Consider the following 144179-nt stretch of genomic DNA (forward strand, 5'->3'; position numbering starts at 1 on the left):
TGATTAAGGAAAGCACTGACCTATGAAATGTCATACATCATTGCATTGGAGCATATTGGCTGATTGTTTATGAACCACTTCAAGGTAAAAGATCATATAAGGAGAACTCAGCTGCACTGACGCTGGTAGGAACTGCAATGCTTGTCAAACATCCAGGCAGCTGGAGATTTTAGTATTTCCTCCGTCTGTCTGCCTCAGACTTGTAGGTCAGATCTTGTTGTTAGACTGATCCACAGCTGCCTGCGGCTGCTGGAAGCTCTGCCTCTCCTCCCACCCAAACTTCATAACTCTGCTTTGTTAAATCATTGCTGTGACCCTGAGTCATAAGACTGTTGCTTTTTATGTCTCGTCCAAGAATACTGTTGACCGGCTGATTTATTGCTCTGTGATGGGGATCAGATTGAGAATGGAAAGGGAGTTTAGACAGCATTGTACAGAATTACAGTCACAGTGATATACATATATATCATTATGGTATGTGGACTTGCCTATTAGAAGCAGGCCAAATGTTACTGAAGTCTGTCTTTGAGAGTAAAAGTGGGTAAAAGTGAGGCCAATCATGGGCCCACACTGTCAAAATCAGACTGAGCCAAGTCTTACGTGACCATAAATCAATCATTTTGTTTTATGGTTTGATACTATTATTATTATTTTATTCGTTGTGCTGGGCTTTTCCCTGTGTAAAGGCAATGAGGACGCCAAATTGTTGGCATGTGTTTTATGCGTTTGGCATTGGTGTTGCTCCCTAACTTCTTTTGTCACAATAATGAATACTCCCTCTGAGAAAAGTGTTAAGATGATGGGATGCATCCCCAGGGCCTGTCCACACATGTGTTTTCAGTCGCGCTCATGTTAAACACACCGCCGGAGTCATTGACTGTCTGCTGCCCTGTATGGAAAGAGTGCCTCTCTATTTGGAAGTGGAGTGATTATACTGAAATAAACAATGAATTACCTGATGATCGCTTGTGGGAAAGAAACTCAGAAACTGGAGAACGGAAAGAGATTTCAGTGAGATCTCCCGGATTATGATTGAATTTCAGGGTTTAATGAGCCGGTTCAAACTTAACCTCCGACCCCAGTGTAGCAACACAATGACCTCACTTTTATTAAAATGCATTTGTTCAAGCCTTGGCATCCTCCTGAGATGTTAGAAATAAAGACAATGTTGGCCTCAAAGTGTCAACTCGAATAACTGGTCCTGTATTGAACAATACATTTCTATACAGAACTCAAGTCCATTCGTCAAAGATGACTTGTGTGTTTACAAACAGTAACCGACAATCCTGTATGGTATACCTTTCGTTTATCAAAACCTTATTCACAGTTGGAAATTAACTAATACATTTACCCAAAAGCTGCAAAAGTTTGGCACTGTCATCAGACCTTGTGTAAGTTCTGTTTTTCAAAATCAAGTTTAATTGCAGCACATTTATAGTATAATAGTATTGCCAACGAAAGTGAAATTCTTGATATGGAATGAGCTTTGTCTGCTTGGCATTTTGCTTCTCTAATACACTCTTTTAAGCATCACAAACCCTTGAAAATGACTCATTTCACAATTTGGATTTGTTCCATTTGGTTCTACGACATTTGAAAGTCTATAAAAGCTGTACATTTGAATCATGTCACCCCCATTTAAGTCAACCGAGGGCTTAACCAGAAGTAGCTGGCTCTGCTCATGGAAGTCTCTAGCCTGCTCTATGGGCCACACAGTGCAGAACCAATGCCGATCATTCAGATCATTTTATATGTTGCAGTTGAACTTGACTTTGGGAAGGATTGTATGAGTCTATAGATTGTTTAAGCAAAATCCTGCATAGTATACCTTTATGAATAAGGTCTCCATTTACGATGATGAGGTATTGTGAGGTCACATTCGCTTATCTGTGAAACCTTGATGCACTTACTAGCTTCTGAAAATTGTACAGTTTCTTTAAAAAAAAACAAAAAAAAAAAAACATTTCATTTTGTTGGACAATCAACTTCAGTTGCTGACAACAGTAATGTCAACATCAAGTAAAGAATGGAGAAACTTGGGAAGCACAGATCCAATTTTTTCTCTTCGAAAGCCGATTCTGATACCTCAACTCTTGATATCTTCCAATACAGAGTACTTAATGATGCCAATGCTTTTTCCCCAACTTAAAATCTGCAAACTTCACTAACATTGCTTGGCATGTGAAAGAGAGAATGTAACTGATAGGCATGGAAACACAGAATTTTCTTATGTCTTGATAGACGGTGAATAAAAGTGGCGAACATGTGAACGGACTGAGGCGATGTGAACAAGATGTCAGAGCAATGACTTATGGCTCCCTCCCTCCTGTTTCATCTTAAAAAGCCTGTGAGAAATAGTATCATGAGGACTCAGCAGTCAGAGGATCTCAGTTGACCTTCTCTGCCCTGGCTTGGTTTTCCGAGGTTGACATGTTTATATCACTCCCTTGCCTTGCATAACCTTGTACAGTTACATCCAGTGGGATGAGAGGAAGAGAGCGACAGCAGGTACACAAAAACCAAAGGAACCCTGGAGGATCAAGAAGAATAAATATCCAAAGCATTTTCTAATTGAAACTGAAAAGCAGGATGCCTTGTTGCTGTTTGTTTTGTTATAAAAACCTAGATTTTGTGGTGCTCCTGCAGAGCTAAAGACGGCACTAATTGACTGACTCTGAATTTCTTTTGGGAGCAAAATTCACAGCTAAGATAGGAATAATTATTATGTGAACCACAACAAAGTAATGATAACTTGGCAAGAAAAACATTATTCACTCCAACACAGCGATGTTGGAGTTCTGGTGTTGCAACCTCACAAGATTACAATGAGCTGAAGTCAGGGCTTTTTGAATTGCCATACTCAGCACCTCACCCTGTGTCTTCCCAGTTTGACAATTAATTGTTTCTCATCTGGTTTACGTTGGTTTCTAGTTTGCAAGAAAAAAAATGGCACACTGCAAAGTACAGCTGGTAAGACACCACATGTGGTGCTTAATATTGCTGTTGTGGGGTGAAAAAATTAGTTACGAGGAGTAATGATGACACTGCTGATTGTGCCATTGATTGCTGTTCAAAAAATTAGACACAGGCCTGATTTGAGAAACACATGCTACCACACACACATACTTATGTGGGGAAATCCCCTTGTGTCTCAGAGATGATATAAATCCTCAGATTCCCATCACTTCTTGCACATTGTCACATGAACTCATTGACTCTCCATTAGCATTGCGTCTTTCTCTCTCTTAGTGTTGCCAAACATAAAATCTCTCTTGTGTGTGAGAGGAGGCTGGCTCAGACATGACTGTAACCTGCAGGCATCTGTGTGTTTAAGTTCATGACTTTGAGCCTACCTCTCTGTTATAAAAGTCATGCTTGGATAGCTTTGATGAGATGGTGCGAGGACTTTGCATGGGAGGGCTGAAACCTTTCTACATTCGCTTTGTCACAAGGTTTTATAACAGCAATGACATTTTAATTAAAGAAGAAAAAAACATTCATAGGCACAGAAACAGAAAGAGAACTTCAGCTCTAAACAATAATCAAACAAACAAAAAGAATTCAAGAAAGCAATAAAAGCTGACCAATTAAGCAAAAACAGAAGAGTTACTGTGTGTTGCGTGTGTGTCTGTGTGTGTGTGTGTATGTCTCACATCTGTTTACTTTCTGTGTGGCGCAGCTCACTGCATCAAACGGTGAAAACATGCTGTAGTAATGAGAAAGCTCTGTTTGCACAATAAATAAACCTTGAACTTCTCATACACACCTTACCTTCATTGTCACATAACCTCACTGGCCAAAAATGTCATGACCTGAGCCGCACTTGCTGCAACAAAACCCCGCGTGACATTGATGGAGTATGATTTTTGGCATGTGCATATTTGCTCGTAAAGCTCTTAAATGGACTGACATTTTCAGTGTTTGGTTGATGATGTCAGAGCTCAAAAAGGGATGATATAACTTTGTATTGCACTGGTTAAAGGTTGTTAGATGTTAACGAGAGTACTAAATGAACTGTGGTTTACCAATAAGTCAAACTTAGACATCATGTTTCAAATTGGATTAATAAAAAAAAAAATAGCAGCTCACTTCAATCATATCTAAATGCCAATTATCACAAATCTTATATAATTTTCTGCTGAGGGCTTTACAATATATGACATCCCTCTGTCATTGGATCCTGCACTGCAGATAAGGAACCCCCCCCCCCCCCCCCCCCCCCCCCCCCCCCCATCCATATGACAAAATGACACATAGAAAGAGACAGAGGTCGAGACAGAGGTCAAGAGGTCGAGAGAGCGAGAGATGCATAGCAGCAAAATAATAATGATAACTATACCAATATAAATATAAATAATAATAGTACTACAGTATATGATGGAATAAAATGGCTCCCAACTGGTTCAGTCGCAGGGTCCATTACGGGTCTTTAGGAATTAGTTTTATATTCAATTTTATTTCACAAAATGTTAACATGTGGCTTAGAGCATAAAGAAATTAAACATGATGCAAAAAACAAACAAAAAAATAACAAAACATAATATAAAGCCTCAGTGCCGAAATTTACTGAACTCCAAAAATAAAGTGTGTTTTCTATCAACTAAAAATTCACAAGTCACTTGCGGTCCATTCAGAGTGGGACTCTGCCGCCTTTTGGGCTGTGACCCACCAGCTGGGAACCACTGGTATATTTTTATATGTATATATCAATATATGATAGTTCATTTATGTGACAGAGATGTTTAATAATAGTATAAATATGACTAATAATAATAAGTAGTAGGCATCAGGTACGACAAGAGCAGCAGCAGCAACGCAACCTTGACCCACGATTGAGGCGCAACCTCAATCCAAAGGAACCTTGTGAGATAAGGGAGCACAAAGGCTCTAAAGAGGAAGCTAGGTTACTAATTATACACTATGTATAATTGAAACATGCATGTTTGCAAATGAAGAGTGAGAGGAACTCAGTGTATCACAAGAAGTCCATCAGCAGACTAGGCTTATATCAGCCTAACTAGGGGCTGGTCCAAGACAAGCCTGAGCCAGTCCTAACTATAAGCTTTATCAAAGAAGAGAGTCTTAAGTCTACTCTTAAATGTGAGGTCAGTGTCTGCTGGAAGATTGTTCCACAGAAGAGGAGTCTGATAGCTGAAGGCCCTGGCTCCCATTCTACATTTTTCTATTCTGGTAAAAGCATCAGTTAAATTAATATTTTTTTACTATCCTCTGAGGGTGTTTATCCATGCCTATCGTTGAAAAAGTTTCTTTCCGCAAACAATATCTCATTATTTTGGATAATCCCCAAACCTCTTCGTGGACAGTGCTAGAAAGTAGCTCCAATTAAAACCGTCTGACTTTCTCTTAACCAAGACATTGTTTCTGGAAAGACACATTGGTGACTATTTTAGAAGATTTTTCTTTAAATGTGGTGAGCTCTACAATTAAAATTCCATTAACCTCTGCTGTATTGGGTTAGCACCAGAAATAAATTGTCTGCATTTCCAGACACCGGCTGTGGTAAGTGAGAAAATATGATATGTTTTCCTTGTGATTACAGTGAAAGACCCATTTAACCAACATTTAATACATGTTCTAAACAATATGTTTTTACTTTATCGCCTAACATCTGTAAAGTTTACCACTTATTTAAAGGTCATTTGTGTTTTGGTGTGCATTATACCTCACTTAGATGAGTGTGTCTACACTAAGAAACATTACCTTTCACTAAATCACCCAAACTGTCTAAAGTTCAATATATGAGTCATTTGAAAGCCATTCATCACTTTCCCCTCAGAGGTAAGGTTTACATGGATATCTTTACCATGAGTCGTGTAAGCTTTGTGCTTAACAAATGAATACTTAAATCAGTAAAGTGAAAGCTGAGAATATAACATCAGACGTGGCCACATGCTTCGGTTGTTCTCCAGATGTAGACTTATGGTTCCCCCTTCTGCTTCATCATTCAGAATGAATGAGTAATGATGTTAAGCGGGCCCAGCAGTTGAAGTCGGGTCCGGGCCAGTCTGTGCTGGCCTTGTGTGCTGTGGCCCTCGTGCCTTACATAACCATCTACAAATGTATCCAATGGGAATCCATCTTCAAACGAATAACAGAAAGAAAGAAAGACAGAAAATGCACGAGGAAGGCAGAAAGCAATTGCCCAACAGATTCTCAACAAAGAAAGAAAAAACAGAAAGGTCAAAGGAGCTTCTTCTGGGATATTAGCAGAGAGCCAACACAATGGAGTGTTGTTTTTGTAAATCATATTTGATGCTTGGATGCTGCTCAATTTGACAATTTGAGAAGTTATTCACTAGAGAATAGTGGTTCCTCCAGTGGCCACAATTGAAGCCACTAGTTTTGAGAAATGAGCTTATTGTTACTTCACTGAGATGGTTGACCGTAACTGTGCAGAATGATGTATGTGCAGAATTTGTCCCCTGACAGGTTATACTCATCTGCCAAGGGGGGAAAGTTTCTTTTTGCTCTTCTACGTATAATCCGAGTTTAACGTGTACATATGAGCAGGATTTGTGAAATCCCTTCTAGTTCGGAAGCCAGCCGTCCAATGTCCAATTTAGTGTGGTGCGGGTTGTTGAAGCCTCCAGTGCACATATACTGAGAATGAACCTTTGCTTATTTCTCTAGAGAGTCTCTCTAGAGACACAGTTGTGTCCCCCCTGTAATGCCATTTGCTAAAGCCTATTTGGGACCAGGTTTGGGACCACCTGGGAACAAAAGAAGTCATTCCAAAATATACATATATAAAAAATACATCACTGATACTTGAAATGTTTGAGGTGGCTACATGTAACATCTCCAGTGTCTCGGTCTTCATCTCTTCATAAATGTAAAGTAGTGAGCAATGGAGAGCAAGCTGTACTCACTAAGCTGTTCACAAGCTGCACTTTGTTGGGTCCTCAGCAATACACCTGCCAAGCAGTTGTTAAAAAGGGTTTAATGTTGATATAGCCTACAGCATAGATGAACATTTTACTGCACATTAGATTTGACATTAATTTATCTATTTAACTGGGAACAAACAAGTTAGTGTGGAGATACTCTTACAACTCATACATGCATTATGTTTTGTAAAAAATATTGACTCAAACACAAAGTGTATATACAGATGCTTTTTTTACTGTGCATTCAACTTTAGAAAGAATCACTATCATATTATCTTTCCGTCTGGCTTTTACAGTATGTGGTCCCTGTTTCTCATGCTGGAACTTGCTCCACTGCTTAAGACAGTATCCAGCATGACCATTAAAGAAAGAAATAAAAGCCTGTTGCCTGTGTGATGGAAGCTATGACTCAGCCCCAACATCACATGTCGTGTTTCCAATCTGTTATGGAGACATCATCTGTAATCTGTCCGTCAACACAAACTCTACAACTTCCTATTACATACCTGAACGTACACAATTATTATTAACAGCGCTCATGTGTTAAGTGACCTCAAGTATAATATGTTGACATTGAAATGTTTGATGAGTAATGCCTTCATTATTCATGTAGCAGGCCTTTAATGTATTATTCTAAGGTATACTGCCTGAGGATATTACATGTGGGAAACTATAATCAATAAAGTTAAGACACAGTGGGATCCCTCTATGGTTTTAAAATCTGACACAGTCATATCTGTTATTGAGTAAATTATATACAGATGACATTTTATTAAGCAGTTAACAAGACAATAATTTATATTAACTGATACATTTAAGCAAAAGTAATAATAACAATAATTGTTTTGTTGCCGTCTGGCAAATACCATGTATCAGCACTATAACAATGCACTTTTTCAGATGATCACAAGTTTTCAAATGGTTAGTTTCAATGAACTCTATACGATATTCTGAGCATTAATGAAGCAGAAAACAACTTTTTGCTATGAAAAGACATACTGTGGTAACAATGTTCTGAGCAGAGAATCAAGTCACGCTAACTTTCTGCCCAAATAATCCAAGCGTCTTTGACTTTTGTAGTGACTGACAGTCCAGCCACACATGCATGTTGATCCTGTGTGTGTAGTCCATTGGCTAGCTAATAGCCACATTTGCGCTCATATAGCAGTTACAACTGATATCGGTATAGCCTTATCATGTAAGTGTAATGCACCCTCTGGTTCCCCGTTTTAACATCGTTACCCATGTCAGCTCTTGACATTGTTAGTGTTGTTCATGCTGTTAGCTGCTAGTTGCCATGTTGAGAGCCAGATGCAGACAACCCCTGCTTAATAGATACACTCTGAATATTGCTTAGCGCCCCTTAGACGTAGGAGAATTTTCTTGACTCATGAAGGAAACATTAATCCTTTTACCAGAAAAATTCAAAATCGCAAAAAGATTTTCACACAACAACAAGAAAATAGCCCTGAAGAACCCTTCAACAACAACAAAAAACTTTTAGCAACAAACTTTTTTTTTTATTTCACTGTCACTTTATATTTCTGTGAACAGGTAGCTTTGAGCTAAAGCTCTGAATTTCAAAAGAACAGTTTAAGATTTAGGAGCCAAAATCAGAAGATTAATTAATAACGTATTTTTCACCAAATCACTATCGTACAGATTTATCAGGCAGCTCTCCCTTGTGAAAAACAAAATTGTTTCTCACATGTGTGATATTGTTATTTTACAGTTAAACTGATACTTTCTGGTTAGTACGAAATTCTGAATGGTAGGAAAGAATGAATGATTTGAAAATAATAAAAACACAGCGGTCGTCTGTTATGCACTTCATGTCTGCTTGCCACAAGTGTTTAGATTCATGCTGCATCACAGCCATCGACCCTCCACAGGAAAAATAAGTGTGCACACTCTGTCCTGTGAATACGACTGTCTCTCATCACAGCAGAGGTGGGGTATTCAGTGCATTGGCCAGCAGCCAGTTGGCACCTCACCAGAATTCGATTGACAGTTACAATGTGTGGTGATGAAAAGGTAAAAGAGGTGTTTTAAAGAGCACCGACCAGTATATACATTATACAGCTGTATCCATAAGGGTAAGCATGAGTTGAGCTTGGAAATCTTGTTGCTTTTGGTATTATCATAGGGGATAATAGTGCCAGGTTTTGGATGATCAGTGTGTGTCAGACAAACCAGCCCTCTGGAGACACCTAAAGAGCTGTCAATCAGCCACTTTTATCACAACCCTTATGTTGATGAGGAGGATTAATTGTGAATTCCTTACCCTTAAATCACTCAACAAAACTGTCAAATGGATGGGATGCTGGAAAATCTGAGGAAGAGGATAAGACACAAAAGACAGAACAAGGGAAAGGTTGTGCATTATTGTGTGTGTATTGTGTGCGTGTGAGTGTGTGTGCTGTTGAGTGACATCACTGGCGATGCCTGTTCGAATGGAGTGTGGATGTCTGACTCTTCTGTCTGCAGACAGAACAGTATTCCAGAAATGGCAGATCAGGGGGATTTTGTCTGTTTTTCAGTCTGTTGGCTGCTAATTCAGATTGATCGACCACATAAATTGGCCTTGGTAATCTGATAGATGACTAGAAACCTCAATGAATTCATGCACTAACAGAGGCCAATGTATTACAACAAAGGGTCTGTCTTCTGTCTAGTTCCCATCCTGCAGAGAATACATTTATATTGTTAAAGACAAATGATAAATAGCAACAAGATGATGAAAGGAAGAGTCAGAGTTTAGCATAGCCTCTGAGATACTGTCACAGTTTTGAGAATTTTTATGTGTGTGCAGCTCAGTTTCTGTTGAAAAATGCACACATAGGGGCTGGTGATTTGTTTTAAGCCAATCGACATTTATCAACAGTAAAAAGAGAACAGTGCTGCGAGGATAGGGGGAAAAAATGCTGCCTTGTTAGTAATGTTGATGCAAGTTTTTTCAAGTTGAGTGAGAGTACTTGAACTTTCTGTGGATTAGATAAGGTGGCACTTCCTCAGTCTGGTCTGCGTCAAGGAAAAAGTCCAATGTGTCAATCACAGTCCCCAAAACAGCCCCTCCTCTCTGGAAAAAGAAATTTAGCTCACTCCTTTGTCTGTAAAAGCAAGTCAGTATAGACTGAATCACCATAACATTTTGCTAATAACAACAGTCACTTCCAGATATATGACTGCTATGACAGATAATTTCTGTTGTAATTTTCAGCAGTAGTCATAACATTTAAACATATATAGTTTGATGGATCAAATCTACCAGCACAGAAGCTAAACAAAGTAGTCCTGAAGATGGTGGCCACAGGAAAACCATAGGCTGTATATATAATGGATGTAGCTACCATGTTGTCATCCATTGGTTTGTTGACTGCTGAAATGAAGCCTTGAGTTTGGCATTTTGGCAGTCAGCATCTTGGTTTTTTGGAACCAGATGTGACCATATTTGGAAGAGTTGCTGAAGCTGTGCAAGACTTAGGGGTGACTCACTGACTGTAATATACAAGGTAGATTGATTAGTCATTTCTTAAACACTTTAAAAAATGAAATTAAAATTCATCCTTTATCCTGCTACATCTATAGCGATGCCTCACAGACAGCCTGTCACTTAAGCATGCTTAACTTTGTGCCTTAATAAAATGTAAACTGGTGAGTTATAAAAATTCACTCCCTGTACAGTTAAAGTGTTGCAATTAGCTATCAAGGCCAAAAACGATTTTTGCACCAGACTGCAAACATGTTTATTTCTGCTGTAAAGTTGGGCATTTTAATATGGGGGTCTATGGGGATTGACTCTGTTTTGGAGCCAGCCTCCGGTGGCCATTCGATGAAATTAGGTTCTTGGCTCTTCCGCATTGGCCTCATTTTTCAGCCTTGGAGGCTGCCACTTGAGCACAACCTATTTTAACTGCCAAAGACAATCCACCCAAAAATACAACCAAAAAACAAAAGAGATCACAGCTTCCATTTCCCCTCAAAAAGCACTGTCTGACAGCAAGGTGAAGCTGTGAAAATCTACCCAATATAGTGTACATTTAAACTGTTGCTAACCAATAGAGGCAGTGTTAGTACATGAAGCAAGAGCTTTCTTCCCAGAAGTTATTATAAACAAACAATGATTTGGTATATATGCTAAACTTCAAATCTCACAGTTACTGTACATGATGCTCTTACATAACAGCGTCAGTGTGCATCCATACATTTGTGTTTAAACCTGAATTGGCACAGCAGAATATGACTTCCATTATTAGTTGTGGGTCACTTATGTAAGCAGCTATTATTCTGTTTCATGCACAGTGTGGTGGGCCTCTAAAAAGAAACTCTGGTCCAAAAAAGAAAGAAATTGAAGCCGGCTGTAAGAGACGTAACATGAATTTCACTGTCTATGAGTGAATGGAAGTAGACATGATTTTGTAACTGACCTTACTTTGCTTTTCCTAACTGAGTTACAGCAAAATAATAGTCGCACATTGGACCATGTGTCGTTAAGATAAACACTGGCATGAATGAATGCACAAGTGATTGCACACATACACAGTGGAAGGCAGGGAAGTGTGTAATAATTTTTGTAAGCTCCTCTAACTGTTCTTTTCCATTATTAGAAAGATTTTATCATAACTGAAACTCACAGTGGAGCGAAAACAGAGACAAGGCAGAGATTTCCCCTTATTTTTGTCAGTGTAAAAGTAGAGAACTGAATTCATTCGCCCTATATTTGAGAGACAGACAAGCCTCAATCATGCCTTGATATTGCAAAATGGTTTTTTTTCTCTCCCAAATTTGCTTTACTTGTAGTATTCAATGGAGAAACTGCCACATAGAACAATCCAGTGCTTTTAAGTCAACTTTTGTACAACCATGATACGTTCTTGACTTGTCTTGTGCTGACAACACCAGAAAAATACAAGCGCTCTTAAATTAATTTGAAAAAGTACAGACACCAAGTTTGATATCAAAGTTGTGTTAACTTAGACTAACTGTACAACCTTAATACATGTTAAAAACTGCATTGGTTTCTTTCTTGTGTGTATGTGTAGTGTGGGAGGGTCTGTGGATTGTCTGGAAAATAATTTGAGAGTAAATACATTGATATCTTTTTGCACATTCCATGTGATGTATTGGGTCTGTGGTAGAGGGGGAGTTATGGTACTATGAGGAAGGAGTTGAGACTCCTTTGAGTGGGAGACAGATATTTGGCACTAGTTTGGGCCTGGAAAGTCATTGAACTGGTGTCCAGGCTATGATACTGTGCGGAAGACATTGGGGGTGGAAGGAACAGGTCTGAGTCTGGGGCCCCTGGGATGTAATTACTGTCTAAAGTGATCCTGAGTGGGATTTTAAGGTGGGCGAGTCCAGAGCATAGGTAGTTTAGTTTATGTTTCTCAGACATGCTCTGTGTTAAACTACTCAGAAGTTCTCTGTATGGTATTCAGAAAGAGTTTTAGCTGTAACCTTACAGACTTTACAGACCAATAGCACAGTAAGCCTGCGCTTTGTGCTAAATGCATACATGTAAAAAATGCTCACAATGACAATGCTAACAGGCTTGTACTATATATATATATGATGAAATGTTGGTGGGCCAACAAATTCATTAAGATTCATCAACTGGGAACCACGAATATATTTAACATTTCATAACATGAGCCAAAGTGATGACCAACAGAGCCACACTGCCATCCCCAGAGCCAGGCTGCTGACAAAGATAAAAATACTTTTTCTTGTCCGGACCAAGTGCTGTCTGACTGTCTGGGACAGCGGAAACAAAAGCAACAACTGAATACAAATTGAGTAAACTGCTGCTTGTAATAAGGTCCTTGAGGTTCTTGCTAAATAATAACATCACCAATGATACAGTGACAACAACATTTTGAATGGATGTGTTGATTTTATTAGTTCCCCTGCAATCTTATTGATAGTAGAAATATTTATGTCCACTGATTATTACAGTTCCAAATGCTCACCTGCATGATTTTTAAAAAATACATATATACATTTCTTCAACAATCATGCAAAGGCAACTGCAAATCAGTCAAAGTGCAGTTACTGAAACCACTTGTTAACTCCCCCACTGATCCATTTCCAGTATTACTGTCGAGTGTGGGTTGCTTGTGGTGGTTTTAGTGTGTGTGCATGTGTGTGTGTGTGTGTGTGTGTGTGTGTGTGGGTGTGTGTGTGTGTGTGTGTGTGGTGGTTTCATGAGTTCATTTCTCCACTGCTTACATCACGCTGTGACCTTCACCTTTTTCACTGTTTATGGATATTTACAATAGACTCTCCAGTGTAAACTTTAAGCCTTAGGAAGTTACGGGGATCTATGAACTAGGTGTGACTGAACTATTCTGTGTTCTGCACAAGGTCCTCATTCCCAAACACAGGCCCCGTTTCATGCAAAACACTTCAGACTATTACTTTGGATTTTGTAAACTGATCTGACCCTCTGGGACCTTTTTCCTATACACAACATACGTGATGTTTAGCCATTTAATGCCTTGTACAGATTCCTATTATACAAAGACGTGGGGTGCAAGCGTTGTTTGGTTTGTGTCCTAAATGGTTGTTCATAGGGCTATAAATCTGTCTCTGTGGATGTTATATACAGTAAACTAACTACAATCAGTCTTTCCCTAGGTTGTAAGCACAGAAAATGGATATCAGGTATCCCTCTCTGATAAGAGCACTTGCCCTCTCACACATTTTGGGCTGAACTCTGAAGAGTCCAAAGTCCGCTTATGTCATATGAAACACATTCAGAGGCTTATGAAGCCCATGAGTAGAATATTGGCATGTTAGAGATGTGACGACAACTTCACGTTGTTTCTTAATACAGCTGAATGCACAGCAATCAGTGGAGGTGGACAATCCACACAGCTTACTGTTGTGTGCAATCCATAATGCAAAGTTTATGGTTTGATCAGGTCTGACAGCTGGAGAGCTGCAGAGTTTCAAATTTGGCCTTCAGTGTTCTTTAAGAGGATGCAGTTAAGTGATTAAAGTGTTTCAACAAAGTGGAATTTCACCAGTAAGAGCGAAAGTGATTCCCATGTGGAATGACGTACAGCAGACATGCCCTTTCCTCTTCCTGTGTATGCTCTTTGTTAGCCAGCAAGTGTTCGCCACAGAGGTCAATGTTGTCTGTGAAGATTAATGTACAAAAAAGCAACCTGCACAGATTGCTTTTCTTTGAACAGGCTTGTGAGGGCCATTTGTCTGATCATCTTTCAAGTTTTTGAGACCTTACGAAAAGCTTGTTTCTTTCTAAAAGGGGATGTTTGACACCAAAACGTTTTTAAAATTTTTTTGCATTAGAATGAGGGGTTAACAGACAGCTCTTTAGGTGTCAATCCACCAGCACAGGTTTACTAGTGTTCCTGTCATCAACTTTCGTTTGTAACGTGTTTCTGAGTCTTTGAAAACCAATATTCTGTGATTATGTATTGATTTTTTTGCAAACTGAGGCTCATGCATACAACATGAGGTTTAAACTCAAATTACTGTCTCATAGACCACAGTAACCCATATGAACTGTTTCATTCACACTCACTCAAGTTAGAGATCAGGACTTTCCTGTGCAAAGCTAACGAGCCCACTAAAAGAACTGCATCCAACAAGCTTAAGAAAAATAAAGAACCAGTTGGATTCGAGAATCAGATGTCAAAAATAGGAATGCATTAGACAACACTAATCAATCATCATTACTTCCTTACTTTGTGTGTGTGCATGTTTGAATGTGTGTCACATGCACGTGTGCTTTTAAATGCCCTCTCCAGAGAGCTGTCAGTGCTACAGTGACGTTCCCCATGTCCAGAATAGAAGACAGATTGAGCACTATGGATGGAAAAATAATCACCGTGTTCACACGTGCATGCAAATTTGAGTGCACACGTGGAGGGGGCCGTTACAGGGCCCCCGCGCTGAATCATGTCCAGTGATGAAGATGGTGAAATAGAATGAAATCATAAACCTTGAGGAGTTTTTGATGTCTCCCAGATGATTGAACTGACTCCACGGTGCAGAAAGCAAAGCAGAGGTCAAAGCTGCTAAACTTTGGACCTTGATGTGAATGGAGTGGATGGTATGTATCAGTGGTTAAAGCTGATTCTTGAACATTGAGTTGTTTTCTTTCTTTTGGATATCTACTATAGATATACATTTTAGACTCATCAGTCAAATATGCGGTACGTCTGAGACATTCAGTCAGTAAGCCAAAAAAAAAAAAAAAAACACAGATAGCTTTTTATTGGTAACTTTCATAGACTGTAAATGATGCAACAGGCTCCATTACTGTGTGGGGTCTTTACGCAGTCCAAAAGGTCATGACGTTTACAACTGTTTATGTGAATGACTTTTTGGTGGATTGCACTATGGGTTGTTGACTGATAGAGACAAGTTTGTTTTCAGCACATCTCAGATGCTGGTAACAGTTTGCATTTTTAAAGATATATAAAAGGACTTTGGAAATCTATTTGGTTAAAGCCATTTTTTAGTGGTGAAGGTGAAGATGTCATGCTGTCTCATGTAATTTCTTTGTTCTCTTTAATGGCTCCATACTTTCTAATCAAGTTTTCTGTTTGGGATAATAAATAATAAAAAATGAAAAGCGAATGAAGCACCATGAGAAGATTTTCTGGCAAGTCATGCTGGAAATATAAGAAAGACAGGCCATTATTAAGGTTATTGAAGGTTCATTTTGTGATGAAATAGTAGCCCAACTCGAAAGAGTATAATAAAGACAAACAGATTCCAAGAACAGTTTCGAAACTCCTGTTGGCATGACTAAGTGCTTGTAAGAGAACTTTAAAAACAGAAGATGGCCAAATAAATGCAATTACTTTCACAAAGTCTGTGTCATCCTATTGTTTGTCATCTGGGATTGATTTTTGATAAATCTGCTTCATAGGGCAATTGTTTTTGACAGGTAACTTTTAAATTTTGCTCTCTAAACTCCCTTGAATGCACTAATGAGGAAGGCTTTTGTAACAATGCCTGCTTGCAACTGCATTAGCAGGCACGCAACAATGACAGCAAATTTAATTTAACAAAATGGCTGAATAAAGTGCACTTATGCCTCTCTAGCCTTTAATTCTTTGCATGTTTATTTGCAGTTATTGAGGCATAAAATGAAACATATGATCAATCCAATGAAATTGGTGACAGTGAATATTGCATATTCTACACTGTTGAGTGTTGCATATAAGACATATAGGTACGGTCTTTTAATACAGACTATATTTGCATATGGTAAATTACTTAAAAATGGCAATGAAAAATTGAATTATCGTTCAAAATGTTGAATTTTGGGTGGTAAACAACCAGTTTGAGTGTTCACCTTTTTGTACAACTTCATGACATTTTCTAAATTGTAATTTTTTGTGAACAGAGACAGATGTCATTAAATCCCTGCGGTGAGCTGGGCTGATCCCATTTGATTCCATAATAAAACATATTCTTCAGTCACATCTATGAAGTTATTCTGCAAGGTGTAATTGAAATAAGCAACTAAAGCAAAGAAAGGGTAAATCAAAGGCAGCCGATTCAGTTCGTGCCTGTAATCAGCTTTATATATTTTCTCTGAAGACTTATCTGTCCTTTAATTCAGGCTGTGTATAGGAAGTTTGAAAAATTAAAGGTCAGTTTGCTCGTGTTTATCTGAGTGGGTGCTTATGGCCAACAAGTCCTGCAATGAGTAACAAAACCAAGGCTGGTCTCTACTCCTGAAGAGAGTTTTTGTTCACAAAGGGCAAAGAATTTGACATTTTTTTTCCTGAGAAACCATCCATCACTGAAACACTGAGACGGCATGTGCAGTGCCTTTTATTCCTCCTGCAGGTTGGCACACGAGAGAGAAACTTCATCAGGGCGTCTCATGCAGTTGTGTTTGTTTTTTAACGTTTTCATCTGTCAGCTGCAGGATCCTGCTAACGCACTGAGATCATCATCATCTCCACCCCAAGGAAACTTGAACAGCTCTGTTCCAAACACACACATACAGAGGATGTCACCATAATGGGAGAATCATTTGGCAAGTGCATACCTGCTCTCCCTCAATCTCAAAATGAAAAAAGGCAAACAGAGGAATGTGAGAATGTGTGTCTGTTCAACAGAGGTGACACTGACCGAGGTTTCACTTATCTGACTAGATTGATGAGTTCATATTGAGCACTTTAAAGGGACACGTCATTTTTCAATAGTTCCAACAAAGGTAAAAGTCTTTCCTCCTCATCAACAAACCACTAGATGATGGAATTTGTCATGGAAGGAATTGCAACAGGGTTGCAGCCTCCTCCAGCTGACTTGCAAGTACTTTTTAAAACCATACAGTGAGAAAGCCTATATTTTTAGTAGGCTGTGGTGAAATTGATTTTCTATGGGGGATTGAGAAAAGCTCGAAGCAACTGGAACAAGGCATTTACTTGTACGTGGGAATTTCTGTACGTGGGATTTGGAGCAGGAAATGAGTAATTCTATATGTTCCATTTGCTTGTCCATGAGTATGTCTGGTGTCCTTATGCAGGTGGCAAAGCAATATGAGAATATTCCCATTCCAAGACTTTCATGTGCACTTTCACCACAGTCATAGGATTTTTGAATTGATGAACCTCTTTGCCTCTTAACCAATGCAAGAAATCATTATTGGATACTATCAGTGTGTAAGGAAATGCTAATTAGGAAATAACTGCACACCCCAGACTGCCTACACCACCACCACAGACATCTACTCCACCTCATGTGGAGAATATACCTAAAATCTGGTTTGCTCCAACCAAATTGCCACAGACTAAACAGTCACTCGCTGTCCAGTAGGTCCATGTAGACAGTGAATTGAGGAATTTGACACTTCTATGTATTTGAAAATTCCCCACAATCAAAAATTAGTTTTCCTTGTGTTTTTGTCCCCTCAAATGTCTGACCTTGACTTCACTGACTTGTATTTGAACAAAGTTTGTTGCAAGAGAGGCACATTCCTCTACTACAATGGGCGATATCTGTGCATTTCCCTAAAATCTGAGATTGAAACAGGGATGACGTTTTTCTGTAGGCTGACATGAAAGTTAGCGTCGCCCTGGTTTCCTAATCAAAACATTATGGGATTTTTCCATTGGATCTTAGACTACTGCAGAAAAGAAGCTCTATGGCAAACAAAAATTTACTTACATGCTTTGTTCAGCACGATAATCTTCACAAATGGGCGCCACTTGTATAGTTTTAAAAAGTCTATATGCAATTGCCAGAAGTAAAAAGCTAACATTAGGCTATAAATGGACTACACCACGGTCACATGACCTAATGTCGTCACCGCAATTCATTTGTAAAGCTGTGTTCAGTACGATAACGTTCTGTAGCCTCATTTAGTCACTTGGTAGCATTCATCTTTTCACATACAAGCTTCAAAATTCATGAGTGGGGTATTTACTGACATTTTATATATATAACAAATCATGAAAGTCTCTTAGGCTTTTGTCAACCACAGTTCTTATTTCAGGCATCTAACCAAAAACCAACTGATGTTAAGATGGGAACAGAGAGTGCTGAAATGTTAACTCATTTCCAGGTTTTAGAACTTGATATTGACTGCAATAGTAGTAGGATTAGAGGATGTCATTGTGCATTATAATTAGCCATGTGCTTCTGTTTGGGAGTGGCTAGTGTGTATTTCTGGAGAAGCTGGCATTCCTAACAATGACAATGCATGCATGTTTTCATCAGGCTGTAGGACTAATTGACTTTTGGTCCAATGGGACATTTTTCAGACAATTTGGTTAAAACTAGCCTTCGCAACAAAGGCCATTCCTTGAAGTAAACTGAACATATTGTAGTCCACATTAAGTATCATCTAGTGAATATACTTTTTATCATCTGATGTATTGATGGCATCTGCTTCTTCCTCCCTGAACTGTAAGTATTCATTTTTGTAAAAGAGATGTATATTCTTAAGACTCTAAATCGAGACAACCAATCAGAAGCCCAAATGCAGGTGCTGCAGGTCCCACCTATACAGCAAATTCATTCAACCACATTACTGCTGTGCTGAAGAATTTCAATGGCAGCCAAACACGCAATCATATACAGGTGTGAGGCACCATTCAGACAGAAAAACAAGGTGTCCACTATTTTTTTTTATCTTAGTTCACCTGAAAAAATATAGCAACATAGCAGTAATGCCATCATGGCTGTAACTCACACTAGTTGAAATATGAGGTTTCTCCTGTGTGAATTTCAAATGTTAAATCCAGTGTTGAAGTTTATGCCATAAATGTGTCACAGTCAAACAGATTAAAGAATTGTTCTCTTGGGAGTCTCTCTTGCTTAAACTAATATCTAAGTAGCAATAAAATAAATAAACCGTCAGTGTTGGAAATATTTTAGGCATTTGCACTTTACTTTTAGTGCTTTTAATGAGGAAAAAGATCTGATTCTTCCACCACTGATATTAAGTGTATGCGTTGAGTTGAGTCCTGACACCTGGAACCTACAGCACATTGAACTGGCAGCTCTATTTGGCATACATTGTAGTAAACAAACCTTCGATTAAAAAACTAAAAATAACTGTCTGACTAACTGCTTAAAACATGATAGTTCAGGTATTTACTTGCACTTTTAACATGAAATGCATAAAAGTCATGTGGGGTCATATTGCACAACTCAGTCGCATATTCTTACGGAACAGGTCACAGGTTCTTCTAATGCAAGCCTGTGTGAAAGAGAGAAACCCAGTCACACTGTGCAGGACACTACCAGCAGTTAAACATCATCACAAACAATAGACTAGGTAAACTTTAAAGACATTACAAAGAAGAAATGATCACTTTGTCTGCCATCTACAGAACATTTGTAGCAGTGTTATGTAGTTTCATGTGACGCACCATATTTAGTAACTCATTGACCTATGAAAGGGCCTTTCAACTCTGAGACTGGAGTTTGAACTCAAATATATAAGGAATTGTTTAGATGAACTGTCAGTCTGCGGGCAAGTGGCATTACTGTTGGTACTCTTGAGCATGGGTGAGTGAATTTCAGAAATATTATCAAGTTTGTTTTCATAAAATACTATGTATTATAAAAATAAAAATGACCGGTAGATGCACATTTATTTTATAAACAGTAACTGTATCTTTACATTGAAGAAAAAATGTGTTTAGCATATTCTAGATGATGTTAAAACTAAGGAGATCTCTCTTGTTATTATATCTCTGTGTTACATTTCAGGAACCAAGCCAGTGCATACTGGGTGTGGAATATTTGTATTCCTCAGTGTATTGCTGATTTCTTTCACACCACCTTGCAATGGAGGAAACATTCTGGTGTTCCCAGTGGACGGGAGCCACTGGATCAATATGAAGATCTTGCTGGAGGAGCTTCATGCTAAAGGACACAACATCACTGTGATGAGGGCCTCCACCAGCTGGTACATCCCAGAAAAGTCTCCGCTCTACACATCCATTACCATGAAATTTGATGAAGGTTTAGAAGACTTTTTTGATGTCTACCTACAGGAGCATATGAGGGTATGTAATTATGAATCACAGATTGAGCCTAGTGTGGGTCAATTTGTCACTCAAGTATCAAAATAATCACTTTTTCACCACTTTTGTTTATCTGTTTTCAGGCGCAGAGAGAGGGGGCTTCAGCTCTTACTTTTTTCAAACTGACCAAAGATTTCCTTTCTATGATTTCTGAGGCTCATTCAATATCAGCTGTTGCTCTTACTCAAGTCTTTGAAGACGAAAATATGGTCAAAAGCTTAATGAATTCCCAATATGATCTTGTTCTCACTGACCCAGCCTTAGCTACAGGGGTTGTACTGGCCAAGTATCTCAAACTGCCCGTGGTTCTCAATGTTCGCTGGATCACCGCGGAGAAGGCCACTTTGTAATAGCCCCCTCACCACTCTCTTATATCCCAGTGCCAGGATCGGGCTTAACGGACAAAATGAATTTCATCCAAAGGGTCAAGAACATGCTTTTTCACAGCATTATAGTGTTCCAGCAGAAATTCCTGGTGGGGCCAACCTATGATGCCATGTGATAAATACATTGAAGGGGGCTGTGACATCATCTCACTTCTTCAGGAAGCAGACATTTGGCTGTTCAGGTCAGACTTTGTGTTTGAATTCCCTCGGCCCACAATGCCAAACATCATCTACATAGGAGGGTTCCAGTGCAAACCGGCCCAACCTCTTCCAGCAGACCTGGAGGACTTTGTTCAGGGTGCTGGGGAGCATGGAGTCATCATCATGACTCTGGGAACTTTGGTGAACGCTTTGCCCAAAGAGGTTGCAGAAGAAATCGCCAGCATCTTTGCCAAGATGCCTCAGAAGGTAACACATGCTTACTGATTCACTTCTGCAATGACTGCACTTTGCATATGCTGGAATGTGCAGGTCAAAATGCTAATTTTTCATCCAGAAAATCTTACAGGCATTAAGGCAGCAATTAATCTGTCATTAAATACATTAAATTAAAGAAAATATTAATTATGAAATAGACAGAGACATTAACTTAAAAGCACTGCAAATGAACAAATTAGGCCAACTAGGGACATGTCCAAAAGGGATTAATAGCCCTGTGATAGACTGGAAATCTGCCCAGAGAGTCTAATGAGTCATTAAGAGTGGGAATAGAAATTGCATGGATAGATTTATAGAGGAAATAAACCAGTGGTCATTCTTGTGTCCAAGTGGGAGTTTTTGCCAAATTTGAGAAATTTCCCTCAAGGTGTTCTTGAGATATTACATGCACAACAATAATACATATGCAAGGTAGAAGGAACCTTGACCTTCAAACACCAAATTCTAGTAGTTCATCCTTGAGTCCCATTTGATGTCTGTGCCAAATTTGAAGAACTTCCTTCAAGGTGTTTTTGAGATACCACGTTCACAAAAATATCACGGATAAGGTCACAGTGACTTGAACCTTTGGCTATCAAATTCCAATCACTTCATTCTTGACTTAAAGTGGACGTCTGTGCCAAATTTGAATAGATTCCCTCAAGGCGTTTTGTAAATATAGGACTCCATCTGTGAAACACTATACACTGCACTACATAATGTTAAAGAAAATACAAAAACGCACCTTTTTAAACCTTTTATGTCCCACACTACCTTGCACTTGTTATGTTTTGAGGTTGTTTTGTTTAAAGCATTCTTGAGTATCTTTAAAACTACTCTCTATATAAAATGTATTACTATTGTTATCACTATGACAAATTTGACAGTTGTGTCTCAAGTCAAGAGAGGCTGCAGCGATGGGCAACATCATTATGTTGTATATAAACTCATAATGCATTTATTTTGTGATCAGGTGATATGGAGGCACATAGGGGAGCGTCCCTCTACTTTGGGCAACAACACCCTGATAGTGGACTGGATGCCACAGAAGGACCTCCTGGGCCACCCACAGACCAAAGTCTTTGTAGCTCATGGAGGAACCAATGGAGTCCAGGAGGCCATTTACCACGGGGTCCCTGTGCTCGGCATACCATTGTTCTTTGACCAATATGACAACCTTTTACGTCTGCAGGAGAGAGGAGCCGCAAAGATCATTGAGCTAGGTGATGTTAACGGCCACAGTTTTGAGCAAGGTATCAATGAAGTGCTCCATCATGAGGGCTACAGACAGAACATGCAAAGACTGTCACGTCTGCACAGAGATCAGCCAATGACACCCATGGACCAGGCCATCTTCTGGGTGGAATATGTGATGCGCCATAAAGGGGCTCCTCACCTGCGTACAGAGGCCTATAAGATGCCCTGGTACTCTTATTACTGTTTGGATGTACTGCTACTATTGCTGACTGCAGCAACTGTACTGCTGCTCTCTGCTTTGGCCTTTTTCAGATTTCTGTGCTGCAGAGGTAGAAGGACGACCAAAGCCAAACAACACTGATTAATATTAAATATATTTAGAAATTATGAGTTATCTAAAGCACTGCATTTGAAAAAAATATATAAATTTTATGACATCTCATTTTTATCTATTTATTATTTATGGAGTAAAATAACAACCAGGCACTTGGTTTAGTCATGTTAAATATAGATATAGTTAAAAGAAATGTACTGTTTCAAAGTCAATTGTCAAATGTATTTAACAGATTAAGAGTTGTAAAATACCCATGAATCATTTGTAATAGTCTGATCTTGGGATAGTCAGTTAATGATACTCCTTTTACAGGACCCCAAGGATTTACGTCAGCAGGCATGGTGGTGACAAAGCCTGGCATGGCTGTTGCTAATAGCAATTCAGACAATGCACTTACAAATGCTGAAGCCAGTTCATATAGATATTTGACAGACTTTTACAAGCAAATCAGTACAGATAACATCCATTTGTGCCCACCATGTCCAAAAAAGCAAGTCCGGACATCAGCCAGCACCTGAATAGTTTTGGGAAATATCTGCAGATGACCGATGAGTAGAAGAAATCATTAGTATTGGGTAAGAAAAACAATTCAACAGCTGCAAAGTTCCTCCATCCAAGTCACACTTGAAGCATCTTTTAAAAGGACCTGGTCATTTTTTCCCATTACTCCTTTCTCTAAATCCTGTGCTCTGCAGAACTGAAATCATAACACATCTATCAGCTACAGTGGCTGTAATTTAACCAGAGGTGGAGCCTGTACTTAGTTTGCTTGAAAGCATATGAATTTTGTATTTTAAGACTGTGACATTATTTGGTTCACGCAGACTAAATACATTTTCCATTGTGTTTACAGAGTACCTTTACTCCTACTCTGTTTTTAATTTTCTGCATAATATGATACATTGTTTAAGTGATAAAACATATACTCACATTAGTTTTTCTTGGCTTTTAAAAGTAATCTCTGCCTATGATTTTATAGTACAGTAAATCATTTAGTTTTGGAAGTGGGTACTGGTGACGATTAGAGTGTGGGAATGGATGGCTAGGAGAAAGTTCTACTCACTGACAAACAACAGAAGAAATTAACATGAACTAGTTATTTTTTTGCGACTGTGAACTCTGCTTAAAAGTCAAATTGTAAACATTAAACGTGAACTCTGACTTGACTTTCACAACTGTGAACATAGCCGCCGTTACATTACCTTATGGTTTGTGGACTACTGTCTGAAGCCTTACATTTGGCATTACAGCCATCATCATCATCAGGTTTTTGGGGTCTAGAAGTGGCCATATTTTGAGGAGAGGACTGACTGATGCATTGTCAATAACATATTGCTAAGGCTCTATCCTGATTGACAGGTCATGACTTGTCAATCACAATGTAGCCACAATTTAAAACTTTCAATAATCAGACTTTTTGAAACCAGTGGAGTTGTTTCCTGTTGGCCATTAGAAAGAATGAAAGTTTTTTTTGCCCCCTGGTGCGTACCTGCTCCCAGTCCTACAATAAAAAAAGGAAGCAAACAGTGAAATGTGAGTCGACATTGACTGAGGTTCCAGTTATCTGACAAAACTGATGTTTACTATACTGGGAAATTTACAGGGCTGTTACATGTTTATCCAGCTGGAGTTCCCCCAAAGGTATTTACCTACTCATTAAAAATACTACCAACAGTCAGTTCACTAATGATTAATTCAGTTACTTTGATCTCTGATCTTTCCAACAACTAATTTAAAAAAAATTAGGCGTCAAACCAAAGATCCTTATCTGCCCTTGGAGCATTCCAAAGACAAAACTAATATTCAGCCTCATTTCCCTCTGTTGCACTTCAACTTTTGTGTTCCTACAGTCACACAGTGGGGCACTCCATGATCCTCCACTCTTAAATCACTATAGCAGGTAACACTGGATCCAGTGAGGAAGAGGAAAATTTTTGCCCTCATTTTAGAATCCAAGTCAAAAGAGAACTATGCCAGTCACACTGATAAGTCAGCTGTAACAGCAGCAATTGTGACAACAACAATTACCCAGTATTGACCTTTAAATGTGCAGTGTGCAAATACAAAGGAAGACATTTGAATGTTGAGTCTCATTCCCATATTGTCAAAAACTGACACTTTGAGTGGTTGGTTTGGTCTGACTGACAACTAAAAGCATCAGTATTTGTCAATCTGGAAGTGAATGAACAATCTTTCTCCAGAATCTCACACTGCACCTTAAGAGAGAAGGTTCCTACTTTAAAATTGATTTTTGAAAACTTTGTTTCACTTTGCTAATGTATTTTTTCTACCATTAACAGGACTTACATGACCAGACTTGCTGTTTTCAAGTAGCTACAAGTAATAGTAATAGTCATAGATTACAATGACATGTTTGGCAAGTATTGAATGCTCCATGTGTTGGTAGTTTTTTTTCTTTAGCTATTGTATTTTACTAATGGGCAGAGTCAAGTGATTAGTAAAAAAAAAAATCACTGCTTAACATTTGTTGAAGTTGCACATCTTTTCCACTTGTCATTGCCAGTGAGTTCCCTCACTCTCAAGCCTTTGAAAGCAGGAAAGCTTCTGGCTCTTTTCAGATAGAGTGTCTCAGATAGAGCTCTCTGTTATTTAAGTTCACCATTACCTTGCCCTAACATAAACACATTCTGTAGATGCCCTTTTTTTTTTTACTTTATCTATTCCATTCCCTCTCATCCAGCCTTGGTTCAGTGACTTAAGTCATTGTCAAAGGTCCTTTGTGTCAGACATAGGAAATAATCATACTCTAAGCTTCAGGGAACAAACTCATTTCCTTCATAATTCACAATTATATTTCCCTGGTTCATCATTGTCTGGTTTTTCTCTCCGCTGTACCTATGATTCACACAACTAAATTAAGCCATAAGTGAAGGGGGATTATACAGTAAATGTTGGAAAATGGCACTATAAACCATGGGCTTTATTATTAAGTGTTACCAAAAACTGTTACACATTAATTTTAACCATTGATCGATCACCTGAATAAACTAATTTGACCAAACTCGACTAGTTTCATAAACCAATGTATCCTCATGCAACGGGATCAGATTGCAACACAACATCAGCAAACAAACCTAAAACTCTTCATCTGAGAGGAGACATGTAGGGCTGAATCTCTGCAACATTTCCTCTAAGCCAGTGGTTTCCCCGTGGGGCGCGATGTCACAGACGGAGGGAGAAAAAGGGTCGTGGACCTGTCACTGGTTAGTGAAAGCTCCCTCTGTGGCAAAAATGCAAGGGGCTGGACTGACACAAACAAACCAAATAAGCTTACACAGTTTCATTTACTGATACACCAATTAAAACGGAGTGTTATCATTTAAACGGGAGTTGCACCTACGACTCTGACATGAAGGCACGTATCGCTCTGCAGTTACTGTCCTCAACGAGCAGTGGGTGCGGGGTGCTGCCGTGAGTCCCTCCTCTGTCCCAAAGCACTCACAGGAGGTCAGTCCCACAGTAGGCCCGCGCCACAGTCCCAGCTGCCGTCAGAGCAGAGAGGAGACCCACGCCACTCTGCGTCCACACTGAAAATGAATCGCATGTGCGCAAAGCTTAAAGAGCGGGATGTAACTGTAAATGTTTTTTTCACAGTCACGCTAAAATAAATTATAATAATTAATTATATATAATATAATTAAATAAAAATAAAAGTCCCTACCCTCACTGAGATGACACCCTCCGGAGTTTGTGAGATCTCTCGTTTTCTATCATTCATAACATTGCTTTATAAAAACAACAGTTTTTTTTAAAGACTCACTCCTTTACAGATTACTTTCCTGCAATTGCAGTAGGCCTGTTTGTAATCTAAGGAGTAATTTGTTCCTTTTTCAAAAAGCTCATAGCCCCTAGAGCTAGCCCACTTCTTCCAACTGTAGCTAGCCACACATAGCCTCACATTACAAACACACTCACAAGACCACCACGACATTGCAATTACAACTTCAATAATTTCACACACACTGAATCAGCAAACAAACAGACAAACAAAACTATGGACAAGTTTCTGGTACATAGAAGTCAGGCAACCGATGCACCAGCTGCGAAGAAGCCAAAGCTTTGCAGACATGATAAGAGCTATTTGCAGTTTGGTTTCACAGTAACTGACACGGCTGAGTGTGTTGTGTGTGCTGAGGTGCTGGCAAAAGACAGCATGAAGCCATGCAAATTAAAAAGGCACCTCGCCACCAAACATTTTGACTTAAGAGAGAAGCCTGTAGATTTCTTTAAAACGGAAACGTGATGGCCTCCTACAACAAACCACCATCTCGCATCAAGCATAGCACTTTCTCCAAGCAGTGTCTGGAGGCATCATATGTAGTTGCTAAAAGAATTGCTAAGCTGGAAAACCCCATACAATTACCGAAACACTGATTTTGCCAGCGGCGCAAGAGTAGGATCATGATAGGAGAGAGCGCAGCTGCTAAACTCGGAGCAATACCTATATCAAATGACACTGTCACGCAGAATATCAGACATGTCTAGTGATATCAAACAGCAACTAAAAAACTACATTGAAATCAGTCCTTACTATGCGCTGCAGCTGAATGAATCCACTGACATCGCTGGACAGGCCCAGCTTCTCACCTACTTCAGGTATGTGCGGGGGTGGGGGGGCCCTAACTACACCTAACCAGCTTCGGGGGGGGGGGCCCAGCTTTCAAACGTTTGAGAACCCCTGCTCTAAGCCATCAGTCAGTCCATCATGATGTGCACTGTGCATTCATCAGCCTTGCATAGCCAGATTTAACTCCACACCTTTTTATCACACATTTTATCGCTATACCAGCACTGGAGAAAATGGAAAGCGAAACCTGCTTCAATCAGGAGTGATGGGTGAGGCAGAGGCCAGATACACCATTTCTCAATGAGATGGAAAGAGTAAATGTGCTTCCAGTCAATTTTCTTCTTTTTTGTTTGATGTGGGGAAAACATGTTAACCCAAATATTAATTAATTAATATTTTTACATATTTCAAAACATGTCTGGAGGGAGAGTTTAATCGATCTGAGACTATTCTGTAACTTTGTGGTGGGGACTACTGTTGTCAATGAGAGACACTAGAAAGGTTGCAGGCAGTAGGACCAAGCAGAAGCTGCAAAAACAGTGGATTTTTTTATTTCCTGGTATGAATGGTGAGACGTTGTTCCCCTTCATGTGTGCTTGAAGAAATCTGTGAAACTAAAGAAGCCACAACGGACTCAAGAAGAGAAAGAAACGGTATAATCACTCACAGTTCTGCAGTTTATATTTGAAATTTAACCCTGATGATCAAACAAATGTGTTTGTATTGTTGGTTACTGTTGGTTAACACGCTTGCCAATGAATATAAAAGCTAACCACAGATTCACTGTTGTTTGGCATTTTGCCTCACTGTATTTGCATTTTTTACAGTGCTTTTTTCTCTTTCGTTATTTCTCTCTGCTTACAGTGTGGCATCTGGTTGCCACCTTTTTAAAAAGCCTTCAGTTCACTTGAACGCTGAGGCAGTACATGCCCATAAACGTCCTGAACACAGACTACAAGAAAAAAACAAGAAAATAGGCACAGAGGGCAGAGTCTTTGCAGATAAAAACACAACCGCACAAAAAGTGATGATTGAGAGTGACGATTGGCATACTTTTATATGAGTCTGTACATTGTTGTTGTTGTTGTTCAGAAAATTCCTGCATGACATACTTTTAAGTGATTATTCGATTTTCGATTTTAACAAATCATCCACATCTGGAAGTAATGGTCCCATGCCTCTGTTCCCAGAGCACATTATTCCAAACCCCAATGGTACAAAGAGTAAGAAGGAGGCAGAGAGTATTATTAGATTTAATGCCTGACCTTGAACTCCAACAGCCTAGCTTCTGCATTTTTTTTCTACTGTAATTCCACTGATGAAGGTATGACCCAAGCTATACTGTCTCTGACTGATTTACCCAGATTCTTTTTCCCTAATCCTAATTAATCTCATTCCTCATGCCTAAACCAACCAAACCAAAAAAAGCAAGTGTTAGCCAATCAGAGGCAGAGTAGGGCAGATCGTGCCTTAATAGCAAAGTTCAAACTTGCATAATAATTAGCTATGTGCTACAATATGGGACTGTGGTCCATTTTTCGAGCAATTGGCCAATTCAGAACAAAGTGTGATTGGTTTCGGGATAGTGGGCAGTAGGAAAAATTGGCTTTTGGTCCAAGCAGATATTTTTTGGTATACTAGGGTTCTGGAATAATGTGCCATTGCAACAATGGAAAGTAGGCTGAGCATACTGTAGTTCACATGACTTTTCAACTAGTAAACTCTAATATTCTGATCTATTAATGACTTAGCATTTGCTTCCTCCTCCCTGAGCTGTAAGTTTTAATTTTCATAAGAGACATGTATAGAAATATCCATCTGTATGTGAATGAAAATAGCAGATCAGAAACTCAAACACAGAAGCTGCAGTCCTCCCTTTACAGGGGATTCATTCAGCCACATTACTGCTGTGCTGAGGAATTTTGAAAGCAGCCAATACACAATCACGTGCATGTGTGAGGCACCATTCAGACAAAGAAATACAAGGTCTCCACTATATTCATCTCATTTCAACATTACTGTTGCTGCTTTTGAACATGGATGAGTGAATTTCAGAAACATTATCAAGTTGTTGTTTCTCCTTCTAGATGATTTGTTAAAACTGAGGAGGACTCTCGTGTTATTATATCTCTCCAGGAACAATGCCAGTGCATACTGGGTGTGGAATATTTGTATTCCTCAGTGTATTGCTGATTTCTTTCACACCACCTTGCAATGGAGGAAACATTCTGGTGTTCCCAGTGGACGGGAGCCACTGGATCAATATGAAGATCTTGCTGGAGGAGCTTCATGCTAAAGGACACAACATCACTGTAATGAGGGCCTCCACCAGCTGGTACATCCCAGAAAAGTCTCCGCTCTACACATCCATTACCATGAAATTTGATGAAAATTTAAAAGGCTTTTTTGATGTCTACCTACAGGAGCATATGAGGGTATGTAATTATGAATCATAGAATGGGGGTATGAGGGTATGTCATCATGGATTATGGATTCGGCCTCACGCAGGTCATTTGGTCATTCAAGTATCAAAATAATCACTTTTTCATCACTTTTGTTTATCTGTTTTCAGGCGCAGAGAGAGGGGGCTTCAGCTCTTACTTTCTTCAAACTGACCAAAAATTTCCTTTCTATGATTTCTGAGGGTCATTCAATATCAGCTGTTGCTCTTACTCAAGTCTTTGAAGACGAAAATATGGTCAAAAGCTTAATGGATTCCCAATATGATCTTGTTCTCACTGACCCAGCCATAGCTACAGGGGTTGTACTGGCCAAGTATCTCAAACTGCCCGTGGTTCTCAATGTTCGCTGGATCACCAGCGGAGAAGGCCACTTTGCACTAGCCCCCTCACCACTCTCTTATATCCCAGTGCCAGGATCGGGCTTAACGGACAAAATGAATTTCATCCAGAGGGTCAAGAACATGCTTTTTCACAGCATTATAGAGTTCCAGCAGAAATTCCTGGTGGGGCCAACCTATGATGCCATTTGTGATAAATACATTGAAGGGGGCTGTGACATCATCTCACTTCTTCAGGAAGCAGACATTTGGCTGTTCAGGTCAGACTTTGTGTTTGACTTCCCTCGGCCCACAATGCCAAACGTTGTCTACATAGGAGGGTTCCAGTGCAAACCGGCCCAACCTCTTCCAGCAGACCTGGAGGACTTTGTTCAGGGTGCTGGGGAGCATGGAGTCATCATCATGACTCTGGGAGCTTCGGTGAACACTTTGCCCAAAGAGGTTGCAGAAGAAATCGCCAGCATCTTTGCCAGGATACCTCAGAAGGTAACACATGCTTACTGATTCACTTCTGCAATGACTGCACTTTGGAAAGACTGGAATGTGCAGGTCAAAATGCTAATTTTTCACCCAGAGTATCTTACAGGCATTAAGGCAGCAAATATCTGTTATTGATTACATTAAATTAAAGCCAATAATGATGATGACAGAAACAATTAAAAAAAAACTGCAAATACCAATACAGTTAATGCTTGCTCTACAATCCTGTTTCTATAATCGTGTTTCATATACAGGTTTGGCAATTCATTGTTTTTCATACATGCTTGTTGTCCTTTTGCTTAAAAAGACAAATATACAGCTTTACATTAAAGGAATACATTGATTGTGAGGAACAAAATATAATGGGAACTTAACTGGAACAAGCCATCTCAAGTTTAGGGTGACTGGTAGGTACCCACAGAACCCATTTTCATTTATTTCATTAAATTCCCTCAAGGTGTTCTTGAGATATTGCATTCACAAGAATGAGACAAATGCAAGGTAACATGAACCATAACCTTTTTTGACCAAATTCCAATCAGTTTGTCCTTGAATCCATGTAGATGTAAGTGCCATATTTCGAAGAAATTCCCTTGAGGATGTCTTGAGACACCACGCTCATGAAAATGCGATGGATGGGGTCACAGTGAATTTGACCTTTGACCACCAAAGTCTAATCAGTTCATCTTTGACTCAAAGTGGATGTTTGTTGCAAATTTGAAAAAAAGGGCTCAAGGTGTTCTTGAGATATCCTGTTCATGAGAATGAGACAAGGCCACGGTGAACTTGACCAGTGACCAGCAAAATCTAATTACTTCATCCTTGAATCCAAGTAGACATTTGTGCCAAATCTGAAAATATTCTCATGAGACTCCATTTGTGCAACACGATATACTGTACTACATATTATTAAAGAAGTTAAACAAAACTTGCCTTTAAAAAAGTTGTGTCCCACACTACTGTGGATTTGTGTCTTTTTGAGGTTCTCTTATCTAAAGCATCTTTGAGTATTGCAGAACGTAAACTCACCAGAAAGTGTATTAGTATTGTTATCACTATGACATAATAGACAATTGCGTGGTAAGTGAAGACAGGCTGCAGCGATGGCAACATCATTATGTTGTATAAATCAATAATGTATTCATTTTATTATCAGGTGATATGGAGGCACATAGGTGAGCGTCCCTCTACTTTGGGCAACAACACCCTGATAGTGGACTGGATGCCACAGAAGGACCTCCTGGGCCACCCACAGACCAAAGTCTTTGTAGCTCATGGAGGAACCAATGGAGTCCAGGAGGCCATTTACCACGGGGTCCCTGTGCTCGGCATACCCATTGTTCTTTGACCAATATGACAACCTTTTACGTCTGCAGGAGAGAGGAGCCGCAAAGATCATTGAGCTAGGTGATGTTAACGGCCACAGTTTTGAGCAAGGTATCAATGAAGTGCTCCATCATGAGGGCTACAGACAGAACATGCAAAGACTGTCACGTCTGCACAGAGATCAGCCAATGACACCCATGGACCAGGCCATCTTCTGGGTGGAATATGTGATGCGCCATAAAGGGGCTCCTCACCTGCGTACAGAGGCCTATAAGATGCCCTGGTACTCTTATTACTGTTTGGATGTACTGCTACTATTGCTGACTGCGGCAACTGTACTGCTGCTCTCTGCTTTGGCCTTTTTCAGATTTCTGTGCTGCAGAGGTAGAAAGATGACCAAAGCCAAACAACACTGATTAAAATTCAATTTATTTAGAAATATTCTACAATGAGTTCTCTAAAGAGTTACATTTAGATAAAAACATATATCCTCACACATGTCATTTATATCTGCTTATTAGGTTTAGGAAAAGAAACATGGTTGGGCGTTGTAAAGTTTAGGTAAGGATAAAGTTAGGAAGGTTAGTTTCAGGAGAAGACATATGATGACCACATAACTATAAATAACTCAAAGTTCACTTAGTTTCAAACAGGACAGGGTCGTGGGTCTTTTGAGGGGAAAGTCCTGTGAATGTTGGACCTATCCACCACCCAAACCTTCCACCTTACTCAGATTTTCACTCTTTTCCTACTTTCTTCTTTACTTCCACAGCGCTTCAGTAATGCATGAGAACAGCCTGCATAAACAAAACAGTAGTTTGCTATTGCTCAAGATGGAGAGCAAAACCAAGCAAGAGCTCTTACTGTAACTGAATTCAGATTCAGAGTGAATGAGCAGAGTGTCACTGAATAAACAAACTGCAGGTGAAAAACTTCTCATCATTTATTTGTCCATCTGTTCTTAGAATCTCAGCGCTCCCTGGTTTCAAGCCATTTTCACATTCATCATGTGTGTGCCTGCAGAGACCCCTCAGTGATGCATGAGTCAGACATCTCTGGGTTTCCACATGGTCATTATCCTGTCCAGAGCCCTTCTGAAAAATGAAAATGGCTTGTGCAGACTGTAACAAAAATAACTCTTCCAATACTGTAATGGCAACTTTTATTTATTCAGACTTAAGCTGTTACATAAGATATATGGCACGACAGACTTCTGTAGGCATGCCTGAGTGGGTTTGTGCTTTAATGCTATTTTGATTGTTTACATTTTGCTGTTAATCATTTTTAAAGCAGTTCCTTTATGTGAAATATTTGACAGCTGAAGATTAACAGAGTCCGTCAAACCAACCGTAGAACAGGTTCTGGTGCACAGGGTGTGTTTGCCTTCCCTGATATAGGTGCGGAAAGAATCAACCACCATAATAAAGGAAGCACCTGGAAAAATAACGTACATGAAGTATATACGCTGATGGGGAGCAGTTTCCTGTAATGTCTGGTCAATGCCCTGGGGGGCAAGTTAAACACCATTGTACACAAAGTAATTCTGAACTATCATTTGATTCTTATAAAGCCTGTAATTTGTAACGGCAGAGGAGTTGATGGCATCTGTCAAGTTGTCACATGTTCTAGTCTTTTAACTCTGAACACAAAGAATCCTTCAATCAGCTCAAGCAAAAGCAATAAATGTTATCATGAGTGTGATTTTTTTCTTTTTCCATCTTAGTCACATCTTTTCACTCTTGCTGTATGGGAGATCTCGGAGCACTGCCTAAAAACAATGTTTCCTCCATCAACAAACCACTACAGGATGGAATTTGTCATGGAAGAAATTGTCGTTGGGTTTCAGCCTCCTCCCGCTGACCTCCAAGCAGTTTTTCAAATCATACAGAGGGAAAGCCCTTATTTTTAGTCAGCTGTGTGGTGAAATTGATTTTCTACAGGGGATTAACAAAAACCTGATGTCACTGGAACAAAGCAAATGCATTTGCCAATTTCTGTATGCCGGATTGAGAGCAGGAAATGAGTAATTCCATATGTTGCATGCTGCTTGTTTAAGACTGTGTCTGGTGTCCTGTGATGCAGGTGGCAAAGTCATGTAAGACCATTCCCATCCCAACACTTGTACCTGGACTTTCACTGTGGAAGTGTTGATGTTTAGTTTAATGACAGAAAAACCTCTAATCAAATCTCTATAAACAGAAATCTGCATATGCATATGCACAAGGGGACAACATTTTGGTAATTAAAGTGTTCTGGTTTCCATTTGTAATCTGTAGTCTGTGTAGTATTAACCAATCACGTTAAAGCAGCAGGCAAGCAGTGAAGAGGCAGCGCACTTTGGCCCAAACGCAATCTCGGAATCCACTATCTATTGTCTGACAAGTTTTCTTTACTTTATTTTATTTTTTCTGTTTGGTATCTGTTCAAAGAGATTAGCTGAAATAATTGGCACATAAAAAAGTTTAGCCAATGGATTATATGATTACCACACACCCACTGCAAATAAATTATCATTAGTTACCATCAAAGTGTAAGGGAATGTTTATTGGTGAAGCACTGCACACACAAGACTATTAAATGGACACCTACTTCACCTCATGTGGAGATACATCGTTGAAATTTTGTTTCCTCTTACAAAATTGCCACACACTAAGCATTCACCTTGCTCCAGTTGCTCTATGTAGAGAAAAGGAATGTGACACTTGTAGATGTCTTAAACTATCAGAGACTTTGTAACTCTGTGGCACTTTCTGAAAAAAAACAAAAAAAATGTCATAAACAAACCTCCAGGTCAAGAATCTGAACAAAAACTACAAAACAGCTGACAGAGTATACATGAATCCAGGAAACCCATTTGTATTTCCTCAGGATATTTATTTGCACCTAATGCAATATTCAAAAAAGGAACGGGTTAATATTAAACAACCCACTCTCTTTTGAAAGCGGTAACAGGTTCTGCTGATACTACACGATTCACAAGGACACGTATTTACATGTATTTAATTATGAAATTGAGATGTTAGTAAAAATAAAAATCAAATAAAAACTACAAATAAACAAATCAGGCCTTCAGGGAATATGTCAAAAAGGGATTTATAGCTTTGTTACATACTGGCAGCCTGCCCAGTGAGTCTAATGAGTCATAACAACTAGGTACAAAAAAGGGATTGATTGATTTACAGAAGAATAAAACTTGCTAAATGGTGAACTGTGTAAACACTTTACACTGTATAAATGCCACAGCTTAAACATACCATGACTATCATGTGTGCGCAGAGATCAGCTGATTGCACCTATGGATCAGGCCGTCTTCTGTGTGGAATATGTGATGTGCCATATATGGGGTTCTCCTTTAAGATGCCCTGGTACTCAGCTGTATTTCACTTTACTGCTGCTCTCTATTTTGGCCATTTTTAGATTTCAGTGCTGCAGAGGAAGGACGACCGAAACGAAACAACACTGATTAAGGTTGAATTTGTTCAGAAATATGTTACAATGAGTTCTCTTAAACATTTTATTCAGACAAAAACAGGTATCTCATTTGTATCTATTTATTATTTTTAAAGTTAAATGACAATTAGTCAATTGATTTAGCCAAATTAAATATAGATACAGGAAATATATCTTTTTATTGTTTCAGATTTATCAAACGTATTTGGACACAATAAGCTTTCACTTAACCATAAATCATTTGTGATTGTCTGATTTGCTGTTCAACTTGACTATCTTATTCTACTGCATTTACACTGTAGTAAGCCACTGACTCACTGCCCAGACACTGATCATGACCTTTAAAGTTGTTGCCATCCATTTACAATATAACAAAACCCTTGACATCTTTTTTGGATAACCAATTCAGATTTGACAAAACTAAGAAAGTCAAAATCCCAAATTTGTAGAACAAATGCCAACATGATACATTAGACATCACAGCTATGAGGCCAAATTTCCACTGGACCAGGGGGTAAATGAAACTGTTGTTCATTACCTATTCAGGAAGATTTGAAAATGTTTAGAAAATAATGTGCATGTTAAGAGATTGGAAAAACTCAGATAAACATAATCTGACATGAGTTACAAAAGACAATACATTGTTTTCTTTGAAATGCTATATGACTGCTTGAGAAAACAGTGAAGAAAATCTTAATATCAAGAACACATGTAGGCCTATGCATCACTACCAGGATGCCACAGGCAATGTTTTTATGGAAAACTTGCAGAGTGATTATGTCCTGCTTGTTATTCTTTGTATTTGTATCAATCCATATAAATGACATCATCTTCTAAACTAAAACTAATGCCAGTGAGAAGACAAACCTTAAAAATGACTGTGGAAAATCCTATAATTTCAGAAAATAGACCGTATTAAAACCGTTTCCCTTTCCCGAACAGTCCAAAAACAGATGCCTTGAAGCAATCAGTGGCTGGAGAGGAAAGCTCTCTTTGATAAAGCATAAGCTCATATGTTTTTGATTTATAAGATGAGTGAGGTTGTCTTGGTAAATTCAACTGTGAGCTAAATTACATTTCAGTTATCACTTGGTGATGCAGTGCTTGAGGCTCCTGAGCTTACTGATGAGGGAAGCAAAGCTGTGAAAATGTTCCAAAGTGCGGAGGCGAAGGTGATTCATGAGTGCAGGAACCACATAAAGTATTTTATTCAAAAGAAATGCAGATGAATAAAGAAACAGGAAAGAGAAGGATTCTGTGTGGTTTGCATATCCAATGTGTGTGTGTACAGTCAGCCGTGATGTTAACCTGTTATTATTCGAAAATGTAAATCTGAAAAGTTTTGTGAACCAAAACAAAAAGGGTCAAATTTTAATGTAGTTTTGCAATTATTAGCATGACCTCACCCCTTATTTACTGTAATGACAGAAGTAATGCTTTACTGCATATATTCACGTAAATAATCCATTATTGTCACTCCCCAATATATTTTTGATGAATGATTTGATTAGAAAAACATCAACACAATCAAGAACTCTGTGATTCATAACTAATGATTCAATAAAATTTAGCACATTCAGGGCTGTTGGAATACACAGTAGCAATGATAACAGTTTCATTTTAAAAATAAATATTGATATCGTGTTAGCAATACACACAACTAAATCTATTTGGAGTTGTAAAGTACACTTGTCTGTTCAAAGCCACTATTTTAAATCTATATACAAGCAAACTGTCTTGTTTTTTTCTTTTTTATATTTTTTTTTAAAAATTAAGGTGTAGTTTTGCTTTATCTATTAACTTTGGCCTGGGTGAGATAGAGAGAGTGCTTTGGAAGTTGTAAAATATTGTTGCTTGCTGCAGAGTCCACGCTGTCGTTGTCCACCAGCTTATTGCATAACGCACGTACTCTCACTGTTGGATTAAGCTGCAGCTGTGATTTTAGAGTTTCTTTGAACATTTTGATTCTTTTCTTTCCAAAATATCTTATCACCACTGTAGCCAACATGAATTCAAGCTGATCACAGCTGCTATTCTCTGCCAGGTAGGAAACTGCAAACTTTTAACAGCCACCTTTCAACCCTAAAGGGGAAAGAGCGTCTAATACTCATAGGATTTTTTGTGGTATATTGGAGTAATGGAAGTGACCACAGACCTCAAACTGTGCTTTGAAATAAGGGTGAATGAGTTACAATTAAAACTGAATGGAGAAATAAAATGGAAGAATTGATGCAATAGCGTCTTGAGTTTAAATCACATTTTAATGACATGGTGAAACAGGCCAAACCGATAAATGTAATTCAGTCTGTTTTATTCAAACAAAACTAATTTGAATTGGTCCAACAACATACTCAAGAAGACGTAAACAGTCTTATTTTGTCTTTATGTAGAAAGGCAATTGCTGAATACATTTAAAGTGTTGTGGACACATTCCAGTTTTCCCTATTCAAGTCAGATACAACATTTCCAAACTCACATACCTCCATTGTGTTGTAAAAATGTGCTCAGCAGATGAGCTGCATTGTCTCTAAATTTACTTAAGCTCAAGGACAAATCTGACTGCCAACATGTACTGCAACTCTGGTTGTGTTACAGTCCACATAACTCTAAGTTGCTGTGCACTGCACAACTTTTAAGTGTAGTTCTCCACATTATTGTTGCCTTGAGGGATCCTTCGGCTAGTCCAGACAAAAGGTCAGGCACCAAAACATCTGCTGCAGGAAGGGCCAACATGCAAACATAAAACAGGTGCTGCGCATGTCTCTGTCTGATCACTGGTATCAGCAACAGTGACAGTGTGCACACGGCCTTCCTCCCTTTGTGTCCTCATATCCCTCCCCTGGCTTGTTTTCAACTCTGGCTCTTTTCCCGTCCCTCTCCCTCTCTGATTTTACACCCCCTTCCTGTGATCATGGTTGGTATTGGATGATGTCACTGTGCATGTTCTGTGTTAAGAGACTAGTCAAGGCCTGGAAAGATCCCTTCACTGGATTAAAAACTACATTTTAAGTCTACCACCACAACAAAGGTATACTAAAAACTAAACTAAAACTGCCAAATAATAAAGGAGTAACAAAGGTAAATAACTGAGCAAGAAATGTTTGATTTTATTCCATTGTTTTATAGAGGAAGCATCCCTGCTGCACCTACTGAATTTTACTGTGTCTGCTGTGGAAACTGGAAATAAAGAATTACAGCTAATATTGCACCTAGTTGGAACACCTTCATTTGCTTGGAGTCTGGACTGCATCAAATCTTTGTTTTTTCAACTCCAAAACACTCCAAAACTGACACATTCATTTATTGATCTCAGTGTAATGAGCTGTACTGAAAACCATTTTTGACATAAAGGATGTTAAAAGTCCTCATTATTTGATTTGGCAGCCTGTGTTACTACAAATCTAGAGATTGCTTTCACTCTTAATTCTCTGAGAGAATTAAGCCGGAAAAGAAAAATATTAATTAATAATTACTAATAATTAATTAGCCAATACTATGCAGACTCTAGACTTTTGTGCTTGAACGTAGCAAATTCAAAGAAGGGTCTTTGTCTCGAGGATAAAGGGGTTAGTTCCCTATTCTTTTTCTTAACCTGGATCCTATTTTCCCATATTTTTGTGTCTAATGAGAATGCTGCAGAGGGCAACAGCGAATCAGGCTGCAGTGTAACTACTTGGGGCATGTACACCACCCTTAGGTGCTTGTTTTGGACACTGACATGTTCAGATTATTATCGGACAACTTATGAAAAGTACTTTTACAGGGGTCCAACTTTTTGTTAAAGAGTAAGATCAGTGTTTCCCCAACCATTATATTGGGTTTTATATGGATATATTCATAACATAGTCATCTAAGGTCACTTTTCATACAGTTTTTTAAAATTTTGATTATTAAATAAACAAAAATAAACTTAAATAAACTAAATCTACTTCTGTTATTTCATCAGTCAATACCTTTGCAATAGCACAAACATGGCCATAATAGTTACATTGCAGCTTTTTTGTTGCTGCTGGCTGCAGTCCTCTCACTCAATACTGGACCAATTTCAAAAATTGTACCCATTTGTCACTTAAGACACAAAAACATGGGAAAATAGGGACCAGGTTGAAAATATCAAACTCAACCTACAGTTTGTGTGTATGAAAAGCCACATTTCTCCATACCTCTTAAGCAACCGAACATTCACTTATAGTTTTATGTACCCTTTTCTCACCAATCAGCACCCCCCCCAACAAACGAACACACAAACACACACAGCCTATTGGATTGTGCTCCCAAAGGGCATCTACAAAGCGTGACATCATTCTCTCCACACACACACAGATCACAATAATTGCTCTCTCTGCGGAGGGACTACTGGCCAGAAGCACAACTGGATCCACTGATCTGCACAGCAAATTCTGCTCTGCTTCGGTTTGGTGTTTGCACGTGTTTCTGTCTGTTGAGTCTTGGAAATAATAGTCATACTTAAGCTATGTGAAATTGTGAAATTTTCCCTGCAAGACCATATCATCCATCCCAAAACTCTGCTGGATCACATGGCTAAAAACATTGCAGCACCTGCAATGTTTGTGATATTTTGCTGACTTCTGCTGTCTTAATTTCGTTTCCTTTTGTTTTGTTTTGAGCACTTTTGAGTAGCAGTGAAATATGACTGCTGAAAACATATTGTAATATTATGATAATCATTCCAGACAATAGACTGTGTTTTCTGGCATGACAGGTGAAGGCAAAGATAGGTCCTATACAGCACATATACAACATGTACTGAATGTGGACAAGAAATGAATGTAGGCATGTATTAATAAATAAAAAATGTCATTTTCATTCTCAAAAATATACAATATACACTCACTTGCTGCTTAATATGTCACACCTGTTTAACTGCTTGATGAAGCAAAAATAATCAAACAATCACGTGGCAGCAGCTCAGTTCATTAAGGCATGTAGAAATGATAAAGATGATCTGAAATTCAAACCAAGCATCAGAATGAGTAAACAGGTGAGTGACTTTGAATGTGGCATGGTTGTTGGTAGCAGATGGGCTGGTTTAAGTATTTCAGAAACTGCTGATCAACTAAAATGTTCACACACAGGTATCTCAAGGGTTTACAGCGAACAGTCCAAAAAAGAGGAAATATCCAGTGATTAGTTTTCGGGGCAAAAATGCTTGGTTGACAGAATATGTCAGAGGAGAACAACCAGACTGGTTCAAGCTGATAGAGAGGTAGCAGTAGCTCAAATAACCACTCGCTGCAATCAATGTAGAAGCATCTCTGTCAACACAACACATTAAACTTTGAAGCAGATGTCTGCAGCAGCAGAGGACCACACCAGGTGCCACTCCTCTCAGCTAAGAACAAGAAACTGAGGCTACACTTGGCACAGGCTCGCCAAAATTGGACAGCAGAAGACTGGAAAAACATTGCCTTGTCTGATGACTCTCAGTTTCTGCTGCCACATTCAGATGGTTGATTAAAAAATTGGAGCAGCCAATGTGAAAGCATGGATCCTCTCCACCTTGTATTAATGGTTCAGGCTGGTTGTGTTGGTGTTATGGTGTGGTGGATGTTTTCTTAGAACTTTTGGGCCCGGTATAGTAATTAAGTGTGTTGAAACGCCACAGAGTGCCTGAGTATTATTGCTGAATATGTCCATCCCTTTATGACCACAGTGTATCAGCTAACAGTGGCTACTTCCAGCAGGATAACGCACCATGTCGCAAAGCTCAGATCATCTCAAACGGGTTTCTAAAACATGACAAAGAGATCATTGTACTAAAATGACTTCCACAGTCAGCAGATCTCAATCCAACAGTGCACCTTTGGGATGTGGAGGAACCCGAGATTTTGCATCAGGGATATGCAGCTGACAGATCTGCAGCAACTGCATGATGTTATCATGTCAATATGGGCAATAATCTCTGAGTAATGTTTTCAGCACCTTGTTGAATCAATGCCACAAAGACTTAAGGCAGCTCTGGAGGCAAAAGCAGGTCCAACCTTGTACTAAAGTGGACAGTAAGTGCAGGTAACATCTGCAAGCTCTATTTTTTACTCATGCACATCAATCTTTTGACTTCATTACTATAGCATACAAAACCCAAACATATCGTCTGAGATCAGTGAAAGTGGCACATTAAGAGTGGTTTTGAAATGTTTTTCTGTCACAGTACATCGATCATAAAGTGAATCCTGGATGGCACTTTGCTCTGGTCTTTGCAGAGACTACCCTCGATCCCTATAAATTTCAGATCCTTTGCTGTGGTCAGCTGGTATTAATTTAGAATTGGAGGACACACAACAGAGCTGTCTGGCACTGAGCTTGGAAGGGAAGAGTGTGCTAAGCCTTTGGGTCAAATCCTGGGAGGGGATATAGAATACGTAATTTCAATGTAGTAAAATTTATCCAAAGTGTGCGTTCATCGGAGAAAGCAGCAGTACGGGAACTACTTATCCCTTAATAAATTGTCACAAGGCCACTAAAAATAAATTACTGTAATATTTTTATATTCATCAAAAACTGTGCCAAAATTTGACTATTAAACTAATGCGTTTTCTTTGATTGGCTACACAAATCGAGCGCCTAAAATAATGTAAACAAAAAATGCAGGAACAACACTTGGAGAGCGCAGACCTTTAACGAGGACATATGCTCTATCTCGCAATGTTAACGAAAGTGTAAAATAATTTGTGAATCCGCCCTGGGATTTAGATCAGCTCCAAAATTGAATTGGTTTCCCACTTGGCCCATGTTACACCCTTCCATGAAGTTTCATCACATTTTGGCCAGTATTTTTTTTTTTTTGGTCATACTAATGACAAACAGACAAGCAAGGAAACCGAACCGAAAAATAACCTCCTTAGCTGAGGTAAAACCTCTCGCTCATATAAAGGCATTACAAAATGAAAATGTGGGTTTTTATTGGGTGGTGAATTATTAAACTACAAAACAAGAGAAAACCAAACAATGGGCCACATGCAGTAACACTCTCTTAAATTTCTCTCAAATTTTCTATTAATTTTTCAGGAAAAAGAGATATTTTAACGGAAGTCAACTCTAGATGCACCAAACGTTCTTAACCATCCAAATCTGCTCTGACTCAGGTGTGCTAAATGATGAATACCACTTGATCATAAGTCAGCTATAAGCACAGGTAATGCCCCTTAAACATCACATAAGGGCAGGTGTGGTGCCCTGTGTAATATGAACATAATGTGAACGTTCCTCCAATATGTACTTTAGGACAATACTTGAGTAAACGTACTTAGTTATATTCCATCACTGGTCAGCAGAGGGATGCACAATAACGGAAATGTCAGTAGTTGGGATCAAAGGACCAACTAGTATTTCTTTAGCTGTGAAATGTAATAATCCATCATTACACTGAAACATTATCTAAATGTATTTCAATGATATTCATGCAAAATGTTGCTCAAATTCAAAATTGATTTTGCTTTGCGCTGGGCAAGTATTTGAGAAAATTTGTTCCTACAGTATATCTTTCCTGGCATGAGGCCCAATGCATGTCACGTGGAGCAGCCAATATCAGTTTAATGCATAAACAAATATGGGCCAAATTATGCTTAAATGTTTGACAAAAATTACAAGGACATATTCTCCCTTTTTCTTTTTTAAACCGATTTACTTACTAACATCATTTACAAATGTGTGTCTCTGCCCTAGCTAGCGTCAACTCCCTACCTATCAGGTGATCCATTATCACCCAAGACAAGAGAAGAATGTAAATGCTTGACATAAGGCACCTCTTGCATGGTCATATAGCACCCTCATCGAGACCTAGAACCAGCTTTGTGCAGAAGGCCCTGCACCTCCACCTCCAAATGAACATACAAGAAGCAAGAACCAACACCTGGAAAGATGACTGGAAAAAAATATAATACCCAAGCTCTGGAACGGCTGGACAGAGGTATTACATAACTTGCCAATGGTAATGACCTTGGCTGGACAACCTGGAGGTCTTTAAACCGACTGAGCGTGGAGCGGGGGAGGTGCAAAGCACTGACAAAAGCCTGAAACTACACAACAGAAAACACCCACAGCTCTGGATTAGTGCAGACCCTGATGTCCCACCTGCTGAAATATGCCAGTGCTTGTAACCTTGAATACTTGGCAGAACCCATCCCCTTACTATATATGGCCTGCGCCTGATACTGACAGAACAATAACTGAGGTTTGCTAAGGACTCGAAAAGAAGAAGACCAAAATTAACAGGCTTGATTCCTTTTATGTTTAGTTATTGTACCACTTTATTATTGTATAAATCTGTGGAGGACTGTGAGTTCATATTTGGCCAACTGTAGCCTCTGGAATAAGATGATATGATCTAAATCACATCCATGATTTTGGACTGAATGTGTCTTTGTGAGTTTCATCCAGCAGTTGTATTTCTTCAATTGTTCGTGACAATGTTAAACAATACGGCTATTCTATCAGCCCTGCAATGTCTTCATGGGGGACTCATTTCATCATTAATGCCCCCAAAGAGAGACACTGTCCATGTGATATTGGTATTACTCAAAACACATTTGGTTGTTTCTGAAAAGTGAAGCCTGAGCGTCCTAACCAGAGACTTCTGTTCAGCCAATATTCAAATTTTGCATGGAAGATATTTAAATATTTCTCAACACATTTTATCAGAGGATGGGAATATAGACAAAAAATAAAGTGTCCTGTTGTCGAGACACAAGATCTCATCCAGTTTGACGCCTGGACCCTGTTCATTGTACATGGATAACATATTCAAGTGTTGAGAACTTGAAATGAATCTGGATTTTTTGGTTCTTCAAAGCTGGCTTAATTTATAACTGGAACTGTCAGAGCAGCGAGCCTTAAGCCCAAACCTGCAAAAGGGCACGCTTATTGACGGTTAGCTGGATCATGACTTAAATGTTTTTGTGAAAATCACATTTAATTTTTAAATATCAGTGGTCTGCTTGGCTAAATTCATAATAAAAGTGATGATTATGATTTTAGAAGAGAACAAACAGGTTATTGAGAAATCATTCTGACCTGCTGGTGTCCTTTTCACAATATATGAAAAGTGACTTATGTGTGATAAAATATCAACCCAGTCACCAGAACAAAGGCCTTAACTTTGTGTTTCTTTATGTTTAAATCATACTGTGGTTAATGTGTGGTTACCCAAATAAAAAAACCCACTTGGTTAGGGTAAGAGAAAGATTTTGCTGAAAGTATTTGGTTTTGTTGCCACAACTACTGCTGAAAAAGCTGCAATGTATTACTAAAAATCACCATGTTTTGGTGCCACAAATGTCACTGGGCGCTGTATTAGTTAAACTTCAGAATAATCCAGTCTTCCATATTCATTTGTGGCTCATGCCAAGAAGTAAAGTAAAATGTTTAGTACAGTACAGTTAAAAACATTGATTCAATTGGTGCTCATTTGTTTAAAGTCACAACCTATGGTTTGCTGGCAAGCAAAATAAAGGTGTCAGCAAGTGTAAGTGGCCAGTGAAGTAAGACAAATGGTGAGATCGACTGCAATAATTGAGTCTGAACAGCTACACACTGTTTGACAACAGATAACCAAAAACTTAAAAATGAGAAAGCTTGTCTTCAGTAGGGGCCAATCAATACTGTTTTTTCAGGGCCAATACCGATTAATAGTAGGTAATAAGACCGATAACCGATAGCCCTATTTAGAACTGATATGAATTTATAAGAAAAACAATATTTAGAGTTTATAAAAAAAAAACTCTAACACAAAACGTTTTTCACGTGCCTTTGGTAAATGTTCCATCAAAACTGAGACTCTTAGCATCACATACAGCAACATTTTTTGACCAAGTCATGTAAATTTAAATTAAAAATGAATAAATAAAAATAGCTCCCTGAGGTTTTACAAAGTTCATCCCATGCTGACACTTTCTTTGCACTTTGTAATTAATTTATTTTATAGACCATCATTAAAATATAACACCAATTCAGGAAATAGTTAAAATGTCAAATATCAGCCCAAAAATAAGCTGGGCCAATAATCTCTTGACCCTTAGTTTTTAATGCTGTTATCCCCATGTTGACATGAACTGAATGCAGACAAAGCAGTGTATGGCTTTTTTCTTTTCTTTCTTACAAGTGTCTGTCATTGAAGTATTGAAGTTAATATATTGTAGCTTAAATTTCTTGGGTCAGCCTTTCTAAATCATGTTCGATCAACTGAACTCACCACAGGTGGAATTCAGTCAAGATGCCGGACAAGAGAAATGGGAAGCACCTGAGCTAAATTTCAAGTGTCAAAGCAAACAAAGGCTCTGAATACATGCAGTTTTCTCTTTTAAATAATTGTGCAAACATTTCAAAATCCTGTTTCCACTTGTAATTGTGGGGTATTGTACGTAGATTATTGACGGAAAAATAAAATTAAGGCAATTTTAGTGTGAGGCTGCAGCATGACAAAATCTGAAAAAGGTAAAGGTGTCTGAACACTCCCTGAATGCATAATATACATAGTGCCTGTATTTTAACATTAGAGTAAGCATTATTGTGTTACTGTTACACGGAATCTTCTACTACCAGTACTACACACGCACTATGACTGCAACCACTAATAAGAAAAATTACCGAAAGTAAAAGTATCACTATAACAAGGGTCAATTTGGAGATTAAATGGAGGAGGCCAAATTATATTTTTTAAGGGACACTGAATGGATCAAGACTGAGCTAAGACAGAATTTTCTCCTGGCAATGAATCCAAATGATAAACTGTCAAAACAAAGTAAAGCAGTTCTATGTAGTTATTACTCTTTGTGTTGACTGTTTCAGTCGAAATAAAAAATGCAAAGACCCTGAGCTTCTACACCCCTGTGCTTCATGAGCACACCTTGTAAACTCACACACTATCACAGCCTCTTTTCATCACCTTTTCATGAGCACTGTGTGACGTTAAGCCAGCAGTCTTTGTGCAAACTTCTACTCCCCTCTGCTGCAGTCAACTCCCCTCGGTTGCTGCTGCCCTGGACAAGCTGCCATGGATCATTTTAATGATGTTGCAACAGAGCTACACCGCACATAAGGTACTATTTCATTATGTCAAAAGCTAACTGTCCCATGTTTGTGTTCTTCTCAGAAGGAAAATATGATATGATAAAGTGGAGGAAAATATGAGTTGCACATGAGATACACACTTGTGTAACATTGCTGGTGAATGTACTACAGTGAAAGAGCATTGTGTAACGGTTATGCAACTTCTGAGATCTGGTATATTTTTTGCTACGATGTTTATGTACATATTCTCACAATGCGGATAGCTTTTGATCTGGCGATGCAAATCGACACAAAATGTTTAGCTTTTCAGGAAATCCTTTGAAAATGTTCATCAGATGAAGATCATAAGATTCATGTGGCAGATGAGCCACGTGAGGTACACAACTGGCGGTCCAAAGAGATTTGCAATTGTAAATACTCACGAAAAAGAAGTCTGGAACATTGTGATGGAGTGATTAAGATGTAGTCAACAAGGACATGTTTTTTTTGTTTTTTATTAAACCATATGCATTTTGACCTTTTGTCCAAAACTGCATGTTTTTTGTCTTATTTCCTTTTTTCGTTTTTTTTTTTTTTTTTTTTTTACTTTTTCACTTAAAACAGACCTTTGGTAAATCTCCTTCAACAGTGGAGATGTTCCTCATACTCTGTTTTGTGTCGACATGTCGACAGGGAAATCAGAGTTTTGGGCTTATGACGCCTGAGTGTACACTGTTACATCTGTTGTGCGGCAGCACAAATTATGCAGCATTTTATGTATTGCAAAAATAGTACTTTTGTGAGAAAGAATGACGGAAAACCCTGTTTTTCAAAAAAGCCTGTATATGTGTGGACTAGGCCTAGAAATAGGGATAAACATATAGTTTTTATGTGTCTGGATAACTCATAATAATGTTTGTTATTTGATGCTTTGCATGTTCATCTTTCCCTCTTCACATTAGTATATGAACAGAAAAACAGGTAAACAGTGGCAAGTATAACCTTGAGTTAGAACATAAAGGAAATTATGTAATAGGATGAAAAACAGAAAATAATATAAAATGTGAAAATTATCTTGAATGAAATTGAAACTAATCTTTCATCCCCAGAAACTTATGTTCTATTAAACATTTTTACCTCCACTGTTTCAATTAGTTTTGTTCTCTGTCTGTTTATTAGCAGGATTACAGAAAGTTGACTGGCCAAATTTCCATGAGACTTGGTTGAAGGGTGTGGCTTGGGCAAAGAAAGAACCCATAACATTTTGGAGAGGTCCGTACCAGGAGTTGGCATCACAAATTTTCACATTTGTTGAAGTTATGAGATGGGGCAGTATGCAATCGCTGAATAAATGGCATACATCCTTAAATCAAGCAGACAGTGACGTTCACAATCATGTGTACTTGTAATCCTCTGAGGTAGCCTACATATGGAGTTGCTCAAACTTCATACAGAAAGCAGACATTCTTCAGTATTAGGGGACAGTGGTTTCATGGGAGAATTGGCACAATTGTAACAATGCTTTTTCTCAAACTAAAGTGTAGTTTAAACACGTTATGCAACTAATTATACTTTTACTCACATCCAAATGTTAATATCTGCAATAAACACTACCAGATATTTAAGGTAAAGTTCAGTATTTCCACTTAAGTAGCACAAATAAATGCACAACTGAGATGATAAGGCTTCAGCTAAGCACAACCGTATTTTTATAGCCTGACATATGTAGTGGAAGCCCTTGCAGATTCGCGTATCATAGAAGACTGGACCAATGGCATAAGTTAGTAGCCTCAGGATGGGCCCCAGTGCAGGGTATTTAGTTAGCAAGCACACATACACAAACACACACACATGCACTCACTTAGGTATGCACACATCGGACTTTTTCGGGCACTTTTAGTACAGCAACAACATCACGACTCACGACAGCCACACTCCTCTTCAGCATAGAGGCAGGAGATTACAGAAAATACGAGTGAAGAGAGCTGCAATGCTCATCAACAAACAACAACTAATAAGTGAAATATTGTTCATGAAAATAATGGAGACCCCAGGGAGAGTAGCTACTGTTCAAAACAGAGGCTAATGGGGGTCTTAGCAAACAAAAAACAAACAAACAAAAAACACCGGTCCCTAAAACTGGCCAGCTACAACTGCGTGCACACAGTTTAACCACAGTTTAACACACACACACACACACACAAACACGAACGGTGCTCGGCGGCGACCTGACATCGTCATCGAAATCATAACAAACTTTTGGACAGGGGCACGGCGGCCCATCAGATACCCAAAATCATATGAAAAGACACTTGGACTCACCAATTTGAATGATCCGGACTCTCTGATTGGTTGGGCCTGCAGCCGTCAGTGTGCAAATATAAGGGTCATTTTATGCTAGGAAGAGCTAGCATCTACTAGGCTATTAGTTAGCTTATCATGATCATTTGTAGGGTGCTAGTAGTCTACAACTTAGCCTACAGCACATGAATGCCTTGTCTTAAAATGCACATCTAACACACGAGCCAAACGTTACGATTATTTAGAGTCTAAATATTTTGAAGGGATTTTGAACGGACGCCTGTAAACTGACCCTTGAACTCGACACGTGACGATTTAAACGTCATACGCTCGCCTCTGCTGTAAGCGTTGCCATGACAACGACGTAAAACAGGGAAATTATTAGGATTTAGGCCTAGTCTTGAGCCAGGATCGCTGCAACGAGCTCCAAACTAACATTTATTTTTTTTCAAAGTAAGAAACGTACACTTCCTTTCTAGTTATAAATGTTTTTATGATGCATTTGTTTTGACTTTGGTTTTTATATTATTATGCCACTTTTATATCATGACAAAAATCCTGCAATAGTAGCCCTCTGTGTATTAGTATTAGATTACCTTTTTTAAAAAAAAAAAAAAATGCAGTGCTATACCTTCTTTTAAAGCCACAGTTGGTAAAATTACATTTTTTAAAATATTTGCTGTAACTGTTACTATATCCACACAGCACTAAATAAGAGAGATAATCTGTGAAAAAAATGCTCCTCTGCCTATTCTGTTGCCTTTTAGGCCATACCACACGTGAACAAAAGCAACAGCTTTTTTTCACGGAGTATCTGTCTCATGTATTTCTTTCAGAATATGGTGACAGTTATTTATATAACAGTATTTTCATAAGAGTGACCAATTGTAACTTTAATTTAGCTGCAATGGGAACTTTAGTATAGTTAAGGCCGGCAGTAATATGAAAAGGTAATGTCACTGAGGCAAATTTTAACTATGTTTGGGCATGGTGCATGAATGAAAGGAACTTTTTTTGTTTTCTAAATTTACTATAAACATTTTATTTACCACTTTTTTTTAAGTAAAAAAAATATATGAATGTGAGGCCTGGTTTTGGGAAATAAAAACAGTCATGGAAGCTGGAAAAATGACTGAAAACTGTATAAAAATTATTTGTATTTTTTAATCACCATGTGATAATTTACAGAGGTTCAGTACAGCATCTAATGGTAGCAAAACACTTTTCAATTGTCGTATTCTTTGAAATGCATCCATTGTACAGAATGCGAGCACCATAAAAAGCATACAAAAATCTTCCCAAGCCATCCGTTTATAAAGTGACATAATTAAAAAAAAAAAAAAAAGCAAACCTTTTAAAAAAATCTCTCTGTGGTAGAATACATCTCACTTTACACACCATCTACCCCACAGCATAAGTCCACAATTCCCTTGCACACTTACATTACTTACATAAAGGGTATTCTAATGTCATTGCTATTACACATCATGCCTATCACATACAGTATGGTCCAGATGGAATAGTAAACAATCATTCTTACAGGTGGTTTGGGCAAAGAAATAGCTAGATCGATGTCATCTCTCCCTATTCATCCACAGTTTTTCAATCCTCCAGCACTCGACCAGGAGTTCTGGAGATGCATTCAGTCTCTGCGGTGAGCCCGAAGGTGTTTTCTCTCTGTTGGATTCACTGCCTTGGTCTGTGGTGACGCCTGACCAGCCTTGTTCTCCTCCTCATTCCAGCTGTAAAAGATTAGTTAATGGACCGATTAGAATACAAAGACAAAAAAAACAAGTCGAGTTGGAAAGAGACAAGTGAAGAATAGGTGGAAGGACTCAAAGGTAGATAATGGAAAGGAAAAAAAATTGAAAGGAGTAAAAGGAAAATCCAACAATGGCAATTTGCTGTTAGAGAGCTGACTTCTGCTATGCATATTTTCCAGCTTATGATAATGTGTTTTTTGGCAAACTCTTTTCAGTCCGATCCAACATCGGTGTTGATGGATGTGTCATCCGCTAACTATGCTCTTACCTGGAGCTTTCCTGGCAGCAGCGAATTTACCTCCCTCTGTAAAACGAAGAGACGACGCAGTCAATCACTGCATTCTGGCAAACACACGCATGTAATCTGTGCAGATCTGCAGTAATGAGCGCTCACCTTTAATGATTTTGGTAATTCTCTCCGATTCCTCATCAATCAGATTTGGGTTGCCATGGATGGTGGTGATCTTAGAGAAGTCTGGCCCTGAATGTTCAAAACAAAACCATTAGATCCAGAACAATTTGTCTCTCACATACAATTTCAAACATAGAGTTAAATCAGTTTTTAAAATGCATCACATTCTCATTTCCTACCTTGAAGTAACCACTTATCTTGCACATGAATGAATGCAGGTAAACATGATTATTTCAAGGACAGGACACAAACATTTGAAAGAAACCTGTTTGGTGTGAAGAGTTTATGTAAGGAGACCCTACCCTCAATGATAACAGGCTCGTTCGCCGTGGTGTATCTGGCTCCACCTTCAGACCGGCAGCGGAGAAGGGTGTTGAAAGTCATTTAACGACTTAGCAACTGTACTGACTGACAGACGGACAGACTGACAGGTACATACACCCCGTAAAACACCTCCTCCGCCACCGCCAACACAAAGTCAAGCACAGTTGTGCAGTATTGATGAACATATACACACACTCACAGGGTGAGAAGTACAGGTGTGCAGGTGTGCAAATTATTTATCTTAGCCTGCAAACTAAGCTGCAAGACACCAGTAAAGCAGTTGTACAGCTTAAAAGCTCACCTGCACCCACACAAATCAAAGGCCCAACGGACTGAGCTGGGCAGCCGAAAATGGCGCATTATAATTTGCACACTACTCACACATACACATCACAGCTGTATTAGACAGAGAGTGAGTAATAGGATGGATGAGATGGACAGACATCCAAATCATGGTGCACCATGGGCAGTAGAAGAATTTGGCTTTATCTTCATGTAGTGATGTGAGCCAAAATAGAAGCTGGACTCTCAAAATCCACCTAATTTCTTCAGTAGGATTTTTACTGAGCCGATGCAAACGTCATAAACCTGAATGAGTTTGTGATGGTTTGAATGGTGGCTCTCTAAAGCTTGCCTTAACATACTGTGCAATTCTTAGGAAGTGAGCATTCTCTGTGTAAAACGTCCATTATTGCAGCATTTTACTGCAAATGATTTGATGATTTTATCCCCTAAACATTACAGCAGCCAGGAAGCGGTATAACTGCTCCAGCTATTAACATTCACTGGCACTGGCCTACTTCATGTCCAACTGTAATGAATATATAAGCAGGCAGGACTGTCCAAGGTAAAAATTAAGCAGTGTAACCATATTCTGACTTCAGGATGATTTTTGCATGATTGCTCAGGGCACTCCTAACTTTGAGCCTTAATTTATAGCTGGATAAATGGATAGGCCATGATCAAACAGAGCATGTTTTGCAGGTTGCAAAGTGCAAGGCAAACCACGAAGTCTTTTTTGTTAAGGCTGGTCCTAATCAGAAAGGGCACCAACTTGTGGTGGCTGTTGCCTGTTCTCATTTTGAACTAATGCGATGCCCAACTTTTGCATGCGCATGAAACAAAGGCAGTTCAAACTGTATTAAGAATCTTATGTTGCGTCCAGTTCATGGTTTTTGTAAGGTAACATTAGCTCACTTTTAATGCGCTACTCAGCAAGCTGCAAGACATCTTACAGATTTGTAGCTTTAACTGCTTAAGTTGTGGTTTAATGTTGAGCAACTGACAAGCTGTTGGCTAACATCCTTTTTACTCTGCATTGCTGTTTTCTGTTCAGATCATGGTTAACTATGGTTGGTTAGGTCACACATGTATCCACCAACAGCCTCCATTGGTTTGTTGTCATTGCCACCACAGAAGGCCCATCTCTCAATTCATACAATTGGACAGTGTCAAAAAAAAAAAATATCAAGACGTTACATGCTCTCCGTTCTGTTTTGAAGAGTTGTCATCTCAAGGTTTCAAGGTCGCTCCTGCAAAAATGCGAGGCGCACAGAGCAGAAAAATGCAGGGTGCCGAGTAATGCAAAAGCAGCGAGCAAAATGCCTCACCATCATTGAAAATAACTACATAAAGCTGCCCCCTGGCTGATTAACCCTTTGAAACCTGGAGCGACATCACTTTTCTTGTGCTAGTTTCAGACACCTTGTACAAGTATTCAAACCTTTGAATCCTGAACAAAATGGTACGATTTCTTTCATTGCATGGAAAAAAGGCAATTAAAAACTTGGTAAGAAATGTTCCACAAATAACAAGAAATTAGTAGATTTAAGAAATTATTTTTAAAAAGCTAGGGGTAAATGTCTCAGGGAAAAAAAGAAAAATCCAGGAAAAAATTAGATTTATAGATAATTTTGATTATTACATATTTAAAATGATCTAACAGAATTATTGTATGTATGTGTTAAGCTCTTTTTTTCAGGCCATTATTTTTCTTTTTTCTTCATTTTTTTCCCCAGGCAATTTTCTTGTCCTTTTTACTGATTTGGTACTTTTTTAGATCATTTCTTCTTTTGTTGCTCATTGCCTTTTCCCAATAAAATAAAATAAAAGAATCAAGCCAATTTGCCAAAGTTTCAAAGGATTAAATTTGCAATGTCTGATCAGGGCCATATAGGTCCAGTAGCCAATACTGTACACAGATTCTCTGTGGGGTTTCCACGAGGTCAGATGTAGAGTAGATGCTTAGCGTTAGGAGCCAATACTGAATGCAAGATGTTAAGAAACTCAAAAGACAGGCTCAGGCAGCAACAGAAACTTTGGCTCTTAACACTTAGCCAGCCAAAGCAGAGCAGGACAAAAACCACATGGGTTTTTGGTTTGACTTTGAACCACCATTGGTAAGCCAAACCGCTCGCCTCAAAGATAAACAAATAGCTGGAAACCACCATTGGTAGCGGAAACAACAAAATCACTATGCTTGTGACTGAAAATAAATGTTTGTTAAACATGGGTAATGTAGCTTTTACAGTCTAACATTCTTAAATTTGAAAAATGGTTTTGATTTCCAAATACATTAAACATTTTGCAAAGCACTTAAAGCTATAATGGTGTACACCATGAAAATGATGCGTCTGATGACTTAATCAATGATTACTAAGGAAACATGAAATGTAATGTGAAAATAACTTCACATTAGATGATGATGCTCAGTTAACTGTGGTCAACAGGACCGCAGATGCATTTGTTAAAAGAGCGGTTAGAAGATGCATGAAAGTTCTTCTAAATACTACCGTGCTCTTGAAAAGATTAAACGTTTAGAGAAACTGACCTGTTCCATCCACACCACGATCGCCACCTGTGTTAAATGAAACGTGCCAAAAAATTTAAGTCCAAACCTTTGTCCAGATACGATCATCTAACTTATCATTTGCACTTAAAATATGAATTTAAACATTCTTAGACGTTCAGAAACTCACCCTCAATAACTCTTGTAACCTTGGTAATAGTAGGCTTTCCTTCAACGACCCTGCTTACTGTTGTGATGGTAGGTTCTCCCCCGATGACCCTGGTTACCTTGGTGATCACTGGCTCCCCTTCGACGACCACCTTGGTGACGATTGGCTCTGTCTCGATGACTCTTGTAACCTTGGTAATGGTAGGCTGTTCAATGACCCTGGTTACTTTGGTGATTGAAGGCTCTCCTGTCTCGATGACCCTGGTAACCTTGGTTTTAGGGGGTTCAGCCTCAAAGACTCTAGTCACCTTTGTTACTCCAGGGTCTGTGGAGAGGCAGAGGTAACATGAGTTTACCCTAAAGAATAATAGACATTATAAACACCCCCTCATTCTCTCTATTATGAGCAAAGAAGGACCCTGGAGGGACAGTGCTTGAAGTTATCAAAGCATGCAGAATAAATAAAGGCTGATATGTGTGAAATATTAGATTACATCACTGAAAAAAAGATAGACTTTAATATCTCCTGCTGCTGTGTTCCATGGTCCAGTGGACGAGGGTGACGCCATCACCCTTGTTAGCAAAATTACCAAAATGCATCCCCCTTGTTAACCTGCCATCCCTCTCCATTCCCGGAGTCTGGACCCAGACACCATCCTATCTGGAACCAGACCTATAACCAATGAATGATTGAGAATTATTACATTTTGATGGAGCTAAAAACTGTATAAATAATGGATATAGCTACAATGATGTCACCCATTGGTTTGAGCTTTGTGACTCGTGTGAGTGAGGCACACATAAGGGAGAGATGAAATGGGAGACAACAGGTGGATAAGAGAGTTAAAGCAAAGTAATTTTACATTGTATATGTTCATTCTTCCCATGCAGTTGAGTTCAAATAGTTCAAATATATAAATATGTCTTATACAGGCTGTTTCATGCACTGAATGTACATATACCTACAAAAAGTGATGCACCACAATTCATGTATAATCCACGTATTTATTAACCAGTTATCTGTGTATAACCCAAGTATCCTGAAAGCAAAGTCATGAAAGGAACCTAAGGGAGAGGGCAGGCATGTTGGGATGATGGAAAGGTCACAAAACATAGTACTTTCCCCCTGAAAACTGGTGTTCTTAGACATAGAGTTATTTTAAGGTATGTCCACACCTAACCCCATCAACCCCTCCACCCATCCCAATCCTATAACCCTAGTCCTAAATCAGACCCTCCTTGCTTAAACCTAATGAGGCCCAGCCATGCTTCTTTTCCTAAACCTAACCAAAGTAGCCAAACCACGGTACTTTACATTAAGTATGTAACTTTATGTTCAGTACATAACATCACTGGTAGGGCTCTAATTCATTAAATATCATACAAACTGTTGTATGTGCATTTTCATGAGATATCATATGAATCATTGAATCATGATATGTTGCTTCACATGTTCCAAGAGCATGGCAGTTACTAAAATTGGCAATGTGAAGCCCCACTATGAGACAAAGCCAAGAGCATCTTTGGAACAAACATACCTACTCAAATATAAACTAAAGGAAAATAAAATCAAATATTTTATATCATTCAGTGAATTCACTTGTTACACTTAACCATAAAACGTACAACTCCAGTGAAATGGCACTGAGTGGCAAAGTCCCCTTCTGTTAAAAATGAACAAATAGCCTACTGGACAGCAACATTTACAAGTTTCTCTATTTAAAGAATCTTTTCTACTGTTCTGGAAATCCTACAAGAGGAGAAGATATAGAGTGACATGTTAGATAATCCTTTAACATGTTTTTCTGCAGTCAGTGAATTCCCATCAGTGACCAGATATCTCTGTAAAACCCTAAAACTGCTCTTTTGAAACGGTCTCAACAGAAACCTCTGCTGGAAACATTTTTCCTCATCTTTTGTAGTTTCTGCCTGAGTGATAGGTGGTTTTTAATGTGACAGTATTTGTGTGAACGATAAAGAGATTAAAGCGGACCGATGTGTGTGTATCAGAGGCTCTCTAATCTTTGGCCTGAGGTCCCTTGATGTGTGCCCTACTCTGGTAATCCGAGCCAGACTCATGTCTGTCTTTCTAACAAAGTAATGAAGAGATTTATGTAACTAATGCTTAAAACTGAGGCTGCCTTGCCTTGTGAGTTTTCAATATACTACAGCAAGGACACATGATGCTGCCTATAATAGATGATTCCAACAATTATCAAAACGGCAAAGATAATAAATTATCATTGTGTGTATGTGTGTGTGTGTGTGTGTAAAAGTGAGAGTATGTTGTCTGTATTATCTTACAACTACAACCATTTGTGTAGTTTATCAATGATATACAGGTTTTATTTCTCCTCAGTCCTGTAGCTCAAAACTATAACTTCTTAAAACTGAAATGGGCTACTTTAATCTAAACTCTTATTGTGCAGTATATCAATAGTATTTCCGTAATCTCCCACAGGTCTGGACTTTAAACTCTGTAGTCCATGTAATGTGTCTAAATACCCTTAAAGAATCGGACTTCATCTCTTCTATGTTACCCTATACATGGAGGCGAGCTCCCATCTGTGTAATAGTGCACTGGACTCAGTCCAATTGAATGAATGTCGTCCAAGAGTCGTCTGGTCTCTGACCCTGTAATGCTCTGACAGCCTAATTACCTCATCCCTAAAGGAGTTGATTAAATATGCCAAGAAGTCCAAGTGGACTTAAGCAACAGTGAGAGTGGATAATCAGAGGAACAAAGAAGAGAAGCATGCAGAGGCCTGAATGGAGCGATGACATGCATGTATTATGCAGACGGCTGCAGGTCGGATTTCACTTTAACAGTGGATGGTCATTTTTGAACAAAGGACATGAACTGGTGCCAAAGACAGTCATGCCTTTTATATGCATCCCTGATGATAATTAGTATATGGTATGACCATGATGGATTAAAAATCTTTACTTGAACCCTTTGAAACCTTGAACAACATCAGTTTTTTTCTGCTGAATTCAGACACCTTTCATATGAATTTCAACCTTTGAAATGTGAGCAAATTGTTTTTTTGGTTGTCTGTTTATCTAGACAACATGACTAAAAAGGAAATTAGCAACTTGGCAAGAGATGTACCAAAAGTTGCAATAAGATAGGAAAAAGTGACAATAAAATAACCTGAAAATTTGCTTCAAAAAGGAGAGAGAGGAAAATTACTAGAAGTTAATGATATTAAATATATATTAAAATAAAATAAAACTATATTTTATTACTAACTAATATATACAATTAATTAACTATGTGTGTGTGTGTGTGTTTTATTTTTGTTTTGTTTTTACCTCTTTTTGTTAGTGTTTTTAACCTTTTTTCTTTTGCTAAATTTTGGGTATTTTTTTTGTAACTTTACAGGTTTCAAAGGGTTAATCATGTGGTTAGTAATAATGGCCTTACCTGTTTCAATGTAACGTGTAGTTGTGATGATCCTCTCTGAGAAGCAGCAAAAGCAGTTTTTAGTTGCTGCGGATGCAAAAATATTCACACATGCAGTGACAATGGTGGGAAAGAAACTTACTGATGAAGGTGAGTGGGATCTCAGCATAGGTATATCCAGATTCAAACTAAAGAAAAGGCATAAGAGAATGCAAGGTATAAGAAGCACAAAATATTGATGAATGCATATCTAGACATATGTGTATGTTCTCTTCTTCTACCTTTATCTGGATGTACTTAATCAGCTTCTTCAGGAGGACCAGGAGGTCCTGGCGGCCCACAGGAAGGTCTGTAAGTAATATCCATCATCAGATGAAAATAATGCATCCTAACGCAGAGTGTGCATTCATGAATGTATAATAATGTCTGCTTTTCTCACCTGCAGGATAGAGAACGTTCTTTACCACGTGGATCACACCATTTGTTGCCATCAGGTCACTGTCTGGCACATTCACAGAGTTGACATGAATAGAGTTGTTAACCTGGAAAGAAAATAGAAAAATCAGTGTTTATTTTCCAGGAGTAACATTCCTTTTTTGTAAGCTACGTCAACTTTTGTCAAATAATTACCATACTGAGACTTTTTTCGAAATGGTTTGACAAGAGAGATTTTGAGGTCAGGTGAGATTTAATGGGAATCCCAGGCAGTCTGCTCCATTGTTAAAAGTAAGATCTGGGAATTCCATTCGTGATCAATTTCCTGCAATTTAAAGTGGAGCTGACTGAATGTGGACATGCTGAGTCAGTTAGTAAGGGATACTGTTCCCATCTCATCTGCCTCCTCTTTAACCCAAAGAGTTAAGCCACATCAGTCCACTTTTTAAAAACCGAACTGCATGCTTCAATGAATCACTGCCCCCTCTGTTTGGTGAATTATCTCAAACAAGCTTTCCTGTGTCCATTAAGGAAGTCCTGTAGGCCTGATATGAGACCTTGACTGATAACCTGATCAGCACGATAGGAGAAAGAGGCAGGGCAGAGTTGAGGTAATGGGTGAAATGACGATAAAGCCAACATTAAGACTGATGAGGAAGAGCGATGCAGACAGAGAAGAATGGCAGGTGTGTGGTGGGGGAATACCAAGAGTGGGCGTTGATGGAAATGACAGGAAGCCAGATTTTATTACGTCTGGCCTTACTCCAGAAAATATCCAGCTTTGAAGTAATAGATTAGCTTTGGCTCTTTGATGCTAATGTCTAAATGAGAATGTGGGGAAAGATTGGGTTTAAGCAAGCAGCAACCACTGAGGCTGAAAAATAAAGCCAATGCAAAAGTGCCCAAAACTGCATTTCATCGAATGGCCACTTGAGGCTGGCTCAAAATGTGAGTCAACCCCCATAGGTCCCATGTTAGGATGCCGCGGAAATAAACATATTTACGGCCTGGTACAAAAAACAGTTTTCCCCCTTCGTGACAACTGTATGAGGGATTAATTTTTATATGATTCATCCATATACATTTTATTATAGCTTAAAGTGGTCTACAGTCTGTCTGCTGCATCACCACAGTATGAGTCAGACCAACCCCTCACTCCTACAGAGCTCCATCCACTCGTCCAAATTTGGTCACTTCTGGTTCCAAAAATCTATGATGGCGCTGGCCAAAATGCCAAACTCTGGTCCATTTTTATTTATTTATTTATTTATTTTACAGTCTATGCATTAAATGGTTTAGTGTGCAAGTTTTGGGGGAACTGATTTTTAGAAATGCTACAAAATATTCAGAACTATGTTTTCATTAGTTTCTAATCATCTGAAAATAAGAATCATTAGGTAGAGATCACCAGATCACGTGATAGGGCAGATGTCCCATATACAAAGGCTGAGTTTTTGCCGCAGCAGCTGTGGGTTTGATTCCAACCCCTTCATGCAACCCCTCTAATACCATGACCTTTGCTGCATGTCATCTGCTCTCTCCCCCTTTCACTCTAAAAACTGGCCTGTCAAATAAGGGAAAACTCCCCCAAAAATAATCATCTTATCTTTGTCTTGACTCAGTCTCGTCGTCTCGTTATTCCTTCACTCCCACAGCTGCACATCTTACTAAACACATTCTTGATGTGTTGAATTTGACATTCTGATGCAACTGTTGGTGCAGAAATGTTTTTCCTACAAAGGATTTATCCCTGTTTGATTGTTCAGTGACAGATTCAGAAAATCAGCCCTATATCATTGATTCGGAGGACACAAATACACACTAAAATGTTGGCTGAATGTACATACAGCCATAACTTGCAGGTTGTTGCCCTGGAGGGTTTTGAGCAGATTGGTAACTCCTCCCTCTAATCCTCCATTGATGAAGATGCCGTTACTGAAGTGGTACAGCAGAATGACCCTCAAAGCATTCAGATCACCTGTCAATGACAACCAAAGGGAAACATGATTTATATACCTTGCAGGAGGGCTAGCATTCTTAATGTTTCTCTCATCATCCCGGCATCACATAACCTTAATCAGAACTAACTACTTTGACAGCAATGCCTGATCTTCAAAGGGGAGACGCATCAAAGGATGTGTTCATTTCAGCGCAGTACTCACTCTTGAGCAGTGCAAGGTCCTCTTTAGTGAGACCATCAAAGGCTTCGTCTGTTGGTGCAAAGATGGTGTAGGAGCCTTCTTGCTTAAGCAGATCAGTCAGATCTGCTGTCTCCATCAGTGACAGGAAAATCCTATGTTTATTCAAAAATAAAAGAAAGAAAAGAAGAAATTCTCACAATCAACAGACAGCCAGAACTGTAGGTGTGAAGTTAAGCCTAAACTTAATAGTATGTTCTGGTTGATTTTTTACACCTGTGGGTTTATGGAAAAGATAATGTTGATTACATTTTACAATCCACACAGGCAGAATGAAGAAATAAAAAGTAGACATTTTTAGCCAGCTCTGTCAATGTCAGTTTTTCATTATGGTTAACTACTTTATTTCAGGCTGTCAAAACTCAAGCCAGTTAGGACATCAACTTTCTGGCTATAATTGCACAATGAGTTCTGCACAGTGAGGAGACCAGATCATATGTCCCATTTGGACCTAAAACCAGTGGTGTGTTGGCGTTGCCCATTTCAGACAGGAGGATTATGGTTTTGGGAATATGATAGGATGGAGTTTGGGTAGGAATTTGTGTGAGACTTGTGTGGTCCCACTGATTCACACATCTGCCCCCTCAGTTATTCATCGCCAGCCTCCACTGGTGCCAATATCTGTCACAAGGCCACAAAATGTGGAAGGTGTATGGTAATGCATTGCCACTAACATCTGTTTCTTTTATTGTCAGGACAACAGCCCAGTTGCCAAAAGAAAATGTTGGGATTGTACGTTTCTGTAAACCACAAATATGTTACATCTGTATTTTTTATACACATCATAAAGTTAAGTAGCTTATGAGCTGACTTTCTTATCAGGAAGTGGAGGGGTTTTGTGGATGGCGTGACACCTAGGTGAAATACCTGCCATGCTGCAGACCACTGTGCAAGACCAACAAACAACAAAACCATTTTTTTAGCAAGTCATTGCTGTGCTTCTATCAAGAATTGTGACACATAAAGCAATTATTTTTTACTGAGCCATCACTTTATTTGCTGCCAGGATAGTGCTGCAAAAAGTGGTTGTTTTTTAACCAACACATCAATGGCCTTTCCAGCTGTGATTGTGCACCAAAACTGGTTATTTAAAAGCAAACATGATCTTTTACTCAACATAACCAAGGGTTTTTGTGCCTAAACCCAACCTCACCTTAACCACAGCATTGTTGAAATGTAAAATTTCAATGTATCCGCTGCATAGTATCAAACCAATGCAATGTATCTGATTTGCTGAAACATACAATGCCAACATTTATTCTTGGGTCACAAATATTTTAAAACAAAAAACAAACAATGATTACATCCAAGCTGATTAATAATTCATTTAAAAACATGTACAGCAAACAACTCATAAAATAAGATACTTACTTGAACCGTCCGTCAGCAATCAGGAGTTCATAGATTGTTTTCTCTGCCGGTTTGATGATGGACCTCATAACATGGAGGGCACTATGGCTTCCCTCTTTACTGCCACGCAGCATACATGCATTTTCTATGCACACAGCCTAACAAAGACAGAACATCCAAAGAGCAGTGTTATAGGTCTGGAAGTCACTGTACAAATCTGGTAACTATTGAGCTGGGGGGAGGAGGACAGTCACACTGTCTGGTTTGATTGCAATTAATCAAAAAGAAGAATGCAAAAGTCTCTGTAAGAAAATCAAACCCAGCTGTTTCTGATATCTGAACCACTTGAGCAGAGACACACTTCCTCTGCCAAGAGCTGGACTAATTAGCTGTTTTATTGCATTTGCTTACAGTTGAGAGACAGCAAAATCATGTTAACACTTGAAAAGGGGCCCGATAATGGCTTTCAGATTTCCAATAAGGAAGCCGATGCTCTTCATTGTCTTTCCATCACTTCTTATTTATCTATTCCCTCCTGACTCTGTTTGACTCTCTCACACACCCACACCCACACATAGTTCTCACAGTGCGGTAAATGAAGACTCGGAGCAGTTTGCCAGCCAGTGTTTCCAGCATCTGTCCATTGTAGAGCTCACTCAGTGTAATTTTCAGCTTCAAGATGTGGTTTTCCACAATGTATCTTAGCAGGCTCTCCTCAGTATTGATCAACTCGTCTGACAGGAACAGAGAAAAGACAGAAAAGAAAGATTCAAGATGACTATTATAATAATAGCAGATGCCAGTCCTGATAAATCATCAAAATTAGTTATGTTTTATCTGTATGAGGTGTTATTTTTGTTTTACATTCTTATTCAAGGTCAGTTCTGTAAATTAATATGCCGCTCTGCTCACCATAAGACTTTATTGGAGATCAACTCACTTGTAAAGGCAGTGTTGACAGGAGTGAGGAGTGTGTACTCTGTCTTCGGACCCAAAGCAGCGGCTAAGCCCAGTTCAGAAACCAAGTCGTTAAACATGCTCATGGACTCTCCCATTAGCTCAAGCCCATCCTTGGCTGATATGAAAAAAATGAAAATGGCATGATGGTGATTACAAAAATGATGGTGATTACAACAATTTGAGCAAATGTTAGTATTTAGGGAGAAGTTGCACTAAAGATGCGTTTTACCTGAGTCAGGGACAAGCACCTGGTCGATAAGGTGGATGACACCATTGGTGGTGACAATGTCCTTCTTCAGGACCATCTTGATTCCATTGACTGTCAAACTGTCACCATCACAGCCGATCTCTATGGTGTTGCCCTCTGCGGTCTCGTACACCGACCCTGCCATGATTGCTTCGGAACACTGGACGCTCTTCAGCAGGTGGTACTTCACCAGGGCTGCGTAGATGGATCAAAGTGTGAGAGCGATAGGGTGAGAAACAGAAAAGGTTGCTGCTCAGATTGCACACTTTCTTGCCTTTGTGAGTTGTCCTTAGCTATTTTTGTAATGTGTTGATGCAATGCAAGGTTTACAGTTACGGTCATTCCTCGTATGCACACGGACACACATATCCTTTCACCTCTTCTGGAAATATTTGGCTACTTCTCTTAACATTTAGATTGGATTACACCTCTGACTGAGTCCAGCAGTCAAACTAAGAGAGCAAAACTGGCCTGCAAAAGCACAACATGAAAAAAGCCTTCCAAACCCACACAAATTCAAATGCAATCAGTGTCATACTGCAGGCCAAATAACCCCTCGGCCCAAACCTTCCCTTGTAGAAACAGGGCACAAGGCTCCATATCGTCTTTACTTTGGAGGCTGTTCTGACATGGTTGGTCAGCAAAGCCTGTTTGCCAAGTGTCTGAGAATTTATCTGAGGTTATATTTTGTCCCCAGAGGGAGCCAGTCAGTGAAGACACTGCAAACTGGCTTCAAGCTACAGACGTTCCTGGCATGCCAGTGACTCAGCAAACAAGCAGATAAGCTGCCACTCTGGAGACATGAGTTTCCCGCAATCATTGTGTGGTTTGTGAGTCTATGTTTACTCCTTTACCTCGGAGAATTTGATGGGTATCTAAGTTTAGACTTGGCAGGAATTTGCATCATAGGTTTAGAAATTGGGTCCAGTAGTTTAGGTTTAATTTGACATTAACATCATTTAAGCGCACTCCAGGTCAAATAAAGGTTAGATGTCAAATGATCAAAACATCAACCAGTATGAGTCTGCAGCCATGCTAGCAGCTGTGTGATGCTGCACTTTGGAGCTTTGAGCTAAATGCTAATGTAAGCAGGTTAACATGTTTACAATGACAATCCTAACATGGTGATGCTAAGTAGGTTTAATGTTTACCATGATCGCCATCGTAATTTAGCACGTCAGTATGCTATTATTAGTTATTTAGCACTAAACACAAAGTAAGCTGAGGTCGAGGGGAATATTGTTGATTTTTCAAGTATTAAGCCATTAATGAAAGCATCAGGCCTTCAGGAAAGCAGCTTAGCCTTTCTGGGATTTTTCCCAGAGGCCGTTCCCGTTATTGCAGTAGAAAATTCTTATGCAACCCAAAAAGCATTTTCCCCAAGGGGAGAGACATCTGTAAAACAGTTGTGGGGACACCTGGAACTGCACACAAGGTCAACTGTGATCTTTCTATTATGAATTTTTGATCCAAGGAGGTTTTGTATTTGTAAAACTCTCCTCAAGCCAAGAAAAGTGATTTAAAATCTATGTGACATTATCATGATGTAAATGCAATGAAATGAGCATTGCAGGGATTTGCAGATGGGGCCAGCAAACAATCTGCCCATTTGCAAGGGCCACACACTCACACACACACAGTTGAAAGCTTCTAGCGTATGTTTTATGAGAGTATGTAGTTATTATTAAACATCCATGTAAACTATTGGATAAATTTATATTTTAATGTGATGACTGGGCTAAATGAAAGTCAGGTAATCTCAAAAGTGATAACAATTCATCCTAAAGAAAACATAAATGTCTGCATGAAATTTAATGGCAATCTATTAGACTGTTGTTGAGATATTTCAATAAAAACAAAGCTCACGTTGGCAAAAGGGTATCCCCAAACTCATTAGACAAAATCATCTGGGAACCAAGAATTACTGTACAAAAGTGTTTGATATTTATTTTTTTGACCACATAAGTGAAAACTTTGACCTGCTTCTAGTGCTAGAGGAGCACAAAAGTCACAGGATTCATCCTCTTGGGACCAGGCAAGTCTGCACTGAATTTCATAGTAATCGATTCAACAATTATTTTTCCATCTGCACCAAAGTGGTGGACCAACCTTCTGTCCAGCCTACACTGGCTACAGCATGGCTAAGTGTTCTTAACCTCTGCACACCAATATCAAACAATCACAATCATATCATCATTAGTGTATCACATGTACCTTTAATAACATCCTTGTCTCCCATTACGCGCTCAAGGTAGCCTGGGCTCAATTTGTCAAAGGCCTCATCGGTGGGAGCAAACAGCGTGTAGTGGCCAGGCTGATCCAGCATGTCCATCATATCAGCAGCCAACGCAGCAGCCTAGATAACAAGACAATGTGGTTAAAACATGATGCTGTCAGTCTGGAATTTTCCAATTAATACAGTTTTTAGTAAATCAGTGTGTACACTTCCCATCTCAAGCACATTAGTAAAATGAGGGCTGTTAATTTTACATACTCTGAAGGTGGAGAGGTCATCGCTGACATCCAGGACTTCCTTGATGTTGTTGCCCACACTGCTGATGACCCGATCAATGACATGCACCACACCATTTGTGGCCACCTGATTACCATAAATGATCCTGGCACAGTTCACTGTCACAATCTACAGAGAAAGGGGATGTCATTTAAGTCAAGACCATAATTGGGGCCAGAAGTCAAATGATACGATCTCGTTCATAACGACACGAGGCAAAAACTTACCCCATTTGAGTAGTGGTTGATGTAAAGCCCCAGGTCATTGTACATGGAAAGGACGGTCATATCGTTCTTTAAGTCTTTGGTGAGAAGACGGCGGTTTACCATGTGGTAGTGAAGAGCGTTGTACAGCTCGATGTTCACGTTGCCTATCAGTGCAGATCGTACAGTCTGGGGAAATCACAACATTAGTTAAAAAGCAGTATGTGTCAGTAATGATTGTATTTATTTGTACTCCCCAAAAAAGTTTGAAAACCTCAAGTTTACTTACAGAGTCCAGCATTTCCCAGGCTTCATTGCTAGGTGCAAACATGGTGAAGGAGCCTTTGCCTTCAATTTCCGCTCTCAGCTTGGACATGTCAGCGTATTGCTGTGTGGTCGTAGCCTTTACAAGCCCCAGGGTACCATAGACATGGTCAATGGGAGCCACTGAGGGAGAGAGCAGAGAAATAGTTCAGAATTAGACTGGTCTATAGTATGAACAATTTGACATTTTGAGCAGAAAAGAAGACCAGAAAGGGGCTGTGGTGAAAGCCACCTACCTGCAGGGCATCCTCTCATGCCCTCCAGCGTAATGTACCCAGGACAGCATTCATATAGGACTTGGCTTCCAGAAAAGAAAAAAAAGGACAAATATTATAGACTGGTAAGACAAAAGAAAAATAGTCAGGTGCCCCAAAAATACCATACATTAAGAAATAGTTATCCAAAGTTAATTATGCATCGACATCAATAATTATTAGTTATTTTCTTACACAAGGACATTTAAAATTAATGATTTTTCTGAGTCAGACTTGCTCTCATGTAATGTCAGCCACCAGCAGTCCAGCACTTCTTAAACTGGGACAGTCTGACCACAGAGGTTAACATATATGCAAGCGAGATGTCATAAATGTCAAGTATCTGGAATAGTTTCAAAATTTGCAATGATGATCCCCAGAAGTTGAGTACCAGGTAAAAGCTGGAATGTAACAAATTCACAAAGAGCTTGGCAAATGACCTGAAACTGTAAGAAAAAGCAATAGTCGTTTTGCAAAGTTTTCTTCTTTTCTTGCTACTATGGCTAATGTGCGACTTATACCTGACAGTATAAAAAAAAAGAATTAATGCAAGCAAGATGCAATGTGAATGTAATGCAAGTTAAGAAAAATAAGGAAGCTTGCCAGATCAACAAAGCAGATTTGACATCCGAGTGGAAGAAAACAAAACCCTCAAGCCATAATAGGAGAGAATGACGAGCGCTTGGTTTGAGAAGGTTGAGGACATTTGAGACAGGAGAGCACGGCTGCACAAAGAGCCAATCTTACTCACTAAATAAATCCATAATTGGGCAAAGCACATTAAAAAAACAAGACGGTGTGAGAAAACATCCAAAAATGAAGCAAGTCAAGGAGATTAAAAAAAAAAAGACAAGAAAAACACCATTAACATGAAAGTGGTTCATTTCACACTTCCACGGGAAACTGGAAGAGAGTTTGCACAGCTCCCAGCAGGCCAATCACAGAGTTGAAAAAGCTGGACTGGACTCAGACACAAAGAATAGCTCGGGACACTCGCTTCAAGAGAGCCAGCCAGCGTCATTTCCAATATTTCATGCAGTCATTTCATGCAAAAGCATAGTCTCAGAAATGTAAGGGGAACTCATAGCTACCACATTCCTGAGAAAATCCGAGCTTTGCACGCAGTTTATATTTTATATTAATCTACTGTACTCTATGTTAACATGAAAACCAGACAGGGGCATCTGCTGCCCCCCTGCACTCTCTCTTGGCCATTAATCTAATTCCAGAGGATGTCTCCAAGAAAAGCAAGATACACAGTTGACTTCTTGTGATTGATTCACATTTTGGGGCGGAAAGAGCAGCTTATGAACATTTGTGAAAACAGAGCGCAAAGAAGTAGAAACATCCTGTCTGGCAGGAAGCTGCGAGGACCTGCAAACACGATCGAGCTGTGCAGCTGACCCCTGCTCCGAAATCATTTTTTACAGTAATTCAAGTTGCACTTTATTGCAATGTTATGAATGACGGAATAAGGTGAGAGATGACTGACAGTGTAAGCCACAAGTGAGCATTCTGTCAATTTAGGTTTAATGGAGGAATACATTAGGTTTTTACTGAAAATGAACTTTATATGGTGATCCAGTATTCAGACATTAGATTGGAAATTATCCCAAACTAACACACATCTTCCAAGACACAAACAAACTAGCTGTGAGTCAACATTGGACGCCTCACAATGATTCTCCAGAGAAAAAAGCCATGAAGTTCTTTAACGCTGGAATAACTTTAATTAGGGTTTAACTCAAAGGACTTTTGGTTTCCAGTTTGAGTTTCCCGTGTATTTGCTAAAGAGGTTTGGGGCAGAGTTTTAAGGTTTCCTGCTTTCTGTTTTTTCACCAAAATACCATGTTTCTATACGAACTTTTTGCTTTCTCTTTCATTCATGTCCAAACAAGTTACTGTTTGCTCTCCTTTCAGAAATGACCAGTAGTGATATACTGTGCAAGAGCAAATCACGCCCTTCATAACCACTAAAAACATACACAAACAGCAAAGCAACATCACTCACTTTCTCCCCTCTACTCCCCAACATGACTCACATGTTTTGGCAAACCCCTCTAATCCACTTTTGTGTGATTATGGAAATGCATGCAATGACATTTAGCATTGTGAATTTTGCTATTTTGTGCACACAGCCGTGTCGCTTATATTCCAATAATTCTATGCGCTGACACTGATTGTTATTATGTAAAATACATAAATGTCCACGCACAGCTGGCTGTCAGGAAGGCATGAAGTCATCGCTCCCCGGCTGCGGTCTGACAGGATAATGGATGCAGCACGGAGCAGAGACAGAACCAGCCAGCGCACTGCAAACCAGGCCTCTGGCAGTGTCACTGCACGAACCAGCTCAATGTGGCCTCCAGATGAGCAGATGTGCAAACACGGGGGCATGAATACACACACACACACACACACACACACATACTGTACCCTCACAGGAACAAGAGGTGGGGTTGTCTGGCATCAGATACAAACATTACAGTTTTTTCCTGTTATGTAATTACTAATCAACAGTGTCTCCTGTGTCCTCATCAAGTTGGCTTTTTTTCCTTCAGTGCCAGCGGCTTCCTGAATCCTGTGCCAATGTTTTCTTTTTTTATATAAATACATGGGAGTAGACTTCACCGCCTTCTCCAACATTATTATACTTCAACCAGAAATTAAACACTTGTCCTCTGCTCCCTGCATGTTGCGTCGTCACCTTCAGCACTTTATCACTTTGAAGAAAATCGCTTCCACCTGAACCTCCAGCAACGCATCTCAAGAGCCCTTTGTGGAAATGAAGGCATTAAGAAATCCCCATGGTATCATTTAACTCCAGAGTAGAGAATTAGAAGAACAAAGTGCAGGTTGAATTCACACCAATGTATTTTTTTCTTTGCAAAAGTGGTTTCTAAGAGGTTTAGTGCAGGTATTACATCAAATGCTGCACCCTCAAGACTTGTTTAAACACCAGCTTGTTCGCACACCAGCAGCTTGCAATGTACACTGGATTGTCCAAACAGCCGGACTGTAAACTCAAACTACCCCTTACTAATCTCTCATCAACACCAAATCCAACTGAGACATATTCACAGCTGGCTGGATTTCCTCCGCTGCTGCTGAACAATGTCTCACTGTGACCACAGACACACAGCCAAAGAGGATTTCTGCTTTGGTTTTTTTAGTCTGTTTAAGATGTATTATTTTCTTTTTTATTTGCTTGTCAATGGAAAATTTAAACACTTAGAATACACAAAGTGCTGTATATTTAATGTATTTATGTTGTAATAGTTAATATTGTCCTACAAATGATATGTGTTTCTCTGCTATCAATTTTCTGAAACAAAAAACAGTGAAATTGCCATTAATTAATGTTTGTTTTTTTCTTTAAATTTACTTTTACTTGTTTATTGGTTGTGTAGCCCTAATAATAATACAATAATACAACTTAATTCTGTAAGTCCAAAATAACAATGTGGAATTATTCCTGCCGATATATACATCTTAAATGATAAATGAATGAATTAGTTTGGTGACTTAAGGTAATAAAATAAACAAAAATATAACAGTAACTATGGTTAGAGTTGTTTCCAAAGGCAGACTTTTTAATTCCTGATTTATTTTTGACTTTTTTGCTGTTTTGTTTTAAGTTTGTTCTTTGATGAGAAACTTATTTTGCCGCTGTTTTGGCCAGGACTCCAATGTAAAAGTGATTTTGAATCTTCCTGGTTAATGAAGGTTACAATTTAAAAATAAAATAAAAATACTTAACGTTAAAGTAAAGTTTTTTATCACATCTTTTGACTTACTTACTTTTTATACGTAACCTTAGTCCATTTTGTTTGAACTTAATACATTTCTTTTAACTTGTTTTAAGAACCTAATACAAAGAACAGATAAAATCAATGAAACATGTTTGGTAAACACTAATTTCCTCCTATTATGCACTCTTGTGTTATGTAATCTTTTTCTTTTTCCTCTTTCTTTTTTGTGTTTTGTCATTGCTGGGTGGTTCCATGTATCATTATTTCAGTGGAGGCTATCACTGCACCGTGTAGGGAAAAATTGACTCACTTCTGGACCCAGTCCTTCTTTTATCCATTCCCTCTCTCATCACCTTATTTCCAGGCTTATCCCTACACTGCAGCAGGTGTTACAGCTGATTGCATGACTAAAAGAAAGTGTGTGTTTTTGTGTATGTGTGCATGTGTGTCCTTGTATGGGCATGTGTGTGTACAGCTCCAGCCGAGCCTTACACTCCATCAACACAGTGGCTATTTTTCATATTTTAATATGTTTTACTCTGATATCTACTAATTCCACAGATTATGTCACTATAAATAAAATATTACATAGACTAAAATCTATCAACAATATGCTCTCTGATATAAATGTCTTGCAAAAGTTCAAAAATCTGAAAATCTGAACGTGCTCAACTTTTTTGCAGGCATCCTAAATTTCCTCTCAATAAAATACATGACATTTTCAATTCAAAAGTGGCTAACTCTCTTCTCTTTGGGGCAGAACATTAATAAAGAAGAGTCATTTGCCTCAGAATAACAAATAACTGAATTTCAAAACTAAGAGTTAAAAACACACACACATAGCAGAAATCAAGCACACACTTCCAGGCCACGAACCAAAAGCTGGGGAAACTGGAGCTACATGACATCCTCTGTTTCACCCGACTGCACACACAAACACTAAAAACATAAGCACATAGCTGAATTTTTTCCAGAACACCTGAAACACGTCAGAGGGGAAGTCATTAACTCTGCTGTCAATCACCGTTGAGCGGAGTTTACACTGTCAAAACGCACAAAACAGAGTGAGCCCCCTGCACGCAGGCTACAAAGCATGCCCAGACATGAGCGCAGGAGAGGGGTGGATGAGGACAAAGACAGATAGTTGCCCTGTACAAGCTTCTATTTGTTGGACACTGAGTGTGAAATCCAGTTGTAAAGGGAAAACATTTGTGTGCATGTTGAGCTGGAGCTCCATGAATTATGTGCTGCTGATTTGGTCTGCACTATTTCCATGTTTTAAACAAAAAACCTTTAAATACATCTTTAAAAAGCTTTTAATCGAAAAAATCAATTATGATCACCTATGGTGTGAAGGTTTAGTGAAGAAAGTGAGACCACTACGTGTTAAGACGAAAAGAGCCCGAGGGTCCAGGAAACAAATCTGACCTCGGCTGTTAAAACCATAATTAAGAGGGTGCCAGGTAACAGTTGGTAAGGTGAGCATGTACTGAGACGTTTTGGAGGTCAAGTATTTAATGTTTACCTGACATGTTGAAAAATTCTAAAATACTCTTGTCTACGTATGCGTAGGGTATGTGGAAACTGGGAGTGTTTTGCACTTTGGGTGAGGTCATTTGGGTTCTGTGCAATCAATAATAATACTAATAAAAAAAAGATTTAAAAATTGTATAAATTTCAGTAATTTATTGTTTTTGTAAAAACTTACGTCTTCTTGCCACAGATTGAGCCTTTGTACCAGTTCCTACATGTGCTGAAGTACTTCTTTTTTGTCCCCTCGACCTGCTGCAGAGCGCACATATTGGGTCTGTAAGAGAGGGGAGGGGGAGGAGGAGGATGGTGAGGGAGAGACAAAAAAAGTGAGAAGGTGAGGCATGATGTGAGAGGGGGTGGAGGAGGTAAGGTGAAGGAGGAACAATGACTGAATGAGTACAATTTTATTTATTAATGCTAAGGCTTTTATACAGTGCTTCTTATCACTATCACGAATATTTTCACTGAAGAAACTGTCATTTAAAGTTTATCCTTTGAATCCTTATTTTGTCTTATCTTCTTAATAAACATGAATTCAAAAAGAAATTTTAAATCATAACTTCCTTTAATTTAAATTTCCAACTCTAAATCAATTTCAAAGGCAAACTGAGCACATTTTTTTTTTTACAGTGGATGAAAGTGAGAGATGATATTGAACTTTCCATTATGGCTTAAATCAATATTTTCATCAATGTGGCTGACCTGTTTCTCAAATCACCATTGAGTGCATTTTGTGATTAAATACCACCTTAAAACATGTCACAAACATAAAACCTGACATGCACATCACTCCTTTATGAATGCATATCTGTCATCTTCTTACTAAATGTGCAATTAATGTTCTTACATCTGCAAACAAGTTGATCAGAGGAGTTAAAATCACAAGTAATCTGCTAAAATAAAATTTAAAAGAAAAGCTGCAGGACTGTTAAGTTTGACATGTTATTTATCTCTCCATTCACACTGTCTTCTTACCCCTCCCTTCTGCCCTCCCTTCTTCTTGTCCCATCTCCTTACCCTTCCTTCCTGGCCCGTATGCGACTGTGGGTGACTATCTTGTCATAAGCCGAAGAATCCACGCTCCCTAAAGAGCAGAGTGCCACAAGCACTGAGGTCACCACGAGCAGCTGATGCATCCTGAGGGAGTTATCAGTCCTCTGTATGCTGCAAGGGTACAAACACACACACTCCTCTTGTCTTATTAAGAAACACACGCGCACACACACACACCCACACCCCCCTAAAAAATACACAGGAGATATGGGAGTACGAGTGAGAGAGGGAGCTTTTATACAGACACACACCCGTACCCACCCACTGACTGTCTTTTCCATACCATTACGTCCTGTTCTCACCCGCACACACCCTTCTCTTTAGCCAAAAATCCTCCCTCCTGCTCTGACTCGAGCATGAGCTTATTGCCCCCCCCTTCCTCTCTCACTTTGTTGCACATGAATTTCTTTACCACCATCACATCCCAGAGCACCGAGGACACCCTGCAACTCAAACTTTACATCACTCTGCACTGTGTTATGACAGCCTTATCTACCAACTGTGGATAGTCTTTTAAAAGTATATTAGACTACTATGCAATGCAAATTTTGACCCATGCATTTAATATTTAGAGGCAATTTTGACAGGGGAACACATTTGAAGTCCTTGGCAAGGTTAAAAGATGCTGAAAAAGGAAAAAAATCAACTTAAAAGTCACTCTATTTCACACATGCAGGCAGTAAGCACACCACTAATATGTGTCCTTGGGACATTTGGCATCAAAATGTGTGAATTCAACTGACTGAAGTGTTTTTAATAAGCTACAAAACAAGGCTGTAAATCAAACTCAAAGACCCATAGTGATAAATGTCCCTAGATGATAGGTTTACACTTTGCTTGACAGAAGCCTAACTATATTTTTATCATCCATCCCCCGGGACACCACTCTCCACCTCATTACTTTCACAATGTGGATTCATCATTTCCACCAGCCTTTCCTCCCCTGGACTCCCGTTTGCGCTCCGGCTCCTCTTTTCCCTCTTCATCCTCCCTGCTGTCATGTTCGTCGTTCATCAGCTCAACTCCTTCCTGGTCCCAACTTTTCCCTGCAGCTGTCTACATCTCCTGTGCTGAAGCCAGATCTGATACAGCTTCAAAGAGAAAATCCATCATGAAATGAGCTTCCTGGACATCCTCGTGTACGGTCTTGACTTCCAAGCATGAACAGGTATTTGGAGACAAGTTGGAGACAAGCAGGTAAGGACTCTCTTAAAGAAATCTTACTGTTTACTCCACAAATGTGTCCTCACACAAAATGCACCTAGGTAGAGTTAAATATTTCTTATATAATAAATTCATTTGATGCAGTAAAGCTGAGCTAAACTAATCAAAAATATGTGATCTGCTTAGTTTTATCGTTTAACAGAAATCACTTTCATTAACCAGCAGCACGTCACAGATTTACTGACTCATCGCGAACTCAAATGACCTCTCTGATCCCAGGGACGACAGCAGCATGCACAAAGCTGAGCAGTCTTATACTTGGCCTCCTCCCTTAGGAGACAAGTTCCTATCTATGATGCTATCTTAGCAATTAGGACAATCTTTGGAGAAAGACATGTTCAGCCCAGCCTGCAATTTACAGTCATTCAAACCACATTAATTCCCTTTTTGTTCCCTCTCCTGCTGGAGGCTTCTTACACACACTTGTAAACAGACAAAAACACCTCCAGTAGGCTATAAAATGGTTCATCACTTAGATTACAGTTAAAAGTAAATTAAATGCCTGTCTTCTCTTTGTCACAGTTTTCCATCCTTTAAGACAAACCTTTAAGGGGAATTTAAATCCTAGTGAGCCCCATGTTGCTTCCCACAGCGCTGCACCACACACACTCCTCCCCAGGTAGCAGGTGGTTGTTTGGGATCTCAGATTCTGCTGCAGCTTTATGGTACAGAGGAAGCAGAGAGCAGGAACCCCATCCTAAAAAGACACCTCCCCCTAGTGGGAGAGACTTGTCAGTGCAGTCATGTGTGAGGCATCAGTAATTTGGAAAACACAAAGTTCTCAAAATCGCATAAACACAAGTAACAACAGGAACAAGTTTCTGGGTTTATGGTAAGGACTTGTACAACAGATCTGCATTTACATACTAAATTCTTTTATATGTTTTTATGAGTGAAACATGTTTGTGCCTGTTTATTTTTGCATGTGTGTGTTCAGCAAGTCTTATTGTGTTATTTACTTTATTAAATCTAACTGGAATTATGAAGCATATGTGTGTGGATTCTTAACTTTTACAAACATGAGCCAGATTTGGAACAACAAAATGTGGTCGTATAAAGTGTACATGCATGTCTGTTTGCATTAGGTTCATGAATATACTGCATGCAGTCTGTTACTGTCGCTGCTGGAGCCTTTAAGCACAAGGTACTCACTTCTCTGTCCCTTGCTGTGGGATAAAACCCATAGTTTTTTCTAATCAATTTAGTTATAACTGAATATATACAGATTATAGCATGCAGAAATTGCACCTTTTTTTCCTCCAAATTTTGACTTACACAGGTCATTTCTGGTGGGACACGAAGGGATAAGAACACAGAATTCCTTTCAATATAAGGAAAATAATTGAGAAAAAGCTCACCATCACAAATTACTGGAATCTGATTTCTTTTCTTTTTTTTCTAAAATTAAATATCAATTTTGATTCAACATATGCTCAGATATTTGGGGGAATTTTAAAGGTATCAAATTAATATGTAAGTACTGAAGGAAAAAATAGAGGTTTAGGACCAGTCTGTTTGGTCATAAGTGAAAGTTACACAAAACTTTAAACTAATATGTAGCATTACATAATACTTATATTACTGAATAAGACTAAAGTGCTGAGAGTGTAGGCATGTATACAGCAGTGAACATAATATTCTTTGATCTTAGATCTTTTACTTGAGAAGTAGTAATAAAATTCAAAAATACTCTGTTACAAGTAAAAGTCATGCATTAAAAAGTAATAGTACTAAGGCATTAGCATTAAAATATATTTAAAGTTCCAAAAGTAAAAGTTGTAATTATCTAGATTGTAGTTCAGATTCATATTTTATATTGATAAATTATAAATATTGATGCATTCTTGTGTTCACCACTTTAATGTTGCAGCTGGTAAAAGTGGAAGTAATTTAAAATGCATCTATATATTGCTGGGAGGCTTTACTTATCAGAATTATAACCTATTTGCAAGTTTAGATTATTGATACAAAATATAAATCAATTAAGTAACTAGTAACTAAAGTTTTTAAAATAAATGTGGTGGATTAAAAAGTACAGTATTTACCTCTGAAAGGTGGTGGAGTAATAGTAGAAAACAGAATAAAATGGATAATAATACTCAAGTAAAATACTTGAGCAGAAACCTTAAAATTATACTTAAGTACAGTACTTGAGTAAATGTACATGTAAAAATTATGTTCCACTACTGCATGCATTTGGGCTCGTTTGGGTGCTTTCTATTCAAGTGTTTCTACATCTGTGTCAGCTGGTTCAGAGCAGCTGAAAGATGCATCACAAACCCAGGAGCATTTCAGTGCAGGCTTTTGATCACACACTGAGAGCAGTTTCATCATCTGTTGAATATTTCATCTCTTTTTCAGTCGCTTGGTCACTTGTTCGGCGATTGAAGTTATTGAAGTACAAACAGTAAAGTGACAGAATGCAGCCACTTCAGAGAACACAAAAATGTCCAGTCTGTGGGAGAACACACGGCACGATTTTGCTTTCATGCATGAGTTTTTGAACAGAGAGACTGCCTTCTGTTTGAAGCAACAGGAAAGTGTTACAAAGTTGTTGGAACCTGTGATATCTGCTGAGCTTTTCTTGTTCTTTGCACGGATTTTAAGAGAAGAAAAGTACTTCTTTGTCTTTCTCTCTACATCTTTTTCCACTTACAGAGGGTCATTACGAATGGCTTGGGTTCCTGGGTTAAACATCACGTTCACACACACAAATACTTGTCTCTAAAGGAGAAAAAGGCAAAGTTAATCAGCCAGTTTCACAGTGTGAGAAAGGAACTACTTTGCAAATGTCTGCAATCTGCTGATGAGCACAAAATGTGATTTCTGCTGATAACATAGGTTTGCAAAAGAAAATGAGACAGAAAAAAATCTAAGCAAAAATCGGGACTGCGTCTTACACTGAAAAAGAGATTCACACATGAAGACTCTTAAAGTCTGGACAAATGAGCCTGAAAGATTAACACATTGGGCCACACATTAATTATAGTGGCTGGTGTTAATCCCTCGCTTCTCTTGTTCTTGAGCATGATTCCCAAATTAATATAATGTAATCTCATAAGAATAATACACATTTGATTAACGATGTCATGCAGCTCAGAGGACCAACAGAGTTTTCAGTGTCAGCTCATGAAGTGGAAACATCTTGGCAGAGAGATGACACATTTTCAGTTTCCACTGGTTGTGTGTTTTGTTGCACTCACTGTTTGAACTAATGGAAAGACATTTCAGCTGTTAATGGTAAGATTGTTGTTGGAGAATAAACAAAAAGCTTTTTGAAAGGATTCAGTAATTCTGGGCAGTACTCTGTCTAAAGCCATTAATGCACTCACACGCTTCTGAGAATCACAAAGCATTATGAATATTTAACATGTTAACAATATTTAACAATACCTCCATTCAAAACAAGAGGGAAGTTAAAACTAAAAAATTTGACATATAAAGTTTAGTGTATTAAGGGCAGTACATTAAAATGTAACTGAAAGAAGATTTTGCAATAAACAAAATCAAAACTAGATGTTTTTAATAGAAATTATGAAATATTTCTGGTTTATAATGTTGTTGATGTAATTTATAATCTACCAAGAACAGTTACCGTGGATAACCACAGGCCTGTAACTCATTCTGCCACAAAGCCACAGACACTCTGCACCATCCTTCATTATATGCTGTATGCATGTGTTTTTAATTTGGAGCCTCAGGAAAGGAGTGAACCTTGTGGACATTATTATTTTATTTTGAGAGCATAAGCCAAGTTAATAACAGACTTTAAACTAGCCAAACAAATATAAATGTGTGAGCTACATGTCAGCTGTTAAAAGATCCTTGTATGCATGCATCATTTGATGACTAGGTCATGGTACTATGTCGTTATGCTGTCATGGCTTGAAAGTCTTGGTAACACTTTCTATGATGACAATATAACCATAATGCATTATATGCATACTTAAAATGCAATAAAATCTGCCTCTAAGCACTGTATAATTGGAAACACTCATAAATATTCATAATGTTTAAAAGCAATAACAATATGCAACACATTATGTAAGTATTATGATACTTGATCCTAAAAATCATTATAATATGCTTTATGTTATGATTACTGCTGCAAAGCATTATGGATATTTATGAGTGCTTCTAACTATAATTATACAATGCTATAAGCATACTATAACGCATTATTAAGTATGTTTATAATGCATGGGCACCATACAAAGTGTTGCTATAAATACAGTGAAGGAAATAGGGCTGAGCTTTTTTAAGCAACTTTTTAACCCAAACCAAGTCTGTTTTTCTAAAATTATTTCTTTTGAAGATCTCACAGGTTTTCATTGGAATAGATAAGCTTTTATGAAAGAACAAATAAGTCGCTCTTAAACATCATTATTTTTAAACAAACAGCACATATACAACACTTACCCACGAGCAGCTATATAGAATATAATATCGTCAGCGTAAAGTAAAATCCTCCGAAGTGACATCTGTCAGCAATCTGCATTGAACAAAAGAAAAATAAGCCAAATAAAGAATGTATTTGATCTATGTTTTAATTTCTAGAACATCATTCATTTAAACTAACATTACATCTAAATGTATCAGTTAAAAACAGCAAATCTCTTCAAAATAATAAGTTTATTTTCTAGAGTAGCGATAAAACATGAATAATATGTTGCTTTAAATGGTTGATAGGCTGTGTTCATATTGTATATCTCATATTATTCTTCAGCGGCCACATTCTACTTTACATATGAGAACACTTATCATGAACTGTCACCATTTAATCTACCACTGTCCTCCTTAGAATGATGATAATCACAATCCCAGGTTTTTGCATAGAAAAACATTGACAGAATTGTTGCATGATCAGAGCTTGACACATCTTTGAGATACTGTATGCCAGACTGTAAAGTGTGTAAAGTGCAGAAACATACAGAGTAAGGCAGAGAGTTGGGTCTAAAACAAACACATCTATTGCTCTAGTGAAATAAGGATGGGGAGAGTTAAGCAATGAAGAAATAAACGGGAAAGGGAAAGAGGTAGAGAGAGATTGATGAAGGAGAGAAAGTAATGAATGATGGCAAACTTGAACAGAAGGGCACAAGTCAGATACTGAATCGCGAGGTTACAACGAGAGGAAATGATCAGTTTAAGGAAATAACAATACGTCCTCCAACCCACACGACCACATAGGTCATTTGTTTCTACCCTCTAATACAACCCACAGTAGCATTTAAATAAATAAATACCCCTATCAGTAGCAGGTAATTAACCTAAAAACAACAGATATGACCGTTAACAGTCACAGTTTTAAACGCGAGGTTTAACGTTGTGAAACAGTCGTGGTTAGGTTTAGGCCACAAACTATGAGGTTAGGTTTAGGAAAAGACCATGTTTTAGGTAACATATTACAAACATGATGCGTTTACATTTATACGTTAACTTTTGGTTTCACATGGGACACACACAGTGGTCTCCTGGGTCAAAGTCATGTGTTTGTTTGACACAGCCAACCACCCCAACCTCCTCTATATGCGGACCTTGTTGCTCTATGTACTACATCACATGACCTCCTCCTTTGCTCCTATCATAATGTTACTACAGCTGTGATTCAGGAGGTAGAGCAGTCATCTACTAATCAGAAGGTCCCCGCCCCTGCAGTCTTTGTGACGAAGTATCCTTGGGCAAAATAGTGAATCCTACTTTGCTCCAAATAGCTGTGCCATTGGTGTGTAAATGTGTATGAATGATTGACTGATGAGCAGGTGGCATCTTGTATGATAGCTTCAGGCACCAGTGTATGAATGGATGTGAGTGGAACGAAAGGTGCCTGTAGAATAAAGCGCTATGAGTGGTCGCTATAAATGAAGTCCATTTACCATTCAGTCCATTACTATGGCCACAAGAGGTACGGGGCATAATAAGCTGCTGTACAAACGACTTATGGGGTCGTTTTTAGGGGGAGGACAGTCAGAGTTAAGATGAAATGACTTTATCCTTTAATCTTAATCCTTGCGATGCTCACACAGAGCTCCGTTTACCTTTGCTGCATCTCCACTGCTAATATAACAGCTTTGAAAACACTTGAACCAAAGGCCTCCCTGAGTCTCCAAAGATCAGAGCTGATCATTAGTGTAGTAATAACTGGAAAAGTTAGACTCTTTGCAAAACAAACACCCTCACTTGTAGCTCACTTTGATTGTCAGTCTCTCCGTCCAGCATTACTTGGCCTGTATAGTTAACTTCATGTAACATCACAACCTATGCTTCTTCTCTAGATGACAGACATCCACTAGCTACTGAGTCACTGCAGGGTAAACTCTCTTTATCCTTGTCCTCTGTTTCTTTTCTTCCACATCCATCCGAGCTGTTGGTGTTCGAGACCTCACTGTTTTCATTTGGGGCCCCATTTACCGCAGCTTCCTCCTCCTTTTCTGTCTGCAGGAATCCCTTCTCATCCCCACCTCTTCCCTTTCGCTCTTTGTCCTGCTGCTCTGTGTCTGAGCCCCCAGACTCCCCTGCTTCCTCAGACAAAGAGTACATCTCTCTGGAAAGCTCTCCTGCAACGGATGCGGCTTCGCTGCCACCCCAGTGGTGTTTCTGGAACAAGCCAAAGTCAGTGATATCTTTGGGGGAATTTCTCTTCTGGCTTGACTTTTCACTGGAGCTCTCCTCAGAGACTACAAGTCCATTGGGTAGACCATTGGAGGCTTCAGGCGGCCGGGGTGAAGCTGTAGAAGAACCCTGCTTGAGGATGGATGCAATAATCTTGAATCGGTTGAGTTTGCTTTTCCCCTGGCTGCTCTGAGGGGATGGAGAGACCTTGAGCGAGGAGTTGGGGTAGGCAAAACTGGACTCCACTGAGCTGCTGCTGGCTTTTGCACCCTGTAGTGCAGGCTTCCCTGTCTTCATCATGCCCATCACCTCGTAACGAAAACTGGAGATATCTTGTTTCAGCTCCTGGGAGAGAAAAGCAAAAAGTGAACTTACGTGGTCAATAAACGTATGCCTTTCATTGGACAATTAATCCCAGCTGTATTAGCAGAGCAATCTGCAGCGTATTGAATTTTAACTGAGTCGATACTAAGCGGACAAGGGTAATTCATAAGATAATGACAGCACTTATGTTTCCTCAAAAAACATAAAAGAACATTCTACTGTGGGATATTTTTAGGCACATTCATGTCTTGGAAGATCAAAATCACAGTTGACTAATAACTGACAGTATGTCCTAACTAGCCAAAGGTCTATTTTGCTAAATGGTGGCTGATTAAACTCTTTGTGTATGGAAAACGTAATTTCAGGTGTCTGACCAAAAACTAAATATTGCAATTCAGTTTTCTTAAAACCTGCAGTAACTGACATATTTGGCCACTTGAGGGTACTGGAGACAAGCAATAAACACAACAGCTACTTACTTAAAGTGGGTTTGGCAAACTTGCTAGTAAACTGTAGCCCTTTTGAACACCCAACAGACATAAAGCAACACTAAGTCATTTGGACGTTTGTCCTCACCTGATGACTGTAAAACCAATATTCACTCTCCTTTTAGCTCAGGTTTTGATCACAACCAGCTCCTGAGAGAAATATCTGGCTATTTACATGTGCAAATGTATGAAAAAATGAGTCTCTGGGCACTGATATGCAAAAGGACCCGCAACCTCTTGTGTAAACGAGTAAGACACAGACTTCATGGTAGTTTTTCCTCTTTTTTTGGTTGTTTTGTGTGTCTTTGTTGTCATTTTTTGTGGTTTTGTGTCTCTGTGATAATTTTGTTTCTCCTTGTGGTAGTTTGGCATGTCTGTTGTCGTTTAATGTCTCTTTGAGGGAATTGTGCATCTTATTTTGGTTATTTTGTGTCTTTTTGTGGTTATTTTTCCTCTTGGTTATTTTGTGTGTCCATACAGTTCTTTTGCATTTGTTTTGTAGTTCAGTTTGCATTTTCTTTGTGGTCATGTTCCTGGCTGGCACGCAATGACATTTAAATGACATTTTGCAGGTGAAATCCAGAGGGACCCCCTCACAATTTAGTCCATGTCTATTTAACATTTAAATGCTCCACTATGTTCACCAGCTAGTTGCTAAGTGTGCCTGTCTGCCATTTGGTGCTGAACAGGTATCATAAAAAGCTTTTTCAACTGTTTGCTCAGGGCAGTAAGAGTTCTGGGCCGCAAAATCGAAACAATTAACAGAAAGATGCTACAAAATCCTGCTTTGAATGCAGAGTTGGGTGGTAATTCTTTGTGGGTTCAAAATGTAAATATTGATTATAACAGCTTTTTCTTTTCTCTGCAAGAACTGTTCTTACCTTGAAGTTCTCTTCAGTCAAGCCCTCCTCTGTTTTGGCATCTCTGATCATGGCAGCCACATAACGTTTTACCAAGTTTCTCAGTACCTCCTACGTCAGTGAGAAAAAAAGGCTTTTGAACACAGAAACATCTGCTAATATTGAAGAAAAGTGTTGTTTCGATATCAAAACTCTCAGTCAATCAGCCAGGAAAAAATATGAGAAATGTATGCACACAAAAGGAATTATATTTCAAGCTGTATCTCAAATAAAATTTCTACAATAACCACCTGCAGATATGAGCAAATGGGAAATCCTCTACAGAGAGCACGATGAACATCCCACTGGGTGTAATTGTTAGGCCTATTGTATGAGACATCGCAGAGGCATTCTATTGACAGATGGGAATCGAAAGTGTAGAAAGGCACTTGGAGAGCAGAGTGTGTGATCCGTAACACACACACACACACACACACACACACACCGCACACACCACACACGCACACACACACACACACACACACACACACACACACACACACACACACACACACACACACCGCACACACCACCCAGCCCTGCAGGGTAACACACACACACACACACACACACACACACACACACACACACACACACACACACACACACACACACACCGCACACACCACACACGCACACACAGAAGACAGCGATGTTCTCAGCTTGCTTTGAAAGAGACTACATTTACCTGATACTGATTGTTTATCCTCAGGTTCTCTGCTGCTCGCTTCTGCACAGACATCATATGCCAGGGAGGATGAGTTAGTAAAAGAGTAGGAGATGAGAGAAAAAGCATATTTAATTTTTTCTTCACAGCATCACACATTTGTATTAAACTTTGCTGTCTGTGGGTCTCACTGCATATGGCCCCTGAGTGTTGCAACACAGAAAAGTAAGCTCTAAAATTAGATCTCTATCTACTGAAAAAAAGTGGTTTCTACTCTTTAAAGCTGGAGTGCAGGACTCTTACATATAAATGAATTTCTGTTACAATACATTCAAGCTCTTGCCAAACAATTTCACACAGTGCTCATTAAGCCTATCACCGCAAGGAAATGTTCTATGTATTCTCTAGTATATTAGTATATTGTGTAGTTTGTGGTATCTATGGTGATTTTCCTTCACTGGTACACCATTAGGGATGTGTTTCACAGAGGCAGGAAGGGGGGAGAGACCATAGCAAAGAAGCCATGGATGTATAAAGAAAACTAGATACAGCTTTGGAGCCAGGCCCCCCATTCATTCCGATTAAACAGGCACATGAAGACAAAAAACCTTGTTTTACGTGAAATGAAATTACCTGGATCTTCCGCACTGTGGGGCATAGAGTGAGCATACTGGAGAATTATGGCTGCCAAGCAGGTAACCCTCAGCTACACTGTAAAATCTATCATGTTGATTTTACTTTAAAAAAATCTAGGAAACCAATTGTCTTGAAAAATATAAGTAAATATAATTATAAATCTTAATTGTTTAAAATTGTTTGGATATAAAATTAGATATAAAAATGTTTTATATCTAATTGTTAAGTTTATTTAAAATTTTGTTTCATTTATTCATTTTTCGCCTTTTTATCTCTGTGAAATTCATATAAATGTGTTTTTCAGTGTATTACACCTGACTTACTCCAAGACTTCCGAACGTTTCTGGCCGCTTGGATCTTGTCCTCTTGCACACTTGTCTCTTGATCCAACACATGAGATACCAGAATGATTTAGGACTGGGGATGATGTTGAACGGGGCCGGCAGAGTGGCCCCTTCTTCAAAGTAACTCATCCACAGCTTTGTCCTGGCAAACTTCCACTCAATGTCTGCGTGATCCTGAAACCGAGAATAGGGTACATGAGAAGCCCTGTCGACACAAACACGATCTATTACACACGCTCATATGAATTTTTGTGTACAGTGTGTTTAATCTGTGCTTACAGCAATGTGCTGATATGAGTTGTTCATCATGGCTATGAGCATGTTGAGGAGCACCACAAGCGAGATAATGTTGTAGGTGCCAAACATAGTGGCGCCTACGAACTCAGTGAACTGATGGTCGGCATCAACGTTGGTCACATACAGACTTATCAGACCAAAGATTGACCAGAAGAGAGACTGCAGTGTCTCAAATAACCTGCAAGGTAAAGATAAGTGTTACTCAGATTCAGCTAAAAACATCAGTTCCTCTTAGCAACTGAATTTTTTATTTAGAGTTTTCACACATTTTGCATGACTCACAACTCTCTCTTTCTTTGCCACTAAACTTCACAATTTCACACTTTTACACTATGCATGCAAGCCAGTTTAGACTCGTGTACTCACGTTGAGAAAGCATTATTCTGCTCCACACAGCGGATGCCTTTGCATTTTCCCTTCTCATCTGAAGCCTTGGTTTCATAATAAAAGTACAACTGGTTTAGCCCATTAGCAAAAGCCAAAAGGACCTGGAGAAAGGGATGAGAGTCAGTACTTCAACGTCTGACACCATCGTTCTCTAATGGAAAATGGTGGATTTCCTCCTCTGGGTTTGGAGTGAGTTCAAGTATCTTCAGGTCTTGAGGGTAAAGTAGTGAGAGATGGACGGGCAGTTTGGAGAAGCTGAGCCGGAAGGCAAAACTCTCAATTTACCGACCCATCAACGTCCCAATACTTGCCTATGGTTATGAGCTTTGTCTAGAAAATGAAAGAATGAGATTGAGAATAAAAGTGACCTCACTGGGTTTACTGTGTGGGGTGCCTGGGCTCAGCCTTAGAGTTAGGGTGAGGAGCTCAGACAATCAAATTGATCTTGAAGTACAGAGGCAGCTTCTTTCATTGAAAAGGGCCAGTTAAAGTGGTTTGGGTGTCTGATCAGGATGCCTGGATGCCACTTGTAGAGAGGTTTTCATGGCTGACCTAGGAACGCCTGGACTACCTTCCTCAGCCTGCTGCCCCTGCAACCCGGCTTAAGATAGGCAGAAGATTATGGCATATTTACCAAGCAGTAGATGAAGAGGAACTTCAGGATGTCCAGCAGCATTCTCCCCAGAGAGATCTGCAGTGGCCCCAGGTGAGAGTTGGCAGTGAACAGTGAAATGAGGCGCAGGGAACTGAAAATGTTTGCTATGGCAAACACTGCCTCAGCAACTAGTGTTGGGTGCCACATCTCCCACTGGTTCCTGGGTTTACTACCACTGTACTGAACAGGACAAAAAGATGGCAAACACACAACACAAAGTGAGAACATAAGAAAGCTACACTATACCTGTTTATTTCACTGCTACTCATAGATAATTAAATACCTTAGTGTAGGCTACAATCTTGAGGGAGATGGTGGCTAGGTACAGAGAATTCATGACAAAGTCCATCAGGTTCCACCAGTCATGGACGTAGTCTTGGAAACCACCATCCCACATTTGTTTGATTTCTGCCCAGATGAATCCTAAAAATACAACAACTGTTTGATCATCTCTTCAATAAATGTCCTTATGCCATTACCATGAAAAACACTTGTTTCTGATTGGCTGGCAGTTAATATTTCTAGCAGTCATTTTGGCGTTAATATTAGGTGATTCAAGAAATGAAGGGAAATTAATTTATCTGTGGCACACTTTTTCAATAACATAATTCTTAATGTTTGGGCTTGGGGTTAGGTAAAAAGTGTTTTCAAATCAAAGAGTTTGAGTCCAGGTTAATCCATGAGTTATTGGTGTTAAAGTCAAACTCGAGTTGCAAGTCTTTTTTGATTTCCTTAAGTCAAATCTAAAGGCATCATATTTGTAACTTGAGTCTGACTCAAGTCCCATGACTTGTACTCGAGTCCAAGTCATGTGACTCAAGTCCACATCTCTGGATTACACTAAATACAAAATACAGCAGTTGATGGGTCACAGGATCAACAAACATATGACAATTCATGCTGGGGGAAAAATTTCATGGCAATCCATTAAACTTTTGAGACAATTCACTAAAACTACATGGCGGTGCTCGAGGAAAAAATAAAAAACAATTTGTAAAAACCAAAGAATACATTTAGCACCTCTCTGCTTTGGGCCTCTGACAGGCGTCTTCTATATAACAACACCAGTTTCAGCTAATGGGTATCACAGTAATGGTGCAATTTACCAAATGATGGAGCAAAACACTATCTTTTAGGAATAAAAGACACACTGTTGTGTTGTCTTTTTGCCCATGTTAAGTGGACACTGTGTTATTTTTTTGAACATCAGGACATTCACTTACATTCATCCTCAACTATAAACACCCTCAGTCCTCATCCCTCCAACTCACCCAGAACCCATGGCAGAATCATCCACTCCACAGTGGTTGGTGCAGGACCCTGCCTGTCCTGCCTGTCCTGCTCTGTGGTGACAATATGCTGGGAGGCGAGGAGCAGCAGGAATAAAAAGGTCAGGTAGGACGCCGTGTGGCAGATGAACTTGATGAAGGGCTTGCGTATGAAAAGGCCGTGGCGACTCTTGGGAGCGATGAGGTAGCAGAGAGCAAACACGGGGTAGAGGAGTCCGATGAAGACACAGGTGATGAACTTCCCTGCCCAGTGGCGCCGCCTCCAGCCGGGAAACTCATCGTACCAGCGGGACGCCAAAAGCTGCTGGCAGTTTGGCTGAGCTACAAACTTAAAGAAATGAGGAAGGAGTTATATTTTCTGTTTGATCTATGGAGACAAAAAATAAATCATCATACACCAGTCTAAGGTATTATTCCAGCATTTAAACCTGCTGGGACACTGCATCCTCCGCCTGAGGCTATTTAGTAGTTTTGCACAGAACATAATGCTCTGGTGACCACAAGCCAGAATTAGCACCTGCAGTAGTTCCAGTTCAGAGCAAACAAACGTAGGAGTAGGATGTGTTGGTGGTGTCGAAAAATGAAGAGTAATCATCAACACATATAGTGAAAGGAAATCAGGTAACGGCTGTCTCGACACACAAACAAGCAAAGGGGAAGCTTACACAGGCTGTGAGGTCAGTGAAAAGGAATCTAAATGTCAAGAAACTATGGATCATGTTTTTAGATGACTGCATTGGATTTGTTCTGGATTTTTCTTGAGATAATAATAACAATACTCACTCCTGAGATCTCTGAGGATGATTGGGACTTTATCTAAAACAGACAACCTTTAACGTCTCTTACCCATGACAAGTCTGATTGAAAATGTTTGCAACATGAATCAACATGTGGGAAATATTTTGTTTTCTCTTCTGTTGTTTGGCTTGTTTGATGTTTGTGGGATCAATGCCTTATGTGACTGCGAGAATCAAAGGAATAGCATGGAAAAAGATATCACCACTCTCCTCTTGGTAACTGAGTACAGGTTTGAAATGATCAGCGAGGCCAAAATGTCGATGCATCAGAACTGCATCTGTGCTGCGGGACCGCCTCAGGCAATTGGACTGAAGCATCAGCAGCATCTGGTGATAATCTAGAGCTATCTGGGATACATTAAAAAAACAAAAAGCAAACTCATACTTGACTGTAAAAATGAGTCTCACAGCATGGGCACATACAAACACACTTACACAGGCACACACAGCGTCGGGAAATATCATGTTGAGCCTCTATATCAGAGTCAAAGTGTCGACCGGCACCGTTGGGTGCCAATTCACCAACTCTGCAGCCTGGTTACCATGGGAACCAAAGATCCCTATCTACGTTGGGGTCTGGAGTAGAACAACTCATATTTCCATACTTCAGCTACAGTGTTGCTGCAAAACTTGAGAGGAAATGTGGGGAGGGAATAGGAGGGGACACTTTTCATGGATGAGTGGCGATGAAGAGGGATACTTTTTCTTTTTACAAATGAGAGAGAAAAAACGAGAGAAAGAGCGAGAGAAAGAGCATAATGATGATAGGGGTGACAATGATACGGCTTCAACTCACCAACACCACAGCATATTCTGACGATGGGAGAATAAAGAGGGATGGAAAAAGGGAAAAAGGTTCCCCTGCTGCTTTTCTGTTTTCATATACCTCCTTTGAGCGTGAACCTTATTATAGACAAAACGGCTAACCTCATTAAGTTGCAACCACAGCCTGAAGAAGACCCATGGGTGCAGGCTAAATCTAGTAATGAAGTACTTTGGCCCCGTAAATAATAAAATAAAAAATAAAAACAGACATGTTTCGATTCTGCAGAAGCTATAGATAGACTTGTTCCCATCTATTTAAAGATAGCTTTGATCATTTTATCACATCTGTTTTGTCGCAGGTATTTTGGAGCACAAGCAACTCGTCCAATGATAAACAAAAGAGCTCCTTTTCAACTTTCATCTTTCGCTTCTTGTCAGAACATCATTCCTAATTAATGATAGAAAACAAGAGGTACTTGAGCTGCCTGATGTCTTGCCTTAATCAGCATGATATATTAAACACTGACAGTGGTGCTAACAAGGTCAGAAATTAAGCTAATTAGAATTATAATTAGGAAATGTAGCCATGCAGATATTTGTCTTAGCACATAAGCTGTAATAATAATGTTATCTTCAAAACCTAATTAGATTATCTGTTTTACAAGGGCATCTGTGGACTCAATAGAAAGTTTATATTTAGTTATTTTTGTTATTTTACAGCAAAATGAGGTGGAAAAAGACACTGTCATCTTTTAAAAAAGTCCAAATGTGTTCTGTTAACTTCTGTTATTTCAACCTCCCTTCATCTGTCACAGTCACTTCCAAAACTCAGTGGTTGTAAAGTGTCATGTATGCCTCAGGTGACTTGTTCGCACAATTCAAACAGAATCCCCCCTGGTCCTCAGTCCACTTGGGAAAGTGTCTTTCTACAAGCTCTCCTGCCTCTCTGCACTGTCAACTGTCCAAAAGTGCCAGGAAAGTGCTTACAGTATGAGTGTGTGAGTGGACAAGTGAGGGTGCTTTCTAGCTGTGTGAAGACATGTCCCCCTGCAGCGTTACCAAACATGAAAGGTCTGCTGAAACCCTTTTCTGTGCTTTCACAGACACACACACAGTGACAAGCACACAACTGAGAGCTGGTTATTTTTTAGCATTTGGTTTGACAAGAGTTGAAATACAGAGGGATATGAAGTCTGCAGATTTTTACGGCACTGGACTAATGACTTAAAATATTTTCAAAGACTCTGCCAAAAGAGCACAAATATGAGAAATGGTGCTGAAAATCTTCAAAATGTTTCCTTGAGTAAATGTTTTTTTATATATAATACATTATACATTAACAGTCATATCACATAAAGCATAACATCGTCCTGACAACACTGGCCATTCAGTTTAAAAGTGAAAAACTCAAACAGATATTTCACCTACAAATAAACTTGCATGTGTATTTTTCAAACTGCACTGAGAACAAGCAGCGTCATCTCTCTCTTGTTCGTACATTGCTTAACACTGGAGACTGAACTGTGAAGACAGATCTTTGTTGCAATGAATTGCTGAGTGCTAATGGTCTTTCACTACAAAACACTGACTCCTCCTAGTGCAATTTCATCTCCGTTTAATGGAGGCATTAAAAACATCTTAAAATACTGGATTGCAGTTTTTATGAGACATCACAAGGGGGCAACGTCAAACTACAGCATGTAAAATTGATAGGTTTCCCTTGGCGCCAGATGAGAATTTCAAACGTTAAAGAGACAGTGTGTTTTCACTCACACTCTGAAATCTTCAATGTACACACCTACTTTTTTAAAGTAAATCACTACAAATGAGAGTAATCCACTGCTGAGGCCCTCGGGGATGTCGAGGGGATAATCTGCACTTTATTGTGTATGTGCTACTGATCATATTTATCTGATTTGGCCTCCTGCTGCATCAAAGCACAGACTGCTCTGTTAGCTCAGCTCTTTAGACCGGAGGCCTGCGGAGATTTCTCTTCAGACCATAATAAATTACGTTTTTAAACCCTGTGAGCACAGCAGCAGTAAAGCCAAAAAACACACACAGATGCAAGGATAAATACAAAAAAGCGTAAGTGCACGCACATGACACACATAAGAGGGTTAAGAGGAGAAATGTCCTTCAGTGTTTTTTTCAGCTGAGGGTCAAAAACATGCTCCTCATGACTCACTGCAACTCTCATCAACAGCTAGTGCTATAAAAAAAAAAATCACACATTCAGGCTGAGTGTCATGCCAATTACAAGAACTCAAGTGTTTGTCTGCAAAATCACTGAAAGAGATGAGTGGTGATCACACTGCAGACAAAATATCCTGAACATAAATAACTGCTCTCTGCAGAAACAGTCAAACAAGCCTTTCCAGTCCAAATGAGCGTCCACTTAACCCTTTATGTCTCTCAGGGGCCAAAACCGTGTCTGGTTTAAAGATCATCGGTCACAGGGACAAAGCAATCACTTCACATACCTCTGTAAGTGTGTGTGTACATACATTTACTCTGTGCACATCCACTTATAGCAATAGGTCAGATTACTACATTGACAATATCTACTTACTCACTCCCACTGCAAATTCTCATTGGAGTGGCAATTCTGTCTTTGGTTCTGTTTAATGCTTCACACATTTTATGTTTTCCTCTCTCTGACTCAGTGAACTGTTTACGAAAGAATGTCTGAAAAGTCCCACAAAATGCTACACCTTATGGCATAAAGCTGCCAGTGGAATATTTGCTTGTGTGGTTAACTTTTTTTAAAAGCTACATGCAGCTTCTTTGGCAAGGCTGTAATATTTGCACCACATACTGCAATGGTAAAACACATAGATACGGTGAGGTCTGGAAATATACGGGGCACTTTTTGGTAGATTACCAAGAAAAAAAACTAAATATTTTTTAGTCTTATATGATGTATAAAGACTAAAATAGGACCTTACAGACAGAAACTACTTTATAAAAGGAAGATTTTCGTATCAATTACACTACTGCACTCCATAATATTTTCTCACACATACATAAAGTGCATTTCCAGCAGAATAACTTTACCTTGAAATGACTTCTGTCTAGGCAGCTGGGACATTTATCATTTAAAAAGGGCAGCTGGGTGGATTGTTAACCACATCATGAGACGCTGTCCTCCATCAAAGTCCCAGCACGATCGAAAGGTGTTATAGATAGGATGCGGGAGAAGGGCATATTGGGACATCGCCTGAATAATTAAGGCACCCCTGGGGAGAGGCAATGTGTGGTGGAACAGTGGCAGAGACAGTGGGAGGGGATGATTGTTTACAATCCGATGACAGATTAACTGCACACAACAGAGCGGTTGGGTAAGATGACAGGGGACTGTCCATCATCATGTCCACCTGTGCACTTGTGCTACTCCCAATTGTCCTTTCGTGACTCAACGTGCTCATCTGCCAACCTGAGTCTCTGTGGGCAACAATTGGATGGATGAAGGAGGAAACAGCAGCATCATAAATCGAGATGCCTCCAAAAGTGCATCTGCTCTGACAGCCGGGCAGAGCTCCCAGTAAAAGACAGCTGAATGAATTATAAGACGCTTCTGGGAGTAATGTGTCTGCTTCCTCATCATTTTGCTTCACCTGTATATTCAGCCAAACACTTCTGCAATGTAATATCTATTTAACCCTTTTTTCTTGTTGCCTGAGGAAACCATCAGCCATCCCATAACTTAGCAACGCTATAAACAGCAGGTTTCCCGCATCCTCCATTAAAACAAGAAAACAGCTCATGCATCAGTTTTTGGATTTTCTGGTAATATATATATATATATATATATATATATATATATATATATAAATAAAGGTATAGATATTCCAACATATATATATTCCATATTTCTGGGGCAATTTTCTAATAATCCTCCCCTTTTAAATCAATTTTAAAGTAATTTTCTTGTCACCTTTTATCTATTTCTCTCGATCTCTTGCTAAGCTGGTCATTGCTTTTATCCCCCATGTTTTTCTTGTGTTTCAAATAGTTGAACAGGTTGTGAATTGTTTGCCTCACTGTATGGAAGTGACTGGGGTCATTCATTTATGCGTAAGGCAACAACAGGCTTGGATTAAACATTGCTTTCCTTACGTTGTTAAACAAAATGTAACAAAATAATCAATTGATTTTAATTTACTAAATTATTATTTATTATTAGAAATAAATCGTTCACCAGCAACTTGGTACAAAACTTATTAAAATAAAAGGAATTTCAGTTAATGTGTAAACCCTCTAAATGCTGCACAAATTGGTTTATCCATCAGTGGGATTATGACTGACCACCTCTAGCTCTGAATCGTGCCTGGACGTAACAATACCATATGGCTTTTAATTCCATAAACAGGAATTAAAGGTCCACTATAAAAGTAAACAACTGCATCAAATGTGAGCATAATGCAGCTCGCTGCTGATGCATAGTGGACTATGTGCACATGTTATCAGATGCAAAAAGAATTGGATTTAGTAGATCAGCCTCATTGTCACCAATATCCAAACAAGCTATTTGACTCAGTATCTGTCCGACCCCAACCTGTCTGCTAGGATTTACATTTGTATTTTACTAAACCATTTTCTTAATTATGTTGGTGTCGAAACGTAAACTCTGTCTGGATTATGTTTGTAGGCATAGTTTCTTTCTGGTAGAGAAACGTTACATATTTGCACCATGTACTCTTTCAGAGTCCCACACAATTTCATGGTCAAGAAACAAACAAAACGATGCCTTTCACAAAACAAACAAAATACTGTCACACATCAAAACATATTAGAGCGATGATGTCTCCAGCTACAGGGAATACATTTCCGGTTATGTGATATTATTTGGAAGATTATCCATGGAAGATTACTGTAATAAATTAATTACATACAACAAAATTCAGTGACTTTTCCAAAACTTTGAATGATTTTTGAAAAGTCCATGGCTTTTCTTGGCCTGGAAAAAGTGATTGTGATATTCCATGACTTTTGCAGGTTTTTCATGACCATAGGAACCCTGGGCTTTGAAGGGAGTTGGTTGGGGAGCAGGGTGGGTTTACACGTCCAGACTCAGGCAACAAAAGCACATTAGGTAAATTTAGGAAAAGATTACAATTTTGGTGATATTTTATTAAAAACAAAAAACAACCTTAAAAATGGATTACAAAGACTCTTGTCTTGGGTTCAGGCAATAATTACCCTTTGGTTATGTTTTGATAAAGATTTGTGATTTCTGTTGAATGTCGTTTTTTAATTACTAAAAAACAACGCTGCAGTCACTACAAGTGGATACTGTATCACAAGACCGCCTATTTTGGTGGAAAACAACTGAAATACTAAATTGTTTGTGAACATTTTGCTCATAACAGAAACAACTTCTCTGTGATAAGTTCAGTAAAATTTTGCATTTTGCTAGATGTGTTAATTAGCAACATTTCCTCATTATGTGAATAGGAAACATAATTTTCTTGGCTTTGGGGTTTCCTCAAACGTGTTTGCTGTTTCTAATTAGTTGTAGATAAATGTAATTTCTAGAAGACAGGGCTGGAGATCCAATATCATTATTGGATTGGTAGATTCCTGATTTTAGCTTAAACTAATTACAGTCAGCATGCAGATGAATCATCTGAAATATATCTTGTATGACTCATCAGTAACAGCTAAAACATCTTTGTGGTGAAAACAGATTACATCCTAAATAGGAAGGGGACAATGCAATGCATTTTAGAGACGCTTTCTATTAGTCACACTAAAGGTTTAAATAGCAGTAGCACATATTTAATATAGTTAATAGGAGTCTAAATGTACCTTTTAATTAGCTTTTTTTCTGTACAAATTGTTTATGACTCTACCCGCTGAGAAAATGTTTATCACTCAATAAAAACAAAAACGTGAAGTCAGTGGACTGTAGAGAGAATATTGCTGTGGAGTTATCTTTGGAACCGTTTCCCTCATAATTAATTATGTGTTTAAAATGCAGTTCAGGACCTACAGAGTTGATGAATAAAACGATCCAATTTACTCTCAGGAAACTGAAACTGGACTGTGAAAGCAATCAACACTTAATTACCGCTTTTTCCTGCACATTAAAAATGCATGTACTTCACATGTTCTGCATTAAACACTACAGACATGATAGAGCATTAATGTTTAACTGGATGCACTGTATGTAGAAAATCCACCGGCAGGATATCATCTTTTCATTTAGTGAATGAGTGAAAACCATTCAGTTGATCTATCTGTGTTGATCTATTTTAAGCCGGTGAACATCCTACATACAGTATATAGCTACGGTTATAAGTTTTACCTTGCAGCTGAAACGCTTTGGTAATGAAAATCAAGCTTTGCGTATCAGTCATCTGCGTGAGCTGCCAAAGCAGAAACAGATAACGTCCAAACCAGCGTCTGCCACCATCAAAAAAAGAACCTGATGCTAATCTAACATCATTACACCGCTTCATATGAGCTGGCAATGACACCTGTGAGAAGACATTAACTTGGTGCAGCACAAACTGCAGCCTTGGCGGTCTCATCAAGGAGATGTACAGTGAATGTTGCCTGGGGCATGTGGCACTGAACTCTAACAACAAGCTGTGCAGCAGATAATGCAGTGCACATTACTCGACAAAAGGGAAAAAATACTTGAGGTGGACCAAGGACAAGCCTGAGAAAAAACCCCTGGATGAGTTCTTGTATGTTGTACAATTTGAAAGGCTAAAACTGTGATATTGCAATCATATCTGACCCTCACAGCTCACAGCAAAGAGGGGGCAGGTGCACTTGACTGAGGGATAGTAAGAGTGTGAGAACATTTTGCTGATAGCCAACAGGAAGACATTCCCTGTTTTCTACCCAAAATAAAGAATCAAGAAGCTTTTTTTCTGAGCCCTTCGTGATTTGCCCTTCACATTTTTGTGTTTTCATTGTGATAGCATCAAGTATTTTCTTTTCACAGTCTTTGCAATCCAACCTAGTCATGAAGCTATGAATCATTAACTGAATACTAGATTATGAATCACGCTTACCTCTTTTTGGTGGTACTTGATCGCTAGTTTGAGTCTTGCCAGGTCGTTGTTGCCCTCCTCGTCCAATAAGTTGATGTCGTCTCTATAGTTAAGGATCATCTCCAGCTCTCTGGAGCTTCTTGTCTGGTCCAGAAGGTCCTTGGCAAACTGTTTGCACTGCTGAGAGAGCTCCTCGTACTCTGATTTAAACTCATTCTCCACCTTGGAAAAAGTGTATACAGAATTCATTCAAACCTTCATTTAAGACTCAGGAAATCAACTGAGGGAAACCCTCATTTTCATTGATGCCGAGCATAAACAAAGGCATCAAAAACAATCAAACAAATAACAGTTAAAATATAAATAAAAAATAGAGATAGAACATAGTAGAGATACCGCTGAACATCAAGGCCAAATCTCAAGACACCCCTTGCTCCTTCCACTAAGCCCTTAACCTTAGGGGTTTTTCGTTGTTTGGGCTACATTACTCTCCAAAGTAAGTATTTTTGTTTAAAAACACATCAGAATCGAGAGAAATCAACCCAAGATGGCTGTGTGAACAACAAAAGATACCCACCAATGTAATTGCTTCTTTAATAAAGATTTAAAGATACAATACCCATCATATTATCTTAGTTTAATGTTGTTTAAATATACTGTGATACATTTGTGATGGTTTGTTTAGTGAAGCGTTGTTTTTTAAATTTTTTTATTTGACAACTTGTTTGATGATAGAGTAAAACTTAAGTTGTGAAGAAGTCATATGTGTCCTGACAACTGCAAAAGGAAGCCTCTAACCCACACAAGAGAAATTACCACTGCAGAAGCCGGCATATTCACAATGTCTGGCAACATCTGCTGCATCTATTTACATAAACACCAGCATCGATGACTACAGATGTATTGTTGTCCCATTTCATAGGGGAAGTTCTCAACCACTATCATAAGTAACTCTGTTCAGAGGGGCAAAGGGCCACTTGAAAACAAGGAGCAGGGGTAAAAATATGAAATTGAATTAGCCCTGCAAGGATCTGGCAATGTAAATCAAGAGATTAATAAAAAAATCTGAGTACAGTTGTGTCTAGAAAGTAGTGTTTTTAAATTAAATCTTGCCTCAGGGTATTTTGTGTAATGAAAGCATCTGACATTTTCATTTGCTATTAAGCTTTACTAAATAAATACTTTGTAAAAAAATAAATAAAGATTAAAGTTTTACAATATTTCATCTGGAAATATTAATATAGCAGGCAAGGATCCGGTCCTTGTAATAATTCTTGTGACTTAAACAGCTGACCCTGACAGCTGACCCTTATTTTATAAAATTACATTTACTAAGAGCAATTTATATTAATTCTGTGCTAATAAATTGAAAGTACATTAAATGTCACGTGTCACGTTTCATGAATGGGCACTGAGCGGTTAATCAATGTAACGTGCAGCCAGTCAAATTCTACCCAAGCATGTCCCTCACCTTACTGAGCTCCTGCAGCTCCCAGCTGAGCCTGAACGCAGTGAGAAAGGGGTCTTCACTGGAGAGCGCAATTAGCGAGGGACTCGACAGCGCTTTGTAGATGTTGAGGCGGGAGCGCGAGTGCCGCAGGCTGTCCACATCTGAACTAGACACACACTCCACACAGTTGCAGCGCACCTGCAACATCAAACAAAGCACGGACACATTTTGATGAGGCCTCCCAGTGTTTAGTAATAGATCATATTTCGGTTCTGCAATCCAAGCGCTGCATTCATTATGTCAACAGAGTACTGTACTGTCATGCCTGGGGAAGTTATTTGTACATTAACCCTTCAAAACTTGAGCATATTGGCTTGTTTTCTCCCAAAAACATGGGAACAAGAAATGGCTCAAAAAATAGCAAGAAATTAGTAAAAAAAAGATACATGAGAAAATTTCTGGAAAGTTAGCATAAAGAAAGAAAGAAAGAAAGAATGAATGAACAGAAGAACGAAAGAAAGAAAGAATAGGTAAAAAAAACAAAACAAAACGACAACAAAATTTAAATAAATAATTCATAAATATAGTTTTCTGGACATTTCCCTATAGTGTTATGATAATATCTAATAATCCATCCCAGTTAATTTTTGTATAATTTTCTTCTGACCTTTTGTTATCTTGTTTTGGAATTTGCAGGACAATTATTGCCAAGTTGCTCATTATGTCTTTCCCGTTTATTTATCTATTTTCTGAGAAATAATCTTCTCAGGTTTCAGAGGTTAAAATAATTGTGAAAGGGATCTGAATGCAGTAAGAAAACTGATGTTCATCTAGGCATTAAACCAATTAGTTTGACAGATTCTACCTCATAGACAAGATCCTAAATCAAATACTGCATCATATAACACACACACACACACACACACACACACACACACACACACACACACACACACACTTTGGAGATATGGGGGGTTTCACACTGATAATCACAACAAAATACAAATGGTTTACTCACCTCATGTGGCTGCGGCATGGACACGCCTTTCTGCACCAGGAGCTTAATAATTTCATAGTTATTGGTGTGTGCAGCGAGGATGATGGGAGTGATGTCAGGGGTGAAGTCAGAGAACTGCTTGTCCAATAAGATAGGAGGAACCTTTCAGGGGAGAGCAGAGAATAAAAGCTTTAATCACACATATACAGTATGGGATAAGCTCTTGAAGCAGTACGTTTTGTCTTGGCTTTATTTGATCTATTGCCAGGTTATAGACCTCAGTCTTTTTCCTTCTGTCAGGTTTACCTGACACGCTCGACACACAGTAGAAGTAATTGGTTTAGTTAAACACAAAGCCTGTGAGATCTTCTGCTTACCTCAGAATGCAGTTCAAAGGTCTTTACATTAAAGTTAAATGGAATAAGCAGGATCAAAAAAACAGTCTTTAGCGATTTTGGTGGATGCAACAGTTCTAATACCAGCAAGAAGATGCCCTTGGTCAAAGTCACAGATAAAATGTCATCCATATCAAGACGACTGTAAAGTGTATAGGCCACAATGTGATGAAAAGCATCAGTATTTCACACATTTCACTGGGAATCATTATGCTCAGAAAGAAATTCATTTCACCTATCCCTCTTATCACCCACTCCAGCTAAGCCCTTTTGCTTCCCATGTCACTCAGTGGGAATACACAGCTGCAGGCTGCAGAGGAGTAAGCTGGCACTTTTCACTTCTTTTAATTGAAGGCCCATTATCTGATTCTGTGTTGAGGGAGACAGGGAGCAGAGAGAGAGTAAAGTCAGAGAATTATTGGAGGATAACCATGTGATAGGTTAGGACCTATTCTGCAACTTGGAGGCAGTGGACAGATGGGAATAAGGGGCTCTAGTTTTTGTGAGAGAGCTTTGCTAAGACTAATGTTTAAGACGTGAGAACCTACTATCTTATAAAAACAGACCCTCTCTATACAGTAACTACAAAACCAGGAAAATGTATCAGCTGTATAACAGGTATACTGTTATATCCTTATTTTTGTGTCGACAAACAAAATGCGAGCTTTCACATGAACAAATTAACTGGTAGTATAAATTAACCTCTAGATTTAAAATGTGCAATTTAACCTCCTGAGCCACAAGCTTTTGTTTTGCATGCATTTTTAATTTCTATCTAACAAAAAATATACTATTTGGAATTAGTAGGACCTGATAAGTACAAAAAACTAAACATTGTCTTTGAACAGTTAATTGTTTTTGAAAAAAATGATGCCTCATATGGAGACAGTGGATTTATTTTTAATAGTCAGATGTGTGCAATAAAGTATAAAACTATTTATTTCAATGCCTGAACACTATTGTGCAAAAACAAAATTACAAACAATGCAACAGTTCATGATTTGCAACTGTGGGTTAGGGGTCACTGATCAAGACTAAAACTGTTCAAAACTATTCATGTCAATGCCAGAACATGGCTATACATAAAAAAACAAATTTGTCAATAATTCAACATGTGTAAACTGCTTTTTGAGTTAATGCCAATGTTAGCATGCTAATGTGCACACAGAGACATTTAATTTAAAACCCCCAGACCTCATGGTGGCGCTATAGGGAGAGTCAAGGTATCACAAAAGTCATTCATTTCTGTACCATATTTTGTTATCCACTGGGAAGATGTTGATAAATTCTACTAAATAGACTGAAACTAAATGAAAAGTAAAGGGATCACCAAAGTCATTCAGATGTATCCTCTGCACACCAAAAATATCAAATGACGATTTCATAAGTAGCAAGTGATAGTTGTTGAAATACTTTATTCCAAATATGTCAACCTATTGGGGAGCAATAGGTAAAGTCAAGGGAGCAACAAAATCAATAAAAATTAATCCTCTGGAGACCAGAAATATCAGTAAAAACTCTCACGTTAATCCATCCAATAGTCTGAACCTAAGTGGTGGACTTATACCTCTTTTCCACCAACATGGAACGGATTCCGTTCTGGTTTGCACACCTGATTTTGAGCATTTTGAGCAGGGCATTTTGACCAAAATCAGATTTGTTCAGGACCTAAAAAGTTGTTTCCCAGCCTGAACCAAAAAATGTCAGGTTTTCCTTGACCTGAAGTGCAAACTGTGACAACATCAGTGGGCATGTCATATTCTACAGGTTAGAAAGAGAAGAAGGAGTCTTGCATGTAATAGTCCTCTATCATTAGTTGGTTCATGTTTGTTGGATAAAAAACAATATATGTAATAATAACTGAACAAAAACTTGCATGTAATCAGTGTGAACCTCCATGTTGCTACTACTGTTTTCTTCTGTTGAGCATTGTGCGACGCCCTCTGTTAACGACATATGCTTGAATACTGTGGTTCTGCTCAAAGTCTTTGGAAACGTGGGCTGATCTACTAGAAAGCACCAAGGCTTCAATAATCCTGATGGGCATCAGTTCAAGAACCGGACCTAATTTGGTGGAAAAGAGCTGTGACTGACGAGTCGATAGATAGACATTGCCATCCATTAAGCCATGTATACAATATAGACTGAATTTGCTTTTTTTTTTTTTTTTAACTGACACTAAAAGACAATAGATGTGAATGCACAAGTCACATTTACAACAAGATATGAAAAGTACTGTAGGCTCTTTGAGAAATGTTTCACTCTAAATTGGTCTTTTATGAGTAGAAACAGTCACCACCATTCTATGAGTAACACAATATGAAGAATCCTTAGGCAGGGGATTGGTTCATTTTTTCAAAAATGTTTCATCATCCGTTGTACACCCAAAAGTCATTTTTATCACAAAACACTAATTAGTTGCGTAGTTTACTCTCGGAGCAGTCACAGGGCAGCAGCAACTCCAAAGAGTGGCACAGAGCCATGTCTGAGAGTTGTCATATTTCGCAGAGGAGGGTGATCTAATAAGCTATATACTCTGTTCTGCACGTGGGAGGAGGAGGGACATCAAATAATCTACATCAAACAGCTTTGGCCTGAGACCAAGTACAGAGCAGGAGGAGCGCGGGCTGGTAGATGTGAAGTTATGATAATAGTGGAGAAAAGAAACGAAATTATAGCCCACTTGTCCGTGTAATGCATATTTGTTACTCATATCAGAGTGAGGCATCCACCGTCGGCACACTGATTAAAATTAGCCTCCACAAAAAGCAATGTCTTTTTGTTTTCACTGTGCTGCTTTTTTAAGCCTCCCCATTGGTTTTCACCTGTCATCCTACAACATCACAAACATTGTTTAGCTAATGCGGGTATAAAATGGGACACTGCAGTTCTGCTTTTGAATGACACTGCGGAAAATAAGCCCATGTTTTTGTGGATTCAAACGGGCATGACTGTGCTTAAATGTAGAAAGAAGAGGGATTTCCTCATTATCTTTATGTGCACATGATATTTTGGTTGCACAGTTACCCAAAAAACAATGAGAAAAGTGTGGACTATAAAAAGAAACACACAAAAACAAAGAAGCACCCAAAGGCCCTTATAATTGAGCAACACAGTGAGCTCCAGTGTTTGTGCCTCTGACAGATGCGTATCTGCACTCAGAGGATAATGCATGAAGCTGTTCAAAATGCTGATATCCAATGAGCTCCTTGGCGGAAAACAAATAAACTGCAACACTGTGAGATTATTACAAACGCATCATTCAGACAGCCTGCAAAGCAGGAAGACAAATACCCACAATTCTGGCAAAACACAGACTGAATCTTTGTCTAAATAAATCTCATAGAAGACACAGTTAGGATGCACTTTTCCCAGGCAGCCTTTTAATATAATCAATGAGCTTCTCTTGGGGAATTTGTTAGCGCTAAAGTAATCAGTTTCACAACCCGGCCATGACAGAAAGATGCAATAACTTACAAAGACAAGGAAAAGTGCAGCAGCTGATAGATGTCAAAGGGAGACTGTGTATTTTTGGCCTCTATCTCATTCCCCCCACATCCCTCTGACAAACACGCCTGAGCTACAATATCTCTTGTGCTCTCTTTTGTTCCCTAATTTTATTCCTTTCATTTCCCCCTTTTTTTACAATTTCACTTTATTCTATCAAAGACAAACGCAGAGCTTCCAACAGGACACAACAGGCACAGCAATAACATCCCCCTTCAGCTAATCGATGAAGCCCCAAAACAGCTGTTCCTTTGTGGTGTGTGGTGCATTACTGCTGAGAGAGGAAGAGATGTAAGAGATGTGTGTGTGTGTGCCTGTACAGTACAAGTGTGGCAGGAATAAGTCAAAGTAAATGCTCCTTGAGTGCAAAGCAATCAGTGCAAAGGGGCACCAATCTGAAATTAATTAAACCATATTTTGTTTTTGATTACAGTAATTAAAGCTCCAAACAGGCACCTCTCAAAGACAAAAGACAAGAAGAAAGGAGGTTTGTTAATGAACAGTGGTGAGATAATCTTGCTGAATTCTTGCAAAAATTTAATAATAATATACTGTAACTTTGAATAAAATATACATCATATTCTCTCCCAGTGAACGAACTCATTAAATCTCTTTCTGTGAGAACTGTTCTTTTGCCAAAAGAAGGAACAAGTCTTAGGAAGACAGCTTTTTGAAGTGTCAGCTTTTGTTGCTGCCAACAATACTGGGTCAATTATTTTAGATGGTGTAAAAAGCTCCAGGCAACGGCATGCAGCTTATGAGCTCCACAATGAATCCAGAATTTCACTGGATGACACTGCACTCTACCATTCACTTAGACCTGAAATTCCTCCTTTGATTTGGCACATGGGCCGCGGTGCACTTTGACCTCACTGATCAGTTTTCTGGGGTTTCCTGGCTTTCCTTGCCTTTCATTAAGTTATATAAATGACTATTCATACATCTTATGACAGGACTGGGCAATATATCAATACTGTATCAATATTGTAATATGAGACTTGATATCATCTTAGATTTTGGACATTGTAATATTGTTAGTGTTGTCTTTTCCTAATTTTAAAGGCTGCAATACAGTAAAGTGATGTAATTTTCTGAACTTACAGAGTATCCCCATCACGTTTTTCTGTTGGCCAATCTGAAAGCTAACTTTGTCCTGGTTCCCTCATCAAAAAGCCTATGTGATTTTGCCACTGGATTTTGGATTATTGCAAAAAATAAAGTCTGTGGTAAACCAACATTTGTGTTACTTACACATTTTGTTCAAAAAGATAATCTTCATTAAACTGCTTTCAGGATTTTTTAAGCCTAAATTCAGTTGCCACAACTTAAAGCTAATGCTGGGCTATAAGCAACCACACTATGATCGTGTGGTCACAATTCATTCATGAGGTAGCAGATGTTAGCTGCTGTTAGTGGGTTTTTTCCAGTAGGAAAGGGGCTTTATTTGCCTTTACCCACTGAGTCATTATATCCACATTACCAATGATTATTTATGAAAAATCTCATTGTGTTAATGTTTCTAAAAGCCCCAATAGTCAACCCCACAATATTGTCACAATATCGATATCATTATTATTGATTTGATAAACTATAACAAACAGAACCTAATTGATGGTAAAAATTCTAGAACGTGGTTTGGTTGCAGAAAAAAACTGGGAGAAAATAAGGATTTCTTTTGGAGTTGAAGTAAAGGCCAACAATCCTAGTTTCTCTCCCGCTATCCCCCCAGCCTTGTCAGCAGCTCACTGTCTGCGCACTGCCACACTGCTACCTCATGAATAAAGCACTCAGAATTTATAACTCCTTCCAACCCCCCTCAGTCCTCTTCTCACCTGCATGCCCCCACTGGGCTTTTTGTGATTTAACAGCAGCTCCACAGCTCCCACCACTTCCTTGCGGATGGCGTGCAGGAGGGCATCGCCGACGTAGACGCTGAAGCTCAGCAAGAGTTCAATGATTTCCAAGTTTTCATTCTCGATGGCAATCAGCAGAGCCGTGCGGCCAAGAGGGTCGATGCAGTTGATGTTGATCTTGAAGTAGATCTCTGCCTCCTGGCAAAATAAGGTTGTGATTAAAAGTCAGGGGTTTGTTGCAAGAGCAATGCTGGGACTTGGTTTAAAAGAACAGCATCGATTAGAAGGGAAATTAGTCATTGACACAGAATACACATTGATTTTTGTATGGAAATTTTAGCACCTTTCAGATCCGGCAGAGCAACTCAAAGTCTGCAGAGTTGTGATTTGAGAAAGCTGCACAAAATTTAATACATTGCCTTGAGTGAGGTTGTTTGAGGCTGAAGACTACAAGTTTAAAAAATGAAAAAGATATCTGAGAGTGTGAAGATAAGAGGAAGTACATTTACCTAGCTTGCTCGTCATCTCTGCTTGAGGCTGACAGCTAAAGGCTTTGTCAGCAACTAACATGCATGACTCTCTGATTTAACTGTCTGCAGTTGTGTTGCATTGTGGGTAATGTAGGCACCAATTTTTGACAAGGAAGGAGGATCTGTAGAATAAAAAAGACAATATAACCGAATGTGCAACATTGATTTTGATCCTTTAAATAAACTGTCCAATATGAATGTTATAGGAGTTTAATACTAAATTGTTTTTTAAGTAGTATCTTTGACCGTAACATTTTACCCTTTTTTTTCTCACCTTACTGTATTGCTATAGGACAAGTCCTCTATTTGTTTAAGGGTTTTTTACATCATTTTGGGCACTGCAGGTGCAGCGGGACAACTGAACAGCTGGTCTCTAGCAATATTTCCTGTCTGCTAAAGGTCTGACACCTGTCAAGGTAAATAAATGCACCAGATGTTATTGGAAATGAGTATGGAATAAACATGTCTGCACATGTTACTCACAAATCTCTTCTAAATGAGTCCAATTAGGTGGAAGCTTTAATTTCCACCCATTTATTGAGCCATAATATAGAGTTTCAGTGGCTGAATTCATTCATCCATTTACCGATGAAGTCACCAGTTTGTCCATGCATTTATACACATACACACACCTCCAGAGCCTGTTTGACACTTGCAAAGTCCCCCTTCTCCACAGCTCCGAGGTAGGCTTTCTCCAAAGGTGACAGCTCCGACTCAGCCCGCACAATTCTCAGCGGGATGCGGTCCCGGTATGAGGAGCTGTCAGTCCGCCGGTAGTACAGCTGTGACATCTCCCTGGCCTTCAGCTTACCAGCACTCTGCAAACACTGCTACAGCTGCTGCCAAGCTGGGGGAGTTCACACCAGAGGGGACAGGAGCAAAAGGTGTTACAGGAAGAAGACACTTGTTGTTGGTATTGAATTTCACAAGAAAAGATGAGGAGAGGAAGGGAGGGTAGAGGCAGAGATGAGAGGATTACGGAGACAGAGATATGAAGCTGCTAGAAGCACTGTCTGGTGGTTATATGCCTCTGTGAACCAGTCAAGTTGCAGTTCTAGTCAACATTCATGTCTGTCCAGACTCAAATGTAGCCATGCCAGTTAATAACGCTTCAAATATGAATGTTGCTGCAAAGAAGCTACATATTCTAAAACATGGATGCTACACACACCATCAGCAGGGCAGCACAGAGGATCTATACAATCAGCTCAGTTTCAAGTTGGGAACCCAGGATAAGTGTCACCAATTTAGTATCTGTTCAAAGAACCTACTTCTGTTCTCGAGTTATGATAATGACTAGTGTCCAGAAAAGGGTTTTTTCATAACATTTTGAAGTCACAGTGAAGTTGACCTTTGATTTTTTAAAATATAAAATGTTATCAATTTATCATTATCCTATTAGACATTTGCGAGAGATTTTGTCATAATTATCTAATGATTTTTTAAGTTATGGCCCAAAACATGTTTTGTAAGGTCACAGTGTCCTTTTTAACGTCAAATTCTAATCAGTTCATCTTTGAGTCGAGATTGACGCTTGTGCCAAATTTGAGGAAATTTCCCTCAAGGCATTCTTGAGATATCACTATCACAATAATGGGACAAATGGACAGATAACGCAAAAACATAATGCCTCTGGCCACAGCTATTGCCAGCGTGGAGGCATAAATAAAGTCTGGAGTATAATAATTTAACAAATTTTCAAACTGTATTAGTTGAATGTGTCCACTAGAAGTTGCGTGTTCTGTGTACAAGACCCCCAAATGGTAATTGACACAACAGTTATGTAACACACTGTGCTTTTCTTTTTACAGTAAGAGGTATCTTTCAATGACCGTGGAGCATTAAGCAATTTGCTTTTCCGTTGTCTCACATTACTCTTACAGAGTAATAAAAAGATGTAAATGTCACTGCACTGTTGTCCTTTCAGGTTAATCTAAACTAAGCAAAAGAAACGTAGGAAACGACTGCAGTGGTTGCTCCAACTTAACCTGTTTCACCGAGAATGTCCTGCATCCGGCTCTTAAGTGTTGCAGCTGAAACTGATGGTAAGATCTTTAATTCTTGGGTTACTAATGGCTCCAGTTAATGCCATTAGTGGCGCTTGCTAATTGATCCACATCAGCTGACTGGGAGGTTGCCTGGTGACAGCAAAATGACGCTTCCAGTGCTGTAGCAGCTTCACAGAAACAAGACTTCACAGTGACACTGTGCAGTGATTGTCTCCTAACAAGGCAGCAGTCCAGATCTCTTGGTTCTCTGGAATCTGGCAGTGGTGAGATCTACAAATACACTGTCAAAATAAAACACTGACCATGAATAGAAGATGAGGAAATGGTGTTTACAATTAAATAAATAAGTGGCATTTGCAAACTGTTTCTGTGACAAGATAATCCAAAAGATGAGGCAACCCTTTATTTCTATCTGGACCTCTTTAGATTATGCAACCATAATAATGAGCTCATTCTAAAAACATTATCATCAGTAGGTTGACTATAACCAGCACACAGATGCAAAAAAGAAAACAGGGAACATAAACACAAGGGATTGGTTTTTGCTCTAGAGGATTTAAAACCACATCTGATGCAGAGACGACACAAAAAAGGAGGCGCGGGAGTTGGAGAAGGTGAAGAACAAATCAGAGTAAAACCACTAATCCAGATAAAGAGGAAAAGGTTACATGTTACTAAATATAAAAAAGGAAGGAGTTCAAGTAGTGCATAATGCCCCTCTCTCTCTCTCTCTCTCTCTTCTCTCTCAGGACAACTCATTACTGCTCTGTGTCTGTTCAATAAGTAATGAGTAGATTAAGAGACTCACAGCAGCCCAATTAGTCTATAAGAACAAGAGGAAAAACAGCAATTTAATTTATAAATATGTGCAAAACTATCTGTGATGTGCCTATAGTGTTGTATTCTAAAATAGCAACTTTAAAGAAGTACTCCAACATTTTCAGAAAATATGCTCATTAGCATTTTTTTTACTGTGAGTTAGACAAGATGATTGATGCCACTCTCATCTCTGTATGGTTAATATTAAGTAAAAGCAATGACTCTATGTAAAGATTGAAAACTCTAAAATGAAGCCAAGATATTGGATATGGTCACTACCATCTAGTGCTGGTAAAGTCATTTGAAGCCAGGGATTAACAGTAGTAACTATCTCTGCTGTATTGAGTTCCCACCCATGCACCCCTCCAAACAATCGGGATCGGAGCTATTAAACGCGAGCCAACTGATTGGCATACACAACTGTCAACCATAATGTCAGACCCTTTTTTTTTTAGCACCAAATAACAAGATATAAACAAACTTATCAGAAAAAATAACACTTGTACATATATCAGCTCAATAAAAACTTCTTAAAATTACAGAAACCATCAATGGGAAAAATAATTTGGAATGTACTTTGAGTTTTTAAGTTCGACCCATTTCCTATTTGCAAACATCGAGAGGGCAGGCTTAATGACCTATACTGCAACCAGCCACCAGGGGGCGATCAAGATGTTTTGGCTTCACTTTTACTGAGCTGTTATGTCACCCATCTTTATATACAGTCTATGAACCAGAGCCAGCATGGGTTAGTTTAGCTGAGCACAAAGACTGGAAACAAGGGGAAACAGTTACCCTGGCTTTGTCAACATCAACTCTAAAGTTCTCTTATTAACATGTTAAATCTTGTTTGTCTGATCAAAGCCACTATGTGAAAAATAGACATTGTGGATTTACGGAGGTTATGTGACATGAGATCCCTCAATCTTCGCTTCTAATCTAATTCTCAGCAAGAAAGCAAAAAATGACCAAAATGTAAAACTACTCCTTAAATTGAGTTAACACGACACATTTCCAACTGACACGGTTTATCTTCTAAGTTTTAGCAGTACATTTTCTGAGGCAGGTGGCAAGCTTAATGTGGCTGTTCAGGTTTTGAACTTAATGTGCTGCAGGAATTTAAGATAGCTGAAATGCAAGTTAATAACACCAAAGTAGTGCATATCAAAGAAACAACATGCAATTCACTGTAGGCCGTGTTCCTAAGCAACATTTTTTCCCCATTATGTCACCTGTCATCGCTGCTTACACTCAAGGTGCCACTTTAATGCTGCAGAAATGCTCTCCGGTGCCCTTTAATTTCCCTCTATGAAGAAATAGAACTTCAAAAATTGTCACAAAAAGAAAGATTTGCTTCACTGAGAACTTTCTCCTACTGGGGAGCCCTTTTGGCAGCCGCGTTTCACACCTCATTTGAGATCCTGGGCATTAGTTTCATACTGCTGCAGCACCTTTGTGGTACAATTTCACTTTGATTCAAAAATACCCCTGAACTGGCCACACGAGGACCCTGTAGTCAAAAACACCAAATGACTTAAATCTTGAGAGGGTAAAAATCATGCAGTCTGCAGAGAATGTGCATGCACTACTGTAAGGAAGACTCACTAAAATTAGATCTTGAATGTGAGACTATAAGCCCACATCAAAGTAGCAAAATGATGACCGAAACATTCAATGTGTAGGATTTAGGGAGATATATCAGTATCAATTGAGTATAATAAGTTGGCTGTGTTTTCTTCTCTGTATAATAACCTGAAAATAAGAACTGTCATGTTTTTGTTATCTTAGAATGAGCTTTTTATATCTACATAGGGAGTGGGTCCTCATCCATGTAGTCCACCATGTTGCACTGCCATGTTTCAACAGTAGCCCAGAATGGACAAACCAAACACTGGCCAAGCAGCCCCTCTGCAACAAGCCAAACAGCAACAGAAAAACGGCGTAGATCACTTGGTCTGTTTATTTTAAAGAGGAAGAGACCTCAGCAGATAATTCGTCTCCCAGTAAAAACCTCCTGAACGTCCAGATCATAAGTTATCAGATAGAAAGATGATGATTCCACCTTGGCCCTTTATTGTATGTTATCCCCTCTCTTTTCCTCTTGCTTGACTTGTCATATCAAATAAAAGGCAAAAAGTCCAAAAATCAGTCTTTAAAAAAAGAAAAAGAAAAAAGAAAATAAGATGAGCACACGTTAGCAGGTTCTGGACAGGCCTCCCATCCATGATGTGCTGAACAGCATCTGAGAAACACTGATTTGTAAAATAAAACTGCTTTATTCTGTGCTTTTACTGGTTTTAATCACCTGGTCCGTTTGTTTTGGAGAGGAAGAGACCTCTGCAGATAATTCTGCTCGGGGTAAAAGCCCCCTATACAATGAACGCTGACGGAAGTTCACATTTGGCACAAGGGAAAAGTGTCAGCTGGTTTCAATCTGCGATCCTCACTGTCAGATGCCACTAAATCCTGTGAATTCTACACACTGCTCCTTTAAATATATTTAAATATTACATTAAAATATATTCAAAGGTCTTTTTTCTCTTAAAGTATGTTTTCCACTTTTAGCTATGGTCTCAATAGTCTATTCCACTTTTAGTTATGATTTATATATGGTTATATAAATATTGAGAAAGACACATTTTAGTGCTTGTTTGATGGATACCTCAGACATCATGTTTGTGATGTCACCTTGCCTGCTTTTAAGTGTTATTTTAATTTGGCTTTTTCTAGTGGGAAAAAACCACATGCAGATGTGATTGCTAATTGTGAACTTGGCAAAGAAACTGCCACAACATACAGCAGCTATAAAGTAAGGCTCTCCACCAGGAAGAAACACCAGCACCAGAGGATTTGTGGATGGTCTTCTGATATCTGTGTGCTATTGTTGAAACACACACTCAGCCTTCTGTGCGGAGGGCCCTTTCTTCTGGTATAATCACACTTTCCTGGATCAATACAAGATTTGGAAATAGAAAATCTGAGCTGTTTTGTTACACAGAGCGCAGCTCCACTCAAGTGTGATGGCACGGAACATGTTGAGCAAAATGTCTTTTATTTCTGAAAGTTGCATTGATTAAAAGGGCACACAATGCATAGATGAGCTCTCCAGTAGACCATAAAGCCCATTTACGGGAGCCTATCCTGTGTTTACAATGTCAGTAAAGCAGACGTAAAATTGTCAGCATTCGCTAATTAAGGACAACAGGTCTGTGCAAATTGGCAGACTGCAGTTTGTAGTGCATGGCGCCTGCGTGCACTCACAGGTGAGATCTTGACATTTTTATTTGTTTGTGCGCCAGAAAGGTTCCAGGGAACAGCGTGGATATGATATAAATAAAAATGGTTGTGAAAATAAGAGCGCGGCTCTTTTTTGTACTACCTGCTGGGGTACAGTTACAAGCCGAGGGATCCTAAAGGCACACATTTATCTTTACTCTACCAGAGTGAAAAAACCTTTAGCCTATAGGAAATTTTGAATTTTTAATAACTAACCTGTGGGATGTAGAGCATTGGAAGTTCGCCCATGGAGATCAATGTTCTTCCTTTGGATAATATTCCGAGGCAACATGCAGCCTGATAAAAACAGATGCTTAAAGCTTTGAAAAATTCATTCGTCTCAACTTCTTTCACTCAATAGTGAAAACTGCAGTGTGGATCTGCATGAAGACCCTGTTAATGTGTTGGTGCGCTGTGATGCCAGTCCGTCTTTTTTAGTCTAGGCTGCATTCTCCCCTCTCATTTTTTGGAGACTTGACAGTATCCCCACTGTACATCCAGTCAGTTTTCATCACGACTTCCATTCGGTTCCATTTGAGGGAGAAAAAAAACGCAGACCGGCGCACACCGCATTCAGCTCACCGCGCTACAAATCCTGGAGACGAAAATAAGCGACAACCAAGTTTCCTCGGCGGATTACACCTGGTTCGGCAAAGCGTCCAGTTCTCCCCAGGGCGTGTTTTTCACCAATGTTCTTTCCCGCTCGACTTATCCACCTGTTGGGGAAGATTGAGCGAAAAGCAGCGCCTCCAGGAATAAACGCAGAGCGGCCAGATGCCTGGCGAGTGGTCTGCGGAGCGCTGCTGCAGACTGGTCGTGCGCACTTGGAGACGCATTGAGCACTGTGGCACTGCAAGAGGGGGGGAAATCATCTAAACAAGCAACTCAGCCAGACATCCAGCCCTCTCCTTGAAACAAATGAAGATCACACTTAACACAACTACGCAATTCCAGTTTCCTATTTAGCTTTGCCTGTCTTAGGAATGAAACCCAAGACAAGAAACAGTGATAAATTATAGTGCGGATTATTCTAAGAGCACCAGACACAACCTGGAGTTTTTTTTTTAAATTTCCATTGGAAACCAGTGAAAGTCCTTAAAAATATCATCTGTTTTTGGCTGTTTTGAATGAAAGACAATTAAAACACGCAATTCTGTATTCAGCTCTTATCGTGAAAGCCTAAATGTTTACCTATATTTGATGGTGATCTGTTAAAAAAGAACAACATAATACAGTAAAGCCAAACACACATTATAGCAGGAATACTCAGGCTGCACCTGCGGGGCACTTTTGCAAGATAAAAGGAGCACGGGGCCAGTTTTCAATAACAATTAATATTTATCAGTATAAATACATTGACCTTTCGACGTTTGCCGTCCTCATTCACTCAGGTCAGGTAGTGGCAGGGGCATCTCTAAGATTTATTGACACTGGGGGCTCAGCCCAGGGTATTCATTTTTTCATACTGTCATACCTTCCTGGAATTTCACCTGGGGTATAATATGGTATATGGCGATACCAGTGTGCAACGGTGTTGGGGTTGTCCACTGTTTGGAACTTTTTCTTAATAAACAAGCTCCGTTTTGTAGCTTTTTTAAAGGCACTTCAGCACCAATTTTGCATTCAAGGCACACACGCACACACACACACACACACACACAAATTATAATAATAAATAAATAAATCTAGTGTGAATCAATTTATTTTCATTGTAAATTAGAAAATGGTCAACTGGCAATGCTGCACCCTATCATGGGCCAAATGTGGCCCACAGATGGTAAGATGAGCATCACTGCTGCAAGATATCTATCAACTTTCTAATGCCTATTATTTGAAGATCTAAAAAAACAAAAAAAAAACTGTTTTTGTAAACTGACTTAACAGTTTTAATTCTCATGCTGAGGCCACACTGCCTGTCCACTGCATTATGAGTGTGTTTATGTGAGGCATAATGGATTTAGGAGAACATTGAGGAGGACGCCCCCAGTCGGACTTATTTATTAGTGTGCTGGACACCGCACACTTGATGTTGGGGTCAAGTTACATATCATGGTTTACCCATTAATTGCTCACTAATTTTTCAGACATATTCAGTGTCTCTCTCTCGCTCTCTCTCTACCTCTCTCTGTTATACTTATAGGCCTGTTGATGCTGTAAATTCTTCCTCATAGTGTGTATTACTGCTGAATGTCCTCTGACATGTTTACAGTCTCCAGGCCAAACTCATTCCTTGTGTCTTGTCTGTGTGTGTGTATGTTTGTGTGTGAGTTTATGTTGGCAGAACTTGCGTTTAAACTGCAGTTTCCAGTCGCAATGAAATGTCACCGAGGACAGATTTTTGGATATGGAGAGCCTTTGATTACCGTCCCAGTCGCCAGAAGAAAATGTTGGCATTGTACTAGCTGCAAACCACAGACATTTTGCAGTTGTGCATTTCGAATGAATCATATAAAAGTTTCAAAGGTGACATAGTTCTGATCACATGAATTTGAGCTGACCTTGTCATTGGGAGATGGAGGTGATGGTGGATGGTGTGACACCTAAGTGAGAGAGCTTCAGAATTACAAACAGACTGTTTGAGAACAACAAAAAACACTTTTTTTTCCCTCAAGATAATTTTAGTCATCCAAAACACGTTCTTTTCCTGACCGAAACCAAGTGTTTCTTGTGCCTATACATGAGCACTCATTAACCAAAGTGTTTTTGATATGTAAAGTTTTAACATGGCTACATAATAATGCACACATTTACATATCTGCTGTTTGCAGAAACATACAATGCCAACATTTATTCTGGCAGGATTAGTCAATGTTTGCTTCTGGGACATGTGTTTGTGTGACTTGCACAGAAGATGGATTTGTGGGTTTATGCTTCTTACCCATCATTGTTCTGTGTTGCAATGTTGTACAGTAAGTAATGCATATTATCAAACATTTGCATGCTCAACACATACCAATTTAATCATAAAAAAATTGAAATAACCTCTCCTTCGGTCTTTGCACTTTTGGCTGCCACCTGGGGCATTTCTAATTAGAAAATAATTTAAGGCTTCATGTCCCTGTGCTGCTAATTTCTTTGATGCACACTATAGAGTCATATTAAATGGCTGAACCCCAGGGATAACAGGGTTCCCTGAAACGCAGCCTGAATCCCACATGGAGGCTCCTCCTGGGCAACTCACTGTGCCTCCCCTGTCTTTATGTATCGGGTTCAATCATAATTATTACCACAAAGTATATCATTAAGAATACTTCCCTTGAGGTTCAGTAACTACAGTTAATCCAATCAAACTGATTTAGGAACACATACTCACAGGTGTTCAAAACAGCAATCCATTGACAGGCAGGTAGGAAATTAAAACCTAAGATTTAAATTAATGTGACATATTGGCAATGCCTGTAGCTATAGAAAAGATAGATAATCAATAGTCATTAAAGATAAGATACTACGTCAATAACTCTCTTTAGGTTTGTTCTCATACAAAAGCTAAAGTACATTCAGGAGTATATACAGAACACATTTAAATTGCAGTACAGTGTGTATGGCTGACAGGTCACAAAACAGAAAATATTGATTCTAAAAATAGTCCCTGAAGCTAATTCTTCTCCCATAAAAGGGCCTTTAAAGGGGGCTGATTGGAGCAGACATTTAAACAACATCTGATGTGATGTGGAGAGGGAACAGTGGATTCTACTTGCCTCACTAACAATGATTTATTCACTTTTTAAAGCTGGCTCATGACAGTAAAGACTGTTTGTTTTAATAAAGGTAGAGTTTCTTGCATTGGCTGATACGATTTTGCATGGAGGAGAAGCTGTACGACTTCTGCAGCAGGGGGATTTAGACACAAGGGGCTCCTTGTCTATTTTTACTTCACATTTGCCAGATGATGGTGAATTCCCCTTATCAGAAATGCAGCTCTACTTGTTACAGCATATTGCAGAATGGGTATAAACACAGCGTAAGTGCTGCGCTTGTTGATAAGACTTTATTTAACAAACTATTCAGCTGCTGCAGCACATTTTAGAGCTTTTGGGGTTGTTGCATCCCGGTGTTGGGTTTTAGTGCAGTAACTTTTCACGCAAAAGGGGTTTTTACAGATGTCCATTTATAAACAACTGGTGAGCTTCCCTGTAGTTAGGAGTTGCATGAGTTTTAACAGATGGTGCCGTTCTTATCAAGGTAAGAGGAGACTCAAGTAGCAAGCTGTCTCTGCGGCTACAAAGCCAACAGGAACCCTCTCTGTCTGTGTAATGTAAGAAGCCCGCTATTCCAATATGAGCATCCAGTTGGGAGTGATTTGTCTTTTGCAGCCTCCCCCATCCATCCATCGGACCCGTCCATCCGTCTACCCTCTATTTCTTGTTCCTATCTCTGCCTCACACTCTCTCAAACAGCCGCAGGTTAAAACCCACTTTTGTTTGAAAGCTAAACAAAGAGTTGGACTGCTCTCTGTTACAGAGGTAGCCTATCTGTGTGTGTGTGTGTGTGTGTGTGTGTGTGTGTGTGTGTGTGTGTGTGTGTGTGTGTGTGTGTGTGTGTGTGTGTGTGTGTGTGTGTTCCCCTGAAATCTAAACTTGAGCTCCCACCCAGAGTTTCTCTTTTATCTCCATGGAAACGCAGTGCCGTCCTCATCCTGTCCTACGCGTCTGAGAATAATCAGTCACCCTTTCATGAAGTTATACCACGCCATGTATAGAATCAGTTTTTGAAAAGGCAGTGCCCCTGTCAACATCACGATTATATAAGTCACAGGTTTTCATAATCCCTCTTTTTTTTTCGTCCGGGTGCATCTGTGGGAGCTGTATTTTGTGCCGGTGGCTCTCGGGGTTCCCCGAGGTTAGTGTGGCCATCTGAGCTGTTTAAATCCCCATTACTCTCATGCTCTCTGAGAAGCTACTGGGTAATTAAAATTGATCTGTCTCTATCCTCCCCGGAGATGCACCGAGGCTGAGACTGCCACCCTGGCTCCCTGACACACAGTTCATATTAGATACAGTAAGCAAAAATGAGCAAAAAGAGGATGAATGTTTCCTCTGCAATGCACAGAGGAGGGTAATCATTTACTTTTGCATGCTTTATATTGTTGTCATACTGTCACTGCTGATACCTGCACTGTGTTTAATTTCCTATCATTTCTTTTCTGGCAAAAGACAGTCAACTAAAATTACCTTTGTATAAAACTAATTTGCTTTGCCAAATATCTTTGGTTGGAAACATAACTTGGATTATGTTTTCTTTTTCTTTTTGTCTAGTGAGTGTGACAACCTTATATTGCACAGAAATTGCAGGGAAGATGTCTGGGTGGATGGTTGGGCTTTGACATAAGACGGCACAGTTCATGTCCCAGATATGGAAGTCTTTGGCTGCAAAAACTCTTTGAAGTTTGTCAAAGATATTTTTCTAAAACCACAATCTTGCCCAATCATATAACAATATTATTACAGCTTTAGCTGCAAGAAATGAACAGGGAAACAAATGACATACTTTTATCATTCTAAAGGTGTGTTCAGTAAAAACATTTTGTGATGTTGATAACATCTGTAATCTCAGAGGATTACATTTTAACGTCTATGATAATAAACTCCTTGAATTTGCAGTACAAAATGTACAATTATTTAAAAAAAAATAATCATGTACAAAGTCTTTAGGAAACAAAGTATTAGAACTATCAGTATTGAGTCTAAAGTTTGTTTTTTGTCCTAGAAAAACAGAAGCTACAACTATACTTCTAAGAATTTAACTGTAAAATACTATCTCTTCTTCAAGGTAGGGAGGTTAAAATTTAGTGTGTTTTTTTTTGGTTGAGACTTGTTAGTAATCTGTTAATCTAAAAACATACCTTCTTTTAAGGAATATTACCCCCAAAATGATCATTTACATATCAATTACTCATCCACTGTAATTGAATTTGTGAGGAAAAATTTGTTTTTCTCGAATGGCTCCATGATGAAAGAAGAATCCAACAATGGAGAAACTTCTTGATGAATTTAAGCAGGGTCCATGTTTAACAACAGCAAAACGACATCAAAACATCCATTTACAAACTCTTACAAAACAGTTGTATGCTCAATACTCCCAAACGCATAATTTTTCACAGACACCTTTTGCATCAACTGTCTTACACACGGATGAGAGGTGCCCCTCGGCAAGCATACATGTTTGCTCAGTTTTCCCAAATGCATGAGTTTGGCAAGTACTAAGCATACCACTGGAAAAATGAGACTTGGATTACACTGCATGAGTTGTGTGAGTTGTTGTTCATTGTGTTATTAAATTTTGCCTCACTTTATTTCATAAAGACTTTTCTGTTTTTGGATTCTTTGTTTACCATGGAGGCACGCAAGAAAAACAAAGGATTTCTTACAAATTCATTGCAACAAAGGGTAAGTAATTTAAAGGCAAATTCTTGGGGATGAAGTATTCCTTTAAATCTTGATTCTTATACATATTCTGTGAGTAATTTAGCCATTTATTCTTGGACAAATATACAGTATAGTTAGTATAAATTCCAGTGTCTCTTGAAAGCCATTTCCTGTGTAATGCTGATACACTTTCCAACTTCCACTTTCACAGGAGTTGTATTAGTGAATGGTGCCAAGGATGAGTAAATAGCTCTTTCTAAGGAACCAGGGGTTGCAGCAGCTGAAATGGCTCACTCTGCTCAGCTATCACTCTCCAGACCCCAGAGAGAATAAACAGATTTGAGGAGAGTACACACATGTCCTCTGAGAGTACATCCTGAAGCTCTGGGCTACTGTGCAGGATGTTCACCGACACTGACCCTTTATGAAAGAGCAGCTTTGACTCCGCTGCAGTGATCTGTCAAGGACATAGCAGTTATCTTTGGCTTATGTAACACTAAATGCAATGCTACATTTTTCCCCTCACTTTTATGAAGGCATACAATGTTTTTAGAGTGCTGCGTGATTTCCTTTTGATTTGTTTTTTAATAATGCTTTTTAAAGACTGGAGAGTTTTATTTGGTGATTAAACTGTGATAGACCAGGGTTATTAAAACTTGACTGTTAATGTCACCCATTCAAACAAATGTTTTACATCTGATCTTTAAGGGCAATGAAATAAGTCTTTTCATCTCCCTTGCCTGCTCCTCTGGTTTTGCAGTAACCATGCCATTATTGTCAGGACTCAACTGACAGCTGCTGACCTTGGATTCTCTACAGCTTTCAAAGCAACATAATGTATCCATATGCCCACTCTCCCCTTTATCTGTCACCTTCAGCTGTGCATTTGACAAAGTGGAATGGCCTGCTGCTAAATTGAATGTCTACTGTCTGCTTTTAAGGCAACTTTGCAAAAGAAAAGGAGCTGTATTCTGACATAAGTCACTTAACAGTAATCAGTCTTCAGGCCTTTCTGAGTTGACAGTAAAATAACTTTAGCATGATGAATATTATTATTATTTTTTTTAAAAGAGCAGCCTTAACTCAGGAGAAATGTTCCAGCACACATTTGCAGACTGAAGTGCAACAGAGTGCATCACTTTACTTTTAAACATATGAAATTAGAGAGCAAAATCTTTTTAGATCTCTGTCTGTTATAGGCAAAACAGATGACATAATAAAGAAAATGTAAAAAGAAAAGAGTATTGGTAAATGGTTATAAACAAGTGTCTGCATGTATATTCTCTGAAAAAAAAATCTATTCTATTATGAGAAAGCAATAGCTATTTATAAATGTATGGGTTGGTGGGTTGGTTTATTAATAATATTGACCAGAAAGACGACAAAGTATAACGGGTCAGCTGAGTGAAAGTGGAGATAACTGAGATGATCTTTAAGTGCAGGATGGAAGCCTTGGATAACTCCGAGGCTGGACATGGGGGGGGGGTGGGGGGGGGGGTTCAAACTGAAACTCTTTTGTTGTGAGTAGTGCAGTGCCGTGCTAATCATTGCACCACTGTGCCACCCAAAATTTTATCATATATATTTTTTATAATGTATTATTCTAATAGTATTTTTTAATGCATTTCTATGATTTGTTTTGTCTTTTATATTTGTATATTGATATAAATATGTATCTTCTATGTTTCTCGAAAAATTGAAGTAAATATGAAATTGATTTGAAAAAAACTGCAAGTGGAAATTACTTTGGCATATTATAGACTTCATGATGCAGTCAATGGAACACACTGTAAAAGCCACAAATTGTCTGCTTTTTTTCATTTTGCAGAATTTGGTTCATAGCTCTTACGATTCTACTTTTTATTGTCTCGAATCTTTAAACTGAGCGAGTTGTATGCCCTGAAGTCACTCAAAATTTCCAGATGAACCCAAATACTTCTAGTGATACTGTAAGAGACTGTCTTCCCCAGAAAAAAATGACTGCATCAGTCGTCTAACTGTGTGCCGTAAGACGACGCATGTTCAAGTTACAAAGCCCTCAAGCTGCTGTAGTGATTATGAGGAAGTCAGGTGTCATTATTACAGAACAACACAGTCTGCTCAAGGAGGCAGCAGAGGTACACGGACAAATGATGCACTTTGTCATTTAATTTGGAAGTCTTGTACTGAAAACAGTAGAGGTAAATTAAAGTGCAGGGATTTAATCTACTGTATGTATAAAACTGTTTTGCAACAGCTTACTCTATCACTTATTCAGTGTCTGTTGTCCATATGATCGACTGGGAGGATAATTTAAGCATCAATGCAGAGCTGATACTTTTATATTGTCACTCCATATTATTCAGTCAGTATCCAACACATCGCTGATTGCTCATCATAGCATCTGAATACTAGAAAATGACAGGAAGGGTTACTCCAGCAATTTACTGCACCCCACTGATGCTGGGGGACTTCTGAGTGACAGATTCTTTAAATGGTCAAAATTGGAGCCGCAGGGAGCGACACATCCTGACACATCCTGACACATCTTGACTTTTAGTAGTCAGCAGTGCTCCTCGTGACAAATTAACTTTTTCCACATTTATTTCCAACTTCAAAACCGGTGTCAAAATTAATGTTACGTACGGTATGTAGTTTCTGTTTGCAATCTGTCTGCATTTTTTGGCACAGTCCACTGCAGGAGAAGCTCTCCGACGGCGCCAACGTTTGGGTGATTCTGAAAAACAGGACACCACATTTATTTCTCTGGTGGCGGCACAAATCTGTGCTCAAGTGCTAAGCTTTTGTGTGGGTTGCTTTCATATCAGCGCTGCAGCATCAGCATTCAACTGATTGAGCACGGCTGGCTGTGCGACCACTAGGGCAATGTAATCATCCTGACTACATGATAGAGATCAGCAAAACTTTCTACTTTTCTGACCACTTTTTGAGGATTTTTTTTCTGCAATTCAGAGTTATTAGACAGTTTTCAGCTTCAATAGAAAAACATATTGATGTGCACTAGTTTTCAATCTTTAAAGCAGCACTAATGTATACAGCTGTGGAAAAAAAAAATTCTGAAATCAGCATCTCTACATGTATAGCAACTACTCCATTCCACTCCAACACCAGCACACCTCACTTTTAGATATAATTAGGTACTGATTATATGTTAACCTGAACCAAACCATATTCAACAAAGTATAAAAACGCCTGCTGTGATCATCACTATCATCCTGCAGAAGGACCAGCTGGATTGCAAAAACAGTGCCTGTAGTACCTCAAAAATCATTGGAATAAAAAAAAAATACAATATTGACCATGCCAAAAGAGATGAAAAGAAAAGTTGGACAAAGCTTTGAAAAAACTGTTCATCCAGGGGAAGCAAAGAGCCAGGCTGAAGTTTGAAAAAGACAGTAAGTATAGAACAGTACAGGACTGAATAAGGTCATTTCATCATCTAATTGTTAGATGGAGAGCTAGAGAGGCCTTCACTTAGCTGTGAAATTTGGTGGAAGATTGGTGATAAACTTGGGCTGCTTCAGTCAGGAATCAGGCAAATTTGTCTTTGTAAAGGATGCATGAAAAAATCCACATACAAGATTAAACTGGAAGAAAACTTGCTTTCTTCCGCTCTGTCAATGTTCCCCAACTCTGAGGACTGTTTTTTCCAGCAGGACGATGCTCCACACCACACAGCCATGTCAATCAAGGTTCGGACAGAGGTACACCATATCAAGACTCTATCATGGCCAGTTCAGTCACCAGATGTGAACCCCAATGAAAACGGAAATGGAATGTTATCAGGACGAATATGGATCATAAAAAGCCATCAAACAAAGCTGAGCTGATTGAATTTTTTTTTTGTCACCCAGCAGTAATATCAGAGACTGATGGAGAGTCTGCCACCATATATACTGTAATGTTTAAAATGAGTGTAAGTGTTAACGCGTTAATCGTGATGTCCATACATAATGCGTTAATTTTTTAAATCGCGTTAATTGCTGGCCAACATTCCTGTCTTTAAGAGGCTGTACCAGACTGAGTTTTAAAGCTAGAGTGATGATAGAGTGATCATTTGAAACTAGAAGACTTTATAAATCCAACCACGTCATGCTATCATCTCAGGAAGTAAGGCAAAATTTTGGCGATAGAAAAACGGCATGGTGATTTCAGAGGTCCCTTGACCTCTGACCTCAGGATATCTGATTGAAAATGAGTTCCCACTTAATGCTAGTCCCATGTACAATCTGGTAAGAATTGCTTTATCTTGTTAATACAGACTTCCTAACTGTTTTGAAATGCAAAATAATGACACTGATAATATGGGATTAAAAAATGCATTTCATCGCAATTAACTACTGAAGTTCTGCAATTAATCCTAATTTCAAAGATTAACCCTTTGACAGCCCTATTAAAAAGGATTATAAATTCGTCTTCTTTGCATGTTTTGAGGTCTGAAAACATTCTCTTTTCACATGTTATTTTGATCAGTTGTTATTTGGCGCTAAGAAATAGTCTAAATGACAATGTTTTTATGTAGAATTTGGTAAAAATATTGTGGGTAGTATATACAATAATACAAAAGTGTTCATTTTACACAAACACATACCTATATATAGTTTAACCAGAGAAACTGATCATTTTACAGTGCTCTCTAATTTTTCCAGAGCTGTAATTTGCTAGTATTTATTGGTCATTATATTGAAATATCCCGTGCTTTTGCTTGTTAAGCCTTTACAAACTTAGGAGCTATTTCCTGCCTCACTTTTAATTTGAAGTCTTTTGTCTAAAATCGATAATCGTTTATACTAAGTGAACTGTCTGTGCAGGTTCTTAATAGACACATGGATACTGACACACACATTAGCCTCTGCTGGTTTCAAACCCCCATTAGACCCAATTTACTGAGCATCTTACTCTTTCTCTCTGTCATCAATTTGTACTGGTGGGTCTATCATGTCCTGCTCACACCAGGAAAAACCACAGAGGAATCACTACACAAAGGAATCAGTCAGGGCCAGTTAATGAAGACACATGTATCAGGAACCAATATGTCTTGTGGAATCAAACTCGCATGAATCGAGCCTGTTACATGCACTGTCAGGAGTCGTGTTTTACAGCTACTATTTGGATACTTTAAAAGGATGAAATTCCTTTAACTGTCTGAAGTTTGAAGAAGTCCAAAGAAGGTGGCTCAGTGCTTTGACTCCCTCCCTTAACTATGCTGTAGTTTACATTCTGGCAAACAGTGAGATAAAATGCAGCTAATGAAACAAAATATTATTGTACATTGAAAAACTGCATGCATGTGTGGATTTTCTTTCCTTTTTTGCTATTTTGGTTACATAACACGACCACTGCAGGTGCGATTTCTATTTTCTTCTGCTGTTCATTTCCTTCCAAATTTCCAACACATGCAAATCAGTGGGAGTGGAGGCATGACTGTAATTATCTGTCATCCCTTTAATTGACGGACAAGCAGTCCAAAGTCGTTTTCTTGCAGCAGAACAAATATTCAAGGACAAAATGCAAGACGATAAAGTAGAAAAAAAAAGGAAAAAAGCTAAAGAAAAAAACCAAAAGCAAAGCCACTTAGAGATTTGGAGTGCTTTCTAAATGCCAATTACACTAAAAAACATTGTGTATAAATGCGCCTAAGCATCTCAGAAGAACTATTTAACATTCAGAATTTGCAAGCTGGTAAGTATGAGATATTGTCAAATATGATTTTAAAAAAGTTGAAATTTAAAACTGGAACTGCATAATGAAGAAATCACTAGCAAAGCACAAACCATGAAGGGATTTGGGCAAAATTTAATAATATATATGTTTATCTTGTTCAAAAACATTTCAAACTGTTTTTTCCTCAATTGTTTTAAGTATGATCTGAAAGCATGTGTTCAGAGAGACTGTAAAAATGAGGGGAGAAATAACTGGCGCGACTCCTGTTGCTAAGGCTACTGTTGTCCCTTGAGATGCAGCTTAGTGTGCCAGTGTGTGTGTGCGTGTAGCTGTGAGGGTGTGCCTGTATGTATGCTTTAGGCCTCTCTGTGTGTGTGTGTGTGTGTGTGTGTGTGTGTGTGTGTGTGTGTGTGTGTGTGTGTGTGTGTGTGTGTGTGTGTGTGTGTGTGTGCATTAGATTTTATGACAGATCCTCTCACTTCAGGGAATTAATGTGTGAGCTTCTGTGCCCCAAGGGAGCTGGTGGAGAGCCAGGTGTTGCCCTCTGTCTGACCCTCTCTATCAAGGTGGACGACCAGATGGGGAAGTCTAAAGGCCCTTTTTGGGAGCAATGTTACTGAATGATATCACAGAGCGACTCAGACACCTGCACAGAGATGACAAAGAGTGAGGGTGTTGACATGTGTGATGTGAACATGGAAAAAAGGGGGATCTAAGTAAAATACTCAGTGTGAGTCTCTCTTTGTCTCTGAAGCTTTTGCAGTGTCTGACTATAAACTGGATAAAGCAAGTGGACATGGCCACCTGTGACATCCATCATGCTGACTACTGTTCTGAAGCCTTGAATTTGAGATTTTGGCCGTTGCCAAATTGTTTTCGGAGTCAGCAGTGACATTTTTTGGATGCAAGGTTGGAGCAATAGGGGAGCGAGGGGTAGTTCTGACTGGATACACACTGACATGCCTCTAAAGAGAACCCCAGTAATGAGTCCTAAAAGCTAGAAATTTGTTAGCATTTCAGTACCTCCTGTTCCCTCGTCTCAAAGAGTTTTTGGTTAGAAGCCTGACATAAGGTCTGTGGTTGACACAAGTTTAAGAGACTCTAATCCAGATGCTTTAAGTGAGCTGTGTCAGGCAGTCTTTTGATTTGGCTTGACTGGCTATTGGCCAGTCTGTCGATCATGACGTGTGTTGTACTCGGCTGGAAGTAGAGTAGCTTCCGGTGATCCTGTGTCCTAATATGAGGACATTATATTTTGGGTTTGCTGCACCCTTTACTTCTTTCTGCTTAACTTGGAACGGTTGTCCTTGTTCATGGACACTTATTTGTGCAATCGAGTGGTAGCAAAAGCACAATACACTAATCCATGTAAAAACAACATGGCGGTAATCTCTGCCAAATCAGTCTACAGCCAATCATGACTCAAAATGGGACAGCATACAGCACTGGATTAAACTTTACAATTGAAACTTGTTTATAGATGCTTAATAATGTCTATAGTTATAACTTAGGGAATAGAGCAAGGACAATTCATACACTGTTACAAAAAAGACATATCTGAACATTGAACAAATGTTACATTGATTGTAATTTTGTTTTTGCAGAACAATGTAAAAAATATCAGTTTAATACTTTAATATACACTTCGACTATTGAAAATGCACCCATTGTCCCAAAACAAGAACACTGTTTTTACATTACAACAACAGTACAAAGACAGTGCTTAGTTTATTTTTTTGCTCATTAGGTCCAACTGATCCAAAGTAGATAGGAGAAATTTAAAATGTATACCAAACAAAAGCTTGGCCTTCAGGAGGGGAGTGTAGAGTAGAGTCATTCCCACACATGGTCCATAACAGGCCACTTTGCAAAACCCACTAAAAAAAATGTAACGTTTCAGTATTTTCAAGTGATTAGTCTCACAATATCTGCAATAGCAACTACACAACTGAAATATTTGGTTAAGGGAAGATCAAGGTGTGAAGTGATTTGGAGGATGATTCTTAAACAGCTCATATTTTGTTGTTTTTTCGGCTGCTTTCCTTGTTGACTGTAAAATTATGATGTATTTACAAAGAGTCAGCAGCCACTACTACTTGTAAGTTGGAGGGCATAAACTATGCTTGAAATGAGGATATAAATCAGCTTGTTCAAATTAGCAAAGTTCTTTAGCCGCTCATGATTACATTTTACTGCAAAAATTGTAATTAATGTTGTTTACACAAATCATTGTTGCCCTTGCCAGAGGTGTTTTCACAGATCTCTGTCTGTGACTGGCTTACAACACAAACATTCATTCAGGCTCCAGTTTGTTTTGGAGATATTCTTATACTGTTTCAACAAAGGCTTTCAACTATCCCTTGCTTGCGTGGGGGGGGGGGGATTAAGAACGGGCTGACAAACTAACAAATCCTAGGTTATGGAGACGCTTTCCTTTTGTGAGTTGCAATTTCTTTTGTTTTTGCAAACACCATGTTCATGCAGTCGCTGCCAAAATGTTCCCATAATTGATGTTGCAGGGAGCTCCTGCTGCAAGCGGTTAAGCAGGACCTTATGAAAGCTGTTCGAAACGCAAAAACAGTGCCTTAGATGCAGACATACAGAGGCACTGCATTGAATTACGGTCCCTCTGATATTCGGTTCTCAACTTTCACAAACTTTTCAGGCAGAGAGGTAATTGGACAAAATTTAAATATTCATGTCTGATATCCAAGTTTAAAGATGACTTTTACTTTATTTTTTTTTAATTGAAATATTTTCACTTATGCAAAATTCTGCGGGGATAATTTTCATCAATACAAGCATTCAAATAACATGCAGGCTACCTAACACTGGAGTGTAATGATCCTTCAAACTGGATCGTTGTATTGATTAAATGACCTATGACTTAATATCACTAATGCAGAGTGAAAACATCAATTCATATCATCTTTAAGATTTGCCCTTATTTTGAAATTACCATGGCACATCTGTGTCACCATCAACCAGTGTGCCAGGCAGGTAATGGCAAGCAGACAAGAAAAAGACAATGAGGACAGTAACCCCCTCAGTGTGGAAATATCTGGGATTGCTGTGGAAAGTTGACAGACAAAGCGCATGCCATATGCAATCAGTGCTATTACAGATTAAATGCACAGGAAACGGAGCTGGCAGATATTACCTGTATCTGTGCTTTATTTTAATGATTGCCGATAAAATAATAAAATATGCAAATAAAGTGTCAACATGGCAGTAACTTTTACTTTGTAAAACCTAAGGTAGCTGGGTTTTTTTATTCATCTTTATTTAAATTTCCAATTGACTTTGATGTTAAAAATTTCACTTTTGATTAAATATTTATTAAAGGCATTTAAACAAAGTTTTGTGTTGGAGTGTTATATTCCAAATTCTAAATATTGACAGAAAGATTTTCTTTTTTTTTTTTAAGTTTATTTTTTTAATTGGCTGGGCCAGGCAGGTAATGGCAATAAAGTAGTAGTTGGCTGGTGGTGGTGTCACATGCAGCAAAGGGCTGAGGCTGGAATCAAGCTCACGGCCACTGTGGCAAGGACACAGCCTCTGTACATGGGGCGCCCACCCTATCCACCAAGCCACCGGGCGCCCCAACATTTTCATTTTTGTTGTAAATGCATATCGGCCTCATTACCTATTACTAATTAGTATATTGGCCCTGAAAAACCAATATCAGCCAACTACTACTTTATTGCATAAGTGCAAAAAAACCCCAAACAAACAGAAAGTAAATTTTCTTCTGTAACCAACTGTGTTAAATACATAGACTGTATGAATAATGGACATATCTACCATTACATCACCCATTTGTTTGCAGACTGCTGTTCTGAAGGCTCGCATTCGGCATTTTGTTCGTCTTCAGCTTGTTTTTTGGAGCCAGAAGAGGCCATAATTGGATGACAGGCTGGAGTTGTGGAGGAGGGAGGGGTGCATCTGACTAACAGTGGTTTAACTGTACACTGCTGCACATAAAAAATAAACTCCAGACTGCCCAAAACAAGTTAATAAGGGCTGTGTTAAAGTAACCTCCCCATACCTATTTTGATTCAGCACATATTCTACAACTTCATTGGCTTCCTGTCAATAAGATATACAAATACAGTTGGGACTTTCACATAAAATTGTTTATAATGATGTCCCCACATATCTGTCCAACTACTTAAATTGCTTCAGGGGCAACCATAGCTATTCAACAAGACACAGCCCAACAATTTTTGTCTTTTAAGATTTACAAATTTAATGGACAAAAATACCTTTTTATATACGGCTGGATGGAATAAACTTCTGGTGTCTCTGAAACTGACTGTAAAGTTGGACATTTTAACATGGGTGTACGTTTGGATTTAGTCTGTTTTGGAGTCAGCCTCAAGTGGCCGTTGGAGGAACTGTTTTTAGCACTTCCACATTGGCTTAATTTTTCAGCCCCAAGGGTTGCTTGCATACAAGATCGATCCCAGTCCCCTGAATTGAAATTAATCAAAATTGTATCAAAGTAGACTTTGTGATACAAGCAAATATTGTTTTGTCCAAAAAGTCAACATAATATTGTGATGAAACTAGTAATTTACACTCCAACACACACATAAGCTTTTGAGTCATTAACATGTCAGAAGTATAAAACAGTACAATATTTGTGGATGTAAATGCATCTCACAGTCTTCGAGAAAGTGTTTTGCAGACGGCTGTGTTTATCATAGTGGCCCAGACCTCCTATTAGTGGTGTCTCTGCACACATGGCTGATAAATATGATGCACTGGCTTAAATGTGTGGGGGTTTTTCTTGCGGGGTTTCTACAAGGACATGTTTTGTTGTAGTGTGGATGCTGCTGATACGAGAATTTCTTTTTTTGTTTTATTTTGCTGGGAATAATAAATTGAAGAAAGGTTAGATAACATGTACCACATGTTTGAACTGACACTACTCTTCATCACAGCACTGAGTTCATTGATAAATTTAATTGCAGTCAGCTGCAATCATGCACTGTAAGATATCTAATCATTTTAGACAACCATACAGGAAAGACTTTATATTCTAATTTCTAGTTCATGTGTCAACCCTCTGTGTGCATTAATAATGTGTTGATTGAAATAGCAGTGGGATTAATACACACTGAACCCCTCATTATCTGTTTTTTTTTTTACAAAAATATCAATTTTACTTCTTTGTCTTGTTCCATTCACTTGAAAACAGCAACCATACTTAAGTAGTATCGTCACCTTCTGTCAAAGAATGGAAATGTCACAAGCTGTGAGACTGTGTAGGAAGGCTGTCAGCTAACAGGGTGATACAACAGATTTGTGTATAATATCAAAGTTAATCAGGGAAAAGGGCAAACATGGGAGGTGGATTTTTTGGAGGTTTTGCTCATTACTTGTCAGCATATGTTTCCCTCAGCGTTTAACAAAACATGAAGCTGTTCTGGTGCTCTGGAGTAATTTGATTGTGGATGTGATTGTAATCTGTCCATCACAAATGCACGCACAAGCACACATACGTGCACGCACACTTACTTTGAGACATCTCCAGTCATGCTTGTACTAATGCCTTGGGAGAGGCTCATGGTAATTGCCCTTATCGACCTCTCCAGAGGTAACACAGTCACAGGTTATCAGACCAAGGATCCAATCACAATGCAAATAAAGGTAAGTTGAGCAGAGCGCTGGAAGTCATGTTTCATGTTTTATTCGATCTCCCTCTTGCCTTGGGTGAAAAGAGTACCCAGAGAAATCCAATTATTAGCTCAAACTGCATTGATTGTGTCCTCACCTAATAGGGTATTCAGAAAACCCATGGGGGAAAAGACAGGCAGCATCTACCACAAAAATAATAGCCTGGTCTGAGGACGTGGGGACAACTTTTGTAGAACAACACATAACAAGGGCTTTGTCATATAATCAGACAGACATTCTGTATCCTCCAATGCCTCACTGAACCTGTACTTTTGATTATCGTTCCGCATTTGAAACAGCTGTGCAATTACACTTGCCACATGTTACACATCACATACACCATGTGTGCATAGTAAATTAAACGTTTACTGAATGTCACACACGGGCAACAAAAAGCAATAACGAGTCTTTATTAAGGTTTTGTGACATCCGTGCACACTGTAGGGGGTCCTATTAGAGAACAAACCCTGTGTTGACCACCCGCATCAAATACACAACCCACGTAGGAGTCAAATGCACATGAATGAGAAAATCCTGTCACACGTGTGCTGGATTTAAATCAGTTCATCATGACCATCTGCGATGTGTGCTGTATCAGAGGGCAAGAAGAGAGAAACAGAGTGAAGGACTGAAAGGTGGTACACTGATGGAAAAAATATGTATGTCCATATAGCATGGATGGAGAGAGTACTCGAATATTTTATGGGGCAAATCTAAATTAGAAATTTCACTATTGGGAGCAATAAGCTACAACAGCTTTTTGATTACAGGAGCTAATACTGTAGCATTATGATACTAACAGACTTGCATTTACAATTGCATTCAGTTTCCCTCTTACCATTATGAATTATGCAGCAAAGACTGCAGTCCCAGGCTACTTCAATGGAAAAAGGCAAATAGAACAGTTTTGGATCTGCAGGTCTGCACTTAATGTGTGAGTCTGACAGCATATGGCAAACTAATCATTAAATATCAATCTTTATCCATTTCTTTGTGTATCTATGAGTGCATTTGTCACCATTCATCAGCTGTCCATCACTTTCATATTTTATTTCATGTACCTTAAAGGTTTATAGCCTTTGATTTTTAAGGGGAAAAGTGTCTCTCATATGCACCAATGTTCTAAAAACAGTTGTAGCACTTTATTTCCCTGATATTAGACAGAACTGTCAATTTGTTTCACTCCATTTTTTAACCTTCAGTATGACATTGTGTCCACCCTTACCAATTTTTGAGGTGGTGGAGGAGGAGGTTTGATTTTCCCTCACCAATCACCAGAGACCAATGTATCTGCCTGAATGGGTCCGCATCATTAGCAGGCTTGCATACGCATGCAGTGCGCCGAATACGAGGAGTGTGCACAGCATTTGACAGCTGTCATAGCCACCAGATATGCCGGATCTGCTGCTTTATTTCAATGGTGAGAGCAACGCATACATTACCACGACCACATGACCCATACAAACACAAACAAGTCTAGGGAGATTGACAAGACAGAGAACTGATAAATGTTATTCAGGCTGAAATAAAATGACATTGTGTACATTACTGTCCATGCCATTATTTTTCAACTTGGAGAGCCACCATGGGTTTTGCTCTGTAGGCTGACCTTGTTATTTGTTTAGTCAGCTGACAATTATGTGATGGTTGCTGCCGCTGACTGACAGATTACACTGCAATAAACAGTTTTTTTACAGTCCTAACTGTTTTGTGTTAAGCGGAATACCGGCACACTGAAAGAGAATTGACCAATCTAACATTTTTTTTAAGTCCATACTGATGCGTAACCATGCTGACATATCTGTTTGGCAGGGTTCTAAGAGTGGAGCAGAGTACAAACAAATTAGGGATGCACTATAATATCGGCAGATATTAAAGTGCATATATCGATATCGGTATTGGTTCTTTGTTAAATGAGTTGTAACATATTGGCATATCAGATATTGGCAAAAAATCCAATGTAATGCATCCCTTAAACAAACCATGATGTCAACCAATACTGGGAAGACATGCCAAAACCCAGCAGCCTCCACAGCAGCATCTGTCTTGGGTATTGTGCTCGCCATTGTTGTTTACTCATTGCTTCTAGCACATCTCTTGACAGCTGCTTTACAACGGCGTTAGTGCTCCAGCAGCGCTCATTGGCTGTTTTTTTTCTCTGTTGTTTTTTTCTTTTTTACCAAGGAGCTTCTGTTTTTTTGACCTGATGCCAGACCAGAATCCGTGAACTCAATCTCAGTGGAGTGAGCAGATTTAAAGGTCTGGACTCTGGCAAGCACTTTACTGGTCTCTTTAAAATTTTATGGAAAGAATAAAATGTCTGCAAGTTAACTTTTTCACAGCAAATAAACAGGTGGATATTTTACTATAAATGCAACAGGTTACTAAAATACCACACTAAACAAAAAGGAAAGGGAGAACCTCAGTGTTATTCGTGATTTATTTATTTTTAATGGAGAACAAGTGAAAATGCTGCACAAAAACTTTTTTGTGTTTTTTTTTTGTGGTGTAGAAATGTAACCTTTAAATTATTCATGCGTGCAACAACACAAGGTCTACATTTCACAGACTTTTATGAGGTAGCGTTGGGGGTTAAGTGCCTTGCTTGACAGCACTTCAGCGATAATTGGCGAAGGAGGGAAGGGTATTATTCAACAATGCACAATTGCTGGTTACATAAGAGCAGATGAGAAAGAAAATGCTACAAAATCATAAATCAGGGCAGAGAGCTGAACAAAGAGTCCTTAGATGACTTATGTGCGAGCAGAAACCACAGCTTCGCACTAATGTTTCAACCTTTTTTGTCTGACCTAACTCATTTTTAGATGCACTGATGCAGCTTGGAGCGGGCAAGGACATATTTACCATCACTGCATTATAGTGAAAGTTTCAAATAAGACTTGCAATATTGCAAAATCCTTCACTTTTTCTCCTGAGAGTATTAAGATGCCCTGCTGGCTTTACTCTTTCGCTTTACACATCTTACACTTAAAACACCATGCTTCTCTGTTAATCCGATGAGAGTTTAGGTACCATCAAAATAACCACGCAACTGGGCTCCTCACTTTTCATTTTGCGTAATATCTGGTTTTACTGTGTAATTACTGCAGATGGGTGCAAAACGACAGCAAATTGCTCAAAAAGTGTAATCTAGCACCTTGGGAGGAGAGAGCTTTCTAGGGCCTCTCAAAGGACACCATCACCATGGAAATGACCAGTCTCTGAAAATAACAGAAATTATCAGTGCGCTGTAATTATAGGTGTGGAAACATGCACTCTGTATTTTATTTGTCTGTGTTTTCTCTTTAGAAGGACTCTGCATATATGAGTAATGAGTCAAAGAACATGAACATGAATATAAGTCGTGGACATCTATTTTTAAAGGACAAACAAGTGATTTACAAGAAAAAATAAAATGAAAACAAGACATAGTGTCCTGTTGTTTGTTTCCTGTATAGCTTGTTGTGTTAGCCCAACAGTAATTATATATGTATCTCCTCATTAATCAAGCAGCATCGCATCTCCTTCTGGTTTATGTAATTTCTGTGGCAATTAGGGATCTTCCTTTCCTTTTCAGTTGGTGGGGAAACAATCACCAGACAACAGCAACATTATGTTGCAGTATTTGCCCCAAATGTATGGAACCTGACTACAAAAAATACACCATAAACATCATCAGAGCTGAACTTCAAGGTTACTATGAGTTGCAGTTTGATGGTTGCTGCAATAGTTTTCAGGAAAGTTCTATAGTTTGATGCATAGCTTTCAAAGCCGTAGATTTAAAGGGTTGGTTCCGCAATGAAGAAAACATGATTTTCCTCTTACAAGGAGTACTATTTTTCAATCTTGTTTTAATGTGAGTTGCAGAGTGTTGGAGATTTCTGCCGTAGATGTAGATTTTCAAAAGATTTTGCCGTCTCTCGAGGATAATGAAACTAAATGGCACTCAACTTGTGGCAGAAACAGAATACATTTTATAATCTCATCACAGTGTTGTGTGTGACCTGGTTACTCAAGAAAATCCGCAGACCTTAGTGTGAGCAGTTTCATGTCTACTGCTAGCTCACCTAGAACCACTGAGCAGGCTAACGTTTCAGCCTAGCCAAGGAAGACACCATAAATGTTTACATCTCACGTCATGAGTATGAGACTCTAGTATAAACGCTTCCTTTGGCAGAGTGTACCGGTTGGTCTGCGTGGCTCAGTAAAAAGAAAATAGTTCCTACATGAAAGTGCTCACAACAAGGTCTGTGGATTATCTTTAGTAATGAGGTCATGATTTCTGGAGAAAGACATTGCTGTTGCATTGCTCAAATGATTTTCTTGTTTTATTTGGCTTCTTGAATACAACAAGTTGAGTGCCATCTAGTTTCACTATGTGTGAGAGAAGGCAGACATCTCTACGGCCAATATCTCCAATGCTCAGCAACTCACACCAAATCAGTTCAGAAAGACAAACAGCACTACATTACAATAAGAGGAAAAATCAATTTTTTTCAACTTCTGGGGTGAACTGCTCCTTTCAGTCAGCCAGTCCTTTGGGGTTCCCCTTCCTCTTGACAACTACAAGCAGTGTTTTGAATAGGCTGCCATTTGCCTCTAACCATTTAATCTGTTTCAGCCCTATTTTTCTTTTGGAAATTATCCATCTCGTCTGATGTCAGTGATATTTGTGAAGGACTAAATAGGCCGACAATAATCTGGTCTGATAGACATTTACAGGAGGGTTTCGTCTGCATAACGATGAATACTTGTTTTATGATTACAGATGATGGCTTCACTGACCCACTGGAATGTCAAGGGCAGAAGATGGAGGGAAATGTGGTGATACATCATGCATTTTTTAGAAAAGGATCATCGCTTTGACTAATGTTACAGTTATCCTACCCTCATTAAAAGTCAGTCCGCTGCTGCCATGAAGCCATGTATTGATTCTGAGCTGACGGCTTTGTCAAATTTCATCAAATCCCTTATTGTGGTTTTCTGATGGCAGTGTCTAAACGTACTGCTGCACTGTAGCCTTGAGACTGCATGTTATAAGTAAAGATGTTTCTGACATTCTGTGGTGTACTCCTTTGAAAGAATAACATTTCTTTACAGCTTTCAGTTTCAGAGTGTGTAACTACTGCTCCATAGTGACTTCTTCTACCTATTTCTTCTTCACCTTATTCCAAATCACTATTGCTGCTTCCACAAAAGTAAAACATATAACTGTGCAGCAGAGGATTTCCCCTGCAGATATAACTGTTCAGAGGTTGTGGATAAATGTAGTGACAACATAGAAATATGAAGTGATAAAACAGACATTTATTCATTGAAAAAGATTCAAAAACCTAAAGATATAGCCTGTTTTCACAACGTGTATGTATGCCTTTAAAACTAAACTGAACAATAGGGGCACTGAAGCCTGACTCTTACTTCTAAAGAGCTCCTCTGCACCTCGGGCAATGCCAAAAGGTCAGGCTTGCACTGGTTATCCTTTTATACCCGCAGATACAAACTTACTGAAGGTGATTACAGGGACAAACCGTGTTCAGATTATTAACCTGTTTATATAGAAAACATGAGCTATAATTAAGATGCATATACATGGAATTATTAGTGTATTATGCAATTAGTATATTATGCACTTTTACTTTCCATGATCACAGACATACTCTTTCACCTACCCTGACATCAACAGTTTATCATGACGGCCACCAATGTGAGGAAAATGGTGGTGACGAAAATGGGTAATTAAGACGTGACAGTGATTTGATTATTGTTCACATAAGCTGAACTGGAACTTTCAGCGGTGTCACTCCAAACTGCTATAACCATCAGGTTAATGGACTTGCCTGCAGGGAATGAGGCGGATGGGTGAAGAGGGGACAAATGAAAGTAACTGTGAAAAGACAGCAGCGCAGTGAGGTCAGACTAAATGTCTACAAGGCTTTTATTTCTCCAGCTTTAAGACGGAAAAAGAACTCTTAAGCCCCCGAGGGCTTAACCAGTGAATGTCATAGCATTTAGCAACACATCCATCTTTTTCTACAGTCTGAACTCCAAGGTACAGTGCAAGTTCAGTCACAGAAACAGTGAAGAGTAAACAAATGGAAAGAGGAGGTACAGTAAAGTGAATGTGATAAAGGATATGTTGCTTTCTGTAATATTATTTACAATCCAATCTGTTCTGTTTGGCCACTGTAAACTCATTTCTGTTTTCATTTCCCTTCATATGGAGTCTTTCACTTCATCTGTCATATTAGCATGTGGTGGTGTTCTTGTTACCTCAGTGGACTAAAGGTGCTAAGAGTGCTCGCTGCGCTCACTGAACCATATGGGAACTGGTCAAGTGAAATTGAAATCAACAGCCTAAGCGAGTAACATAATGGATTTAGCAGGTGTTATATGTTTAAGTGTGTTAGAGTATTCACATGAGGTTAAGCTTATTACTGTAAGATAGTACAGTGTGTATCTTATTTGTACGAAAGGAAGATATGTTAATCAGCTGCAGGATGGAGATACAGAGAAACAATTAGTTGAGAAATAGAAATTAAGTTGTTTGTTATCTTATCTATTGGTTTAATTAAAATGATCCCATAAAAGAAAAAGGCAATTTGCCGATGCTATCTGTAGAAAATGAAATATCTAAGTGAAACACACACAGAGACACTAAATTCTATTTGGAGAGATGCATGTGCATTTGTGTCTCATGTCTGATTCATGTTATACATAGATACAAAGAGAGAGGGACAGAAGGCTCAGAGCTTTGCTAGACACATTAAGGCTTAAAGCATTTCAATCAAGAGACTGAATAAAAAACCACAGGGAATCTGTGTCAAAGACATCAAGCAACCAGAGAAAGAGGCAGCAGAAAAGCATGCAATATGGCATGTTAAACATGTAGAAATGATACGAATAGTGACATTTTTTTATTTCTCTCCTGAGGCATTTGCCTCCAGTTACTAAGTAGACACATCTGAATCCCACTGGAGTTTGATGGCATTGAATCTGAAAGTTATATAACCTGATTTCTTCTTCAAATGAACTATTAAGAACTGCACAGAATATATTATAAGATTCTATCCTCATCACATCTTTGCTTTTTACTGCTTCTCCAGAATCTATGTACTTTTTTTATATACTTATAATCTTTCTAAACAGATATATTCATATGTATGCAGAATTTGGCTATGGGACAAGACTTTAGTATCAGAATCATTCTGTTTTTGGTAAGTCTGTTTGTAGTCACAGCGGTGCTGACAAATCACTTTTAAGCACCTTTGGTTGCTTGCATAGACTGTATAATAAAGATAGACAACATGACAGCTCCCCAAAAGTAAAGCTAAAACATCTCGATCACCCCCTGGTGGCTGGCTGCAGTCACAAACCCCACTCCCTCAGTGTCAGCGGATGGGACATGTCAAACTAAAAAAATGAAATTACACATTAAATACATTTTTTCCCAAAGATTGTTTCTGTCATTTAAGGTAGTTCCCATCATGCTCATGTATGTTCAAGTGTTTATTTTTTTCTTAAAACCTTGGTTTTAAATCAGGTATTTGATGTTATCAAAAGCGGGATTTGACATAATGACTGAAAGCTTTATGTGCCAATCGGCCAACGGTGCAGCTCGGGATTGGTCAGATGGATGTTTGGGTGGGAATTCCATACAGCAGAGACTCTGGCTCCAAATGATGTCACCAGCACAAGATGGCGGCAGTCATATCCAGGATATTTCAGCGTCATTTTTTAACAGTGGGAGCAAGCGAAAACATGTTGTCCATCTATATGTGCAGTCATTAGTTGCATGCAGGTAAAATTCTATTTAGAGAGCAAAAGAGGTGGAACATAATGGTCAAAATGCAATTTTGCAGCCCATGAGCTATTGTCTGATAACAACTGAGCTTTTGTTACTTTAAAAAAAAAATAAATAAAAAAAAATAAAAGTATTTCCATTCATAGATTAGCCGAAATGTCGTCCAGACCAATTCTAGCGTCTCAAATTGCTGATAGAAACCGGAAAGCCCATTGATTTTCGAGATTGGTATACCCGTGATGAATGCCACATTGTAAAGTGTAATCCAAAATGTTGCCAATATGCATTGCTCAAACTTCGTAAATGCCAACACTCTGGTGAGTCGTGAGATAAGAATAATTTCTTTCAGAAGCATTCAAAAACCTGTTAGGAATCCTACTTTTCATGGTGTAGATAATCAAAAGGTATACTTTATGCTGGGGAAATACAGTGGCAAATGGTATCATACTCTGCAAGGTCTTTGCAGCATTTTTTATACAACTTCAGGTCTTAATCCTCAGCTTGTTTGACTTGCTTTTTTTAAAAGCTGAACAATGGGCAAATATCAAGCAATGGGACTTGGTTTCAGCTGTATGAAAAGACTGCTTTGACTCATCCATTGTTTGTAATTTTTTGTCAACACTTCATGCTGATCAGTAGAGATGACAGTTTTCTGCATTATAAACGTTTAAAAAAATGAAACTATCCAGTGTCAAATACCATGCTTGTAATTTTCAAGGTTTATAAACAAAATGTACCCTTACAGTTGTCCTATTGATTTGTTCATTCATATTTTCCATTGCTGTACACATGTGTTTCCATGATACTGAGAGCATATTCAATTTAAAGATCATCAGTTTACTTCAGTGACATTCAGGATGGATGTAGTTATTAATGCCTTGTTACTGATGTGACACTTATTGAGCTGGGTTGCTCATTTCGCTCTGACACTGAAGTCTGTCTGTGTGGCTAATGGTACAGCAACATTAGCTGGCTAGCATTTCTGTCTAATGGCCATGTTTAAGACTGCCTTTAAATTCAACTTGCATGTCAGCACAGACAGTGGGACACTATCGCACCAATTTGCTGCATCGTACTGATAGCACAATGAATCACAGTCAATATAGTACAACATAACAAGCTTTGGGTGTTTGTCAACATTCTTGACTGAGGACAACATGTCCTTGACTGAGGACAACATGTGTCAAAATTCATCTTCATGGCGAAAATTGATCTAAAACAAAATCATATTAGATGGACTGTTCATATGTTAGAGAAAGATAAAAATAGAGAAAAAGTACTGATGGCTCAAAATATGATTCTCTAAGGAATTATACAATACAGTCTTCTCTCAGAATAGATAATCAATGAGACAGCTGATGAATGATATGGTGGTGACTATTACAGAGGATCTAGTGGCACCTCTGAACTCTCTTCGACTGGACCTTCAAATTAGCCATTTAATAGGTTGGCCTTGCTGTCTTTGTAACCTCTCTCCACTTAAACAGCACAAACTGCTCACAGTTTATACAGTCATATTTATCCAGAGAGTCTGACCAAAGTGTCATCCATCATATTGTCTACATTTTTTTTTTTTTTCACTTCGACTTACATTTTATCAATTCTGGAACCTCCTCATTTATCATCCCCAGGCACTTTTGCAACTGCCCAGATAATAAAGCCATCACTGTTTCCTTCCAGTGGCTTAAAGGGTAACTTGTATTTTTCATCTTGGACCTAATTTTCCCATGTTCTTGTGTCTCTGTGACTAATGGGACAAACAGTTTTGGAAACTGGCCTAATATTGAGTGAGAGCGCTGCAGCCAGCAGCAGCAAAACCGGCTTCAATGTAATCCCTGCAGGAAACTTAGCATCATAAACTAAAAGTGCCTATTTTTGCCACTGATGGGCTAAGTGCTTGTTTTTTGCCACTGAAAGGTTGAGGCTAGAAAGGATCTCTGCAGAGACAGTAAGATCCTTTTCTGCAGAGACAGCCTCTAAATTGCTATCATCAAACCTACCAAACAAAATAATGTTATCATCATAAAACACATTTTATTCAAAGTTGACAGAAGCAAAATAAAACTCACAGTAGCAATCTTGGTATGTCTTCTTCTACTGTTCCAACAATCATCAACTCTGATTTGGTTGAAATAAATCCCTTATTCACCAAATTAAATGGAAAATTTGCTGTCTATAAAAGACTTTATTTACATAGGGTTGGGTAGGCTTGGCAATAGCAACTTCAGGGCTGCTTTTGGTATAAATAAACAACAAAAAGATCTAGCTCTGAAGGGATGCTTTCCATAATGTTGTCAGACACTTAGAATAACAACCTGAAGCCTGTCAGTGGCAAAAACAAGCACTTCTAGTGAACATACACTGACACTGACGTACAATTGTGCTCATTTGCCCATGGGGACTACATTGCGGCCGCTTTCACAACTGCTAGCTGCAGCCTTTTCACTTAATACTGGACCAATTTCAAGAATTGTTGTTCCCATTAGTCACTTGGACACAAAAACATGGGAAAGTAGGGTCCAGATTAGATAATACCAAAGTTACCATTTAAGATGTTTTTTTGTTTCTATTTCCTATTAAAATAACAAAAGTCAGCTATGAAGCAAAAACATATAAATGTTGTTGTTGTATCCTATACTGCTGAAAAGAGTTATTTTTAGAATTAAGAGCCCATTAGATATTTCCCACAACTTGCTCAAGTAACTACTGGTGGATCATTACAATTCAGTGTAATTGGATTACTGCATTAAAGCCCAGTTAACCTGACAGGTCTCAGCTTTGCCATGGTGCTTCATTTCACGATATCAATGTTTTCTTCCTGAACCGTTACAATTTGCCATGCATTTTGATAGATCCATGAATTAGTCATTTGTGCGTAATGCAAACTATAAGAGATACAGTGAAATTAGATAGTTTAGGGTAAAAAGATATATTAATATTAAAATAACAAAAATATCATCATAGTGCATGGGTGCCTTAATAAAGCAAAGGAAAGCCAAAATATGAATAAACAACAGTAAAATCTGTTGACATATAGCACCTTAATGGCCATACTTAGCTGCAATTTTTAGCATTTTAAACATGTGCATAATTACAACTAACTAGTTTGAGATAACATGGGCTGTAATGGTAGAAATAAAATGTAGCACAGATCTCTATAGGAGATATGATAAGACCAGGATTCAATGGGGCTTTGCTGATATGTGGGAACAAAGTAATTGCAGCGGAATGAGAGATATCCTCCTGTGAAGAAAAGAGACTTTTTCTTTTTTTTTAAATTCAAAGTAAAGGTCTGTCTTTTCATGCACCAAAGACCAGCTGGTGTTTGAGTGTATGGTTCAACTATAAAAGCAAAGACTTAGGGGATACAGAAGGAGATGATGAGATAGAACTGCAGTGTAGGGAGATTTTTTAGATGGTATGTTCATGGATCTGGTTTTCTGATGAGGCTAAATAAGGGAATAAGCTACTCAACGGTCACACTCGATCTCCCCTCTGTGTTTTCTAACATCATTATGGCATTACAGATAACTTGCTGCGTGTAACTTGAGCTCAACCATTTGGGAAACATCCCCTCTGTTCTAAATACTAAAAATCTCCCGAGGAAGTAATGCCTTAAATTAGATTTACTCTCCATCCAGCATCTTTTAACTCAACACCACCGAGGCCTTTTGTTCAAAACAGCAGGAAATCATTATCATTAAATTTTACAAGACATCGTTAACTTTTAGTGAGTCTTTTTTGTACTTTGTGTGGCAGTGCGTTGTGTGTGAGATATCCACAATAATATCTTTTCACTTGTGCTAATCACACTGGCCGCTTCTTCAGAATTTCTAATGACAGATACAGCGCAGAAGAAACCTTTGACACTGCACTCAAAGAACTGTCTAATCAGAAGATTTATATTCATAAGATATCTTCCAATTGCATTATATCACTCCTCTGAGTCACAACACTTTAACATCATCCCAGATAGCTATAATTGCTTTAGAAAATGCCTGTTTCAGATATGCACTGCGGAGAAGAACCCCTTTGAGAGGACGCACTCAGCTGAAGCAACGTGAAAGTACATGCAGTATGATGTCAGAAGTGCAGAGCCGCCACTCGATTTAATTGGTTTACGCCATGTAAAAGTGGAACTGATTCTTTGCCATCTGTAAGGATAAACTTGGATAAGAGTTTAGGGTAAATTCTCTCAACTATGTAAGGACACATTTCTGACATTCTCAATGAATTACATAAAGGACTTTGCTGTTCTTGTTCTATTATGAGCATTGATTGATATGGACTTTCATTGAACAAGCAGTTCTTTGAGTCTCTGAGTGCCTTTCCTCTCACACAAAGAGTCCACAGCCATGCTTGTGGTTCTGTAAGGTTGTAATTGGGCATACAATGGCTATGTTTCCATGCTTATCCTAGACTGTATATAAAGATGGACAATGCATCCCCCTTACCTCCGCTATGCATATGTGACGCTAAAACATCCCCCAATACTGCCATATTGTGCTGATGACGTCATTCTGAGCTGGAGTCTGTACTGTAGCGATATTCAAGGTGGGGACGTTCCCACGAAAACACCAGCTAGACCAGTCGCAAGCAACCCCATTGAACGCAAGTGCAAGGATTGGCTGACACAGCTGTTAATCATGCAGAAAACACCTTTTTTGTAGAATCGAATAACTCATTAAAAACAAACCTATTATAAAAACGATCACTTGAACAAACTACCTTCAGTGACAGAAACCATCTTTGGGAAAAATGTATTTGGCGTGCACTTTGAGTTTTTAGTTTGGCCCATGTCCCATTCACTAACATCAAGACTGAAAAGCTTCACTTTGAGGGAATTGGAATGTTGTCCATTTTTATATACAGTCTATGATGCTGATATTTAGCAGGTATAAAATTAGTCTGTTCAGTGTCCACACAGTGACATCACACAAAACTAAGCTGTCTGCAGTAGAAAGATGCAAATAGTTTTGAAACTGATGTTACATGACCACAGAAAATAGAGAAAAAGGGCGCTTTTGCTCAAGAGGTAGAAAACATATGCAGAATGCATTGCCCCTTACCAGATGCTCCCACTGGTGGGTGAAATAATGTGGACTGGTCTGAGTGAAAGAATGGCGCCGGCGATCTCTTATTACAGTTAAATGCTAAGGTACAACATTTGAGGTGAGAAATATGCAACTCAGTAACAGAATCTTAGTTTGTATTTGATCAGCGGTACTCCGTTTTTTCGGCCTCTGTTTACTGTGCAGAAACATATGGCGCTATGGCGCCAACTTTCTGTTCACAAACTCTCACTATTACAGCTGAACAGGGCGTTTAAATATGTTTCTGAAAACATTTTTGGAGAGAAATAAGCAGTGCAGTTACATATTCATAATCTTAATCTTGATTATATTCCATCAGTACTGTCTAGTTTTACCATTTGATTGGATTTTGGTCTGAATTTAAGAGAAAAACAGATAGGGGCAAGTAACTTTCTTGATCAGCTGTATATTCTTTGTCCTTGCTATTGGCGGCACGGGAGTATGCAAAACAAAAATGCAAAAGTACAGCCTTTGCTGGCAGAACTCCTTCAAGTGACGTAAATTACATCATTTGGAGGAGTTTTGCCATAGTGGGAGAAGGGATATGTACGCACTGGTAAGGTGGAGGGAAGTTCATCGATGCATATTACCGACACTGTTTTGATCCAAAGCTGGTTAAAATTCTGCGAAATATCCCTTTAAAAGGAGCTTCTTTATATGACATTTAGTGCCTGGGCTAAGATTGCCTAAAGTATCTTTTACCTTTGATGACCCAGGAAACATGGAGGCGCCTAAGCCGAAATGGATGGGGATTAGATGGTGCTAACAGTGCTAACAGCAATAATGCTGAAAGCTCCCCCCAGGTACTTACCCGGGGTGAACTGGAGGGTAGGTGTTCTGCTTTGCAATGACACCCAAAGTTACCAGCATTTACTGGTGTATAAGCACAGTGCAGAGTAGCAGTGATTAACTATGAAGGGACAGACTCATATGCACTAATAACATGCACCTGCAGCCAGACAATAGACCGAAACAAAGAGCAGAGAAGCTTGATTTACAACAATCACAGAGCGAGTGTGACTTCATTTTCTGCTCAGGACTCCATTACTCCACTATATCAAAAATAGTTCATAGTTTCTGCTTTATTAATGTTCAAAATCTTATGTATAGAACTTTAAAGTTCAAGACTTTGAAAGCCCAGAAGAGATCAAGGAGTTGTTTTATAGTTGTTTTATACTTTTGTCTCTCCCACTTCTCTGGAAATGGCTTAACAGGGGTCGATAAATGATGAAAGAATATTTGATCTGTTGACAATCCATAAAAGGTTAAGAGACATCATCGGAGGCTCTGTATTTTATTTTATGCCGAAAGATAATATCAAAGGATTTGCTTCTTCACCATTTTATGCCTATCCTAATATGTTAAAAGTTTCTGTTTCATCCTAAATTGAGTCACAAATAGTTGGAAATAAAGAAAAAGAGGGCAGTAAAAAGGTTGAGCAGATGTGAAAACATTTTCATCATCCAAATAAGTACTGTATTGTGAGAGTACCGCAGCACAATCTTTTCAAAAGGCCAGCTAAATGGAGCATCAAGGTGTAATTTTCAACAGCAACTATAATATCATGTTAATATTTGAATAGAACTAATGCACGTATTGCAAGTATAAAAAAAATGGCTAGAAAGACAGCAGCTTGAGACGGCATAAGCCCCCACTGTGGCATCACATTGGTAAGGTGACCTTTAATAGTCTTTTTATTAAACGTCATCTGAGCTCAATGGAAGACTGATGTTATTTGGTGTTTTACCCGAGAGGGAAAAGAGTTTTTGAAATATCCTGAGCTAATAAATATTCAGCCGGTGACATTTTAGAGCTCATGCTAGACACCCGAAAATCTATCATATTATGTGGCTGATTCCATAACACTATAGCCAAACAAATGATTACTACATCTAAAGGACAATTAATGTAGATGACCCGGTAGCGAACATTTGACAAACAATATCAGCAGGTGCATATTATAAAGAGAAAATAACATCTATCTTGGAGAAGGTAAGGTTGTAATTTTCTTTCTTCTGCAAAAAGCAGGTCTATTATTCTAAAGAAGCTAAGTGAGAAGGTGTAAGCTCTATTAATCATATTTATCTGTGAAGCCCCTGAGGTGACAAATTAAAGTAAGCACATTACAATGTTTCCCTCTGTTGTGTGCCACTGTTTGACCACATCAAGGATGATTTACTTCACTCAGATATGCTGCTTAAATCTTCACGTTGCTTCTTTCTGCATAAATTTCACACGGCTTTGCTGCTAATGTCACAATGCTTAGGACATCCTTATTATTACTATTTAAGCAACAACATGCAAGAATAGGTATTTTTATGATTTTGTGCCCCTGCAGCTCTGGAGTGGTACACCGCTGTCATAAATACCGACCCTCAGTAAGTGTCGATAGAAACTTAGCCAGCTCAAAGCGCAGCGCCAGGGGTCTAGTTCCAGATCACCCTGACTTCCTGCCGGACCAGCAAACTTTTGGTTGTTGCCATTATACCAGCCTGCTGTGCAGCCCTGCCTCCTAGAAATAACTTTCATATAAAACTGAACTGCAGTAACGAACATGTTTTTTTGGAAATGAAATGATGAGAAAATTATGTTTTCTATTAACGTTATGAGGAAATGTTGCTAATTAACATATCTGGCAAGTAACAAAAATGTTGTTATTGATCTTATCAGCAAAATGTTCACAGAAAACTTATTTCAGTTTTTTTCTGCCAAAACAGGCAATCTTGCAGTACAGTATCCACTCACTGTGATTACAGCTTTTTATTCACCTTTTTCATTAACATTTAACCAAAATCATGATTTTCCTTAACCCTATCCAAAGTGGTTTTGTTGCCTTAGTGGTTTGTTGCCTAACCAACACAGTGCATGAATGTATTGTTTAATCATACGAAAGTAATTTTTAACTGAAGGCTGTCGCTCGTTCTCAACCTTGGTACGTAGTCTCATAGTATGCGGAGTGAGGCGGATGGACCATAGCTTGTTAATTACCGAGTCACTTGTGGTCTGATAAACATAGAGAGAGGACAAGACAATAAAAGGCTGCACTGTGTTCTGCTTTACAATGATATGAGCTTTATCCATTTTTAAAAGTTAAAAAAAAAAAAATCAACATGTGGTTGTCAATATTGATGTTGTGGCGGAATGCCACAGAAAAATCAACGGGAAACATATATGGGGAATATGGGAAACTTTGGACATTGGCACTCCTGTTGGATTGGCATTGTTTTCCCATAAACTGTGACTACAGCTTAAATTAAAACAGTATAAACAGTTAAACAGTTTGCAACTCTACTTTAGTTTGATCATTTACACAGTATTATTCATGCACTGCTAGTGGTGCATGAGGTTTGGAATCTTACAGCAATAGTTCTTTGTCTGTGCCATGATGTCCGTACTTAGAATACCAAGCTAGCATTGTTTTTTCTTTTTTCCTTTTTTTTGGAGCTTCTTCTCATGCCTCGCTAGTGGTGTATGCGGTAGTTACGCACTTATTCTGAAAAATCCTACATGCTCAAGAAAGTTGCATATTGCAAAAACAGGCGTTCATGGCAAAGAGTGGCAATAAAAGAGAGGCAATTCTTTACATTGGCTACAAGGTAGTGTATCACCGACATGATCTTGAAACAGTTAATTTAAGGTTAAAAAAAAATAAACTGTTGCATAATGTTTTTGCAATGTCAATGGGTTATAGTCAATGGAGTGAATAGGTCTCTGATTATGATCAGACACACACACGCTTTAAATCTTACTCCTAGATCTTTAGTAATTGTGCTGAGAGAAGAAAATTACATTCAGACACACCCACCACAATCTGAATGAACAATCTGAGCAAATGTCAGTGTCATCAGGCAGTCTTTTCAGTCCAGGTATGTGGTAACAGCATAAGAGCACATGATAGATGTGATAATCTGTAGTGGAAAATCAGTGCAGCAATCACTCGGG

At 38.9% G+C, this 144179-nt stretch overlaps 4 protein-coding genes across 7 annotated transcripts; 2 read left to right on the forward strand and 2 right to left on the reverse strand.

Moving 5' to 3' along the window:
- Nucleotides 1-19912: 19912 nt before the first annotated feature.
- Nucleotides 19913-22798, forward strand: LOC121952764 (UDP-glucuronosyltransferase 2C1-like). Its single transcript, XM_042499591.1, is given in 6 exon segments — nt 19913-19916; nt 20121-20419; nt 20521-20761; nt 20764-20935; nt 20937-21231; nt 22214-22798. Coding segments are annotated over 6 exon segments (1596 nt in total).
- A 6702-nt stretch (nt 22799-29500) lies between these two features.
- Nucleotides 29501-33027, forward strand: LOC121952534 (UDP-glucuronosyltransferase 2C1-like). Its single transcript, XM_042499279.1, is given in 4 exon segments — nt 29501-29794; nt 29932-30645; nt 31796-31972; nt 31974-33027. Coding segments are annotated over 4 exon segments (1593 nt in total). The 3' UTR covers nt 32382-33027.
- A 16840-nt stretch (nt 33028-49867) lies between these two features.
- Nucleotides 49868-74255, reverse strand: LOC121952137 (periostin-like). Of its 4 annotated transcripts, XM_042498647.1 has the most exons (24): nt 74174-74255; nt 72370-72516; nt 71528-71626; nt 66050-66114; nt 65779-65936; nt 65514-65678; nt 65269-65415; nt 64989-65130; nt 62757-62969; nt 62508-62642; nt 62153-62301; nt 61589-61725; nt 60182-60312; nt 59867-59997; nt 58024-58126; nt 57866-57933; nt 57727-57772; nt 57606-57641; nt 54201-54503; nt 54053-54079; nt 51201-51245; nt 50881-50967; nt 50755-50790; nt 49868-50465 (listed from the first exon to the last, which is right to left on the reverse strand). In XM_042498647.1, the coding sequence occupies exons 2-24, from the start codon at nt 72486-72488 to the stop codon at nt 50410-50412; spliced, it is 2598 nt and encodes an 865-aa protein (XP_042354581.1). In that variant the 5' UTR covers nt 72489-72516; nt 74174-74255; the 3' UTR covers nt 49868-50409. The 4 variants fall into 4 exon arrangements, with proteins under 4 accessions (XP_042354581.1, XP_042354580.1, XP_042354582.1 ...); XM_042498646.1 differs by lacking the exon at nt 74174-74255 and having other exon boundaries at nt 72370-72596; XM_042498648.1 differs by lacking the exons at nt 57606-57641; nt 74174-74255 and having other exon boundaries at nt 72370-72596.
- Nucleotides 74256-79810: 5555 nt separating this feature from the next.
- On the reverse strand, nt 79811-110274 carry LOC121952136 (short transient receptor potential channel 4-like). The gene is made up of 15 exons (XM_042498645.1): nt 109849-110274; nt 104161-104375; nt 102978-103196; nt 97265-97405; nt 96268-96444; nt 94818-95018; nt 86210-86555; nt 85222-85361; nt 84918-85118; nt 84263-84384; nt 83879-84074; nt 83579-83773; nt 82641-82682; nt 81935-82024; nt 79811-80586 (listed from the first exon to the last, which is right to left on the reverse strand). Exons 2-15 carry the CDS (start codon nt 104317-104319, stop codon nt 79888-79890), a joined length of 2928 nt encoding a protein of 975 aa, XP_042354579.1. The 5' UTR covers nt 104320-104375; nt 109849-110274; the 3' UTR covers nt 79811-79887.
- Between the last annotated feature and the right edge of the window lie 33905 nt (nt 110275-144179).

Source organism: Plectropomus leopardus, chromosome 13 (genome assembly GCF_008729295.1).
Source record: "Plectropomus leopardus isolate mb chromosome 13, YSFRI_Pleo_2.0, whole genome shotgun sequence".
Lineage (NCBI taxonomy): Eukaryota > Metazoa > Chordata > Actinopteri > Perciformes > Serranidae > Plectropomus > Plectropomus leopardus.

Excerpts from the sequence above, each read along its gene's own strand:
- LOC121952137 (XM_042498647.1), bottom strand. The coding sequence starts at position 72,488 with ATGCATCAGCTGCTCGTGGTGACCTCAGTGCTTGTGGCACTCTGCTCT. Across the intron at positions 60,313-61,588 it reads ATTGCTGACGGACGGTTCAA|GATTTTCCTGTCACTGATGG; the intron begins GTAAGTATCTTA and ends GAATAAACATAG. Across the intron at positions 50,466-50,754 it reads TGCTGCCAGGAAAGCTCCAG|CTGGAATGAGGAGGAGAACA; the intron begins GTAAGAGCATAG and ends AATCTTTTACAG.
- LOC121952136 (XM_042498645.1), bottom strand. The coding sequence starts at position 104,319 with ATGTCACAGCTGTACTACCGGCGGACTGACAGCTCCTCATACCGGGAC. Across the intron at positions 82,025-82,640 it reads GGATAAACAATCAGTATCAG|GAGGTACTGAGAAACTTGGT; the intron begins GTAAATGTAGTC and ends TCACTGACGTAG. Across the intron at positions 80,587-81,934 it reads TGACTGAAGAGAACTTCAAG|GAGCTGAAACAAGATATCTC; the intron begins GTAAGAACAGTT and ends TTTCTCTCCCAG.